This window comes from Mus caroli, unplaced genomic scaffold (genome assembly GCF_978045245.1).
Source record: "Mus caroli unplaced genomic scaffold, Mus_caroli_1 scaffold_5, whole genome shotgun sequence".
In the NCBI taxonomy this organism is placed as follows: Eukaryota; Metazoa; Chordata; class Mammalia; order Rodentia; family Muridae; genus Mus; species Mus caroli.
In genome coordinates this window covers 16,580,418-16,718,032 of record NW_028227260.1, presented here as the reverse complement: position 1 = coordinate 16,718,032, position 137,615 = coordinate 16,580,418, and the positions used below count along the sequence as shown (strand labels likewise).

The 137,615-nt window shown below is 38.1% G+C and overlaps 1 protein-coding gene and 1 pseudogene across 1 annotated transcript; both read right to left on the bottom strand.

The window, feature by feature from the left end:
* Positions 1-8,955: 8,955 nt before the first annotated feature.
* Positions 8,956-9,851, bottom strand: LOC110287415 (large ribosomal subunit protein eL6 pseudogene; annotated as a pseudogene).
* A 63,300-nt stretch (positions 9,852-73,151) lies between these two features.
* Positions 73,152-127,164, bottom strand: Ptchd1 (patched domain containing 1). The gene is made up of 3 exons (XM_021153790.2): positions 126,593-127,164; positions 89,711-90,371; positions 73,152-78,512 (listed from the first exon to the last, which is right to left on the bottom strand). Exons 1-3 carry the CDS (start codon positions 126,941-126,943, stop codon positions 76,858-76,860), a joined length of 2,667 nt encoding a protein of 888 aa, XP_021009449.1. The 5' UTR covers positions 126,944-127,164; the 3' UTR covers positions 73,152-76,857.
* Positions 127,165-137,615: the final 10,451 nt, after the last annotated feature.

Below are 137,615 nucleotides of genomic sequence, written 5' to 3'. Positions count from 1 at the left end.
TTGGGAAAAAAAAGTCTCACCAATCCTTCAGCTTGCCCCAAGATCAAGCCACATTATCCTTCCAATAAGAGGCCATCCTGGAAAGACACACACACACACACACACACACACACACACACACACACACACAGAGAGAGAGAGAGAGAGAGAGAGAGAGAGAGAGAGAGAGAGAGAGAGAGAGGGACAGACAGACAGACAGACACAGAGAGACAGAGAGACAGAGAACCTGTATAAAAATACTGTACTGCTCAGTTAGCTGCTGCTTCTCACCCAAGAATAGGCAGCCAGCTTCCTGGGTTCTTCCCTCCCAATAAATCTCTTGTGTGAGGTGTGTTGCAGGTGTGTTTTTTATTGTCTACTGGCTGCCAGGACCCCTTTCCATTCTACAGAGTGGGACAGAGGTACTTAATTGGAATTAAAGATAAAAAGACCAAAGGAAAATACACAGTGATCCTGACTCCACACCAAGCCCAAGACCAGGACCAAGAAGAATCCCACTAATTCCTGAGCTTACCACAGAAACTTAACAATTACTGAACACAACCCCCACCAATCTCTGAGTGCGCTATCAAACTCATCTATCCCCGAGCACAAAATCCCACCAATCCCTGATCGTGAAAAGTCACCAATTTCTGAGCTCAACCAAGCTCAGGAATTGAAATACCACCAATCCTCTCCTTGAAAATATTCACCCCAGAAAGCTCTGCCTCCTAAGAAACCCCAAATAAATCCTGCCTTCTGTTCAGTTCCCTTCTGCTTTTCTTCCAAACAGAAGTAGCTACCCTCCTGGATTTTTTCTTCACAATAAATTTCTTGTGTGAGGTTTGTTGCACTGTGTGACTTTGTGTTATTTATTGGCTCCCAAATGCCAAGATACCTCCCAGAGGAGAGAATTTGCTGGGGAAAACTTCCTTGTGCCAGAGCAGCGGTGTAATACTTTTGTGGGGGAAGTCTTTCCCTTCAGAGCTGCAATACTTACAGAAGTAAGCCTTAGTTTCTTACAGCAGAAGCCTGTTTAATGATACACAAAAAGCCAGCTTCTTTTTCCTCCCTGACGTACTCTGTTTCTCCAAGAAGAGTTTCATGAAGAGCTTCCTGAGATAATCTCTTTACTGAAGACTTACACTGAGATTCTTGAGTAAAGGTCTGCTTATATAAGAGTCTAACCCTAGACACCGTTTATATTAATTAATTTTAGGTTTGATTCTTTTCCTCCATTTTTTTTGTTATTTTTGGTAGAGTCAAATGGGTAAAAGTTTCTTCTCAGATTCACATATATTTATAGAGCACTTGTTGTATGTGAAAGACTGTGCAGAACTAAGAGTGCTAAGTCTTAATCTTGTGTAGGTTATGTGCATGTACTCATATACACCATGCATTCATGTATGCAATAATCCTGTAATATCCAGACAACATTGTTTTGCAGCAGTCCTCTACTACTTCTATCCTTTCTCTCTTTCCTTTCTCTTTTTTGTAATAATCCCTAAACCTTGGGGGATGGGTAGGAAGGGAATGATACAGATGTCCCATTTAGGGCTGGGTACTACTTGGTACCTTATTCTCTGCAAATTGATCAGTTATTAGTCTCTGTCAATTACCATTTACTGCAAAAATAAGCTTCTCTTATGATGATTGAGTTGCACTCACCTATGTGTATACAAGCCCAGATGGGTGTGAGCCTCACAAGTCTCATCCATAGTTGTGGAGTTACTGGCAATTGATGGTTGCTGGTTGAGGGAAAATATCAGTTTTTATTAGGGATGTGGCTCTTGAGAGGGTACCCATATTCAGTGGAAGATTCTACACTAATGTTGTATGTGAAAGACTGTGCAGAACTAAGAGTGCTAAGTCTTGATCTTGTGTAGGTTATGTGCATGTACTCATATACACCATGCATTCATGTATGCAATAATCCTGTAATATCCACTTGGAGCCCTAAATGAACTCAGTAGACTTAAGAAATCCAGGGATCCATCCCATAATCAGCCTCCAAACACAGACACTTGCATACGCCAGAAAGATTTTGCTGAAAGAACCCTGTTATAGCTGTCTCTTGTGGGGTTATACCGGGGCCTAGCAAACACAGAAGTGGATGCTCACAGTCAGCTATTGGATGGATCACAGGACCTCCAATGGAGGAGCTAGAGAAAGTACCCAAGGAGCTGAAGGGGTCTGCAACCCTATTGGTGGAACAACAACATGAACTAACCAGTACCCCCAGAGCTCATGTCTCTAGCTGCATATATAGCAGAAGATGGCCTAGTTAGCCATCATTGGGAAGAGAGGCCCCTTGGTCTTGCAAACTTTATATGCCTCAGTACAGAGGAACACCAGGGCCAAGAAGTGGGAGTGGGTGGGTAGGGGAATGGAGGGGGGGAGGGTATGGGGGACTTTTGGGATAACGTTTGAGATGTAAAATAAGAAAATACCTAATTAAAAAAGAAATACATAGGGTTGAGATGGAAAAGTGGTGGGAAGGATGTGAGAGGTGTTGGAGAGGATAAAGTCAGGGGTGGATTTGATCAACATACATATATGTGTGAAATTCTCAAACAAGAAATGAAAAAAAAAAAGCATGAGAGATCATGATGTGAAGGTAGATTGTGAAACAGAATTCTCCAAGTTTCTTTTCAATTCCTTTCTGTTGTTTTTAACTGGTATGCTAAACATAATAAAGAAAATGTCTTTACTGCAACTCAGATTCAGAGATGGCACATCATTGATGCTTCAGTTTTAGTAGTATTGGGTAGTCTTCTGAATAAAAATATATCTACAGTCCGACAGGGCTCAAGCATCAAATGTCAGATTATCTCAATTTCTTTTCAACTTTCTATCTATATTCATACATATTGTAACAGATGGAAATCAGAGCATAGATACAATTTTAATCTCTGCTTTAAAAAAGTTATCATTCTACATACATGTATATATCCATTTTAAAAGCAATAGTCATAATTATTGTCAGTTCAGAGTGTTGTAATGGGCTAATATTATAGAAATTACAAAATAGTTTTTGTATTTTAGAACATTTAAGTAAAGGTTTTTAATTTTTTTGAGATTATACTATAATTACATCATTTTCTTATATTTCTTCTCTCCAAACCCTCTCATATACTTCACTTTGCTCCCCAAATTCATGACTTCCCTTTTCATTTATTGTTGCTACATGCATACACACAGACACACAGACACACACACACATATATATTCTGATGTAAAACTTGCTCAGTCTGTATACTATAACTAGTAGATATGTTTTTCAGGATGACCACAGATAATTAATTGGTGTGCCCTTTGCTGGGGGAAGACTATGCCTTTGCCTCTCAGCATTGTTTTTTGGAATATTTTATTTATTTTTATTGTGTGTATGGGTGTTTGGCCTTCATGTATGCCTGTGCACTAATTCACTGTTAGGATAATGTAGGCCAGAAGAGGACATGATATCCTCCATAACTGAAATTACAGACAGTTGTGAACTGCCATATGGATGCTAGGACCTGAACTTGTGTCCTCTGAAGGACAACAAGCTCTTACCACTGAGGCATCTCTCTAGCTCTTTCTTTGTATTTTTGAGACAAGTTCTCTATTTATATCTTAGTCGAGCCTTACTAATAATATTCCTGCTACCTTAGTCTTCCAAGTGTTATAGTTACAGAAATGAGCAGCAATATTTTCTTTTAATAATCTTTCTGAAACAGGGCTCCTAGAGTCAAAGGGGAATAGTTTTTGTAGTCCTTCTTGTCTATGATTCTTCTGCACTATAGTAAAGACAGCTTTTAAAATCTAATATTGGTTTGGTATGGTGATGGGACAGCCTTATAATATTACACCTAAGAGACCGAGGCAGGAGGATTACATGTTGAAGGTCAGTCTTGTCTACTTGGCATGTTTGTGCATACTTTGAGTTGCATATTGAGACCTTGTCTCAAAAAAAAAAAGCCATCAAACAAAAAGTTGGAGAAATTGGGGAGATTTTTAATAAAGATATAGACATACCTTAAACTTTTCCTTTTTCCCTAATGACTTGCATTAGTGTAAGAGATCAGTTAATGATTATGTTGCCAGCCACCAAGTCAGTCCTCACAGGGTCAAGATACAGAAAATCTGAGCAAGAACACACTATGGATCTGGGAGCAGGAGTCTCAACAGAGTGCTACAAATAGCATTAGGCAAACAGATGCTAAAACCATTGGCTAGATTTGACTAAGGCTTCTCTTGGCTGCTTGTGTCTAGAGGACTTACTCAGGCCAGCAGATACTCTTAACAGCTGCTGCTTGCTAAGAGCTGGTTTAGTTGAACTTTTCATTACATGTTACATTGGTTTTCTTTTTTTTTCTTTTCTTTTCTTTTTATTTTTTTATTTTTTTTCATGATAAAACTACTATATATTGATTTAATATACTTGTAATCTCTTTTTCTTATACATGTTCATAAGCATTTATAAAAATACTATAAGCTCAATTTAAAATTTTATTTTACATAAGAATTCTCTTTCACAGGACAAAATACTCTTCCCAATAAGTTTTATAATAAATACATGGTTTATGTAATTAATCCCCTGCCAAGCATTTAGAAATTTTCTTTTTTTTTTCAATTCTTCTAAAATCAACTTATAAATTTAATAAAATTTCTTTGTAAACCACACCAAATTTTCTCAGGATCATCTTGCTCTAAGGACATCAATGAACATAAGCATGTGTTTCACACTCACAGAACAGTCACCGTCATCCAAACACACCCTTAAAATGAAAGCTGAGTATAGATACATATTTTACTTGACACATTTGTAGTGTTTGAGCAACAAAAGAGACAACAAAATTTAAAAGAACAGATTGGTTGCATATTATGGGCTGGGCAATGTATAAGTTTGTGAGCAGTGGATCTCAACCTTCAGGTCACAGATCCTTTGGTGGGATCAAATGACCTTTCTACAGGGGTCGAATGTCAGATATCCTGACTATCATACATTTATATTATGATTCATAACGTCAGCAAAAGTACAGTTATGAAGTAGCAGTGGAAGTAATTTTATGATTGAGGGGTCACCACAACAAACTGAATGGTCACACGAATTAACATAAGAGTCAGGAAGGCTGATAGTCACTGTGATAGAGACAAAAATCAAACATCCCCAAACAAACAACAGACAGACAGACAAACCTAGAAACAGGAGCTCACTGCAATTGTTGTCAAGTCTGGTGGGAGAGAAGCTCACAGAGAAGGACCATGGTAACAATGAGTCGGTGCATTGATGGTAACTTCTGCAGACTACGATGCAGAGGAGGAGAAGCAATACCTGGAGTCCTACATCCAATTGTATCGGTCTACTTGAGGGACCACAGCAAAATGCAGCCCGAGCCAACTAACCGCAGAGAAAAAGTATTCAGAATTTGTGTCTGTGTTGAACATATAGATATTTTGGTCATTATGTTGTAGACACTGCAATGCATCTCTGTTTCCCTTCTAGTGGGCACTATAAATAATGCTCAGGTGACTTCAGGAAGAAGTGAGGCCCACAGGCTGGGAAGCTGACACAACAGAACTCATCATCTCGAGGTTCTGCAGGCTGAGTACCAGAGATCAAGGGGTCTGCAGTTTGTTTCGGCTCTTGTGAGGTTGCGGTCTTTGACTGGCAGGTAGCCACCTTGGGGCTCTTTCTGCCCAGCATCATTCCTCTCACATGTCTGTGAGCTCTTTACTTCACCTGACAACACCCTTTAGATTAGATCGAGCCAACCTGTCTTCCTTTTAATTAAACACAACCTCAAAGGCTCTGTCTTCCAGTTTGTGGGTACCAGGGGTCAGTGCTTCCATAGAGGAAATGTAAAAATATACTGCCATTCACTTCTTGAAAGCAGTCATTAAGATATGGAAGCCCAGAATGGTACATAGGCTTGTAATCCCAGCACTTGCGACACTGAGGCAGGAAGATTGCCACAATTCAAGGCCAGCCTGGGCTTCATGGTAAGTTCCAGTCTAGCCTGGGCTACAGAGTGAAACCCTGATTCAAAACTGCACACACACATACACAACACACAAAGGAGAGAGAGAGAGAGAGAGAGAGAGAGAGAGAGAGAGAGAGAGAGAGAGAGAGAGAGAGAGAGAGAGAGAGAGAGAGAGATGTGAGAGCAAGAGAGAAAGCAGTGGGCAGGGAAGGGTGTAAGGGAGAGACACTGGGCCTTTTCCTCATTAGCTACCTTTTTTATTTTGGTTTTGCTCCATGCTGTTTCCTCTTCCAAAAATGTCATTGCCTTTATTGGGCACCAAACTCCTGAATTTGGGGTGATTTTTGTGATTCTCCCGGCATTAATAGTACTGGTCTATTACATGCTATACCGTCGGATTTGGTTTTTCTTTCTTTCTTTTTTTTTTTTTTTGATTTTTAATATTTTTATTACATATTTTCCTCAATTACATTTCCAATGCTATCCCAAAAGTCCCCCATAGCGCCCCCCACTTCCCTACCCACCCATTCCCATTCTTTTGGCCCTGGCATTCCCCTATATTAGGGCATATAAAGTTTGCAAGTCCAATGGGCCTCTCTTTCCATTGATGGCCGACTAGGCCATCTTTCGATACATATGCAGCTAGAGACAAGAGCTCCGGGGTTCTGGTTAGTACATCATGTTGTTCCAACAATAGGGTTGCAGATCCCTTTAGCTCCTTGGGTACTTTCTCTAGCTTCTCCATTGGGAGCTCTGTGATACATCCAATAGGTGACTGTGAACATCCACTCCTGTGTTTGCTAGGCCCCGGCATCGTCTCACAAGAGACAGCTATATTTGGATCCTTTCAGCAAAATCTTGCTAGTGTATGCAATGGTGTCAGCGTTTAGAAGCTGATTATGGGATGGATCCCTGGATACGGCAGTCTCTAAATGGTCCATCCTTTCATCACAGCTATGAACTTTGTCTCTGTAACTCCTTCCCTGGGTGTTTTGTTCCCAATTCTAAGAAGGTGCACAGTGTCCACCTGAAGAAGTCTTCATTCTTCTTGAGTTTCATGTGTTTTGCAAAATGTATCTTATATCTCGGGTATACTAAGTTTCTGGGCTAATATCCACTTATCAGTGAGTACATATCATTTGAGTTCTTTTGTGATTGTGTTACCTCACTCAGGATGATGCCCTCCAGATCCAACCATTTGCCTAGGAATTTCATAAATTCATTCTTTTTAATAGCTGAGTAGTACTCCACTGTGTAAATGTACCATATTTTTTGTATCCATTCCTCTGTTGAGGGGCATCTGGGTTCTTTTCAGCTTCTGGCTATTATAAATAAGGTTGCTATGAACATAGTGGAGCATGTGTCCTACTTACAGGTTGGGACATCTTCTGGATATATGCCCAGGAGAGGTATTGTGGGATCCTCCGGCAGTACTATGTCCAATTTTCTGAGGAACCGCCAGACTGATTTCCAGAGTGGTTGTACAAGCTTGTAATCCCACCAACAATGGAGGAGTGTTCCTCTTTCTCCACATCCTCGCCAGCTTCTGCTGTCAACTGAATTTTTGATCTTAGCCATTCTGACTGGTGTGAGATGGAATCTCAGGATTGTTTTGATTTGCATTTCTCTGATGATTAAGGATTTTAAACACTTTTTCAGGTGCTTCTCAGCCATCCAGTATTCCTCAGGTGAGAATTCTTTGTTTAGCTCTGAGCCCCATTTTTTAATGGGGTTACTTGACTTGCTGGAGTCCACCCTCTTGAGGTCGTGCCATTATTTAGAATGTTTGCTAAAGGTCTATTATGGACATGTAATCTTTTTCTAATTTCTTCAGGAAGTTACTATTATTAGTTTGTTTGATTGGGGTATTTAGTATTATTTATTCTTTTTATTGGTTTTTGGAGATTGGGTTTCATTACGTCGTGTAAGCTGGCCTGAAACTTTCTATGTTTCATAAGGTGATCCCAAACTTGTAATCCTCCTGCTTCAGCCTCCTGAGTGCTGGGATTACAGGGATGAGCCATTATTCTTAGATGGGCTATTTATTCTTTTTGTTGTAGGTATTTGTTGCTATTGACATTCATCATAGAATGTTTTTTCTTCAATCATAAACTTGGATATACTGTTTCCTTTTGAGTTTATTTCAACACATTTTCTGATTATACATCAATTTCTTTATTGATCAATTGTCATCAAGAAGCACATTGTTTAATATCCTATTTATGATTTTCTAACTTATTTTCTTTTATGAATTTCTAGTTTCATACTATTGTGCTGTGAAATATATCTAATATGGTTTCAGTGTCCTTTTTAAGATTTTTTTGCAACTAAGTTACAATCTGTCCTGACAAATGTTTTCTGTCTGAGAAAAAAACTTTTATTTTGTTGCCATTATTTAGAATGTTTGCTAAAGGTCTATTATGTACATGTAATCTAAAATTTATTTTCAGATCAGTGTTCCCTTACTGATTTTCTGATTGCATGACCTGTTTAGTGTTGAAAGTAGAGTAATGACACCACCTTCTATTATTATTTTCCAGTTTGTCTCTTTTTCAATTTTATTTTTAATTTGTAGTAACTTGGATCATGCCCAGGGCCTCATGCATGTTAAGTAAGCACCTAAGTGCCAAACTGCATCTCAAGATATATATATATATATATATATATATATATACACACACACACACTTCAATCAAACATACACACACATATATATTTCCAATAGATACATCTACTTGATAGATTTATCCCTTTATAACGAGATTCTTATTTTCTCACTTTACAGGTATAGACTTAAAGTCTACTTTATCTCTTACAAATATTGTTATTTCTGCTCTCTTTTAGCTTCCATTAACATAAAGTATTATTCCTATCTTCTCATTTTCATCCCCTGTTATTCATAAAAGTAAAACGTGTCTTCATATACAGCCTATTGTTGAGACATTATTTAGTCAACTACTCTTTGTTTTTGTTTTTTGAACATATGAAGCTGTTTAATTAGGTTAACAATTTAGAAGACCAGTTTGTGAGGATACATCCCGTTTGTCAGGGAAAACTGAGATCGCAGATAGCTCTAGAGCTGAGGAACAGCTTTAATCTTTGGCAAAATCTGTGAGCCCACAGCTTTCTGATCAGCCTTTCGCTGCTCTATAATCTCGTATTTCTCCTTCTCCTTGTCGAAGATCTTACCCTCCTGATGGGCTTGCACAGCTGCTTCTTCTTGAAGTAAGCGTCAGTCAGGTGTTTGGGAATTTTAACATCACTGATATCAACTTTTGTAGAGGTGGCAATGACAAACTTCTGGTGTGTTCTGCTCAGAGGAACTCTGTTGATGACAAGAGGTCCAGTCACAAGCAGCAAGCCACTGTCCAGCTGCTTCAGGAAAACCACTCTCTTGCCCTGGTGGCGCCCAATGAGGATGATCAGGACAGTCCCGGAAGTGATGCTGGAGTGTAGCTTTCTCACGTTCTGGCTGAAGGGCTTCTGGCCATGGCTCAGCAGCTTCTGAGGCACATCTTTGGTGGAATAATACCTAGGCATTTTTCGAAGCTTCACCACCTGGGTGCCACAGTTCTTGTCCCCACCAACTGTTTTGGTGTCAGTAGCAAGGACCTTCTCCTTTTTCTTCTTCTTCTCGACCTTGGTCTTGGCAGCCGAGTATTTCCTTTTGTACAAGGCCTTCCCGGAGTACATAGCAGATCGGGAGTACCTGCCAATTCCTCACCCGGACAGGGTTTTGACTGCAATGGGGCTTTGGCTTCTTGGGCTTTTTAACCTTAGGGCGAACCTTTTTGGCTGCTCTGGCAGCCCGGGGATGGGAGGCAGCAGCATCACTGCCAGCCTTCTTGGCCGCAGATTTCTTCTCCTTTGTATCAGGCGCCTTTTCACCCGCCATCTTGCAAGATGGGAAAGAGCTACTCTTTGTATTTTAATTGGAGATTTGTTTTGTGCTGCTGGGCATTTCATTGAACGTTGAGCTTTGTGCATGCTAGGCAAGCACTCTACCACAGAAGAGTGTTGCTGGATTAGAAAAATAACCATTAATATTCATGGTAATTGTTGATAGGTAAGTTCTTAGTTCTCTCTCCCTCTCTCTCTCCCTCTCTCTCCCTTCCTTCCTTCCTTCCTTCCTTCCTTCCTTCCTTCCTTCCTTCCTTCCTTCCTTCTTTTCATTCTTTCTTGTCTTTAGCATGCTTGTTCTTTTCCTGTATCCTTCCTCTGTCATTATGTGATTTTTTTTCCTGAACTTGTATGTCTTGATTCTTTACTTTTAATTGTTTATCTAATATAAAATTTTGCTTTTGGTTCCCAACATGCTTACAGAAACATAGTTACACTAGGCAATTTAACACTAACAAATTTAAATTTGTCTACCAACATATATACACCCTTACTTACCTATTTTTCAGATCATAATATAATTGCATTTCTATACTTTTTTCTTCTCTCCAAACAATTTCATATACTCTTCCCCACTCATTCTACAACAAATTCAGCCTTATTTCTGAAAAATCGCTGTTGCATACTTATATGTAATTACATATACATGCTTTATCTGAAAATATAACCTGTTAAGTTCTTATTAACATTAATTGTATGCATTTTTTCAAGACTGGCAAATTGGGCCGAGACAATCAATTGGTGTGCTCTTCCTTGGAGAAGACCACCTCTCTTGCTCCCAGCCTTATTCAGATCCTATAGCTTTTTGTGTAGGGTTAAGGGCCATGAGCTCTTCCCCATCCACTTTGGCAAGTTCATTGGTGTTATTCTTGTTTAGCTCATGTTTGGGCAGCTGTGTTGGTAAGAATTTAATTAATTTTAATTAATAAGAGACACATTAGTAAGAGACACAATCTTATAGCCAACTCCACGATCCTCCGGCTCTTAGATTCTTTCTATCCTTGCCTCCTCAATGTTCCCTGAGCCTTTGATGCAGCTGTGTTTTGTAGTTGTATCCATTAGACCTAGGCTCCACAACTCTGAATTTAGATTGGATGTGATTTTCTATAATGGCTTCCATCTGTTGCAAGAGAAGTTTCCTTGATGAGAAAGAAGACTACACTTATCTATGGGTATAAGGATAAATCTTGAGATTGTTGTTGGGAATTGTGCTGGTTTAATAAACTAGTGGTTATAGACTCTGCTGCAACAACTATGGCTTCACTGGCCATGAATACTTAGCTAAGTTTCCAGTTGGTAGAACCCAGACATAGTCTTCCTGTGGTTGAGTGGAACTTAATTACAACTAGAGAGCTGTTTCTTATCACCAATGTAAGCATGCCTCTGCTGCACCCTTAGTGTATCATACCATGTTGGTTGTTAACATTAACATGGTTCATAGACATCATAGCTGGTAGGACTGTTCATTACATTCCTCCATTGGAAGCTTGCATGATAGCTTCTGAGACCATGAAAGCTAGTCCTCAAGGAAGGACATTCAGGTCAGTGTAAGTTTTAGAGTCTCTAAGCTCAGTTTCTGAAGTTCATGGTGTCTTCATCAATAGGTGCTTTCCTTCCACTTCTCGGAGTAAACCAGCAATAGATGTATGCTTTGGAAGTCTTGTTTACATCACTGTTCATCAACTCAAAGGAGCTTCTCATGTCTGTACTTGTAAGGTGGTTTTGGCTCTTGGAGGGAGCACTGTCAGCTCAATTGTGAAAAGTTTATTGAAATAATATTTGTGCATTTATACATAGAATTGTGTGTATTATAGTTTTTCCTCATAAATAGTTAATAGTATGATTCCTGTGGCATTTCAGGCATATTTCTTGTTATTTTACCCTCCTTCATTATTTTGTATTTATCTCCCACTTTCTTAAAAAGTTTCCCATTTCCCCATCATGTCATGTGTATTTTTCTCTTCCTCCTTCATGCTTTTCCCATCTTCTTCTGTATTTACACCCTTACCTTCTCTAAAGGGACCCCTTTCCATCTCCTTGATCAAATCATTTGTACCTCAGTATCTCTCTCCCTATTGCTCCTGAACCCTCCTCTTCTGGCAATGGTCCTATTTTACTTTCATGTTTCTATTACTACAAGGTATGTGCTTACTTCTGAAGATTTGGAGTTATGAGCCTCCAATGAGATAAAGCATATAATTTTTCTAGATCAGGATTTCTTCTTTCAATAAGATACTTTCTAGTTGTATTTATTTGTAAGATTCATGGTTTCATTTTCCTTTACTGCTATATAGTATTCCATCATGTATATGTACCACATTTTCGTTATCCATTTGTTAGTTGATAGACTTTTAGGTTGTTTCTACTATAAATAGAGCAACAATGAACATAGATAAACAAGAGTCTATGGAGTGTGATTATTGAGTCATTTGGGCATATGTAAAGAGTAGTATACCAGGGAGGACAGAGTAGTTTTTAGCTCTTGAGTTTTTTACATCCCTTTCCATAGTGACTACAGCAGCATGCAATTCTAGCAACTGTGAATGAGGGTTTTATTTTTCCCACATCCATTCCAGCATGTTCTGTCTATTTTTCTTATTTATCTTTGACATTCTGACCAAGGTAAGATGAAATATCAAAGTGGTTTTGGTTTACATTTCCTGTTTTACTAGAGACAATGAACTTTTTTGAGATATTTCTTTGGTACCCCCTTCTCCCCACCCTCCCTCTTTTGAGAACTCTCTTTCTGTGGAGTTCTGAGGCACGATTTTCAAATGGATCATTTGGTTTTGTTTGTGTGTTGATTGTTTTCTTAAACTCCTTTGAAAAAAATCTTTGAATATTCTAGATATTAAAACTCTGCTAGGTATCTAGACAGACATATACTGTTTTTGCTCGCTACGAATCTTTAGATGTGAGTACATTACCTAGAGTAACACAAAAACAGGAAAGTAAGAAGTGACTATGATGTGATGGTGTGGAACTGTAGAGAGGATGGTATGATACAAGCTCTATGAATGGAAAAATGTGAAAAATGGAGGGTTAGACATTACCTGTTGATATAGGGAACACTGAGGGACAGAAAGGGAAGAAGTATAAAGAACATGTAGGGGGATTTAAAAAGCCATAAGGATCATATTAATTTATGTTTACATAGAAATGTAAATGAAGAAAATATCAAATAAAAAATTCAAACCAAAAAAGAAGAAATATAATGTGTGTATGCATACCTAGAAAAAATAGTTTAAATAAAGTTATGTAACATAGGGTGATACTGTTCCCCCAATGATCCATAGATTATCTAACAAAACCTCTAATATCTGACATGAGAAACTTTAAATTGTTGGTCAGGAGAATCCAAGACACCCCTACAACAACACAGGCTATTGCAACACCCATTGCTTGCCCTTTATAACTCCACATAGTTTCTGCCTTGTCTGTGTAAAAGGGAGAATTATTCCTCTCCATTCCTTAAAACTGATCTAGGAATGTGAAATTTTTGTTCATTAAACTGGAGGGGACATGACACTATCTGAGCTCTGATGCCAGTTCTCAAAGGTTCTTGCACTGTTATGCTTGTTTCCTTGGATCCTTGTCACAAATACTTGCAATTATTTGAAGGAGAATGCCTTCAAAGGGTTATTAGTCCATCTATTCTCTACAGAACCATTCTCCACACAATGCAAAAGCTGACTGAACTCCCAAGATTGATCCCAACTTAGCATTGCCAAAGATGCCTGAGCATGGTCAAAACTGGATGAACTCAGGTCAAACTATAGATTGTAAGGTAGAAAAGAAAGAAAGAGAGAGAAAGAGAAGGAATAATGAAAGAAAAAAACAAAGAAAAAAGAACAAGTTATCCTATATTTTTGTTCATTATAGTAAACATTAATTTGTTACTCTATAACTTTTTAAAGTTTTGAATATAATCTCATTTTAAGTAAATTTCATTGGTGAGAATATTATGGGGCATATGTCTGGTAGAGGATTTTATATCTTCCTGTTAGTGAGTTAGGACCTACCAACCTATGACCACTTTTATGTTAACTTCTTGTTTACAGCTAGTAAACCATTCTAGAGAATATTTCCTAGTCTTAAATTTAGTTTAAAGTGAGTGTAATTATGAATTATTGGCAAGGTACTAGTTTTTCTTTACTACTGAAAAGATGCTTCGTGACAGACAGACAGGTAGATTATTCTTACTTTCCTTGTGTGTGTGTGTGTGTGCATGCTTAGTCATTTATCAATATCTCTTTATTTTTTCCTTTTGGGGACAACATCTCACTCTGTAGCCCAGGACGGCTGGAAACCCGTTATGTTGCCCATACTGACTGAACATGGGAAACAGACATGTAACACTATGCCCCAGAAAGCTGCTTTTAAGTTTTTGAGGAATACACAGATGTATTATTGCTGGATCAAATGATAATTTGTTTGGCATTTTTGAGAAGCCACTATCATATTTTCTAGAGGAGCTAAAACTTGTTCCATACATTAGAGATGACTAGGGATTCCTGTTTTCTATATCCTTTCTTGTTTTCTGAACTTTGTTTTTATACAAAGAAAACTTGTTTTAAGCTTTGCCTTTATAATAGATATTATGATGGCTGTAGATTAGTATTTTATCATATTTCATATTATTTTTCCTAATTATTGGTAATGCTGTACATCTTCAGGGAAATGTCTACTCAAACTTTCCCATAGTTTAATGGTTTATTATTTTATCATATGTTGATCTGTACAGAAATAGTCACTACTATATAAAATATGAGTTAAAGATTGTTATGTATTATTATGGAGTAGAACTACTTCTTAATTTTTAAATATTTTAATGTGAAAATATTTTTTCATAAAACTTTGATTATGGTTTTTCCTCTCTCATATTCTTCCAGATCCTTCCCATGTCTCCATCCTATCCAACTCTATGTCCTTCTCTCTTTAGAAACCAAAAGGGTAAACCCCCTTCAGCTCCTTGTAACCTATAGGAAGAACAACAATATCAACCAACCGGACCCTCCAGAGCTCCCAGGGCCTAAACCACCAACTAAAGAGTACACATGGTGGGACGCGTAGATCCAGCTGCATATGTAGCAGAGGATGGCCTTGCTGGTCATCAATGGGAGGAGAGTCCCTTGGTCCTGTGAAGGCTCAATGCCTGTCTTAGTCAGGGTTTCTATTCCTGAACAAACATCATGACCAAGAAGCAAACTGGGGAGGAAAGGATTTATTCAGCTTACATTTCCACATTTCTTTTCATCACTAAAGGAAGTCAGGACTGGAACTCAAGCAGGTCAGAAATCAGGAGCTGATGCAGAGGCATGGAGAGATGTTCTTTACTGGCTTGCTTCCCCTGGCTTGCTCAGTCTGCTCTCTTATAGAACCAAGACTACCAGCCCAGAGATGGCACCACCCACAAGGGGATCTCCCAACTTGATCACTAATCGAGAAATGCCTTACAGCTGCATCTTCTGGAGGCATTTCCACAACTGAAGCCCTTTTCTCTGTGATAACTCCAGCCTGAGTCAAGTTTACACAAAACTAGCTAGTATAATGCCCAATGTAGGGGAATGCCAGAGCAGGCAGGGAGGGTGGTTGGATGGGAGAACACTCTCATGGAAGCAGGGTGAGGGAGGATGGTATAGGGGTTTCAGTGGGGGCAGGAAATGGAATAACTTTTGAAATGTAAATAAAGAAAATATCCAATAATAAAAAAAAGAACAAGAGGGCAAATAAAAACAAACAAATCAGAACAAAACAGAGGACAAAACACCTACAGAGAGCACATACACATTTTAAAATATGTGTACACACATAAGAAATGCATAAAAATACAAAATTGAGACCATAATTAGTAAGCAGTTAGCTAAAACAATGCCCAAACAAAATAACTCATTCATTGAAAGATAATTTCTCTCTGATTCTACTTATATGAGGTATCTAAAACTAGGAAAACTTATAAAAAATAGAGAACATTGGTGATTTCCAGAGTTGGAGGGATGAGGACAATGGAAAGTCACTAATCAACAAATTCATGCAAGATAAGAAAGTTTTAGAATTTTGCTGCATGATATTGCCACATTGTTGTACCTTTCAAAGTTTGTTTAGCATTGATCTTATAATAAGTATTCTTACTACAATAAAAATTTTTAAATGTAGCCCATTGGGGTGATATACACCTCTATTCTCAGTGCTTAAAAGGTAGAGACAGAAGGACTGATAGTTCAAGGCCACTTTTCCCTACACAGAGAGTGCAATAGCCAGTTTGGACTACAAAAGACCTCATCTCAAAAAACAAAGAAATTTGTAAATATAAAGCTAAAACTGTGTAAGTTAACTAAGTAAGGGAGAATGGCTAGATATTTTAATCTTTCATATATATATATACATATATATATATACACACACATATATCTTAGCTATATAATATACAATATAATTATACATATTAATAGTACTATTTTAATCTGACTATGAGGATCCTATGCTGAATGGTTTTTAATATCAGTGTTAAACTTGTAAAACTGTAATCTAATTCTCTTTTAAAATTTGTAATGTATATGTGTGTGTTCTCATGTATGTATTTAGGCATTTCTGCATATGTGTGTGCATGCATGTGGAAGCTTGAAGTTGAAGTTGACACCAGGAGACTTTCTGGTTTACTCTCTATCATGCTCTGCTTTCAGTGTCAATCCATAGTTCTGAAAATTCATAGGAGAACCCTTACTTATTTGGGGTAGATAAAAACAATCAATTGGACATTTAAAAGAATGTGTAGACACTAAGTAGAAAGTCGATGCACTGGATATTGAAGGGTGCCTGGAGAAAGACCTGGCTTCAAGAATCACAGACCCACGACCAGAGCAGCTGTGATGATTAATTGTGATTGTCAAGTTGATGAACTCTAAAGTCTCCTTGGAGACCAACGGCTTTTCTAGGTTGTAGATGGAGACACCAGCCCTAAATGTAACTGCTACCACTTGCTAGGGTTCCAAAGTGGAAAAAAATGGGAGAGAGCACAGAGCAAAGCACTCACCTCTCTCAGACACCTAACTGCAGCCATGATATGACCAGCTGTGACACTCACCAGGCTTCCTTACAGTAGCAGACTGCACCTTAAAACTGTGAGCCAAAATAAATAAATAAATCCTTAAAAATAAAAAAAGAAAGTCGATGCACAATGAGATCATTTTGAAGACAGAAAGATTTCTGGGGCTGAACTTCGGTAGCTTTTTTGAATTCTTATGGTGTCTTTTATTTAGGCAAAGTGTACAGGGCTTCTTCTAATATGGTTTGTTGTATCTGTCTCACTGAGACATCAGATTTTTCACATGATTGATTAATAGTTAGAAAATAGATGAGATAGATGGATAGAGGGATGGATGGAGAGATAGATAGATAGATAGATAGATAGATAGATAGATAGATAGATAGATAGATAATAGATAGTTTAAAAATTCTTCTTTTTTCATGACCTGCTCTGTTTTTATTTGACTCTCTGCTTCTTCATTCATAGCCAATTTTGGGTGTTTCAAAAGATCACCGTGTGCCTTGAGGTTAATTTTTTCCTGGAAATGGTACAGCAGTGGCCCCACAATATTTTTCCCTTTACTGTTATTCTGTTTTGAACTGAGTCAAGTGTTCCACAAGTCTGTTTGGGTTCTATTTCAACATCCATTACTCTTTTTAGCTTTCTTCCATTTAGAGGGTTTCTACATGTGTGAGAACAAAGGACAGTTTAGATATTTTCTTTCTACTTCAGTTGCTTTCAATGTGATTTTGGCTGCAGATCAAATCATTAAATCATCATCAGTGTTAGCATTTTTCATTGCTCTCTTTCTTGTCTCATTGCTTGTCCTGCATCTTCACAGAGTTTTCCTTACCAGTTCTTGTGTGGAGCATTTCAGTGAGTGTATTAGGAACATTGAAAGACAGCCAAGATCTTGTATTTGGAATACTAAAGTTTTTATGTTGCTCCTGAATAACGGCAAGATAAAATGTATTCTTTGATGTGGCAAGCAACTCTATAGTTTATGGCCCTAGTGTGATTTTTACAGTGTAGTGTGGTAGTAACTTGTCTATGTAGTATACAGCCATCTCTTCATAGAAATAAGAGATATGCCTTAGGACTCTCCACAGATACCCAAATCTGCAATTTTGGGTGTTTCAAAAACCCTTAATGCCCTATATAAAAATGGTGCAAGGGCTGTAAGATGGGTTACTGGTTAAGAGTGTTTACTGCACAATGGTGAGATCCTGAGTTTGGCTACCAGCACCATTTAATATACTGGTTGTGGTCTCATACTAGTACTGTGAGGAAGCAGAGACAAGATTTATGGGTTTGGCTTGCTGCAAGCCTAGTTGGAAAAACATTAACTCTTGATTTAGAGAGATACCTAACTTCTAAAGAATAAGGTACAGTTTGATAGAAAAATATATTCATTGCCCTCCTCTGGCCGCTGCACGCATTAATGTGTGTGGGCATCTCTGCATATGTAAATATATCACATACACTTATACCAAATTCATACATATAAAACGAAGCATTTGTATAGTATTATATATGGATATGTACACTTGAGGGAAGGTGCCCATGAAGTCTAGAGGCATTGGGTCTCCTGAATCTTTATACTAGAAACTGAATTTGTGTCCACTGCAAGAGCAGTATGTACTCATTTTTAACATAATTTTTAACTGGTTCTTTGGAAATTTCACATCATTCACCCCAATGCCACTCATTTCCCAGTCTTTCAATATCCAACCACCTTGTATTGAACTCCACTTGTCACCCCCCCCAAATTTAAAAAACTAAAACTAAGAATAAAGAAACTCACCATCTTGATAACCCCTTTGGACAATGACCTGCTCCTATATCAATAATAGACTTCTCTCATGCCCATACACTCCTAACCACAGAAAAATATCTTTGTAGCCCCTTCTAATATATTTTAAATCATCTCTACATTGATTTTCATACCTCAATAAATTATAACTGCTGTGGAAATATACTATATTACTTATGGGATAACATAATGAAAAACAATCTGTATATGTTCAGTACAGATTCAATTTCCCATCAATATTTTTAACTCACTCGTGGTTGAGTTCATGGGTACATGATACACCCATAGTTATGGAAGATCAATTATACATATGTTTCTAAACAATCAGGTCTTTGCTGATACTAGAACACATGCTATGAAAACCATTTACTTATCTACTTTATGATAACCTTCAAGTTTAGACTCAATATTTACATCCTCTGTATCTCAATTTTGTAGATTGTCTCATAAAGATTGGCTTGAAGTAAACTTGAAGTGCTTTCTGAATCTCAGTTACTTAAATTTATTTCATATATAGTGTTACTGCTTGTATATGGAACATCCTGATGAATGGCTCATGTATTAAAAGCTTTGTTCTTAGATGGCAAATCAAGTCATTAAAGCATGACCACTCTAAATGTAATAGATGGATTAATCCCTTGACTGATTCATAATGCAATAATATTATTGGGAGATGGGTCTAGTTAGAAGGAGTATGTCCTCCATAGTTGGTGGAATTGAAAGCTGGTACAAACACTCTGGAAATCTGTCTGGTGGTTCCTCAAAAAATTGGACATAGTACTAAACCTGAGGACCCAGCTATACCACTTCTGGGTGTATCCCCAGAAGATGTTCCAACTTGTAATAAGGACACATACTCCACTATGTTCATAGCAGCCTTATTTATAATAACCAGAGCTGGAAAGAACCAAGATGTCCTTCAGCAGAGGAATGGATACAGAAAATGTGGTACATTTACACAGTGGAGTACTACTCAGCTATTAAAAAGAATGAATTTTGCCCTTCTGGTCCAACCAGCACGGGGATAGCTAGGGCGCAGAGTTGGCTGACACCCGCCAGCTACCCACGACACCAGCCATGGGAGCTTAAGACTTCTGGTGAGTAGAACACAGCATCTGCTCCAATCCAATAGCATGGGACCTGAGACTGCATTAGTTAGGGAAGCAGAAAACCCAGCCTGAGTAGGGGCACAAGCGCCTTCCAGTCCGACTAGCAATGGGGTAGCTAGGGTGCAGAGTCGGCTGACACCCGCCAGCTACTCACAACACCAGCCACAGCATCTTAAGACTTCAGGTGATCCAGCCTCCCTCCTGGCCAGAGGACAGGTCTCCGCCCGGCCTGGGAGCCCTTGGCCTCAGGATCTGCGGTAGCCATCTTGGATCCGGGACTCCACTGAACTTAGGAACTTAGTCTGCACAGGTGAGAGTGTGCACCACAGAAGCTGAAAGCTTCTGGGATAGGCGGGAGCCACAAAGCCTCTGGGGCAGCGCCCTTTTCGGGCCCTAGACATCCGGCCACCCTCCAGGCCAGAGGACAGGTGTCCACCCGGCCCAAGAGCCCTTTGCCTCCGGATCGGCGGGAGCCATCTTGGTTCTGGGACTCCACTGAACTTAGTCTGCACAGGTGAGAGTGTGCACCACAGAAGCTGACAGCTTCTGGGACAGGCGGGAGCCACAGAGCTACTGAGGTAGCACCCTTTTCCGGCCTAAGACATCCGGCCACCTTCCTGGCCAGAGGACAGGTGTCCACCTGGCCTGGGAGGCTTTAGCCCCTAGATTGGCGGTAGCCATCTTGGTTCCGGGACTCCACCAAACATGGTCTGCACAGGTGAGAGTGTGCACCACACAAGCTGACAGCTTCTGTGACCTGCCAAAGCAACACAGCTTCTGGGAAAGGTCCTGTTTTGGGCCTTCATCTTTGGCCAGGAGGAGGTCCAAACACCAGATATCTGTGCATCTTCCCTGTAAGAGGAGAGCTTGCCTGCAGAGAGTGCTCTGACCACTGAAACTCAGAGGAGAGAGCCTGTCTCCCAGGTCTGCTGATAGAGGCTAACAGAATCACAAGAAGAACAATCTCTAAACAGAGACAACTATAACAACTAACTCCAGAGATTACCAGACGGTGAAAGGTAAACATAAGAATCTTACTAACAGAAACCAAGACCACTCACCATCATCAGAACCCAGCACTCCCACTTCACCCAGTCCAGGGCACCCCAACACACCGGAAAAGCTAGACCTGATTCGAAAAGCATATCTCATGATGATGGTAGAGGACATCAAGAAAGACTTTAATAACACACTTAAAGAAATACAGGAGAACACTGCTAAACAGGTAGAAGACATTAAAGAGGAAGCACAAAAATCCCTTAAAAATTGCAGAAGAACACTGCTAAACAGGTAGAAGACATTAAAGAGGAAGCAAAAAATCCCTTAAAGAATTGCAGAAAAACCAGACCAAAAAGGAGATGGAATTGAATAAAACCATCCAAGACCTAAAAAGGGAAGTAGACACAATTAAAAAAAACCCAAATTGAGGCAACGCTGGAGATAGAAACCCTAGGAAATAAAAATGGAACCATAGATGCGAGCATCAACAACAGAATACAAGAGATGGAAGAGAGAATCTCAGGTGCAGAAGACTCCATAGAGAACATTAGCACAACAATCAAAGAAAATACAAAACTCAAAATGATCCTAACTCAAAACATCCAGGAAATCCAGGACACAATGAGAAGACCAAACCTACAGATAATAGGAGTAGATGAGAATGAAGATTTTCAACTCAAAGGACCAGCAAATATCTTCAACAAAATTTTAGAAGAAAACTTCCCAAACCTAAAGAAAGAGATGCCCATGAACATACAAGAAGCCTACAGAACTCCAAATAGACTAGACCAGAAAAGAAGTTCCTCCCGACACATAATAATCAGAATAACAAATGCACTAAATAAAGATAGAATACTAAAAGTAGTAAGGGAAAAAGGTAAAGTAACATATAAAGGCAAGCCTATCAGAATTACACCAGATTTTTCACCAGAGACTATGAAAGCCAGAAGGGCCTGGACAGATGTTATACAGAAACTACGAGAACACAAATTCCAGCCCAGGCTACTATACCCAGCCAAACTCTCAATTACCATAGATGGAGAAACCAAAGTATTCCACAACAAAACCAAATTCACACATTATCTTTCCACGAATCCAGCTCTTCAAAGGATAATAACAGAAAAAAAACCAATACAAGGATGGAAACCATGTCATAGAAAAAGCAAGAAGGTAATCCCTCAACAAACCTAAAAGAAGACAGCCACAAGAACAGAATGCCAACTCTAACAACAAAAATAATAGGAACCAACATTTACTTTTCCTTAATATCTCTTAATATCAATGGACTCAACTCCCCAATAAAAAGACATAGACTAACAGACTGGCTACACAAACAGGACCCAACATTTTGCTGCTTACAGGAAACTCATCTCAGAGAAAAAGATAGACACTACCTCAGAATGAAAGGCTGGAAAACAATTTTCCAAGCAAATGGTACGAAGAAACAAGCTGGAGTAGCCATCCTAATATCTAATAAAATCGACTATCAACCCAAAGTCTTCAAAAAGACAAGGAAGGGCACTTCATACTCATCAAAGTTAAAATACTCCAAGAGGAACTATCAATTCTGAATATCTATGCTCCAAATACAAGGGCAGCCACATTCATTAAAGATACTTTAGTAAAGCTCAAAGCACACATTGCACCTCACAAAATAATAGTGGGAGACTTCAACATACCACTTTCACCAATGGATAGATCATGGAAGCAGAACTTAACAGGGACACAGTGAAACTAAAAGAGGTTATGAAACAAATGTGTCTGACAGATATCTACAGAACATTTTATCCTAAAACAAAAGGATATACCTTCTTCTCAGCACCTCATGTTACCTTCTCCAAAATTGACCACATAATTGGTCACAAAACAACCCTCAACAGATAAAAAAATATTCAAATTGTCCCATACATCCTATCAGATCAACATGGATTAAGGCTAATCTTCAATAACAAAATAAATAATAGAAAGCCAACACACACGTGGAAACTAAACAACACTCTTCTCAATGATACCTTGGTCAAGGAAGGAATAAAGAAAGAAATTAAGGACTTTTTGGAGTTTAATGAAAATGAAGCCACAACATACCCAAACTTATGGGACACAATGAAAGCATTTCTAAGAGGAAAACTCATAGCTCTGAGTGCCTCCAAAAAGAAACTAGAGAGAGCACACATTAGCAGCTTGACAACACACCTAAAAGCTCTAGAACAAAAGGAAGCAAATTCACCCAAGAGTAGTAGAAGGCAGGAAATAATCAAACTCAGGGGTGAAATCAACCAAGTGGAAACAAGAAGAAATATTCAAAGAATCAAACAATTGAGGAGCTGGTTCTTTGAGAAAACCAACAAGATAGATAAACCCTTAGCCAGACTCACTCGAGGGCACAGGGAAAGTATTCTAATTAACAAAATCAGAAATGAAAAGGGAGACATAACAACAGATCCCGAAGAAATCCAAAACACCATCAGATCCTTCTACAAAATGCTATACTCAACAAAACTGGAGAACCTGGATGAAATGGACAAGTTTCTAGACAGATACAAGGTACCAAAGTTAAATCAAGATCAGGTTAATGATCTAAACAGTCCCATATCCCCTAAAGAAATAGAAGCAGTCATTAATAGTCTCCCAACCAAAAAAAGCCCAGGACCAGATGGGTTTAGTGCAGAGTTCTACCAGACCTTCAAAGAAGATCTAATCCCAGTTCTTCACAAACTATTCCACAAAATAGAAACAGAAGGTACTCTACCCTACTCATTCTATGAAGCCACAATTACTCTGATACCTAACCCACAAAAAGACCCAAGAAAGATAGAGAACTTCAGACCAATTTCACTTATGAATATCAATGCAAAAATCCTCAATAAAGTTCTTGCTAACCGAATCCAAGAACACATCAAAACAATCATCCATCCTGACCAAGTAGTTTTCATCCCAGGGATGCAAGGATGGTTCAATATACAGAAATCCATCAACGTAATCCTGTATATAAATAAACTCAAAGATAAAAACCACATGATCATCTCGTTAGATGCTGAGAAAGCATTTGACAAAATCCAACAACCATTCATGAAAACAGTCTTGGAAAGATCAGGAATTCAAGGCCCATACCTAACCATGATAAAAATAATCTACAGCAAACCAGTAGCCAACTTCAAATTAAATGCTGAGAAACTGGAAGCAATCCCACTAAAATCAGGGATTAGACAAGGCTGTCCACTCTCTCCCTACCTATTCAACATTATACTTGAATTCCTAGCCAGAGCAATTATACAACAAAAGGAGATCAAGGGGATACAAATTGGAAAAGAAGAAGTCAAAATATCACTCTTTGCAGATGATATGATAGTATATATAAGTGACCCTAAAAATTCCACCAGAGAACTCCTAAGCCTGATAAACAGCTTCAATGAAGTAGCATGATATAAAATTAACTCAAACAAGTCAATGGCCTTTCTGTACACAAAGGATAAACAGGCTGAGAAAGAAATTAGGGAAACAACACCCTTCTCAATAGTCACAAACAATATAAAATACCTTGGTGTGACTCTAACTAAGGAAGTGAAAGATCTGTATGACAAGAACTTCAAGTCTCTGAAGAAAGAAATTAAAGAAGATCTCAGAAGATGGAAAGATCTCCCATGCTCATGGATTGGCAGGATCAACATTGTAAAAATGGCTATCTTGGCAAAAGCAATCTACAGATTCAATGCAATCCCCATCAAAATTCCAACTTAATTCTTCAAGGAATTAGAAATCGCAATCTGCAAATTCATGTGGAACAACAAAAAACCTAGGATAGCAAAAACTCTGCTAACAGATAAAAGAACCTCTGGTGGAATAACCATGCCTGACCTAAAGCTGTACTACAGAGCAATTGTGATAAAAACTGCATTGTACTGGTATAACGACAGACAAATATACCAATGGAACAGAATTGAAGACCCTGAGATGAACCCACACACCTATGGTCACTTGATCTTTGACACGGGAGCAAAAACCATCCAGTGGAAAAAAGACAGCATTTTCAACAAATGGTGCTGGCACAACTGGCGGTTATCATGTAGAAGAATGCAAATTGATCTATTCTTATCTCCTTGTACTAAGATCAAATCTAAGTGGATTAAGGAACTCCACATAAAACCAGAGACACTGAAACTTATAGAGGTGAAAGTAGGGAAAAGCCTCGAAGATATAGGCACAGGGGAAAAATTCCTGAATAGAACAGCAAATGCCTGTGCTGTAAGATCGAGAATTGATAAATGGGACCTCATGAAACTGCAAAGCTTCTGCAAGGCAAAAGACACCATCAATAAGACAAAAAGACCACCAACAGATTGGGAAAGGATCTTTACCTATCCTTTATCAGATAGGGAACTAATATCCAATATATAAAAAGAACTCAAGAAGGTGGACTCCAGAAAATCAAAGAACCCCATTAAAAAATGGGGCTCAGAACTGAACAAAGAATTCTCACCTGAGGAATACCGAATGGCAGAGAAGCACCTGAAAAAATGTTCAACATCCTTAATCATCAGGGAAATGCAACTCAAAACAACCCTGAGATTCCACCTCACACCAGTCAGAATTGCTAAGATCAAAAATTCAGGTGACAGCAGATGCTGGCGAGGATGTGGAGAAAGAGGAACACTCCTTCATTGTTGGTGGGATTGCAAGCTTGTACAACCACTCTGGAAATCAGTTTGGCGGTTCCTCAGAAAATTGGACATAATATTACCAGAGGATCCAGCAATACCTCTCCTGGGCATATATCCAGAAGATGTTCGAACTGGTATGAAGGACACATGCTCCACTATGTTCATAGCAGCCTTATTTATAATAGCCAGAAGCTGGAAAGAACCCAGATTCCCCTCAACAGAGGAATGGATACAGAAAATGTGGTACATTTACACAATGGAGTACTACTCAGCTATTAAAAGGAATGAATTTATGAAATTCCTAGGCAAGTCGATGGACCTGGAGGGCATCATCCTCGGTGAGATAACACAATCACAAAGGGGCTCACACAATATATACTCACTGATAAGTGGATATTAGCCCCAAAACTTAGGATACCCAAGATATAAGATATAATTTGTTAAACGCATGAAACTCAAGAGGAATGGAAACGAAAGTGTGGACACAGTGCCCCTTCTTAGAATTGGGAACACAACACCCATGAAAGGAGTTACAGAGATAAAGTTTTGAGTTGTGTCAAAAGGATGGACCATCTAAATCTACCATATCCAGGGATCCATCCCCATAATCAGCTTCCAAATGCTGACACCATTGCATACACTAGCAAGATTTTGCTGAAAGGACCCAGATATAGCTGTCTCTTATTAGACAATGCCGTGGGGCCTAGCAAACACAGAAGTGGATGCTCACAGTCAGCTATTGGATGTATCACAGTGCCCCTAATGGAGGAGCTAGAGAAAGTACCCAAGGAGCTAAAGGGATCTGCAACCCTATAGGTGGAACAACATTATGAACTAACCAGTACCCCGGAGCTCTGGACTCTAGCTGCATATGTATCAAAAGATGGCCTATTTGGCCATCACTGGAAAGAGAGGCCCATTGGACTTGCAGACTTTATATGCCCCAGTACAGGGGAATGCCACGGTGAAAAAGTGGGAGTGGGTGGTTAGGAGAGTGGGGGTGGAGCATATTGGGGACTTTTTGGATAGCATTGGAAATGTAAATGAGGAAAATACCTAATTAAAAAAAAAAGAATGAATTTATGAAATTCTTAGGCAAATGGATGGACCTGGAGCGTGTCATCCTGAGTGAGGTAACCCAATCCCAAAAGAACTTACATGATATGTACTCATTGATAAGTGGCTATTAGCCCAGAAACTTAGAATACCCAAGATACAAGATACAATTTTCTCACAACTACTGAAAGGAAATAAAACTTGAGACCTGTGATTCATGTAATGTATGTCAAATAGCCCAAAGAGTTGTTTGTGAGCTTTGAAACCTGGGGCTGAGAACATAGCAGAACAGACCAGGACATGCCTGGGTAGGCCCATCGCCTCCCTATCTCTCACCCCTCTGACCTAAATTAAATGTTAACAGGCTGCTGATGTTTAAATGGACCAATCATGTGAAACCGCGCCAATTCCTCCCTCAGCCCCACTCATTTTCTATAAAAATCCCTAGCTTCCAAGCCTCGTGGTCAAATCCACTGTCTCCTGTATGAGATACATTTCAACCCGGAGCTCCACCATTAAAATACCTCGTGTTGTTACATCAAGGTGTTGTGTTCTATTCGTGATTCTTGGGTGCACGCCGAATTGGGAGTTGAGTGGGGGTTTCCCCACTAGGTTCTTTCACAACCTGTAATCCAAGATCTGATACTCTCTTGTGAGGCTACACCGGGGCCTAGCAAACACAGAAGTGGATGCTCACAGTCAGCTATTGGATGGATCACAGGGCCCCCAATGGAGGAGCTAGAGAAAGTACCCAATAAGCTAAAGGGGTCTGGAACCCTATAGGTGGAACAACAATATGAACTAACCAGTACCCACCCCCACCCCCAGAGCTTGTGTACCTAGCTGCATATGTATCAGAAGATGGCCTAGTCCGCCATTATTGGAAAGAGAGGCCCATTGGTCTTGCAAACTTTATATGCCTCAGTACAGGGGAACGTCAGGGCCAAGAAGTGGGAGTGGGTGGGTAGGGGAGTGGGGGGTAGAGTATGAGGGACTTTTAGGTTAGCATTGGAAATGTAAATGAAGAAAATACCTAATAAAATAATTAAATAAATAAATTAAAAACAAAAACAAACAAAAAACAATGAGTTTATGAGTTCTTAGGCAAATTGATGGAACTAGAAAATATCCTGAATGAGGTAACCCAGTCACAAAAGAATGTCCACGGTATGTACTCACTGGTTAGTGGATATTAGGAAAAATGCTTGGAATACCCACAATACACCTTACAGAAAATGTGGTACATTTACACAATGGAATACTACTCAGGTATTAAAAACAATGACTTCATGAAATTTGCAGGCAAATTGATGGAATTTTAAAATATTCTGGGTAAGGTAAGTCAGTCACAAAAGAACACACATGGTACACACTCACTGATAAGTGAATATTAGTCCAAAAGTTTGGAATACCCAATATTTAATTCATAGATGATATGAAGCCCAAGAAGAAGGAAGACCAAAGTGTAGATGCTTTGGTCCTTCTTAGAAGGGGTGACAAAATACTCACAGGAGGAAATGTGGAGACAAAATATGGAGCAGAGACTGAAGGAAAGTCTATCCAAAGGCTGACCCACCTGGGGATCCATTCCATACATAAGTCACCAAACTCAGAAGCTATTGTGGATTCTGAGAAGTGCTTGCTGAGAGGAGCCTGATATGGCTGTCTCCTTAGAGTGACTGCTAGATCCTGACAAATACAGAGGCAAATGCTTACAGCCAACCATTGAAATGATCATGGGGTCTCTGATGGAAGAGTTGGAGAAGGGACTGAAGGAGCTGAGTGGGTTTGTACCTCCATGGGGGGAGCAACAGTATCAATAGGCCAGACACTCCAGAGCTCCCAGGGTCTGGTCCACAAACCAAAGAGTACACAAAGAGGGGCCCATGGCTCAGGCTACATATGTGGCAGAGGATGGCCTTGTTTTACAACAGTGGGAGGAGTGGCCCTTGGACCTGAGAGTGTTCAATGCCCTAGCATAGGGTAGGAAGATGGGAGTGGGTCAGTGGGTGGGGGAGCACCCTCATAGAGGCAGGTGAGGGGGTGGAATGGGGGGTTTCTGAAGGGGAGACCTGTAAAGGGAATAACATTTGAAATGTAAATAAAGAAAATATCCATTTTTTTTTAAAAGAAGCTCTGAGGGTAAAGTTTATGCTACAGAGAAGACCCAAAGAAATTAGAGATGAAGGAAATGTGGAATGATTACCAACAAAAGCCACAGATAGTGAGTAGAGGCAGCTCAAGGAAGAAGCCATGTAGACCACATCTTGTAATGTTGGGGGTGGGGTGGGGACAGGGCTGCCTTAGTCCTTTGGAGCTCACACCATGACACCATGCACTGACAGGCATCACCCAGGAGCAGATGGAAACAAATGCAAAATGCTACAGCTAAACATCAGCACGAGTAGCTGGGGAATTCTTATGGAAGAGTTGGGGGTAGCATTGAGGAGGAGGGAGGGGTCAAGGACACCACAAGAAGACATTGTATGTCACTAACCTGGGCCCACGGGCTCAGATATTGCACAACCAACCAAAGTGCATACAGGGATTGAACATTATACATTTGGAGCAGATGTATATCTTGGTCTTCATGTAGATCCACTAACAATTGGAGTGGGGGCTATCTCTGACTCTGTTGCCTACGATTAGATCCCCTTCCTCTAACTGAAATGCCTGGTCAGGCATCAGTGGGAGAGGATGAGCTTAGTCTTGCTGTGACTTGATGTCCCATGGAGGGGCAGTACCCAAGGAAGAGCTTCCTTCCTCCTTAGAGAAGGGAGTAGGGAAATGGGGGAGGGATTTGTGAGGGTGGGACTTGAGGTGACTGGGCTGTGACTGGGATGTAATGTGAGTAAATAAATTAATTAATGAAAAAAAACCCTCATACTTCAGTGGCTACATGTGACAGAAATATCAAATATAGACAAATATTTATAAAAATTGCTAATGAAACGATATACAAGAGAAATGAATGCTATTGAGGGATAAGGGTTTGATGTCTGAAACATTATATCTCCAATATATTCTATATTTGATAAAACATATCTGTAAAAGCAGAAAAATAAGCCTTATTCCTAAGTAAAAATATATGAATAGAAATTTGTGTTGACTAATACACTTTTTTCCCTTAGATGAAAACTTAGAAAAAAATCCAACTTCTTAAACATAATTAAAGTGTTAAAGAAAACTCCAAATAAAGAATTAAAGAAAAAAAAAAACAAAGAACAATACTTTGCAAAATAGAGAATACCAACAATAGAGAAAATTTCCTTAGAGAATCAAATAAAACTTCCCTTATGAGAAGTAAAATAACTAAAATGATGATTTGTTAAGGGGATCCAACAAAATTTGATTAGGTAAAAATTAACTTGAAGATAGGTTAATTGTTATATTCTAATCAGAGAAACATATACTGAGTATATAATCAGTATATATACTGTATGTAAGTATATATAATTGAGCACTGAGAAATCAAGCTGGTGCCTACATAGAGCCCGCACCCACCCCTATGGACTAGTGTTCATGGTATTGGAAGTTACTCTACATGCTTCCAAAGGAGAAAGGTAAACACCAACAGAGCTACAAACTATTTGTTATACAAGTTGGCAGAAAGCTTGTGGGACAACCAACCAACATCTGATATCTATGTATCTCTATCTCTATCTCCTTATCCACATCATTATATATTCCTATATTCCAAAAGAAACCGTCAGACAAAGTATTTGAAAAATAATAACCAAGAGAAAAGGTAACAAAGTTGATGAAATACAGGTTAAAATTGTTCCAGAATGATAATGAAAATCAGGAAAGATAACTCAGGGACCCCACTGAGATGAGACTTAAAAAAAAAAAAGGCAGGTAAAGACTCTTGAAAGAAGAAAGAGATAATCAATTTGTCCTGCATATTGGGCTGCCATAAGATTAATATGTTTTTTATCTGTACTATAGAGAACAGAAAGCTAGAGACACGAGCTCCAGGGGTACTGGTTAGTTCATATTGTTGTTCTACCTATAGGGTTGCAGACCCCTTCAGCTCCTTGGGTACTTTCTCTAGCTCCTCCATTGGGGGCCCTGGGTTCCATCCAATAGCTGACTGTGAGCATCCACTTCTGTGTTTACCAGGCCCCAGCATAGCCTCTTGTCTCTCGCTGCATATGTATCAGAAGATGGCCGAGTCGGCCATCATTGGGAAGAGAGGCCCCTTGGTCTTGCAAACTTTATATGCCTCAGTACAGGGGAACGCCAGTGCCAAGAATTGGGAGTGGGTGGGTAGGGGAGGGGGTCTGGGGGGCTTCATTTACATTGGAAATGTAAATGAAGAAAATACCTAATTAAAAAAATAATAAAAAAACAGAGAACAGAAAGCAATGAGATCACAAGTACACACATATGTACACACACGCTCATTCACACACACACACACACATGACACAGTGAAATAAAAATAAAAGTTAGCCAAGATTTCTTTATTTGGTAAACCCATCCTTCTACAAAGAAGTAGAATTTAAGAAATTATCAGATAAACAAAGATGGATGGAGTTTATCATAAGTAGAGTTGCCCTAAAATGTATGCTAATGGAATTCACTGAAGCTGGAATGAAAAGACTAAAGAAAAACACAAGGATCTAAAGCATATGAAGAAAAATAAGAAAAATAGCTACTTAGGTAAACTGAGAAATGAGTATTTTTTGGGGGTGTGTGTTTCGAGACAGGGTTTCTCTGTATAGCCCTGGTTGTCCTGGAACTCACTTTTGTAGACCAGGTTGGCCTCAAACTCAGAAATCCACCTACCTCTACCTCCCAAGTGCTGGGATTAAAGGCATGCGCCACCACTGTCTGCTAGAAATGAGTAGTTTGGGGCTGGGGTTATAACTGCTGTTTTTTCTCCTACATGGCTTGAAGAATGAATATACCAAATATAGGTTTGTGCTAGTGGATACATGTGTATAAAGATGAAATCATCGTAACAGCCAAAGGAATGAGTTCTAAAAGACCATTTTTAAATGCAATTGAGATTAAGTTGGTATCAATTAAAAACGTTAATATTACAAAGATCTTGGAACACTTATCCCTAAAAGGGCTGTCTCCATTAAATCCATCCCTTCAGGGCTCTGTGGACCCTTTAAAAAGAGGAGGCATGAAGATTATAAGAACCAGTGGTGATGGAGAAGGACAAAGGATCAAGACCTTCTAGACATAACAGGTCTGGTGGTCAGAGACCTTAACAACCATAACAGGTCAGAGGCCTTGGCAACATGCAGAGCCTGCAAATGTCTGTACCATATGGGGTCTTAGAGCTGAGAGAATTGGACACATATTTCTATCCCTAACCTAGAAGCTATCTTCAATAGTTATCTATTTGCAAAGTTTTCTCCAAGGGAGTTTCATTGGGGAAACAAACCATTCAAATGGATGGTAGGCTACATGCAAAGCAGTAGATGGCTAAAAGAAAATGAACTCAATAGCATCAATGAATGTTCTTTGATTCATAGTGTTGTCAGGGCTTTTATTTTTAAAGATTACAGACCCTTTACATATACATTATGGCTTCCAGTTGATTTGAGTTTTATGGGAATCCTGTGTACAAACATGTGTTTCTCTGCATCTGTATGTTTTTGTGCTCTTCTTTTACTTTATTTCATGTTTGTTTTTTCTATTCTTATTTGTTTGTTTTTATTTATCTCATCTTGTTATTATTTCTTAGATGTCTGATTTTTTTCTTAGAAAAGAAAGAAAGGTTGTAGATCTGGATGGAAGGGGATAGTGGGAGAGGAACCTGGAGAAGCCAGAGGAGGGGAAACAGTAATCAAAATATATTGTATGAGAAAATATCTATCTTAAATAAAAGAAAAAAAACATAATATATATATATATATTAACAAAGAGAAAACTGACATAAATGAAGTAAACAGACCCCACATTTAAAAATTAGTTTTGAGAGTTTCATAAATTGATCTATCTTCCCTCCAACTCCTTCTAGATCCACACTCCTTCTCCTACCCGCACACCACCTCTCAGATGATTACAATTTATATAAAGTTGACATAAATTGAGCCAGCACAGTTTCTTAATAATACTTGGGAGGAGGAATGCCATATAGATGTCCCACTTTAGTAATGAATAGACTAATTATAAGAAAGGACTGTAAAAAATGTGGAAGGCTTTAATAACTCTTCCCCCCCCCCCACTTACCAAGTCTAATTTATGTTGCCTATATATTTTTGAATCTGTGACCTGCCACTGGAGTGAGGTTGACTTATCAGGGACAATATTCTCAAAGAAACCTTCCTCTCCTTCTCCCAGAAGTCAACAGTTCTTTGGTTAGGTGTAGACATGTCCATGTCCCTTATCCATGCAGGGATTTGAACTTATTTGAGCTTACACTGGCCTTGTGCATGCTAACACATTGTTATGAGTTTATATGTGCAGCTGTCCTCTTCTGTCCTTTTAATTCATCTACTGCTTCTGGTTCTTACAGTCTTTTTGAACTTTCTTCTACAATAATCCTCTGCAAGTATTTTGTCTTAGAGTTGTGAAGAAACACTATAACCAAAAAGCAAGTTGGAGCAGAAATGGTTTACTAGGCTTACACTTCCATATCACTGTTCATTATCAAAGGAAGTCTGGACCAGAACTCAAAGAAGCCTCGAATCCAGAGTCAGGATTCAGAGACCATAGAGGAGTGCTGCTTACTGTCTTGCCCCTCATATCTTGCTCATCCTATATTTTTATAGAACCCAGGACTACCAGATCAGAGATGGTACCCCCCCATAGACTGTCCTCTCCGTACAAGCTGACCCACAACCTGATCTGTAGACATTTTCTCAATTGAGGTTTCCTTCTCTCACATGAGTACAATTTATGTAAAGTTGTCATAAATATAGCCAGATAGCCAACACAGATTATTAATAATACTTGGGAGGAGGGGATGTAATACAGATGTCCCACTTTTAGTAATGAATAGACTAATTACATGAAAGGATTGGAAAGAAGTGGAGGACTTTAATAATAACAATCTATATGCTGATAGGCACCTCAGGCACCACACACACACACACACACACACACACACACACACACACTGGCTGAAAAGGTCCACACTAAACTGGACATGGCCAGCAGACTGACTTGGAGATATAACATGAGTACATCTTTATAACCTTAGAACTTTATCATCCTAAAAAGAATCCATCCTAGTCCAAGATATTTCGGAGACCTGCTAATCTCCTTAGTCTAAGAGTTATACAATGATAAACCAAGGGCTCCAGGAGCCAGAGAGGACACTTACTGAGTAAAAGTGGAAAGGTGGATGGTTAGCGCAGGTTGCCAAAAGAAGCTACTAAAGAGCAGGACTCTAGAATTTGGAGTCAAACATGGTGGTTGGCAGAAGCCTATGGAAACAAATGATACAAGTATACCTTAGGAGAGTCAAATAAGCATCTTGATTCAAAGAAGCAAAGTCCCTTGGAGGGGAACTCATATATACCATTCCTGGGTTTTGGCACACCAGATGAATGAAAAAAAAAAAAATTGAGGACATGACTGATTCCAGGTATGATTGAGGAGAGGGACTTATTGTAGATATGAGAAAGAGAACAGCCAGAAGCATCTGAAAAGGTCCACACTAAACTGGACATGGCCAGCAGACTGAACAGAACCATGAGAAGAAACTGGGGGGTGGGGGCAAGGAGATCAAGAGAGAACCAAGAGCAGAGCCAGCCAGGAAAAGTCAAGCAAGCATATAATCAAAAATGAATGAGGGGTCAGAGGTGGAAGGGGAAAATGGGGGCAGGGAAGACAGCCCTTGGGAGGGAGGAGTGTAGGGTAGAAGGTGGAGTGAGAAGTTCTGGGAGGTGTACCTTGTACTCCTTGGTGCTGGAAGAGCTCTAGAATGTCGGCTTGGCTTTCATATGCTAATAGACATCTCAGCCTTTTTGTCCTGGGTTTCTTTGAGACCTAACAATAGTGAATTATTAAAAATAAAGTTTTTTACAATGTCTTGAAAATTACTTAGGAATACATTTAACTAAGGATATGAAAGACTGAAAGCATTAAAGTGTTACTAAGAAAAATTAAAGAACACTGAAATAGATGAAAAGTTATCCTGTGTTTGTGAATTAGAAGCATTAATAATATGAAGATGGAAAAACCTATAAAAACATTTTATAGATTTAATGAATACTTTATGGATATCCAAATGTATTTTTTCCAAAACTAAAAGAACAATATTTCTAAAAGTTATGTTGAATTGCAAGGAACTTCCAAGTAACTGAAATGATTTTGAAAATAAAATGTTGGAGGACTCTTACTTCCTGATTTCAGAACTTCTAAACTGGAGTAATAAAAAACATTGTTGGCCTGGCATAAGGATAGATGTCATAATAATATAGATCAGTGGATAATTTTTTTTAATTTAATTTGATGAGTGTGCAAACACCGATGGAGGTAAATAGAGGTTTCAAAAGATTATTCTGGGACAAATGGTTTTCTTTTCTATTCTTTTGTTGTTGTTTGCTTTTCTGTGTGGTTTGTTTGTTTCTTTGTTTGTTTGTTTTTGAGCATCCACTTTATTCTGTAGCCCAGGCTGCCTGTGAATTTATAGCGATATTCTTGCCTCAGACTCTCAAACATGACAACTTGAGGAATAAGCCACCATGATTAGCAATAACTGAAAATTTCTGTGCAAAAGAATGAGAAATATCCTTACCTCATGCCATAAATGGAAATGTATTCAACCATATCAAAGACCTAAATCTAAGAAGTAAAATTTTCATGGCCTTAGAATTGGCATTGAAATCTTAGGTGTGACAGCAAAAATAAACAACTAAAGAAAATGACAGCAGACCTTATAGAAATGGCAACCATTAATGCATTATGGGGCAGTATGAAGAAGTTTAGAACCATATCCTATAGAATGGAAGGAAATATTTGAAGTTAATATATTTGATAAGGGCTTTGTTCTGATATATACAGAGAATTAAACTAGTAACTAAAGTTCATAAAATAAGTATTTATCAAATATACTAAGTGCCAACAATCAGATAAAGCTTGCTCATCAGTAATCATTAGCAAATATAAATTTAAAAAATGAGATTATTTTATACCTGTAGGTTGGCTGACATTTCATCATTATTATCATTGTAAAACAGTACAATTGTGAAGAGAAATTGGAAGCTTTGTTGTGCCAGGAAATGTTTGTGAATCCCAAAAAGCCCACCAAGGATGCCACTGCAATCGCACTAGGGTCTCTTTATTCAAGCTTGAGTTTGAGCCACACCACCACCTCTGACACAGGAGAACTTGGGGGTGGGGTGGGGGGGCAACCCCAAGCCCAGTTTCAGGCAAATATTCATATAGGTAATTTATGTATTGATTATATCACATATTTACATTTTTCAAATGAAATGTTTAGCATTGAAAATCTGTATTTGTTTTCCTAGTGATCTTTAAGTATATTATGTATTATTACTAACAATAGAAACGTATTTTTTTCCAGTAAAGTTTAGAAAATTTTAAAATAAAAAAACCTCTTATCTGTTAATAAAAATATAATTGAAAGCTGCTATAACTCCATGGCTAAATAAGTAGTTAATTAAACGAACAGGATCTGGCTGGGCCACCTTGGGCCTGAACCCAGCAGACAGTCTCACGATCTCCAGAGGACTCTCCACCACACAGGCACCCTAGCATGCCCAGGATCTTAGGATCACTGGTGAGTGGAACACAACATTTGTTCCAACAAAACTGGAGGTGCCTGGGTGCCTGGGGCCAGCTGGAGAACAGACACAGGAACCCTGAGCAACCAGTAGCTCAGGTTTGTTCTGGACAACACCAGCGCTGGGCCACCTTGGGCCCAACCTTGCCAGACGGTTCCATGGTCTCCAGAGGACTCTCTACCCAAGAGGTGCCCTAGCACTCCCAGGAACTTAGGATCCCAGGATCCCAGGAGCTTGGTCACACCAGGATCTCAGGGTCTCAGAGGAAGCTTGACTGTCAAGAATTTTGACACGCACAGAATGTCAACATCATAGGATCCAAGAATCACAGGATCCCAAAGAAAGTTGAACTTCGAGAAGTTCTGACCCAACTGAGATTACAGGAAGGACAGGCTCCAATCAGATATATTGAAGACAGGGAGCAATTGAGATAATCAGATGGTGGGAAACAAGCATAAGAAGAGAAGCAACAAAAACCAAGGTTACTTGGCATCATCAGAAGCCAACACCATAGCAAGTCCTAGATACTCCATCAAACCAGAAAAGCAAGATATGGATCTAAAGTCACTTCTCATGATGATGATGGAGGACTATAAGAAGGACATAAATAACTCCCTTAAAGAAATACAGGAGAACACATCCAAACAGGTGAAAGAATCGAACAAAACCATCCAGGATCTAAAAATGGAAGTCGAAACAATAAAGAAATAACAAAGGGTGACCACTCTGGAAATAGAAGACCTAGGAAAGAAGTCAGGAGCCATTGATGAAAGCATAACCAACAGAATATAAGAGATAGAAAAGAAACTCTCATGTACAGAAGATTCCATTAAAAAAACATTGACACAACGATCAAAGAAAATGTGAAATGAAAAAAGATCCTAACCCAAAATATCCAGGAAATCTAGGACACAATGAGAAGACCAAACATAAGGATAATAGGTATAGATGAGAAGGAAGATTTCCAACTTAAAGGGCCAGTAAATATCTTCAACAAAATTATAGTAGAAAACGTCCTCAACCTAAAGAAATAGATGCCCATGAACATATGAGAAGCCTACAGAACTCCAAATAGTTTAGACCAGAAAAGAAATTCCTTCCATCACATAATAATCAAAACACCAAATGCATAAAATGAAGAAAGAATATTAAAAGCAGTAATGGAAAAAGATCAAGTAACATACAGAGATAGATATATCAGAATTACACCAGACTTCTCCCCAGAGACTCTGAAAGTCAGAAGATCCTGGGCAGATGTCTTCTAGATCCTAAGAGAACACAAATACCAGCCCAGGGTATGATACCTAGGAAAACTCTCAATTACCATAGATGGAGAAACCAAAGTATTCCATGAGAAAACCAAATTCACACAATATCTTTCCAAAAATCCAGCCCGTCAAAGGATAATAAAGGGAAATCTCCAACACAAGGAGGGAAACTATGCTCTAGAAAAAGCAAGAAAGTAGTCTTTCAACAAACCTAAAAGAAGATAGCCACATGAACAAAATTCCAACTCTAACAATAAAAATAACAGGAAGCAACAATGACTTTTCCTTAATATCTCTTAATATCAATGGACTCAATTCCCCAATAAAAAGACATAGAGTAACAGACTGTTTAAGTAAACAGGACCCAACTTTTTGCTGAATACAGGAAATCCACGTCAGGGACAAAGACAGATACTACCTCATAGTAAAAGGCTGGAAAAATAATTTTCAAAGAAAATGGTCCCAAGAAATAAGCTCTAGTAGCCATTCCAATATCAAGTAAAATTGACTTTCAACCTAAAGTTATCAAAATAGATAAGGAAGGACACTTCATACTCATCAAAGGTAAAATTTACCAAGATGAACTCTCAATCCTGAACATCTATGCTCCAAATGGAAAAGCATCCACATTCATTAAAGAAACTTTAGAAAAGCTCAAAGCACACATTGCACCACACAATTATAGTGGGAGACTTTAACACCTCACTCTCATCAAAGGACAGATCCTGGAAACAGAAACTAAACAGAGGTACAGTGAAACAAACAGAAGTTATGGACTAAATAGATTTAAATGACATCTATAAAACATTTTATCCTAAAACAAGAATATACCTTTTTCTCAGCAACTCATGGTACCTTCTCCAAAACCGACCATATAATTGGTCATCAAACAGGCCTCAACAAATACAAAAATATTGAAATTATTCCATGCATCCTATCAGATTACCAGGGACTAAGGCTGATCTTCAATAACAACATAAATAATAGAAAGCCAACATACACGTGGAAGCTGAACAACACTCTACTCAATGATAACTTGGTCAAGGAAGAAATAAAGATATTAAAGACTTTTTAGAATATAATGAAAATGAAGCCACAATATACTCAAACTTATGGGACACAATGAAAGCAGTCCTAAGAGAAAAACTCATAGCTCTGAGTGCCTCCAAAATGAATCTGGAGAGAGCATATACAAACAGCTTAACAGCACACCTAAAAGCTCTAGAACAAAAGGAAGCAAATTCACCAAAGAGGAGCAGATGACAGGAATTAATCAAACTTAGGGATGAAATCAACCAAATAGAAACAAAAAGAACTATTCAAAGAACCAACCAAACCAGAAGCTGGTTCTTTGAGAAAATCAACAAGATAGATAAACACTTAGCCAGAATAACTAGAGGGCACAGGGACAGTGTCCTAATTAACAAAATCAGAAATGAAAAGGGAGACATTACAACAGAACCTGAAGAAATCCAAAGCATCATCAGATCTTACTACAAAAGGCTATACTCAACAAAACTGGAAAACCTGGATGGAATGGACAATTTTCTTGACAGGTACCAGGTACCAAAGTTAAATCAGAAACAGGTTAATGATCTAAACAATCCCATATCCCCTAAAGAAATAGAAGCAGTCATTAATAGTCTCCCAAGCAAAATAAGCCCAGGACCAGATGGGTTTACTGCAGAGTTCTATCAGACCTTCAAAGAGGACCTAATTCCAATACTCCTCAAACTATTCCACAAAATATAAACATAAGGTACTCTACCCAATTTTTTCTATGAAGCCACAATTACTCTAATACCTAAACCACAGAAAGACCTAACAAAGAAATTGAATTTCAGGCCAATTTTCCTTATGAATATCGATGCAAAAATACTCAATAAAATCCTTGCAAACCGATTTCAAGAACACATCAAAAGTATCATCCATCATGATCAATTAGACTTCATCCCAGGGATGCAGGGATGGTTCAATGTATGAAAATCTATCAACATAATCCACTACATAAGCAAACTCCTGTAAGCAACAAAATGTTGGGTCCTGTTTGTGTAGCCAGTCTGTTAGTCTACGTCTTTTTACTGGGGAGTTGAGTCTATTGATATTAAGAGATATTAAGGAAAAGTAATTGTTGCTTCCTATTATTTTTGTTGTTAAATTTGGCATTCTGTTCTTATGGCTGTCTTCTTTTAGGTTTGTTGAAGGGTTACCTTCTTGCTTTTTCTAGGACTTGGTTTCTGTCCTTGTATTGTTTTTTTTTTTTTTTTTTTCTGTTATTATCCTTTGAAGGGCTGGATTCATGGAAAGATAATGTGTGAACTTGGTTGGAAAGATAATGTGTGAGCTTGGTTCTGTCATGGAATACTTTGGTTTCTCCATCTAAGGTAATTGAAAGTTTGATTGGGTATAGTAGCCTGGCCTGGCATTTGTGTTCTCTTAGTGTCTATATAACATCTGTCCAGGCTCTTCTGGCTTTCATAGTCTCTGGTGAAAAATCTGGTGTAATTCTGATAGGCTTGCCTTTATATATGTTACTTGACCTTTCTCCCTTACTGCTTTTAATATTCTTTCTTTATTTAGTGCATTTGTTGTTCTGATTATTATGTGTCAGGTGGAATTTCTTTTCTGGTCCAGTCTATTTGGAGTTCTATAGATTTCTTGTATGTTCATGGGCATCTCTTTCTTTAGGTTTGGGAAGGTTTCTTCTATAATTTTGTTGAAGATATTTTCTGGTCCTTTGAGTTGAAAATCTTCATTCTCATCTACTCCTATTATCTGTAGGTTTGGTCTTCTCATTGTGTCCTTGATTTCCTGGATGTTGAGTTAGGATCTTTTTGCATTTTCCATTTTCTTTGATTGTTGTGCCGATGTTCTCTATGGAATCTTCTGCATCTGAGATTCTCTCTTCCATCTCCTGTATTCTGTTGCTGATGCTGGCATCTATGGTTCCAGATTTCTTTCCTAGGGTTTCTATCTCCAGCGTTGCCTCACTTTGGGTTTTCTTTATTGTGTCTACTTCCCTTTTTAGGTCTTGCATGGTTTTATTCAATTCCATCACCTGTTTGGTCTTGTTTTCCTGCAAATCCTTAAGGGACTTTTGTGCTTCCTCTTTAAGGTCTTCTACCAGTTTAGCAGTGTTCTCCTGTATTTCTTTAAGTGAGTTATTAAAGTCCTTCTTGATGTCCTCTACCATCATCATGAGATATGCTTTTAAATCCGGGTCTAGCTTTTCGGGTGTGTTGGGGTGCCCTGGACTGGGCAAATTGGGAGTGCTGTGTTCTGATGATGGTGAGTGGTCTTGGTTTCTGTTAGTAAGATTCTTATGTTTACCTTTCGCCATCTGGTAATCTCTGGAGTTAGTTGTTATAGTTGTCTCTGGTTAGAGATTGTTCCTGTGGTGATTCTGTTAGCCTCTAACAGCAGACCTGGGAGACTAGCTCTCTCCTCTCAGTTTCAGTGGTCAGAGTACTTTCTGCAGGCAAGCTCTCCTCTTACAGGAAGGTGCACAGATATCTGGTGTTTGGACCTCCCTCCTGGCTGAAGATGAAGGCCCAAAACAGAACCTCTCCCAGAAGCTGTGTTGCTTTGGCCTGTCCCAGAAGCTGTTAGCTTCTATAGTGTACACTCTCACCTGTGCAGACTACTTTTGGCGGAGTCCCGGATCCATGATCATAAACAAACTCAAAGAAAAAAAACTACATGATCATCTCATTAGATGCTGAGAAATATTTGACAAAATTCAACACCCATATTGATAAAAGTCTTTGAAAGATTAGGAATTCAAGGCCCGTTTCTAAACATAATAAAAACAATCTGCAGCAAACCAGTAGCCAACATCAAACTAAATGGAGAGAAACTTGAAACAATCCCACTAAAATCAAGTACTAGACAAGATTTCCCACTCTCTCCCTACCTATTCAATATAGTACTTGAAGTCCTAGCCAGAACAATTAGACAACAAATGGAGATCAAGGTGATACAAATTGGAAAGGAAGACGTAAAAATAGCACTGTTTGCAGATGATATGATAGTATATATAAATGACCCAAAAATTCCACCAGGGAACTCTTAAACCTGATAAACAACTTCACTGAAGTAGCTAGATATAAAATTAACTCAAACAAATCAGTGTCCTTTCTCTACACAAAGGATAAACAGGCTGAGAAAGCAATTAGGGAAACAACATTATTCAAAATAGTCACAAATAATATAAAATACCTTGGTGTGACTCTAAGGAAGTGAAAGATCTGTATGATAAGAACTTCAAGTCTCTGAAGAAAGAAGTCAAAGAAGATCTCAGAAGTTGGAAAGATCTCCCATGCTCCAGTTTTGGCAGGATTAATATAGTAAAAATGGATATCTTGCCCAAAGCATTCTACACATTCAATGCAATCCCCATCAAAATTCCAACTTAATTCTTCTCTGAGTTAGAAAGGGCAATTTACAAATTCATCTGGAATAACAAAAAACCTAGGATATCAAAAACTATTCTCAACAATAAAAGAACCTTTGGTCGAATCACCATCCCTGACCTCAATCTATACTAGGGAACACTTGTGATAAACACTGCATGGTACTGGTACTGTGATAGACAGGTAGATCAATGGAATAGAATCCACCACCCAGAAATGAACCCACACACTTATAGTCACTTAATCTTTGACAAAGTTGCTAAAGCCATCCAATGGAAAGAAGAAAGCATTTTCTTTTTTTTTTTTTTTCTTTTTTTTTCTTTTTGGTTTTCTTTTTTTTTTTCTTTTTTTTTTGATTTTTAATATTTTTATTACATATTTTCCTCAATTACATTTCCAATGCTATCCCAAAAGTCCCCCATAGCGCCCCCCACTTCCCTACCCACCCATTCCCATTCTTTTGGCCCTGGCATTCCCCTATATTGGGGCATATAAAGTTTGCAAGTCCAATGGGCCTCTCTTTCCATTGATACATATGCAGCTAGAGACAAGAGCTCCAGGGTTCTGGTTAGTACATCATGTTGTTCCAACAATAGGGTTGCAGATCCCTTTAGCTCCTTGGGTACTTTCTCTAGCTTCTCCATTGGGAGCCCTGTGATACATCCAATAGCTGACTGTGAACATCCACTCCTGTGTTTGCTAGGCCCCGGCAAGCTTGTACAACCACTCTGGAAATCAGTCTGGCGGTTCCTCAGAAAATTGGACATAGTACTACCGGAGGATCCAGCAATACCTCTCCTGGGCATATATCCAGAAGATGTCCCAACCGGTAAAAAGGACACATGCTCCACTATGTTCATAGCAGCCCTATTTATAATAGCTGGAAGCTGGAAAGAACCCAGATGTCCCTCAACAGAGGAATGGATACAGAAATTATGGTACATTTACACAATGGAGTACTACTCAGCTATTAAAAAGAATGAATTTATGAAATTCCTAGCCAAATGGATGGACCTGGAGGGCATCATCTTGAGTGAAATAACACAATCACAAAAGAACTCACACAATATGTATTCACTGATAAGTGGATATTAGCCCAAAACTTAGGATACCCAAGATATAAGATACAATTTGCTAAACGCATGAAACTCAAGAAAGCATTTTCAACAAATGTTGCTGCCTCAACTGGTGGTTGTCATGTAAAAGAATGCGAATTGATCCATTATTATTTCCTTGTACAAAGATAAAGTCTAAGTGGATCAAGGAACTCCACATGAAACCAGAGACACTGAAACGTATATAGGAGAAACTGGGGAAGAGCCTCAAAGATATGGGTACAGGAGAGAAACCCCTGAACAGAACAAGAATGGCTTGTGCTGTAAGATCAAGAATTGACAAATGGGACCTCATAAAATTGCAAAGGTTCTATAAGGCAAAGGACACTGTCAATAAGACAACATGGCAATCAACATATTGAGAAAAGTTCTTTAAATTTCTAAATCCAATAGGGGACTAATATCCAATATATATAAAGAACTCAAGAAGTTGGATTTCAGAAAACCAAATAACCCTATGAAAAAATGGGGTACAGAGCTAAACAAAGAATTCTCAAGTAAGGAATACCGAATGGCTGAGAAGCACCTAAAAAAAAAAAAAAAGTTCAACATCCTTAATCATCAGGGAAATTCAAATCAAAACAATCCTGAAATTTCACGTCATACCAGTCAGAATGGCTAAGATCAAAAACTCAGGTGACAGCAGACACTGGCAAGGATGTGGAGAAAGAGGAAGACTCCTCCATTGCTGGTGGGAATGCAAGGTGGTACAAGCACTCTGGAAATCAGTTTGGCTGTTCCACAGAAAATTGGACATAGTACTACTGGAAGCTCCAGCAATATCTCTCTTGGGCATATACCCAGAAGACATTCCACCTTGTAATAAGGACACTTGCTCAACTATGTTCATAGCACCCGTATGTATAGTATCAAGAAGCTGGAAAGAATCCATATGTCCCTCAACAGAGGAGTGAATACAGAAATGTGGTACATTTACACAATGGAGTACTACTCAGCTATTAAAAACAATGAATTTATGAAATTTGTAGGCAAATGGATGTATCTGGAGGATATCATCCTGAGTGAGGTAACCCAATCACAAAAGAACACACATAGTATGCTCTCATGGATAAGTGGATATTAGCCCATTAGCTTAGAATACCCAAGATACAATTTGCAAAACACATGAAACTCAAGAATAAGGAAGACCAAGTATGGATATGTAGATCCTTCTTAGAAGGGGCAACAAACTATCCATCGAAAGAGTTACAGAGACAAAGTTCGGAGCAGAGACTGAAGTAATGACCATCCACACATTTCCCCACTTTGGGATCCATCCCACAGACAACCTCCAAACCCAGACACTATTGTAGATGCCAACAAGAGTTTGCTGACAGGAGCCTGATATAGCTGTCTCCTGAGAGGCTCTGCCAGTGCCTGACTAATACAGAAGTGGATCCTCACACTCATCCAGTAGACGGAATACAGGGTCCCCAATGAAGGAGCTAGAGAAAGTACCCAATGAGCTGAAGGGGTTTAGAGCCCCCTAGGTGGAACAACAAAATGAACTAAGCAATAACCCCAGAGCTCCCTGGGACTATACCACCAATCAAAGAAAACACACTGAGGGACTCATGGTTCTAGTGGCATATGTAGCAGAGGATGGCCTAGTCAGTCATCAATGAGAGGAGAGGCCATTGGTCCTGTGAAGGTTCTATGCCCCAATATAAGGGAATGCCATGGCCAGGAATTGGGAATGGGTGGGTTGAGGAGCAGGGGGAGCGGAAGAGGGGATAGAGGATTAGGGAAGGGGATAACATTTGAAATGTAAATAAAAAATATATCTACTAAAAAATAGAAAACAAAACAAAAAACAGTATCTGCACATATCTGAAAAATAATAACTATTTTTCTATCACATATGAAAATATTTAAATTTGTGTTGCCTCATACTTATGCTACAGAGTCCCAGAGTAATGTGCCTTATTGTCACAGAAGCAAAAAATTAATTATTCCTGTCTTAATATAGGAAGTAAAGGAACTGTCTATGATTTAGTACTTCGGAGATCTAGCACACTAAAGTTTATTGATAATTTAGTACTAGAAGATCATTGGCTTGAGTTATGAACTGATTGCAAAAATATTGGTGTTTAAGCCCTGGGTAAAATTATACATATTTGCCTCAACATCTGTATATATATATACCTTGTTCAAAATTAGTTCTACATAGATTTATAGGAATTATATTGTGAGTGCAATACATACTAAATGTATAGCAATCACTTATTAATTCTCATAATAATATTTAGTGTTTGAAATTTTGTGTTCAAATCCTCCTTTGAGGCATTCCATATTAAAGGATGAGCAGACTGATATGATTAAGTAAAAGAGAATTTTGGTTTAATGAGGACAAGAAACTGAGACTAGGAATAACAAAATAGTTTGAATTTGCATTTTGTGTAACATTACTGAATATGAAGTATGTATCAAGTAATAAGTCACTAGCAAAAACTACAGTAAAATGTATATGAAATGATGTGTAACATAATCAAATTTATTTAATGTATTTCAATATAAAACAACTAACTTGATTAATGTCAAAAGTACAATTACTTCTGCATTAACCCTCTTCCCTGACTTGTCAATTAAAAACTATCTATTACGTGATTATTTTAATCAATCTACTATTTTCTGCACTTATAACTTTGTCACCCAATCAGTTAATTCAATAGAATTTGGGTGAAAAACAATAGATTTATAAATTAGTATATTTGGTTGACATTTTTACTCCAAATTAGATTTACATTGCTTGAATTACTATGTAGCTTTGTTCACCTTTTCTTAGTGAACATCACATTCCCAGATACTATTTTTCAGTTTTTTTAATTTTTGAGATTATAACATATTTACATAATTTCATTTCCCCCATCCTTTTTCATCCCTCCAAACACCTTCCTTGCTCTCTTTCAAATTTATGGAATCCTTTTAAAATTAGTTATTCATTAAAAGCATTTCCTGCCAAAATAGTGAATAGATAATTGTGATCTGGAGCTAACATACAGTCAAAGTATTCAAACTTAACCCATAGCCAATGTTGAGTTGTTCTCTGCAGCTATTATGTTAATCTAATTTTGTCACTCTTTCCACATTCTAAGTGAATTTGAACATTGCCTCTGGAATATTCCTATAGGTATATCCATGATGATGAGATTAAATTTGAGACTGTTTTCAGTAGTCTTGATGGATGTTATATAATTCGCAAATAAATTTCTCAAAACAAAATAAGCTTTCATATATTTCAAAATAAAAATCTTAAAAGCATGTTTTTAAACATCCTGTTATTCTATCACAGAGCTATTATGTTTCTGACATTGGCCAGAGGAATTTTATTATCTCCTCACTAATTATATGCATAAACATGTCTTCTACTGATGATATCTCTTTAAACCCATGTACAATTAAAATCTAGAGAATTATAGTTCCTAAAATAAAAATATTTCTTCATATGCCAAAACTGACAAGTAAGTCTAAGAGAGATTGAATGAACACATAGCACTCAAGATTTCCATAGTGCAGATTTTTCTCAGATAAACTTTCACTCTGTTGGAATATGTATTGTCAGAACAACCTGCTGCACTACAGAAAAACAAAAACAAAAGCAAGCAATCAGCCACCAAGCACTTCTTTCTTGTTAAGGTGACTGATTAAGGCATTAAATGAAGCCTGTTTCCTGTAAATTAATTAAATGCTATTAAATTTTGCTAATGACAAATAACTATTTGGACCATGAGCCATCTCATTTATCAAGCTTGAAAGACAAATGAAAATCTGGAGTGATAAAACACAAAACAACCTGAGAAGAATGTCCCCAGAAGGAAGGAGTTTTACCTTCCTGTAAGGTACTAGTTTCCATGTAGAGATGCTGTTGGTGACACATTTGCTGTCCTAGAGCAGGCTATTTGAGTAGTGTTTTCAATAATGGAGCATAGAATTACTGGTATAAACTGTGCCTTAGATATTCAGTACCAGCTGACTTAGCTCTTTTTAGAAAGAGCTAAGTATGTATATATATATATATATATATATATCAGAAAAAACAATATATATATTCTGATATATATATATATATATATATATATATATATATATATATATATATATATATCAGAAAAAACAAAAGTATTATTGGCAGAAGACTGAAAACAAGGGACCAAAGCCATAAGGGGCTGCTTTACCCTTCTTGCCTGAAATAAACTCCTATAATTTGTTTTACCACTCCTTGCTCACTGGTCACCTCATCCCTTGATTAAATGGGACACCAGTATATATAGGTCTTGTCTCTTCTCTTCTCTTCTCTTCTCTTCTCTTCTCTTCTCTTCTCTTCTCTTCTCTTCTCTTCTCTTCTCTTCTCTTCTCTTCTCTTTCTTTCTTTCTTTCTTTGCTTGAAAAATAAGTGCAAGAATTAAAATGTCTAAAATGGTGCCATGCTTTATGGGAGAGAAAGAAGTGCATTTGGGGCATTCATTTTTATTTATATTACATTTTATAATTTTAAACATCTTCATACTGCATATTATATCATATTATTTCCTGTACCCAAATCCTCTTACATCCTCACCAGCTCCCTACACACACTACTTCATGTTCTCTCTCTGACACACACATACCAAGAAAACAAAACAAAATGAAAACAAAACAAAGAAACAAAGAAAAACGTACCATCAGCAACAAAAACCAAAGCCACTAACCCATAACAAAAAGAAAAGCACACTAAAAATTAGAGTCTGTTTGGTAGTGTTAAACTACCTCTAATCATGAAGCCTTTCCTCTTAAGTTCATTTCCAAGCTGCATTGAACTCTGCAATTTCACTGTAATTTTAATCATATATTTATTATTCCAGAATGTGTGTGTCTGTGTGTGTCTGAGTGTGTTCACCAAAATGACTTGGAGTCAGTAGTAGATGCAAGCTGTCAGTTCAGTACTCTCTATGTTCTCTGAAGATTCTCATCATTCTTTCTTCTCCTTTCTGGCCAGAGAACCTGAACCCAGGCCTTTACTTACTAAACTTATATCATCAAGCTTTGCTCATTGTTAATAATCTTTAAAACTTCTTAAATTTACATAAATTCTATGAATCCCAGCTCAGTAGTCCCAACTCCTGTTTTCTTAGAGCAGAAACTAAACACAAAGCAAAAGCAAATTTCCTTATAGGTTTACACAGCCTGTTCTTCACAGTTAGCCGGGCACAGCTCTTCCGGTTTCCTGGAACAGTAGACAGCAGTCTTCAGTAACTATTTTCATGTACAAACAGAAAGATGACAGACTACTAAAATTAAAAGTAAAGCAATTAGCTCTTTCTAATATCTTTTCAGGTATTATCATCTCCAATTCTTCAAATAGCTAGGAGAACAAAGTACTAACTTTTTATATGTTTCTATATCATCTTTGATTTCTTTAATCTTTGTTTCCTCATCCTAGCAATTCCATAGCCTCATGCACTCTCCTTCTACTACTATTTATTCCTAAATCATATATAAATTCCTATTTTTTCTATATATACCTTTTCTTCATGAGACCACTTTAACTCTCTATCCTTGATGTCCCCAAATTCACCCTGGGTAATTAATGCAGCAGTCATTGGGCCTGAGGGTACATGTGTCTCCTCATGATTCCAAATTTAATGCCAAGTATGGCAATGAACTATTTCTACAAAGGACCATATAGGCTTTTATGGCCTCTCTGATTATGTTGTCAAGATCCTTTCCCATGGTCCCAAAGGCCAAGCAGAAGGCCTGTTCTTCATCTTTCACAGCCTCAAGGCCATCTCCATTCCTCATTCCTGAGAACCACATCTGTCTCACTTATTATGGTGTGATTAGCTCTGAGTAACGGGGGAAGTATATTCCTCAGAAAGAAAGATTGAAAGTAACATAATAAAGACAGCAGATCAGCTTCAGGACAACAGCAACCATCAGCAGATGTGGGGATCATGGGAATCAATGGCCTGGTGATGCTCCAGTGGGAGGAACTGTGTCACACCACCCCTTACACAGCCATGTCAGATCTGACCTGTGTGTGTGTGTGTGTGTGTGTGTGCGTGTGCATGCTTGTGTGTGTGTAAAAGAAATACCAAACTGTTCAAACAAAAGTAAATTGATAGCGTACCTACTTGCTGATATGTGATGGCAGGGATTTACTTCTCTTGGGGAATAAATTGCTATATTACCCTTGGTCACTTCTTGGCTCTACAGTGGGTCCTATCATGTTTCATGGCTCCCACAATGGATCGTAGGATATGGATTCAGAACTAAATTTACAGTAGGCATCTCAGTGAATGCTGCAGTGAAGATAAACTGTTTTATGAAACCATCAATAAGTTCTAAATTTTAGGGCTTTCATAAAATCTGTGCACCTCAACATTTTTATAAATTTATAATTGTTCACAAGATAAATCATGTGTTGGATGCAACAAATCAAGAAAGCATTAACAGAAGATTTTAATGAATTTTTAAATGTTTTAATTGTTCTTATTTATTTTTATTTCTTATATAGCTATTTCTCAGTAGTTACATATAAATTTACAGGAAATGATGTCAAACAGAAATAGTCAACTAAAAATCAAAAAAATTCAAATAGTGGCCATATTTTGAAGATATACTTTTTCATAAGATATCAAAATTTCTTCAATTTCAAGAATTATTTTTCATATTTTTATCATCAGAAGGAATATATTATCTTTGTAGTGAAGTAGAAGCCAGTATGGGCAGAGGAAGGATTAAAATCTTATCCAATATCACATCCTCTTCTTTACATGCCCCACAAGTTCTTAGTTTCCTTTGCAGAATACTTAAGAAAAATATAGGATACTTTTGCATAAGAATTCAGAATATTTTATAGGTAAATGGATGCAAGGGATTGAAAACAGATAATAACAGAAATGTATGTGTTGCATAAAATAACTTATAAAAGTCTTTGATCCTTATAGAGTACTATTTTATTAGAAAAGGCATTTTCACATGAGCCAATTCAATATATAAAAGCTAGTGTGTAATAAAATAAACAAATGACTGCTTTTCATTTTCTTCTAACTAAAGAAATAATAGCATATGTTAAACCCTTATTTTATGGTAATATATGCTGAGATATCATTTAACTAAGAGGTATTTTGAAATTTTTGCCTTTTATGCATAAAGGAATTCATTTAGCAATTATTAGTTGAAAGATTGTTGACAGAACATTTGAACCTGAAGTGTAACTTAATTGGAAATTGATTAGAAACCAAGAAAAATTTTCTTGGAAGACAACATAAATCAGTGAAGTTTCAACAGAAAAATAAATGTGATATTTTTAGAAAGAGATGTATTTCAGCATTTACAAATTCTGGAGTAGCTATAAATGACAATCCCCAGCTGCCAAATTTCTTCTAAGAAAAAAACTTTACTATGGTAAAGAAATGAAGTTTAATTAAAAAGAGATTAAAAATTCTTGTCCATGATCATATCATCCTGAATGTACCTGATCTCATCTGATCTCAGAATCTAGGCAGGGTTGGACCTGGTTAGTTCTTGGTTGGGAGACACATTAGGAATTCCACTTTTCACTTTCTTTCCTTACCCCTATTTTATCTTAGTGGTGTCTTAATCCAACACTGATGATTAAGTAGTAGGCAGCAAACCTGTTAACATCCAGAGCCATCTAACTGTGCCGATACAGTGGTATCTTTAAATTTATGCAAGACTAAAGAAGGATGGGGGTAAATGGAATGTTTACTTTGAACATGGGTCTTTCTTTTTGACTGCAGAAGAAAATTCCAAAAGATCAGGACATAATTCATTGCCATGAATTCAGAATAGAACTTGCGTGTGGCTATCAGGCAGGTTATACAAATGTGGTACTCAATGATTAAAGCAGCACAAGTTTTAGGTGATTTAAAACTTACTGGGAAGCAATAATAATTTTAAAAGTGAAGGTCATAGCAAGTGTCAACTCACGATTTGAGCTCATGTTTATGGAAACAGGATGGCTTCTTTTTTATCTTTAAGGGTTTCTTTTTGAGACATAGTTTGATTTCATCATTTCTCCCTCACCTTTTTCTTCCTTCCAAACCCTCCCATTCTCCTCTAAATTCATGACTTTAAAAAAAGGAAATTAGATTTACATATATAATATAGTAGACATCATAATATAGACATATACACAAAGTGTATAACATGTAATTACATATATCATAATGTAAATAATATAGTATATGCGCGCACACACACACACATATATACGTATATGTATATATATATATATGTCTATATCTATATTTCTACTCACATTTGCTATCAGTGTGTATGTTTTGAAGGTTGTAGTCCTTCATGGTGAAGGCTACATCTCCTGTTCTCATTTTTCTCAGTGTCCTATAGATTTTTGAGGCCTCATGGGCTGTTCTCTATCCATTTTGGCTTGCTTGTTGGTGTCATGGATTGGTTGTGATGATTTTCAAAAATGTTCATCTCAGAAAAAGAATAACTTATCAGGTCCTCTTCAAAATTGATACATTATATATATCAAGCAAAACATTTAGTCTCACACTTTGTTGTTCTCTTACAAACCACCTCCCAAATTAGTTGTCTACGTTTCTTTTTGCTGTATAAATAATTTTAAAATATGTAAGTTGTCCTGAAAACCACAGTACAGAGTAAAAACATCAAATAAACAGTCCTACTAATAAAGAGGCTGAGATAGGAGAAGAGTGATTTCAAGACCATTATGTAGTACACAGCAAGACACTCTCATGTACAAACAAGCAGAAAGTGGATATGGATTGTACAATATTGGACCTATTTCTCCAATTACCAAATTAGAGTGACCACTGGATGACAGCCAACATATTTCTAATTCCTCATATTTTTGAATGTCAATCGATGAGAATATGTTGGTAATATTATTCATATTAAGAGATATTAGAGAAAATTGATTGTTACTTCTTATTATTTTGTTGTTAGAGGTGGAATTATGTTTGTGTGGGTTTGTTGAAAGATTGTTTTCTTGCTTCTTCTAGGGTATAATTTCACTCCTTGTGTTGGTGTTTTCCATCTATTATCCTTTGTAGGGTTAAATTTGTTTAGAGATATTATATAAATTTGGTTTTGTCATGGAATACTTTGGTTTATCTGTCTATGGTAATTGAGAGTTTTACTGGCTATAGTAGTCTGAGCTATCATTTGTGTTGTCTTAGGGTCTGTATGACATCTGCTCAGGATCTTCTAGCTTTCATAGTCTCTGGTGAGAAATCTGGTGTAATTCTGATAGGCCTGCCTTTATATGTTTCTTTTCACTTACTGCTTTAAAAATTCTTTCTTTGTTTATTACATTTGGTGTTTTGATTATTATGTGACAGGAGGAATTTCTTTTCTGGTCCAGTCTATTTGGAGTTCTGTAGGCTTCTTCTATGTTCATGGGCATCTCTTTCTTTATGTTAGGGACATTTTTTTTCTATAATTTTGTTGAAGATATTTAATGGCCCTTTAAGTTGGAATCCTCATTCTTTTCTATACCTATTATCCTTAGGTTTTGTTTTCTCATTGTGTCCTGGATTTCCTGGATGTTTTGGGTTAGGAACATTTTTGCTTTCTACATTTTCTTTGACTGTTGTGTTTTCTATGATATCTTCTGCACCTGAGATTCTCTCTTTTATCTCTCGTATTCTATTGGTGATGCTTGCATCTATGACTCCTGATCTCCTTCCTAGGTTTTCTAACTCCAGGGTTATGCCCCTTTGTGATTTCTTTATTGTTTCTAGTTTCATTTTAGATCCTGGATGGTTTTGTTCACTTACTTTGCCTGTTTGATTGTTTTTTTTTTTTTTTTTTTTTTTTTTTTGTAATTCTTTAAGGGATTTTTGTGTTTCCTCATTAAGGGCTTCTAGCTGTTTTCTTGTGTTCTCCTGTATTTCTTTATGGGAGTTATTTATGTCCTTCTTAAAGTCTTCTATAATCATCATGAGAAGTGACTTTAGATCTGAACCTTGCTTTTCCAGTGTGATGATGTATCCAGGGCTTGCTCTGGTAGGAACATTGGGTTCTGATAATGCCAAGTAACCTTAGTTTCTGTTACTATGTTCTTATGCTTGCCTCCTTTCATCTGGTTATCTCTAGTGCTAACTGCCTTGGCTATATCTTCCTGTCCTTCCTGTGATCCTGGTTATGTCAGAACTTTTCAGAGTCAATCTGTTTCTGTGATCCTGTGATTCTGTGACCCTGTGATCCTGAGATACTGGGTGTGTCCAAGCTCCTGGGAGTCAAACTGCCTCTGGGCCCCTGGGATCCTGGTATGACCAAGGTCCTGGGATCCTGTTATCCTATGATCCTGGGTGTGTTAGAGCACCTGAGAGTGCATCTTCCTATGGGTGTTGTGGGACTGGCTGCGGAGTTTGTGCCCAAGGTTTGCTCAGACAGACCGGAAAGAACCTGTGCCTCTGGTCTGGTGGAGTTCCTGTGTGCCTGGGTCCTGCTGGTCCCAGTTAATCCTGATGTTGGGAAGAGATGTTGTGAAGAGATGTTGTGTCATCATAACCTCTGATCCTATGATCTTGGGAGTGTTAGAGTGCCTGGGAGAGGAGCTTCCTCTGTGTATTGTGAGCTATTGGCTTTTTTGATTTAGGATTTGAATATAGTTTGTTTTTCATAAACATCTTGAACAAATATTAGTGGATAAGTCATTGGAATACACACATTATAAATGCCAGCATGGAACTGAGGTTAGTAACTGCTAAAATCTGACCCAGAGGAACTTCTCGTAGAGCTGTAACTCTATATTCAAGGCACATGAATGGCTGTGAGGACTGACGTGAGATCAGAGGCTATAAAGAGATCAGTCTTCACTGAATTGGATCTTGAGATCCACATCAGCATCTCTCCCATCCATTCATAATGTGAGTTATTTATAGGCATAAAAACTCGGAGATTAAATATTATTTTAGTGCTTTGTCATTAGGTCTTTAAACTTAAAACAGTGGCTAAATGTTGAGTGGACAGATGGCCAACTCACATTAGTGAAAGCTAATTGTTCAATTTTTAGGAATTTCAAAATCAGTCATTGAAGTCTGAGTAACATGGAACAGTCTGTCTTACCTCTCATCTCACCCCACTTCCAAGAGAGCAACTTGATATAATTTATTACCATGCCACTGGGCATGAAATTTCTTGTATATGCAAAGATAAACTTGCAATTAGAGTTCTTTTTTTTTTTAAAGATTTATTTATTTATTATATGTAAGTACACTGTAGCTGTCTTCAGACACTCCAGAAGAGGGCGCCAGATCTCATTACAGATGGTTGTTAGCCACCATGTGGTTGCTGGGATTTGAACTCTGGACCTTTGGAAGAGCAGTCGGGTGCTCTTACCCACTGAGCCATCTCACTAGCCCAGCAATTAGAGTTCTTGATCCTGACACATGATTCTGATTTTTCTTCAGTCATCTGGGTTCTTAGTCTTGTTATTATCTAAAAATTATGTACATTACTGAGTGCCAGTATGGACCAAAATCTTTCACTGTGTTGATCATGCATATAGCCTTAGCTATTTGGTATCTGTGATGATTTCTTTTTCTTTTGGTGGTATTACTGTGATGGAGACCTTAACTAGGTTGAACTTACCTGTTCTTATTACTGACCTATGCCTTTGCTGGGTCTAACATCCATACTCTTGAATCCAGAGAGATAATCAAGAATATATTTAGTATCTGTATGGTTTTCCAAGAATATTTTTAATTCTTACTGACACCATTGGTGCTTGCTCACTGCCCTTCAGCATGTGTCATTTTAGTATGACTCCGGTGCCATCACCTGCATTTTCCTGACAATTCTTCTCCTGTGGAGAAAGATGAAGATGTAGGTGACTTAATGATTGAATAATAGTGAGGTAATAAGGGGTGTTTTCAAATACTGTATGATAGCAGCTGAAGTTAAATACCTTCACCTTGTTTTGTCCTCATGTGTAATAATTCTGATGGATGTTCTACAGCTATTTACAAAAATGTGGGAACTAAAAAGGGACCTAGGGGAAGAAAGGGGAGGAAGGGCCCATGTCCCGCCAGAGTTCCACCTATACTCTGGACAGGCAGACATGGGAGGGCTGCCAGAGGCTTTCCACTCAGCCCTGGGGTGGGCATCCAAGCCTCTGACCCATTCGACGTTGGGGTAGACAAGGCACAGCCCAACCTGGGGGCCCCGGGGCCACACCTTGTAGCCCCAGGAATATGGGAGAGAGGAAAGAGAAGTTCTCACACTAGCGAGAGTGAGCAGAGCAGGCCTTGGCTGGAGCACAGGAAGACCTTCCATTGGGAGACTAGAAACAGCTCATTAGGAGAAAGTCTATCCCATCCTCCAAGCGCAGTGGGCCTTGATGAACAGAGACTATCCATGGTTTTAGAGCTTTATTGTAGAAAGGCAGAGAGAAAGAGAGGAGGGGGGGGAGGGAGGGAAAGAGAGGGAGGGAGGGAGGGAGGGAGGGAGGGAGGGAGGGAGGGAGAGAGAGAGAGAGAGAGAGAGAGAGAGAGAGAGAGAGAGAGAGAGAGAGAGAGAGAGAGAGAGAGAGAAGGCTAGAGAGAAAGAGAGTAAGAGGGAGAGAGGAGAGGAGAAGAGAGGAGAGAAGAGGAGAGGAGAGGAGAGGAGAGGAGAGGAGAGGAGAGGAGAGGAGAGGAGAGGAGAGGAGAGGAGAGGAGAGGAGAGGAGAGGAGAGGAGAGGAGAGAAGAGGAGAGGAGAGGAGAGGACAAAGAGAGAGGAGAGAGGAGTGAGAGAAGTGAGAGGTAAGAGAACAAAGGATGAGAGGAGTGAGAGGGAAGAGGAAGGACCGAACAGCCCCTTTTCTGTTGCTAGGTAACTGGGAAGGAGTTTATCCTGAAGGTCAGAAGTTTAGGACATTGTGTATGTGACTTCTAGCCATGCTTCTCTTGTGGGGGCTGTGGGGGGCAGTAACTTAGGCAGAAGCCAGAGTTCCAGGAACATGAGGGAACACCTTACTGTGTCATGTAGGTGAACTATCACAATTCTGGGGTTCAGACCTCAGCTAGACTGGAGACTAGCCTGTCTGTGCATAGCCCAAGACCCCACACAAAAAGTTTACAGTAGGCTTTTGTGTCAAAGCACCTAGCCCAGAAAATAGCATTATATTGTTCTTACCTCCTTCATTGGATCACATCTCATCTGTTCAACAGGTACTTCTGGAAATCCTATCCTAAATAAACAACTGGCATTTATATCTTGCCTATGATTCTGATTCTTGGACTCAATCTGAGACATTCCTTTTCTCATATGTCAATAACAGATTGTAAAGTGTCTATGAACTAAATTCTATGAAGCACTTGAGTTGTCATACCCAGGTAAGAAGATTCTTGTCTAGAAGATCACACATGTGTAATCATTCAACTCAGTGTTCAACTTGGTGTCTGCTTTATTTTTAATGTTGTATGGTGGCCAAACATTTTGCAGTGGTTCTTCTTGTATTTTTTTTTCTTTATCATGTCACTTTAAGGCATAAGTGAAATATATATCCTTGATTTAAGATGAATTCTTTATACTTAAGTCTATCAAATACAAAATAACATTATATTTGATTATGTGATTTGTATAATATATCACAATATTTCAGTCTGTAGTTGTAAACACATACTTCTATAATTTTTTGGGATAGAATTCACATGGAAGATGCATCAACCAGTACTTGGTGTGATCCAGGAATATTTCCATATGCAAACATTTTAAAAGCAATATCATGAGTCCTATTTACTGCAGTCTGTGGACATACTTGTTCTTGGAAATAGTGAAAAATACAGAATTAGTATGGGCATTTTCAGAGACTAGAAAAACACATCAACAATATAATATATTCTAAATATTTTCACTTTTAGTTTGTTTTCTATTCCCTTTGATAATGCCATAAAATGATTGAAAATAAAGTAATAAATTTGTATTTTATAATGTTGGTGAGTTTCCAGATAATAACGGTACTAGAGTACAGACCTCATAGAATTACATCTACGGTTTTTCAATCATTAGACTCTATATAAATGGAAAGGAGTCAATTAGTGCTGCCAGATCTTTGTAAGTTTTAGTATTTAAATCATAGAACATTAGTTGTGAACATTTATTAATCACACTTAGTACTATTCCATATTTTGAGAGTTCTTGACGTTTTCTATAATTTGATCATAACATAAGAGAGAGTGAAAAATTAAGTGGACATCTTTGCTAACAACCTTGCATTTATTACTTCATACAAATACAAACAAATTCGACCACTTGTTGTTGTTGTTGTTTTGATGATACATAGTTCATGAGACTCAGTCTTTTTTTTTAGATTCAACATCTGTACTCCTGCTCTTCCTTTAGAAAGAACTAGTTTGCAGTTCTTTTGAACTATGTTATCTGAATATTGTGATTCAAGGTTTTTGTGGTTTTGGTTTTTAATTTATAATTTGTGGTTCTATGAATCTTGCTACAAAAATGAGTATTTTCCTGTAGACTATTGAATGAAATCTTAAGCTAACTCCTGAGGGGCGATAAAACTTGATTCCAAATGGGTGCATTTGGTATCTTGGCTCAATCATTAATTTGAGAAATTTTAGTTTTCTTACCTTTCACAAATTGCTATTATTGTTATTATTATTTTAATCCTAAGAAGTGCCTTCTTAATTTCACCAAGTAAAAATTCACTGACTCCTGGTTGTATCCTTCCTCAATTTTCTGATTGAATATGCATTAGCATTGTTATCCCTTTATAAGACTATCCATTTATGTGTGAAAGCCAAACAAAAATACCTACAATGAGTTTTAAAAACTGTTTTGTGCTTAAGGTCGAGCCCTACTGTCCTGTTGATCAATGCTCACTCTTTCCAGCCCTTCATTCTGGTCTGAATTCCAGCCAGAGAAAAATATTTCATGAGTTATAACATGTACAATTATATAAAGAGATGTGATTTAAAAGAACCTCATTCAACACTCAAATCATCTACTCTTCATTCTGAGGCTGAAGATTATTTTTAAAGAAATTTTGCTTTTCATCGTTACTCATGGAAAAAGGGGGGCAGAAATGAGAAATAAAATATTACCCATTACCAAGAATTTTCCATATGCAGAAGGCATCCAGTTTGCAGGATGACCTCATTGTAGATACATGCCAAGGGCTGGTATTTATTCCTCTTCTGCAACTGTTATGTTTTTAATGTATAATCTTTTAAGGTAGTAACCTGATTATCATATCCCCCCACCATAAATCTGGAACATGTGCAGTATTTCACCATTTAGGATGGAAGTCTAACCAAGAATATGTTGAAAGTTTAAAGATAATTCATTCACTTTCTCTTTTCCCTTAATTATTTTTCAGACTATTTAGGGAAATGTCAATACTTCAAAGCAAAACTAAAATGGGCAAAAAAAAAAAAAAATCCAAGAAGTTAAATTTAGTTTTTGTGAATGTCTTCCCACAATAAAATATTTTCAAGTTAGCTCAGTTAGTTGAGTATGCTACTATGAAATGCCCCAAAGGAATTCATAGTAGAGGCCTAGTGTGCTATAGCTTTCAAACCTGGAGTTTTAAAAATTTGTACTACAAGTTTGACTTCATTAAAAAGATCTGTTTGCTGGAGTGTTATTACTACTGAGTGAATGTCCATGCAGAAATTATCTTGTGGACATTTACATATGTAAGTTCAACCTCAGGCTCTAGGCAGCTTTCCTCAGGGGGTAGGGGGGAAGGGCGGGAGGGAGAGAGAGAGAAAAAAGGGAGGGGGAGAAAGAAGAGGGAGGAAAGAAAAGGGAGAGAGAGGGAAATATGATTTCAGTTTCCATGGAAATAGGCTAAATAAGGACTTTAACAGACAGGAGTATGGCAGTTCCCAGCTGCTAAGTTTTAGCACAGTACTATTGAGACAAAATCTGAATGCATCCCAGTCCTTTATATTATAAGATCAACATTATAGTTTGGTACCTGTAACATTGATATTTGAAACAAACTTTCTTTGTGACAGCGACAATCACTCACCCATTCAGGTAGCCCCGTGAAAAGAACTCAAACAGAAAACTCACCCAACAAAAATACTTCATTACCCAGTGAATACATTGCTCTGCTACTACTTTTGTAGGGTTTTGTTGCTCCCAATTTATATAGATTTTTACCTATAAGCAAATATACTCACAATGCCCCCCCATCTAAATGTCAATTGAAAAGTCTATAGAAAAGAGAAGTGAATCTTTTTCTTAAAATTCTGTTGACTGTATAAAGGGTATGTGTTTTTAGATGTTTGCTGCTCTAATTTTATTGGCAAACTTGCTGTTGGACATTAAAATAAAGTTGAGAAATAGAGTTTTCCTCCTATAGAGATAGCAGTATAATATTATAACCATTAAGTTAAAGAAGGTACCATATACCAAATTTATTTTTACAAAAAAGTTATTGGCTATCAAACAAACAAAAACCCAAAACTGCAATATGTAGGATATAGAGTCATATACAATTTTGGTGGCTCATTTGGAAAACACACACACACACACACCACCACCACCACCACCACCACCACAACCACCACAAACAACAACAACCACAACCACAACCACAACAACAAAAACAGCAAAAATGCATACCAATATCTGTTAAAGAGTATTTAAATATTCAGACATAAAGAAAGAAAAATAAAGATTCCAACTCATTTTCCTGGCCTGCTGCCATTTCAGTCTTTGGTGTGAATCTATGAGATTTGACACATGCATAAAAATGTGAAAGCAGAAGAAATAAAAAAAAAAAGGATAAGTCTGTCAGGTTTTGGATATACAATTTTGTTTGATTTCATCATTCCACAATGAATATAGATATTGACGCATCACATTGCATCTCACAAGCATATATGATTTTGCTATGTCAATAAAATAAATATAAAGAAAGATAAAAGCAGAAAGTTGCTATGGCAGTTCAAATGCATGGCACTTCATACAGTGTGGTTTTGTTTTTAATTTAATTTTAATTGAAAATGGATTCTCTCATACAATATATCCTGACCTCAGTTTCCCCTAAATCCAATCCAACTCTTCACCACTTCCTATCTCCTTCAGATCCACGTTCCATTTGTTTCCTCTTCAGAAGAGAGCAAGTTTCCAAGAGACAACAGTCAAATAGGATAAAACAGGATATTATGTGATAAGACAAGGCAAACACCCTCATGTTGAAGCTGGGCAAGGCAACACAATAAAAGAAAAGAGTCCCAAGATCAGACAATAGTCAGAGATCCACCAACTTCTATTCCACAGTTATGAGTCCCACAATAACACCAAGATAACAGCCATATCCTTGTGTAGCAGTAAGTGCTTTAACCACTGAACAATCTCCATAGCCCCTACCCTTGAGATCTGATAACTAGATTGAAAATCTTAAGGATTCATTGGGAGATAGGATTTTATTCTGAAAATATGTGAAGGACTCACTGTGTTTTGCATGAGTCATTTCCTGGGGTTTGTGTACTAAATGGCTTGAAGGTTTCTACAGTCTATGAATGCTATATGCAAGCATAAAATATCACTCTTTGCTGAAAGCTAGTCAGGTGGAAAGGAACTGTAAAATTGCTCGTCATCAGTGGGATGGTTTTCCATGTTGATTTTGTTTCTGTGTGTATAGGTGTGGAATGATGTAAATATATATATTTGGGCATCAAGAAAATTCAAGAAGCATAAAATATGGGACAATTGTTTCTGGAAAATAGGCCCTTTTTATTATACTGATTTTTATTTTTTTACTTTTATTAATTAATTAATTTATTTATTTATTTACACTTCAGATATTATTCCTGACCCCCCCCCTGCAGTCCACCCTCAAACTGTTCTATATCCCATACCACATCCACACCCCCATCTCCACGAGGATGTCCCTCCCCCTACCAGACCTCTAAACTCCCTGGGGCCTCCAGTCTCTTGGGGGTTAAGTGCATCTTCTCTGACTGTACCCAGATGCAGCAGTCCTCTGCTGTTTATGTGTTGGGGGTCTCATATCAGCTGGTATATGCGGTCTGGTTGGTGGTCCAGTGTTTGAGAGATCTCGGGGGTCCAGGTTAATTGAGACTGCTGGTCCTCGTATAGGGTGACCCTCCTCCTCAGCTTCTTCCAGCATTCCCCTAATTCAACCACAAGGGTCAGCAGCTTCTGTCCATTAGTTGGGTGCAAATATCTGCATCTGACTCTTTCAGCTGCTTGTTGGGTCTTTCGGAGGACAGTCATGCTAGGTTCCTTTTTATGAGCACTCCATAGCCTCAGTAATAGTGTCAGGCCTTGGGACCTCCCTTTGAGCTGGACCCCACTTTGGGCCTTTGCTAGACCTTCTTTTCCTCAGGCTCTTTTCCATTTCTATCCCTGTAGTTCTTTCAGACAGGAACAATTATGGGTCAGAGTTTTGACTGTGGGATGGCAACTCCTTCCCTCACTTGATGCCCTGTCTTTCTGCTGGAGATGGGTTCTATAAGTTCCCTCTCCCTACTGTCAGGCATTTCATCTAAGGTCCTTCCCTTTGAGTCCTGAGAGTCTCTTAACTCCCAGGTCTCTGGTGCATTCTGGAGGGTTCCACAAACCTCCTACCTCCGGAGGTTGCCTGTTACCATTCTTTCTGCTGGCCCTCAGGGCTTCAGTTCTTTTCTCTCACCAAATACCAGGTCAGGTTCCCTTCTTCCAACCCCACATCCCTCTCCACTTTCCCTCTCAGGTCCCTCCCTCCCTCCCCACTTGTGATTGCTTTCTTCTCCCTCCCAAGTGGGACTGAGGCATTTGGACTCATCTCACTTGGGCCCTTCAGCTTTTTGAGTTCTGTGGACTGTATCTTGGGCATTCTGGGTTCGTTGTTGTTGCTGTTGTTTTTAATATCTACTTATTAATGAGTACATACCATGCATATCCTTTTGGGTCTTAGTTACCTCACTCAGGATGATATTTTCTACTTCCATCTATTTGCCTGCAAATCTCAGGTGTCCTCGTTCTTAATAGCTGCATACTATTCCATTTTGTAAATGAACCACACTTTCTGTATCCATTCTTCTGTTGTGGGACATCTGGGTTGTTTTCAGCTTCTGACTATCACAAACAAGGCTGCTATGAATATACTGGAACATGTGCCCCTGTGGTATGGTGGAGCATCTTTTGTGTATATTCCCAAGAGTGGTATTGCTGGGTCTTCAGGTAGATCTATTTCCAATTTTCTGAAGAACCTCCATTCCAGTAATTGCCCTCCTCCCAGTTTGCCCTCCCACAGTTCCTCATCCTATTTTTTCCTCTCTCCTATCCCCAAAAGGATGTCCCCCACCCAGCAAACTTTCCGCAAACCCTGAAGCATCAGGTCTCTTGGGCACCTCTTCTCCCACTGAGGGCAGACCAGGCAGTCCACTGCTACATATATGTCAGGGGCCTCAAAACAGCTTGTGTACACTGATTTTTTTTTTTTTTTGGTTTTTTCGAGACAGGGTTTCTCTGTATAGTCATGGCTGTCCTGGAACTCACTTTGTAGACCAGGCTGGCCTCGAACTCAGAAATCCGCCTGCCTCTGCCTCCCGAGTGCTGGGATTAAAGGCGTGCGCCACCACGCCCGGCTTGATTTTTTTTTTTAGTGTTTTAATGAGACATTTTTATTTGTTTGCAGATTGTTTATTTTAAATTTTAGTGTGTTTGATTTATATTAATTACATATATATGACATTTTGTTAACTGCTGTCATTTGTGTATATGTACAATTTAATTTATATATTAAAAGTACATAAAATATACAATTTTAACTACATATAAAGTATTTTGCCTGGTACTTTTTTAAAGGCACTACATTTCAGTTTATAAGTGTTATTTTATATAGCATGTTAGTAAAAATGCTCTTGGTGATCTTTTTGATTTAGAAATTAATTTCTTTTTCTTTTTTTAAATTTTTAATATTTTTTTATTATGTATCTTCCTCAATTACATTTCCAATGCTATCCCAAAAGTCCCCCATACCCTTCCCCCCACTTCCCTACCCACCCATTCCCATTTTTTTGGCCCTGGTGTTCTCCTGTACTGGGGCATATAAAGTTTGTGTGTCCAATGGGCCTCTCTTTCCAGTGCTACATATGCAGCTAGAGTCAAGAGCTCCAGGGTACTGATTAGTTCATAATGTTGTTCCACCTATAGGATTGCAGGTCCCTTTAGCTCCTTGGGTACTTTCTCTAGCTCCTCCATTGAGAGTTCTGTGATCCATCCACTAGCTGACTGTGAGCATCCACTTCTGTGTTTGCTAGGCCCCAGCATAGTCTCACAAGAGACAGCTATATCTGGGTCCTTTCAGCAAAATCTTGCTAGTGTATGCAATGGTGTCAGGGTTTGGAAGCTGATTATGGGGATGGATCCCTGGATATGGCAGTCTCTAGATAGTCCATCCTTTCATCTCAGCTCCAAACTTTGTCTCTGTAACTCCTTCCATGGGTGTTGTGTTCCCAATTCTAAGAAGGGGCACAGTGTCCACACTTTGGTCTTCATTCTTCTTGAGTTTCATGCGTTTAGCAAATTATATCTTATATCTTGGGTATCCTAAGTTTTGGGCTAATATCCACTTATCAGTGAGTACATATTGTGTGAGTTCCTTTGTGATTATGTTACCTCACTCAGGATGATGCCCTCCAGGTCCAACCATTTGCCTAGGAATTTCATAAATTCATTCTTTTTAATAGCTGAGTAGTACTCCATTGTGTAAATGTACCACATTTTCTGTATCTATTCCTCTGTTGAGGGGAATCTGGGTTCTTTCCAGCTTCTGGCTATTATAAATAAGGCTGCTATGAACATAGTGGAGCATGTGTCCTTCTTACCAGTTGGGACATCTTCTGGATATATGCCCAGGAGAGGTATTGCTAGATCCTCCTGTAGTACTATGTCCAATTTTCTAAGGAACCGCCAGACTGATTTTCAGAGTGGTTGTACAAGCTTGCAATCCCACCAACAATGGAGGAGTGTTCCTCTTTCTCCACATCCTTGCCAGCATCTGCTGTCACCTGAATTTTTGATCTTAGCCATTCTGACTAGTGTGAGGTGGAATCTTAGGGTGGTTTTGATTTGCATTTCCCTGATGATTAAGGATGTTGAACATTTTTTCACGTGCTTCTCTGCCATTTGGTATTCCTCAGGTGAGAATTATTTGTTCAGTTCTGAGCCCCATTTTTTAATGGGGTTCTTTGATTTTTCTAGAGTCCACCTTCTTGAGTTCTTTATATATATTGGATATTAGTCCCCTATCTGATTTAGGATAGGTAAAGATCCTTTCCCAATCTGTTGGTGGTCTTTTTGTCTTATTGACAGTGTCTTTTGCCTTGCAGAAGCTTTGCAGTTTCATGAGGTCCCATTTGTCAATTCTCGATCTTACTGCGCAAGCCATTGCTGTTCTATTCAGGAATTTTTCCCCTGTGCCCATATCTTCAAGGCTTTTCCCCACTTATTCCTCTATAAGTTTCAGTGTCTCTGGTTTTATGTGAAGTTCCTTGATCCACTTAGATTTGACCTTAGTAGAAGGAGATAGTAATGGATCGATTCACATTGTATACATGATAACAACCAGTTGTGCCAGCACCATTTGTTGAAATTGTTGTCTTTCTTCCACTAGAAGGATTTAGCTCCCTTGTTGAAGATCAAGTGACCATAGGTGTTTGGGTTCATTTCTGGGTCTTCAATTCTATTCCATTGGTCTACTTGTCTGTTACTGTACCAGTACCATGCAGTTTTTATCACAATTGCTCTGTAGTAAAGCTTTAGGTCAGGCATGGTGATTCCACCAGAGGTTCTTTTATCCTTGAGAAGAGTTCTTGCTATCCTAGGTTTTTTTGTTATTACAGATGAATTTGCAGATTGCTCTTTCTAATTCGTTGAAGAATTGAATTGGGATTTTGATGGGGATTGCATTGAATCTGTAGATTGCTTTTGACAAGATAGCCATTTTTACAATGTTGATCTTGCCAATCCATGAGCATGGGAGATCTTTCCATCTTCTGAGATCTTCTATAATTTCTTTCTTCAGAGACTTGAAGTTTTTTTCATACAGATTTTTAACTTCCTTAGTTAGAGTCATGCCAAGATATTTTGTATTATTTGTGACTATTGAGAAGTGTGTTGTTTCCCTAATTTCTTTCTCAGCCTGTTTATTCTTTGTGTAGAGAAAGGCCATTGACTTGTTTGAGTTAATTTTATATCCAGCTACTTCACTGAAGCTGTTTATCAGGTTTAGGAGTTCTCTGGTGGAATTTTTAGGGTCACTTATATATACTATCATATCATCTGCAAAAAGTGATATTTTGACTTCATCTTTTCCAATTTGTATCCCCTTGATCTCCTTTTGTTGTCAAATTGCTCTGGCTAGGACTTCAAGTACAATGTTGAATAGGTATGGAGAGAGTGGACAGCCTTGTCTAGTCCCTGATTTTAGTGGGATTGCTTCCAGCTTCTCATCATTTACTTTGATGTTGGCTACTGGTTTGCTGTAGATTGATTTTATCATGTTTATGTATTGGCCTTGAATTCCTGATCTTTCCAAGACTTTTATCATGAATGGGTGTTGGATCTTGTTCAATGCTTTTTCCGCATCTAACGAGATGATCATGTGGTTTTTATATAAACAAACTCAAAGACGAAAACCACTGATTTTTTTAAAAACTACTTTAAAAGATAAAAATATTGTACAAGTTGCCCTTTCTTGTTTTAGTCTCACCAGTATAAGTGCATGGTTTCTTCAGTCAAAGAGTTGTTGACCTGTATGAACAGTAGAAACATTTAGGCTTGTTGATGTACAGAAGACATTAGCCATCATGAAATAGGACACACACACACACCTCCTATCAAAATGATAATTTATTTCATTTTGTTCTGTTTTTTAAGACAGACTCTATCTACCTAACTCAGGCTAGCCTTGAACTCACAGGGATCCTCAGCCTACCTAATGCTGAAATTATAGGTATGTGCCACTATACCTAGGTAAAATGATAGGATTTTTTCATTTGTCATCTATCTATCTATCTATCTATCTATCTATCTATCTTGAATTTTCCTTGTTCTTGAGAATTTAGTACATGCATACAATATACAATCATATCCATCCCTACTTCTCCCCCCAGCTTCTCCCTATCGCTCAAATACCTATCCCCCAACATCTTGTAATTTCTTTTGTTAAGTCACTAATTAAAATTAGTGGTACCCATATATGCATGGATTTCAGGCATCCACTGGAACATTTTTAATCTTGTCAGTGATCACATCCTCAACAAAGAACCACTCTTCTCCCCAGTAGCTATCAACTGCCAATAACTAGTTCTTTAGTAAGGGGTCTATTAATGCTCCTTTCTAGAAAGTGTTTCCATTTCTTTTGAGAAATTCTTCTGGGAAAGTTTTCCATTAAATCTCATCTAAGCAAGTGTTGTCTGCCATAGATAAAAGTGGTGTGACTCACAGTTTGTCAACTTGGATGGGCAACTGCACTTATCTTTCTCAGAACTGATCAAGCTTAACTAATTATATTTTCTAATGTTTCAATATATTCCTAGTTAAAGAATAATTTATTGCTAGCAGAATCATCTATTTGCCTAGTAAAAAAAAAGCCAACTGGAAATTCAGCTTAACTGATGTTTCCAGAAAAAAAATAGGTAAGTTTTCTGAAATGTATAAATTGTTACTGTGTGAAATATGATCTTGTGGTGGCGCACGCCTTTAATCCCAGCACTCGGAAGGCAGAGGCAGGCGGATTTCTGAGTTCGAGGCCAGCCTGGTCTATAAAGTGAGTTCCAGGACAGCCAGGGCTATACAGAGAAACCTGTCTCGAAAAACCAAAAAAAAAAAAAAAAAAAAAAAAGAAATATGATCTTACTTAGATACAAGTTAAAAAGTCTGATCTAGTCCCAACAATTATAAAATAATATGCAATGTCAGGAGCAGTAAAAGAAGAAAGTTTTTATATTTACATAATTTTATGTCTGTGTTGGAAATCTTTTTAAGCATAACAAAATATTTGATATGGATTTTTCTGTATTTGTTATTAATCTGTTAAAATTGTATTTGGTTTTTGCTTGGTTTTTGAGAGTAAAATTAAAGTAGGGTTGTTAGGGAAGGGGAGAGGACTTGGAAGAACTTGGAAAACAGAAGAATATGATAAAAATATATGACAATTTAAACTTTGTTTTAAATGATAAAAATATAATAAAAATGTTTTGTTAGACAAAAATTAAATACATAATACTGATCAAGAAACATTTCACTTTTTGGCTATCTTGTTAATATTTACTGACAGATGTTTCTTTCAATGGTAAAAAACATAAAACAAAAAACTGTGTAGAGATAATTTTCTATAGCTTTGAAGCACTAGCACATTTAAATGAATTTCGTGAAATATGGATTAAAACTGGGCTGATATGTTTTTTGTTTGACCAATTATTAAGTAATTCAACTCATATATTTTATATTGGGGGATGGATCCAGAAGAGTGAATAAATTATAATATCAGAAACCATAAGATAAGAATCATCCTGTGTTCTGAGTAAGTTGTTGAAGAGGAATTATGGTTCACTAAATAATAAAGAAAATGCAGGGTCCTTTTAGTTCATTAAAAAGGTACAGGTTAATTTATTTTGTTTTATTTTATTGTATTACATTTTATTTTGATTCCTTGGGTACCTGTCTATTTTCTAAAGAGAAACTAATGGGTGTGAATTTGGATAGAAGAGTAAGTGGCAAGGTTCAGGAGAAAAGAGAGTGGAAACAATAATTAGAATATGATTTATGAAAAAATATTTTCAAAAAACCCCCCACAAAATGTAAAACTATAGATTGAGACTTCAATGTCTTTAAATTTTTCAATTTAAGTTTTGTTGCTCATTTATTTATTTTGTGTTGGAGGAGCACATGTACTGTGATATATGTATGAAGGTCAGAGGGAAACTTTATGGAGTTGATCATCTCATTACACTATGTGTGTTCTGAGTATCAGATTTAGTTCTTCAGTTTTGTGAGCAACACCTTCATCCATTGAGCTGTCTTGCCTGTCTGACCCTTCTATCTATCCTGTAGGGAAACCTAAAATTTTCACTTCTTTTAGCTCCCATAATCTGTCATTTCCTACAGATCTAGTTGACTTCAGCTTCCCAGTCCTTGCTTTTTTCCCTACAACATGTAAAATTTTAGTAGAGACAGGAGGTTCTCTGTGAGCTCCAGGCCAGTCTGGTCTTCAGAGCTAGTTTCAGGATAGCTATGGCTACACAAAGAACCCTGACCCAAACTCCTACTCCTATTCCAAAATTAAGGAAATAAAAATGCTAAGGCACACCTATGGGGCAGTGGGTGTGGGAGAAAGAGGGGAAATGGGAGAAAACCTATGTCCAGCCAGAGTTCAGGTGCTCTGGGTGGGCAGACACAGAAGGAATGCCACACGCTTTCCATGCAGCCGTGTGTGTGTGTGTGTGTGTGTGTGTGTGTGTGTGTGTGTGAGAGAGAGAGAGAGAGAGAGAGAGAGAGAGAGAGAGAGAGAGAGAGAGAGAGAGAGAGAGAGAGAGAGAGAAAGTGTCTGGCTATATGAAGCCATGGACCCCAGTTCGGCGGGTGTTGGACAAGGGGCAGTCCTAGGTAGCAGGTTCTCAGACTCAGGCATTCCAGACACTGCTGGACACTGCAGGGGAAGGAGAGAAAGTAGAAAGAGAGAGGCTGACCATGGCCACGTGGAGAGAGGGGAGAAGGGAGAGAGAGAAGGAGGGCTAGAGATGAGAGTAAGAAAGGTGAAAGCTTTAAAAAAGTGAGGAGGGGCCAAGCAGCTCCTTTTATAGTGGGCTGGGCTCTCAGGTAACTGTGGGGTGGAGTCTAGCCAAAATGCCAGAAGCTTGGGACATTGTCTGTTTGACTTATAGTCACAGAATTATGAAGTTGGAGGCTCTGTGTTGTCAGGCACCTGACTCTGGGAACGTGGCTCACTTTTCTGACTCTTGTTGAGTTCTCTACTGGGTCGCTGGAGCAAGCCTCATTCAACCAAAATAGGCTGCCTATCACATGCCCTCCCTCATTTTAAGTCTATAACTCAAGAAGCTCAAGTAGGAAGATTGCTGTGAGTTTTGGATTATTCTAAACTGCATAGTACAGGTGTATTTCAAAATATTGTCTGTGTATGTGTTTTGTGAGGAAGGTACCCTCTTAAAGTCAGGGACCCTCTTAATGTCCACTTTCCCAGCTGTGTGTAAGTTAGTTAGAATTTTCTACACATAGATAACTTCATTGAATGTGTGGTGTTTCTTTTAAACAAAATTTCCAACTTCAGTCTTTATATTTATTCCATTTTGTATATTTTTGAGAGTTTTATACATAAATTTGCTATATTTGAATGATTTATACTCATCTTTCCCCCATCACAACTCCTTTTAGGTCTTCTTGAGACCCTTCCTTCTTAAAACACACACACACACACACACACACACACACACACACACACACACAATCTTCTGTGCTTAATTATTGTTTCCCATTTGTGTGTGTGCTTAAGGCCTGCCAGTTAGGAGTAAGTGACCCAAAACAAAACTGGTTCATCCTCCCTCTGCTGCCATTTACTGCCTTTAACTCTTTATCTAGGGGATGTGCCTTAAGAAATGTTCTTCCATTTATATTTGGAATGCCAGCTGGTATGGATTATGTAGTCTTATGCAGGGAACCATACTGAAAGTTCATGTGTGTAGTATCCCAGTCACGTCCAGAAGACTTGATCCTACAGCAGTTCTCCAGGTCACCAGGCTCTGACAATCTCTCCATGCTCTCTTTGATGATGCTCCCTGAGCTTTGTGTATAGAAGTTGTGTTATAGGCATCTAAGCGTTTTTTGTTTGTTTGTTTGTTTGTTTGTTTTTTGTTTTTGATTTTTAAAAAGGCTTCTATGGATTATGTCATCTTTTCTTGTGCTATATGACAGTCACCGACTTTTCCATCAAATTGATGATGTTATGGATGAATGGAAAATATTCATTCTTTTTCAAGACAATAAGTTGGCAAGATGGAGTGATCATGCCTTATGTCCTTATTTTATTTCCTGCCCCTTTTTCCTTTCTATGGACCACTAATCAGTGATTCTAGACAAAAATTCACAATTCTATAGCTAGGGAGAATTTTCTGCCATTTTGTGGCTCTGTCATGATTACTATTCATGACTTGGGATTTTTCATCAAATGCAGTTTTCAACCGTGGAACTATTCATTAGCAATTTTCAAATTACATGTTCATATTTCTTCTCTTTAAAGCATATTGTTTGGCTGATTTCAGATATGTTAATACATAGGGAGTACATAGAAGGTAAAAATATTGTTCAGTATGGTTTTCAATGTACAGTGGAAGCTCTTGGCCTATCTTCATAAAGCATAAAGGGCCACCTGCTAAGTTATTTTATACCCTCACATTTGCTAAAGATATTGTAAAAAGTAGTATGCAAATACATGTACATACGTACATTAAATGTGCACACATATGTATAGTCATGTATACTTAAATACTTTCTTTAAGTGTTATATACAAGTACATGTACTTCTGGGTAATATATGGTCATATGTATGTGTATATGTACCATGCCTGGCTGTGTGAACGTGGAACAGGGCCAAAGAGTTATTGTCAGTTTTGCCTAGTCATCTATAGTTTTGGGGGGCATCATGGAAGCATCGTGGCAATTAGTTTGGTACAGCAGGCAAAAACAATTTTAAAAAGCTCATTAATTGAAAGAGTATTTGAAAAAATGTGACAAACACATTTCAACAGAAAAATCAGGGACATTGTTTTGACAAAGAAATTTTGTTTTTCTCAGGAATGAGCCTGGAATGAGCTTGGGAAATGATCTGTTAGTCATTTTGGTTTGTAATAGGGCTCTTAGACAAAGCACTTTGTAGATCCCAACAACTATATAGCCCTGGGGATTCATATTTAGATGCTACAAAGTAGGACTAATATTCTTTCACCTCAGAAGTATTACCTTACAATGGCTTGGCAAAGGGTGATGTAAGTGGCTGAGATGGTTTTTTTTAGAGATTTATGTTCACAGAAAGTAAACCTCTGATTCTTTTAACCTTACCTTAGGTAAACACAGAAAGATCCCAGATGCCAATATTTGGAAGCATTATTACCTCCTTAGAGAAAAGATGATTGCGTTCTTTTTTTAATGTTTTGATTAATTTTTTACCAGCTATTTTCTTTATTTACATTTCAAATGTTATCCCCTTTCCTGGTTTCCCCTCTGAAAACCACCTATCCCACCCCCACTGCCCCTGCTCACCAACCCACCCACTTCCACTTCCCTGTCTTGGCATTTGCCTACACTGGGGCATTGAGCCTTCACAGGACCAAGGTCTTCTCCTCCAATTGATGTCCAACAAGGCCATCCTCTGCCACATATGCTGCTGGATCCCATATACAGTCACCAAACCCAGACACTATTGTGGGTGCCAACAAGACCTAGCTGATAGGAGACTGATATAGCTGTCTCCTGAGAGGCTCTGCCAGTGCCTGACAAATACAGAGGCAGATGCTCTCAGCCATCCATTGGACTGAGCACAGGGTCCCAAATGGAGGACCTAAATAAAGAACCCAAGGAGTTGAAGGAGTTTGTAGCCCCATATGAGGAACAACAATATGAACCAACCAGTACCCCCAGAGGTCCCAGATATTGAGAAGTTCTTGACTGGCCATTAGCCAAAATGAGGACACCAGCCTCACACTCCCACTGATGTCTTTATCACTTTAGGGCAGTTCAGTGGGTCATGGAGAATTCTTAGAATCTGATGGCAATTATGAATCCCTTCTTTAGTAAATTGTACATGCTGAATATACATATGTTTTTATGTATGTAATTTGATTTTAGGGAAGTCAAGAGTTCTTCCCTTTCCTACTTCATTAGTGGTCCCTGTGTTGAGAACCAATTATTTAGATACCTGGTATTTGGCAGTAAAGTAGAAGAATGGAAAATAAACTGAAGCTAGAAACTATATTTCAATTATAGTCCTGTATCAGCTTCCAACTATTCCAAATCTGTGAATATCTTAGTTCTCTACATTTCAGTTTTTTCATGTATATAGGCTTTCTTTGTATTTTGAAAAGAAACCTCTGTTCTCTATCAAGCAGGCTTCTTGGAAGCCTTGTGGTGCTAATTTTATTCTAACTCAAAACTCTATGTGGAGGCTACAGCTCTCTGGCATCTCATTTCCTTTTCCTTGCATGGCATATTCACAAGATATCAAAGAGGACTTCAAATAGATCACCTGGGCAAAGGGACAGGGCACATGAGAGGCAGGCTTCGGAGAACATACTGATGCTGCCTGTTCAGGTGAGCTTATTCTAGTTCATATGCTTCCCTCTTTGTTTTCTCCTGGACTGGCATGGAACAAAAATAAACAGTTGTAGCCTCCACAGGGAGGGACTGGGCCATGTGTTGGCCCTAGCATTATCAGTTTTTGTTTGTTTTGGCCAGTGTAGTACCAATATAATATTTTCCTTTGCATTTCACATGCTTGTAAAAGAATAGGAATTTTATTTTCTAACACCCGGTGCTTTTTATTTACCACAAACTTAAAAGCAAATATTCCCAAAGGAATGTTCAAGTGTCATCAGACAAACCAGAAATAAACAGGAAGGGGTGATGCTCTCCAGATTCCCACCAAATATCTATATCCTATTTTAAGGTTTGTAGTCCAACCCCAACATCCAGGTTTGTACCTTCTTTATACTTGTCCCACCACATGGTAATCCAGACTATTTTAAATGTGATCTCATAAAATCATGAATAATTAGCCTTCCATTGTATTCTTATATAGATTTCATCTGAAGACTATATATACTTTTAAAGTTTATATCCTGAGCCCTACTTCTATAGGGTAAAGTTGGCAAATTAAAGATAATAATGTGTGGAGATCTCTCTTTCTTGGCCCAAATGTTTCCCTAATACCATCTAAATTCTCCCAGCCAACCCACAGCATCACTCAAACTTAAGTTTCCAAGGCAAGATCATGCTTTCTCTGATTTGTTTTTGTGTGTGTTCCCAGTCTTTAGAACAATATATGGGTAATATTGGGCACTCAAAATTGGCTGAATTTAAAGATATTTACTGTTTTTTATCCCCACTGTACAGATGAAGAAACAGAGATACACAGAGGTCAAACACTGGTACAAGCTGCAGGGAATCTTTAATAGGATCCAAAGGAATAAAGCCATTATGAAGAGGGTACCATTTGTGTCCAAGAGGCATTGCCTCATACCATACCACACCCCGAAGGTGGCTCTTCATTTGACCTGTTCTCATGAGGGACACAGCCAAGGTCTGTTGCTGGGGTTGGAGGAAGGTAGTGTCATAGTCTTAGAATGCCACAGACAATTGGGAAGTGATTATTTAAAATAAACAGTTTCTCAAAGGTCTTTTTAGAGCAGTAGATTTCATGAATAACAGCGGCCATGGAGGAGACCTCTAATTATTTCACTTCTGACTGAAAATATAGAGGTGAGACTGAGAGCAGAGGCAGAAGCCACATGAACAAAACCCACAAACTAAATGAAAGCAAAATGAAGACAACCCCTTCCCCAATAAAAATTAAACCCAGCCAACCAATTAATCAAACAAGCAAAAATGAACCTAGCCCAAAACAAACACACAAACACACACACACAAAGAGTTATTATTAGCAGGAACAATGGACAGAGATTTTCATGAAGGTTTGTTTTACATTTTCTCTGGAACAAAATGTACTTTTAGCCTGTGTATCCCTCATGGTCCTTGTTGGAACATTACTGCATGTAAGAATAACAAAATCCAATTTCCATTATTGTTTTCTTTTTTGTAAACACCAATTCCCTTGTGAATTTACATCTTCTGCTGGATTCTACCAAAGGAGAGAATATTATTCCTCTTACCTTGGCTTTTCTTATCTTCGTTCAGAAGGCCCAAACATCACAGTAGTTTAGTTGACCAGGAAAAATATTTTGATGATGGAACATTTTCTTTGGTAAATGGACACCAAACACTAACTTAAAACCAACCAAATATGTTTCTTTGGTAAAGTGAACATTAATGTCTTGGTTGGAATTAATTAAAAGAAAAAATAATTTGCTGAGATCATTCCTTCCCTTTTAGCAATTTAAAAAGGGAAATTTTATGAAGACTTAAAATTTTTTGAGCTATTTCTACAGTGTCATCTCCATGGTGAAGTTAGACTGATGCTGTCAGATCACTATTAATAATCAATAATAAATATGAACAAATACATAATAATTGCTCAACAATAAATAACTTTTGGCATGCAGTCCTCCAATAGAAAAATTCATTTTACAGTCAGAATTTCATAAACCTTAATTTCAAGTGCTGAAAAGAGAAGGTGACAAGTTTGGAGAATGTGACAAGTTTGAAAATACCCTCCATTTAAAAATACAACATCTCAAGATACACTGAGACTCAATCAAGTTGGAAAACTACTAAGTGTCATAAAACAAAGTTCCACAGTAAGTCATTCTGGTTGACCAAATTGATGATTAAATTCTCAACAAAATCCATTTAATTGGTGCATGTGTTGGGTCAGTTTTGTGAATTCACTAAGCTGAGATGTTTCACATGGCTGACACTAAATCAATGGCAGGTTTAGAACACACTGTTCAGAAAACAGTTTAGCAGCATATAATTTAAGAATAAAGCCAATCCCTTCTTCAGTTGTTTTTTAATAAATAATATCCTGGTTGCAGGACCATAAGAGAGAGAACTGATTGAACATCTAGTATGCAAACTTGCCATTTTGTGAAGAATATACTTGTCTTTAGATTTAAAACTCCTCCTCTTCTTGTTCCGTGAACAAAGACATTACTATGACTGCTTAATGTGTCTGCAGGGGAGACTGAGAAATTAGAATATTTGTTAGAACTTTTTGGACAAAAGCACATGAGAGCAAAAGCACAGATTATCACTTGCTGTGATTACATCACAATCATTTGGCCATTTTTGCTGTTTAGAAGGATAATAGCCAAACTTAATCCAAAGTGTTTTTATTCCAGACATTAAAGACATATGTTTGTTCCATAGCCAATGAAGCCTTATGTTCCCACCTTATGTATGAACTTTAAGGGGTAGTAGCTACCTACAGGAAAATATACAATTGTCCTGCTGTGTCTTCAGCATGTTGAAATGATGGAACTCCTATAGTAGTGTAACCTGGGTCAGTTTCATTTTTCAAGGTCTGTTTCACCCATTGTGGAGAATGAGGAAGTAGTATAATATGTCTGCTAAAGTCCTGAAAGGTAATATGCCTTTTGGAAATGCTTACCACTATAGGTGACTAAAGAAGCTACATCTTTAAAAAGGAAAGACATTGTAGCAGTTTGCCTCAAATGTAACCCAGGATTTGGCTTAATTTTTATGGATTTAAAGAAATACAGGGGTCTGAGGGCAGCACACATACCCCCCCTTCAGATCAAACTGTCATTGTTTAGATCGATGAATCATTGCCCTTGTAGATACAACTGTTCAACTGTATAAATATCTGGGCATGTTAATGTACAGAGAGCCTTATAATGAAGTAGAGAGATAGCAAAAAGGCATTTTAGGGGAGGGGCGGTACAGCCAGTTTAGCAGGGAAGTTTGGCTGCTGTTATGGATTGATTTATACTGGTGATTATTCCTATCCAGGAAATTCCACCTATTTTTCCTTTGAGCCCTTTATCTCCAAGCACTTTTATAAAGTTTCTCATTGCCAAGTCTTAGTCTTATCAAAGGTTTTCCTTTTCTCTACTAAGTCAAGTAGAACTCATCACATAGCTAAAATAATAATAATAAAAAAAATTTCTGGCACTTGTTGGCCAATAACCATTTTGGTGTTTATTTCCTTTTCCTCATATATGTGGGCAGATGTTATTTTGGGACAGATGTTGTTTCTGGGCATCCATGCGAAAGTGCATGTAGGGCCAAACCACAAACATCTGTACCAGCTGGCTTTTCTTTTTTGGTAATATAGAAATACTCTGTATGTTCAAATAGATACCTGCTTTTCTTCCAACATGCCAGATATTTCAGCTTGACTCTGTGGCTTTGTACCCTCAGAGGTTCCTGCCAAGGGCTATAACTAATAAAGTAGACCCTTTTCATGACAGGTAACAAGATATTCTGAAATTGAATTGCCCCAGTTCTGTAATGCTGGAGCTGTCATGGATTTCTGGGTGCATTAACTAAACCATACAGGTGTTAAAATGTGCATCAGTGGAGGAATATGACAAGTTCATTCAAGAAAAAATAAACTTGGCTCACCTAAGAGAATTTGGGGGTGACACTCAATTTCAATTTGTGGATGATATTCAGTCTATCACATCTGCTTTAAAAGTTCTGGCTTCCTCTTGCTGATCAGAACTTTCACAGAATCTCCTTGAGTGTTGAGGTGCTAGATGAAACAATGAAGACCTCAAATGACAGAACCTATGTAGAGGTACTTCTCGATAGAAGTTTAGAAAACCTTGTTGTTTGAACAATGCTTAAACCTATATTTGTCATAACAGCTGACCTTGCAATCAGTTGCATCTTATTACAATATCAGTAATATGTGCAATGTAGGTAAAATAGGATCAGGTTTATTAATAAGCATTCCTTTGCTTGATCTTTCTTAAAATACTACGTGTCATGTTTGTGTGTGTGTGTGTGTGTGTGTGTGTGTGTGTGTGTAAGTAAATTATCATAGAAACCCTTTTGCTTTAAAAATTTTAAAGATGCCACACCCATTATCCTCACCTTTTGCCTTTTTCCCATGTCTGTTTCTTATTTTTTTTTTAACAGAACAACTTTGACTTTAATTATTTCAGCAACATAAGCCTTTTGTTCTTGGTAAGACCTGGGGTGAAAATATATGAAGCAGACACTATCACACTGTGGTTATTTGGTCAACCACTCGAGTACTATCAATATCTACCATTTCTACACACTCAATTTCCTCCCGGTTTTCAGGATTTTTCTTCTCTTTCCTTTTTTTCTTAGAGGGTGGCAGGAAAGTAAGTATCACAGGTAAAATGGCAAAGCAGTGAAAGAAGGTGACAAATGCTATTAAAAACAAGCACCTGAACAGTGTACAGGTCAGATTTGAAGGCACAGCTGCAAGAGGAAATAGACCAACAATATAACAGAGGTAACTCTGTAAAATAGCTACCCCATGCACTTCCAGGGCATTTTTAACCCATTTAGTTCTTGTAAAATCCTTGCCTAGAACAAATGTGGATAACAGTGGAGCACAGTTGTCAATTGTGTAGTTAATTCCATAAATTAAGCATAGCACAGAAATGCAATCCAGTTCGACTTTCCATAATGTCATGAAGCCTATTACTCCAAACTCCACAGACACAACTGTGAGAGTGATCCAGACATTGATCAGCGAATCTGCTACCAGGAATGCCGAGAAGAAGAGCAGGAACAAAGCACTGATGCAGGAGTTGTGCAGGGGGGCTCCCAGAGAGGAGGCATATCGATCCATGTACACAAAAGACGGATTAAAGACAATGAACTTCACCTTGGAGGTGACTGAAAGCCTCCTCAGAGTCTCCAAGAGATCATAAAGTTCTTCTCTATTTGTTTCCATAGTCTTGGCCACCAAAAACATTCTAGAGGCCACTACATCAACCTCATCATTGTACTTTTTAGAGAAGATGATGTCCTCTTGAAAATGTGAAAATTGAGGAGCTTTCAGGAAGGAATTCCTCAACATGTCTGTGAAATTTTTCTTAGGCAAGTCAGTGGACACATTGAGTTTCCGAAGATAATTTAAATAGCTTTCAAACCAGGATATCCGCACAAAACCCTTAGTGTACTCTAGAACATCTTCTTGGACACTAGAGTTCCAATATTCTATGGACTCATATATGTAAAACCCAATAACAGGACTGTAGTTGTTAAAGTACTTTTGGTGGGCAGTAGTGTACTCAATGGTTTGTGTTGCAGTTGCTACGATGTTACTAAGGTCTGACCCTTCACTGACCTGCAGATAGCCCATTAAGGCAAAGGAAATATAAATAAGGTAAAAGAGGACTACAAAAGGCTTGACATAGGTGTTGGTTATCCAGTCACAGTAATAGCGTTTGAGGAAACATACCAATAAGTGACTCTCATAGGTGTTTGCTTCCTCACCTTCAGCTGTTTCCTCACTGAATCTAGCCGTCAGAAGAAACCTATACCATGCTGGCTTCTCCTGTAATACATCAGGCTTTGGAACTTTTCTACAGAATATACTATGCTGGTAATTATTTTCTATGTAGCCAGTGAACACAAGGCTGGAACCATAAAATGAGAGTACATAGAGGTAGTTGAAGAGGATTGCAATACAGGAGTTGCAGCAGAAAATCCTGGCTGCCTCAATGTTCGTGAAAGGGCTGGCCCCGATGCCGAAGGTGACCAAGTACATGGCAGTGGTGAGAGAGAAGGAGAGCATGGAGTCTGCATAGACTTCTGCAGTTCGCTCTTTAACATGTTGGTCCTCTCTGGTTTTCCTCCACGAGGATAACATTTCAAAAGTCCCGTATAATCCATGACCTGGAAAGGCAGGAAAGAAAAAAAAAAAAAGACAAGGGCAAAAGTTTTAAGGACCTAATCTTTATAATGAGGGGTATCAATTTGATCATGGGGACCAAATGGATCTTTTTTTTTTATTTAAACAATTTTTATTAGATATTTTGTTCATTTACAATTTAAATGCTATCCCCAAAGTCCCTTATACCCTCCTCCTGCCCTGCTCCCCAACCCACCCACTCCTGCTTCCTGGCCCTGGCATTCCCTTGTATTGGGGCATGGATCTTAGTAAATATAGCCAACTTCTGTGGTAGCAAGTTGAGAAATGCCAGGGTTTTGTTTTTGTTTTTGTTTGTTGTTGGTTTTTGCTGTTGGAAAGTAGACCTGTGTTTTGGACAATCATTAGTGTTCATGGATAGTCTATTTGAGGATAGCTAGAGAAGCATGAATCTTCACAGTCCCTACTAGCTTGAGAAAGCTGAGTGAACATTTGAGAGCAGAAATCTGAGTACATCTGGGCCTACGCCCTTTAAAAGTTATAAACATCAATAGTTTGGGTTGTTGGTACAATTTGGCTCTAGCGAATATTGAAGATACTGATCATTTTGTTTTATATTCCCACAGGTATGATGGGAGGGGTAGGCACAGAGGAATGCAATGGGCAGAGTATTCTCAATCAATATTGATGCCTTCTGTTTATATTGATCAAGTAGACCTGCAACATTTGTTGAAGATGCTTTATTTTTTCCATTGTATGATTTTGGCTTCATTGTCAAAAATTGAGTGTCAGCACCCTTCCCAGGGACTGCTGTGTCTGGTCTCAGTGAGAGAGGATGCTCTTAGTCTTGCTGTGACTTGATGTGTGCCAGGGCATGTTGGTACCCATGTGTAGATTCTCCTTCTTTCAGGATAAGGGGAGAGAGGATGGGGAGAAGGATATGTGAAGTGGGATTTGGAGGAGAGGAGGGAGGGGCTGCCATCAGGATGTAAAGTAAATAAATAAATCCTATATACAACAACAACAACAACAATAACAAAATTGGTCAAGTAGAGGGCTTCAGTGATAAAGAGACTCTATGTTTAGAGTATTAATAGAAAACGAAATCAAAGACTCTCTTTACTTCACTAAACATAAGAACTTGAAACAATAAATCTGACAAACAGAGGAAATCAACATAAGTAGGAACAAGTTTGAGTGTAGAATAAAACAAGAAAAATATAGAACCGACAAACAAGATTAATGTGAACCCTCATTGCTATTGCTAAAAATGACAATCAGATTCAAGGTTTATGGCTTGCATTTGTCTTTGGCTTGCATTTGTCTTTAGAAATTTATTTCACCAGTCCTAGTTCTTTACAGACAACTTATCAAGTATACAGTGACTCTGCCAACTTCTTGATACTATTTGTCAGTGGCTACTGTGGGAGAAGACCAAATTAGGAACTTTTCTTAACTGCTTAGGGCTCTTGGCACCCTGTTTAGTATTCCAACAACATTGGGGTAACATAGTGCAGTGGCTGCCCAAGTTGTAACTGCATTCCACTTCTTGGAAATTTGAGCATGCCTTCTGTTGGAATGAGACACTTCCTTGCCGCACATCCCTAAGCTACTCTACCATTGAAAACCCCATCAAAATGACCCATTGTGACTTTGATAATCTGTCTTGAGTTGGCATTTCGATTAGAAGATCTAATTGTCTGCTTCTACACCTTTGCAAATCCAGTCCCATTATACTGTACTCTGGTATGATAGTCTTGTTTTGAAAAAAAAAAAAAGCAATTTAAAATATCCAGCCACATATAATGTGAGTGGAGTGAGTCACCATTATTTTCTATGCGAAATAACTGGGCATATGTCTGACCTTGCACCCAGGCTGATATTTGTATCCTTCTTGTCCTGAGCTCATACCTGACTACCCATTAAAAAGTAATAATACAGGCCTGTTTCCTCAGAGGGATTTGTCATTCATCTTAATTTATTAGACATCATTTTACAGCTACTTTTAGAGGTCAGGGCAAGACTGTAGATTTGATTACTAGTACCATGGCCTCTATTAAACTGGAGCACCTAAATTCCCCAGTATGAAGTAAAAAGGGTATTTGTTGACTGGTATTCTGCAGGTAATTATGTTTTAGGCAGTTAACAGTGCTCAGTCTCAAGAGGAAAAACTAGTTATTAAATCTGTTTCCAATTTTCTCTGGATGGACAGACCAACCTTTGATTAAAAGTAAACCAATCTTTGTCAATGAGTAAGAAGACTAATACTGCTAAAACATCAGTGCCCTTGGGAAATAATACTGACCATTTAATCTGGGAACATGAAGAACAATAAAACTTTGGAAGTAAATGCAATTGAAGAGGTTGCTGAAAAGTCCAAATAGTTTTGAGAGTATTTACTTGTTGGAAAAAATACCTTAAAACAAGACATTAATATTGAGTATTTAAGTATGGTAAGATCATACAGCAGAATTAGTTAATCCTAAAGTAGGATTTTAGCTAAAATTAAACGTAAAATTGAATATAGAATTAAATATAAATTAAAAATATAATTAGTGTGATATTTTATAGTGGTATTATTTGACACTGATACTTTCTGCACAATATAATAGGACTCCATAATCTTAGGAGCTGAATGAGAAAAACACTTGAATTAACAGAGCAAAAGGGTAATAAGGTTCCAGTATGAAAATAATCACACTCAGGGAAAGATGAAAATATATTGTTAGCTTGTCTCCAGTTCTGTTGCTGTCACTTAAAAGCCCATTGTATATAGTTTGATCTTTTTTATTGAGTTCTGAGTCTTTTTGCATGTTTTTGGTTCAAAGGGCATTTCCAAAGAGAATTTGAATTTTGTTTTCAGGGGCTCTTGGAAACATCCCCTCCTTTTCCCTCCCTCCCCTGGCTTCTCCTTTTTCCCTTCTACACCTTAGTCAGTCAAGGGAGAAATGAGTGCCAAGAGAGTTATTGGTGCCTCTTAGGGATTTGTTAGCAGCCTGGAGTACCTGCCTGGCACTAGTCTCAGGTTACAGCTGCATGTTTATGCTTAAGAGGTTGCCTCCTATTATCTTAAAGGAAAAATAAATTGTGGAAACCCTGTTTCCTGGCTTGGACTCAAGAAGAAATACACTCTAAGAGCCCATAAACGCCCCACCCCCAAATTCGTTCTCTGTCTAGAATTACTGTCGAATTTTCTTCAGTTTTGGCCTATAAAGGTATAGTTTTAATTGCAAACTGCTTTGGGACAATGGTGTATGAAAGCAGCTTCCCTTATTGGGGGGAAACTGGGACAGAAAATGGGGTTGCCTGAAGAGTAATTAGGATCATTTCAGCACACAGTAACATCTTTTTGTTTCCATGCCAGCCAGCCCTGGCTTTATCTTTTCCTGCTACTCTAGAATCTTGGAAAGTTAGACTCCCAGTCCCACCTCACCCGCGGGTGGGGGTGGGGGAGAAGTCGGGGAGGCAGGGTGGGTGTCACTTCTTTAGCTCTCTTATCTTAGGAACTGGAGTACAACAGGCAGGACTTGGAGGCCAAATCTTAAGAGGGAGTAGTCTAATGTACTGCCTGTAGACTGAAGAAATTTTTTTCCCTGAGTTTTGAATATTATTTTCCTCATTAAAAAAAGAGGTAATTTCAAAGTATTGTTGTTTGCTTTGTGTTTAGTTTAAATAATTATTTGGAGCTGGAAAGATAGTTAGTTGGAGAGGGTGCCTACCAGCAAGTATGATGACCCAATTTCAGTCCCTAAGACTTAGGTAGAGAGAACTGACTGACACAAGTCATTTTCAGACTTCAACATGCTTTCTATAGCTGCCTTGGTAGGATATAAACAACCGTGAAGGCTTTGGCTATATCCCAGAAAAGAGTTCTGGTGGATGTGAGATTTAATTTGTGAGTATGCCTCAAAGTCACCTGGAAGGTAGGTGTGTGTGTGTTTGTGTGTGTGTGTGTGTGTGTGTGTGTGAGAGAGAGAGACAAATACATGTGATATTAAGCCTCTGAAGTAAGAGTTCTATAGAAACAACTCTGGCAGCAAAGTTCACTTGGATAACCATTAAAATGCTATCTAAACATGGCGTTTGTAGTACATCATAAGTTTGGTGACCAGGGGGTTTGCAGAGGGAATGGGAGTCATGACTTATAATCAAAGTGACAGGTCATAATCTCAGTCTTTTACTGTATCATAGTGAGGATGTCAGGGACCCATTTCATATAGTCAAAGCAGAAATCAAATGACTCACCAAGAGGAACCATTAAATGGTACAACTTATTCTATCACATTTTGAAAACAAAGCTTTTGAAGCATTTTCTTTTCAAAGCAGATTCAAGGTACATTTCTGTTTGTTGTTATACTGCACGTCTACTGTTACATGACTAGGAGCCCATGAGTAGTAACACACACACACACACACACACATACACACATACTTCCAAGTTGTAATTATTCATAAGCAATTACTTTGAGGTGGCACAGGACACAGGATTTTAGTTAAGCCCTAGGTTAAGGAAAGTAAAACTCTTGAGCATTCACACACACAAGTTGTGCCAGGTGTGGGAATCGGAAAGGGAAGCTGCCTTTATTAATTTCATTAGCAATGGACTATGGGGCTATCTGTCCTCTAGTAAAATAAAATACAAAAGAATGTAAACTAATAATTCTTCTTCTTTCCCAAACATTATTTTTGGTATCTGTATATGTAGTGACCTTACAGTGCTTAGAACTAATGAAGAGAAAAAGCAGCAGAGATGATAAATAACACTAATGCTAGAAGAAACTCAGCTGCCTAATCCTACAGTCACTTAGGATGACTTTCAGGCATACTCAACAGATTAAATCTCACTTTTACCCAAGCTCCTTTCTGGGGTATAGCCAAAGCCTTCAGGGTTGTTTATAATCTATCAGGGCAGGAATTCACTAGCAAATAGTTGAGAGTTAACTCTAACCAGTAGAAATGCTTCTAGAAATCTGCTCATAAAGTGACTCATGTTTTAAAGTTATTTAATTTTTTTTAATGAGACCTGCGAGATTTGTTTTTGCTTGCTTGCTGTGTTAATGACTAATCATAGGAATTGATCTACTCTGTACTTCTGGAATTTTGTGTTTAGGTTTTCCTTGGTCCTATATTTCCTTATCTTCCCCAAAGCTCACAGACACAGCATGGAAACTGACTGCTGCCTTTGGATGCTCCTTAGGCTTTTTCAGGTTTTAATGCCTTCCCTACTAGCAGGGATGTCTTCAGCTTTGGCACCATGAGGAATTGTTGAGGAAAGTTACAATAAGATGGCTTACTGGTAGATCATCTTTAAGTTTCAGTATGAAAATGTGTAATATCAAGAGAAAGTGAAGTCACCTATAATGCACCTGTAACAAATTTCATATATTGAAACAAACAAGTATATTCATCTAAAAATGCCATAGATTACAAACTACTTAAAATATACTTTACTCTATCAAGTTTCATGATATAGCCCATGTTTATAAAATACTTTTCTTTGATAACATCTGCATAAATTTATGATGTTTCTTGTACTAAGAAAGAAATGTCAAGAATAGATATTTCTGGATTAAGTAACGTCTATTATTTAGAAAAGAGTTCATTAATGGGGTTACATTTAAACTTTGTCAGTTATAAACATTTACTTAGAAATATGAAATGTTTGGTTTATCCTTGCCTGTTGTGTCTCACAGTTAAGAGTAAAAGTGTACTCTACTTAAGTAAAGACAGATGCTTATATCTGGGAAGGATATATGCATCTTTGCATTTCTACTATAGGCTTTACATATACTAAATAATATACATATTCCAATAACAACATAGGGTTTGAAACTGAGAAATAGTTGTCCTTTGCTAGACAATTGCATTTGAAAGTTCAGTAAATTATTTTGATAATAGAGTTTTATTTAAAGATATTTATGTTTTATATGTAAGTATATTAGAATGTTTATATATGTAAAACTAGTATATAAATGTGTGTGTATGTATGTATGTATATATATATATATATATATATATATATATATATATATATATTATCCATGATATATGCTATGCCATTGTGTAATATCTTTTCTTTTTTGATTTTATTTTTTATTTATTTGTTTCTATTGGTTATTTTATTTATTTACATTTTAAATGTTATCCCCCTTCCTGGTTTCCCCTCCACAACCCCCCTACCCCATGCCCTCCTGCTTCTATGAGGGTGCCCCCGTATTCACCCTCATGGCCCTAGCATTCCCTTAAGTTGGAGCATCAAGCCTTCACAGGACTAACAGCCTCCCCTCCCACTGATTCCAGATAAGGCAATTTTCTGCTACATAGGCAGCTGGAGCCATGGGGCCCTCTGTGCGTACTCTTTGGTTGGTGGTTTAGTCCTTGGGAGCTCTGGGGGTCTGGTTGGTTGGTACTGTTGTTTTTCCTATGGGGTTGCAAACCCCTTTAGCTCCTTCAGCTCCTCCCCTAACTCCTCTACTGAGGTCCCCATTCTCCGTCCCATGCTTGGCTTCAAGCATCTGTATCTGTATTGGTCAGGCTCTGGCAGAGTCTCTCAGGAGACAACATGAAGCTATATATCATGTATATGTTATACATATATTTATGGTACATCATATTCAGGCATATTTTATATACTTATATATATAATTTTTAACTAATACAGAGAGCTATATCTTTGTTTAACATTAAAAATATGCACTGTTAAGCTATATTAATGTTAGTTCTAATATATATAACATGAAGTAATTCTAAACTATAAATGATATCTGCTATAGCTAATGCTGTCTATAATATATTATGACCACAAATTACACCTTCATATATGTATAGGGTAAGCAGGAGGCTGATGAGGAATTTATTTAGCAGTGATGCAGAGAAATGGTACTGCTGATATATTGATCAATGCAAAGAAGATTATAGAAAGCTATCTACAGTTTGATCTCAGTTAATAATGTAGTAAAGTTTAAGTAAACAGTAAGATTTCTTTCACAAGGACTATGAAACTACAAGGTCTGATTAGGTGAGTCATATAACAGCTGTGTGCTCCACTGGTTAGTTCAGAAGAGGGCACCATGGACTTGACATTTGATCTCTTCAAAATTGAAGAGTATTTTTCATCTCATTTCATCCCCAGTGCTGTGGAACATCAACAAAGGCAAAGTGACCCTTGTAAGTTAAAATGCCACGCAGAAAGTGATATCCAAACTCTCTTTCATAATCACTTCAATTATTCCCTTTATGTGTATGAAATGTATATGAGAAACAAGCTTCCCACATGCATAAGGAATAAAACATTCCTTCTGTTCTTTCTATATTCTCCAACATACTCTTGCTTTCTTGACTTATGTTTGATAAACAGAGCTTCATAAATAAATAATACAGTTGTAAGGAGAATTTCCTCATACAAAACAGATGCTAATTTCTTAAATCATACTCAACTAGACAACAATGATACAAAACCTCATTCCTTAGATGACACGTTATAATAGATTTAAAAGATGCTTATAAATATTAATACCTCACTACCTGACATTAATATAGCCAAGTAAATTCTTCTCTAAATTCTGGCAACTAAAAACGACAATAAACATTTATAATACTGTAGACCTTTGAGGATTTCAGCTCTAGATAAACTACCCTGACTCATCTGGATAGAGGTTTTGGCAGAATTGAAAGTGTCTAATATGCAGGCACTGATGAAAAACATTCTAAATCATGAGGTATTTATGCTTACATCATTGCCAAGCTGATTCATCTGTGTAGGATATATTTTTTTTTTTTTTTGCCAGAGATATCATGTATCATTTTAGCTAGAAACACAAAATCAAATCCCATTATGACTTCTCAGGGTTTATTCAAATACTTTCCTCTTGTGGAATTTTGTCAGGTTAACCTTACTGCTTACCACATGTAGTCTTAAATCTTTTCATTGCAATCAATTCTCATTTTGGCATTTTGCTGGATCTGACCTTATGTGATTGGGGTTACACTAAGAATGTTGAATTTGAAATTTATAATACTTGTCACATTGTGGTTATTATTAATAACCAAGGATATTTCTGAATTAAATATTTTATAAATATTTTTATAAAAAATTTATAAATATTCAAACCTGATTTTACTAAGTACAATGAACTGAAAATATTCACAACATCTTGAAATTGATTGTATAAAATAAAATTAAGTAGAATCTTTAATAATTCCACCAAACCTACCTTGTACTTTTAAAGATACTTTAAATGTGCATTCTAAGTAACTATAATGAATATTTATTTAAAAACACCAAAATGTTTCTAAATAAATTTCATCTCTCTCTCTCTCTCTCTCTATATATATATATATATATATATATATATATATATATATATATGTCTTGATTTGTTATAGTTTTATATGACAAACTAAATCATGAAGTTTTTAAAATAACATGATTAGGTTAAGTTTAAATAAGCATTTGATATTATGGACAACAAATTATCAGACACCTAATTGATATGTAGCATAAACTCCTAGCACCACATTTCTTCTTGGTCTTTTGAAATATTTACCGCTATTTTAGGACGAGTCATCAATAAACAGAACTAAACAATGGCTTTGAATACATTCATAAATCTGCTCTTGCTTATATTTCATTTCACAGTCCTACTCTAAGGATTATCTGAGAATTCCAGAAGGACAAGCATCCTAAATACAGGCATTGTTAGCTTTATGAGCATGTTAAACACCAATTACATCATGCAAAATCTTTATTGCAAATGAGCCTTAGCTACTAAAATATTTAGCTTCCGTTCATGCTGTGATCAAGTAATGTGAGAATCATACAGGCTGACGATGTATGGAAAGATTGCATGCTGACTTTCAGCAGGAAAAGCCTTGATCAAACCAATGCACGTAACATTCCTCATAAATCTCAAACAATTCTGGGAGTACTGGATACTTGGTGTGCTTGTTCTTTTTTACTGAAAATACCTGTTTGTTTACTTTTGTGGTTATTGTTCTGTTTTCTGAATTAAATCCTGAGTTAAAGTTCAATGATGCTTGGTCTCTGGGTAGTTGTGGAGCTACTTAGTTTCTGGACTCACTTTTAAAACACTGCTATCTAATGGCACTGTCCTACCCTAACATCGTTCACATCCCTCCTGTTCCAATACTGTCTGACATATTTTTTGGTGTTTTAAAATATATATTCGTTATATTTACTTTGAATGCACATTTAAAGTATCTTTAAAGGAACAAGGTATGTACAATCAGCTTCAAGAAGTTGTGAATATTTTTAGTTCATTGTACATAGTAAAATTTGAATATTGTTCCTTGAAGATTAATTCTAATCAGCTTTAAATACTGTAATTTTATGTTCCTTATTTATTATTAATTTTGAGAAGCTTTAAATATTGTAATGCTCTGTGATCATTGGTAATGAGTTGGAGTGGCAGAAAGCCAAACTTGCATTCCTTTTTCCTAGCTCGCACATCGCTTTTTCCTCACCTTAAGAATCTATCTCGATTCAGTTCTCAACCAATTTCTTATTCTTGTTTATCTTCTGCTTGCAAAAGCAACAACAGAAACACTATTTTTAAAATGAAAAGTTAAAAAAAAAATCCAAGCAGTCAAGCATGTGACTAATCATGAGCAACACATCTTAATTTAAACTTTGACTCAACTCTCCGAGGAAGTTACTAATACTTAGTCTTCCCCACTCTTTGAGGAACTGCCTTGGATTCCACAATTGACCTACAGAGTTCTGGAGTCAGTTTTAAAGGGAGTGATTGTGTTGCCTTCTTATCAGACTGAATGCAGAAGGTAGTACAGCAGCTTCCTTCTCTATTGTTTTCAACACTGACAACTAAATTGGTCCAGCACATTCTCAGACTGCTTAGTCTCTCCACAGTGCCCTGCATTCTATAAAAGCAACTGGTATATGTGTATTGACTAGGTCTCAATTCCCACAGGTCACAAAGCATTGAGGGCAGAATGTAGCTCCACCAACCCTGCTTATCATTAAACTGTGTAATTCGTCTGAGATATTTTAAGAAAATTCTGTGTTATTTTTAAAAACTGATAATCTAAACATGGCACAAATCATACTAATAAAATAAATTATGATGATGCCCCAGTCAACAACAAGAACAATCCCATAACTGCTTTGTAACATTGGTATCTGATTCCAAGTGACAGTTTAATAATTTTGCTAGAGAAATTGATGAGAAGTTGTGACAGAAAGTGGGGGTGGGAAGATAGAAAGCTAACCTAACTTCATTGAATCTTTGGCTCACAGGAACCTTTACCACCTAGTGTACTTCACATGTCATCTTCAATGGCATGAATATTCTGACTTTTTTTTTATCTTTTGAGGAATCACTGCTGCTCTTCCCTAATTAAAAACTTGGGAAAAACCACTTGGCCACCAAGATTAACATAAAAGATACCTTTCTACTGATATTTCACAGGATACTTTCCAAGTTTCTGTTTACTTATCACATCCTTTGGTGTGATGCTCACATCTACTCTAGTCATTAATAGAGAAAGCAAGCAAGGTAGCCTAACCCACTTGCCCTCCCATTTGCAATTTTAAAACTTCCCAGGGCTTTTCACCAGAAAGTCACCTGGTGGAGTTTCTATAGCTACAGAAGGAAAGTGCTGAGGAGTTAGCTATGCAGGGGAGCAGCCCTCAGTGAATCTCACACAGGACTTTGGTGTAAACCATCCAGCTTCCTCAGCCTTCACAGAGTACCTTTCTGAGTGATCTACTCAGTCTTCTAAAAGTCTGGAGGGGAATTGGAGTACCCACTACCAGTATGCAAAGCAGTACCCTAACACACTTTGGGCTGCTTGCCTTCCCACCTCACATCTTCAACCCCATACTGGTGCTACTAGAGTTCTCCTAAATAAACTCCTTGTCTATACATTCCCTACTCAGGTCTACTTTTGATAAAAAATACACCCTAAAACACTGGGGGACAGACAAGATTGATATCTGCCAAATACTACACAGCTCCTAAATGTAGAAACACAGCTGGAGCCAAAGCCTTTGGCTTTCTGATATATGTACCAGGTTGTGTTGATCCTTGGTAATAACCAGTACTTGGTATAACTGGTTCAACCCCCTTCACACTATAGTGAAACAAAATTGTCAAATGGCTTTTTGAGAAAGCTAGTTACTATTATCAATACAAGTTAAACAAGCAAACAAATAAGAAAACCAAGGAAAATGAATGGCAGTACTTACCTAGCATGACGAAAGGGACTCCCAGGAAGGTGGAGTTGTATTTTCCACCAGTAAGATTGATGATTCCGGCTGCAGTGAGAGTGGCTAGGCTTATGGTCACCAACCCAAGTAGGCCTAACCAGGGTTTGCTGCGGACACAGTCCTGCATAGAGCAGCACAGAATAGCCATGGTGACTACCAGGATCAGGCTGGTGACCAGGTAACGTTCTGATACACGGCTGGTCTTCTGGAAATCTTCCCTCAGTGATGAGGATGTGTACGGGTATATTTTGACTTTGCTGTTGGATTTCTGGAATAGTTTGACAGTGTCACAGAAGCTGGACTCCCACCTCTCAGCTACCATGTCATTGAGACTGTTGATTGATTGCAGATAGTAGGTAAGCTGAATGGCCTCTGCAGATTTCACCCGATCCTTGCTGTGCACAGTGACACCTCCGAGTTGGTGCCCATTATAGACAGCCCTTCCATCTTTTAAGTGAGTGATCGGATATGTGATAGCAAAATTGGTCCGATTGGTGGCCCGAGCATTCTTTAGCTCTTCCAGGACGTGTACTATGTCATCCACAATGCAAGTCTTATCATTATTCAGGACACATATGTGGGCAAATGTATAGTTAAATCCAGGCCTTGGAACCTGGATCTTGGTCACTGCAGTATGCAACTATGGGGGAGAAAAACAAAGGTTAGATTTTTAATGGACAAATAGATATTAATAAGTAATATTAGCTCTTGAAATGAAAAAAATTCTTTTGGGGAAAAGGAAAGGCAGAGAGTTTAAAATGTTTTTCCCATAGTTCACAAATGCATAGTAGGGCTGTAAGACATACGTTGGATCAGTAGTTTTCATAGTATGTGGCGTCCAGGCTAGCAGCATCAAACCAACAGCTTGTGAGAAATGCAAATTTTTAGGCCCCATTCCAGAACTGAGAAATCACCTTCGCTGTAGTACAACCTATATAGACTTTCTGGGGAATTCTGATGGTGCTAACAGCTTAATAATCTTATATAATTACTCTCTACTATAAAAGCCAAAGAGTTTACCCTGATAGCTGTGCTGGATAATTTTATGTCAACTTGACACAAATGAGGGTTACCAAAGAGGAGAAGGCCTCAATTGAGAGAATGCCTCAATAAGATGGGACTGTAGGCAGGCCTAGAGGGCATTTTCTTAATTAGTGATGATTAATTACCCAGCATATTGTAGGTGGTACCATCCCTGGGCTGGTGGTCTAGGGTTCTGTAAGAAAGCAGTCTGAGCAGGCCATGAGGAGCAAGTCACAAGGAGCAATCCACTAAGCAGTATCTCTCCAAAGCCTCTGCATCAGCTCCTGCCTCATGATTCCAGCCCTACTTGAGGTACTACCCTGACTTCTTTCTGACGAACAGTGATGTTGAAGCATAAGCTAAATAAACCTTTGCCTCCCCAAGTTGCTTCAGTTATGGTGTTTTAGATAGGAACGTCACTAAATGATAAGACTCTAGTTGATAAAAATTGAAATTGCACTAAGGGGGCACAATGCCATTTCTATACACTTTAAGGACTGGAGTGTGCTCAGTGATAGAGTACTTGCCCACTATGTGCAAGACACTGGTTTCTAACCCCAGTATGTCAAGAATTATTCTACACACCTTGACTAGTGTCAGATAGTAGTTGTGTCAACACACTTTACACTTTCCATCAAAGTGCATGAGAAAATAACACCTACTCCTCCATGCCAAGTACAGACCTAGGCATTGGCACAGATTAGCTGATCTAGAACTTAAAATAGATTCCAAAGTACATATGAACACTAGCCTTAACTTACAGGGGAGGCAACTGAGACACAGAGAACTTAAATCATTTTTCCAAGATAAGAGGAAGAATTAGGTTATACCTAGCAATCTGAACGGGGCCTGTGTATTTAAGCTCTTATCATATATATTTCTAGGTGCCAGAGCTTCAGTGAGGTTTCCTGCAAGCCGATTTCTGAATTTGTGCTTTTATTATCCAACTGCTAAAATTCACATGTAAGTGTTTATAGAATCGAAATATCTGAAGTGGGAAAACAGGCAGTATATTTGTAAAGGGATTAAATGAACTAGTACTGTGGTCCAGGATATCATGCTTTACCTCCTCCCAACAATTCCATTTATAATGAGAATATCAAAGCTCATGAGAGGCTTGTCAATAGGGTTCATTGGTATCTTAGAATTACATCATCTTACTGTTTTAACTATATATACATGGACCTCTAGCTAACTGCCTCAACTCTTTAGGCAGTTATTATTATGGTAGCTTTGTCTTACCTCTGTAAATGTGGCTGAACTGCAAAATGAGGCTAGTAGGAGACATGTGTTTGGGTGTTAAATAAACAAATGTATCTATGGCTTTGCCTAACAAAGAATGAACTCTCCCACGAGTGTCTGCATTGTCCTGCTATATCTTCTCTCAATCTGTTCTAAATGGGTTGTTGGTTAAGATGTTTTGCTGTGCATGCATGTGTCTGACTGAGTGGGATAGTAGGCTTTTCTGAAAATGTCTGAGAAGCACCAGCTGTTAAAGTACTTTACTTAGCCCACAGATGGAGTTGTTCATCTTAAATCCCAGTGTCCCCTTCCCATGCATCTCTTCATGAACACCAGCCCTTAGGTTCAGAAAATGTTACTGTATTATGTCTAGCTAAAATATTTTCATTTCTTTCACATACACATACAATCTTTCAGATATACCTAGGAGACCATTTTTACAGTTTGAACCATATGCTAAATTTTTGTCTTAGCATTTTGGAATTAATTGCCAAAAAAAGTCTTTCAGTGGTTTTAAGCTCTGCAAGTATCTTTCTGTCCACTCTTGTCTTAGTACAGGCTAGCAAGTCTTGATTAGGATCATTCCTAGTCACCAGAAGTTCCAAATTTAAAAGGTTATTTTGGAGAAGAAAAAAATGAAGAAGAATGTAAAGATGAGAGAATTTTGGCAAGAGGTAAAGACTTTAGGGGAAAGATTCAGAATAGACTAGAGGAGTGGTATTGAAAGCATGAATATATATAATATTTAGTGCAGTGTTTGTTCCCATAAGCAGTGTAAAAAACCTTTCTTAGAATGATTAGTAAATATTTAAAGAGAAAAAGACTGCTATAAAAGATGGTGTTAAAGATGGGCTAAAGATGGGTTAAAGATGGGCTGAACCCAATTACAGTAGGGGATGTTTTTCCATCCTTTCTCTACAGTAACCAGGCCCTGCTTGTTGAGGAGGTAAAAGCTATTTAGTGATCTGCCAACTTTGCAGTTCTACTGCTAAGACCTCTGGGATTATACATGGAAGGAGTCAGGCAGTATATTAACCATTGTCCTACTAAACAATTGCTGAGAGTATTAGAAAATGGGAAGGAACCTTACTGAAGTTAGAGATGGAGGATTTCTTAAGTCAGCAGTAGAGATGTTGTGAGATGTAGTTGCCTTGCATTTCTGATGGGGTGGTGGGTAGTGCATGTATCACTCTTGTTTCTGAGTAGTAGTGTGACACAGAATGAATGACAAGGTAGCTGAGTGGTGCCAGGCCACTCACCTGGTAGGAAACACTGAAAGTCAAATTGTACTGTGGAATAAGAGGTGAGAAGACCTGAAAGTTGAAGCTCCTCTTTGTGTATTTTAAAACAACCCAGGTTTCATAGTTGTTTCTAAGAAGTACATATGAAATATAAACACGATTCACTCTTGGACACTCACAGAGTTATGGTCAGATATCTTGCACATAATACTTAGATATCTACATATATGTGTGGCCTTAGGATGTTCTGATTTACTTTCCTGAAGGAGCCCCAATGAGAGAAGTAGAACCCTGGCATTCTAAGTTGTGGTAAAATATATATTTGCAAGATTTTGTGAAAAAGGAAAAGGCAAAGAATGGAAGCTATGCCTCAGCTATTCTATAATATAAACAGCAGCAACCCACAAGAGTGTAGTAATAAATTATTTTAGATGCTTTCAGAGAAGGGGAGAGAAAACAAGACAAATTAATAGACTTGGCCCTTAACATAGTCTGAATCTGTCACATTGGTCAGTGGAAATTCTGTGTTTGTACGACTTTTATATGACTATGTATAGATGCCATTAAGCCAACACACACTCAATAAGTACTCATAAACAGTACACATCAAATATACTGTGTTATCAGTAATACGGTAATTATCATGAATTTAGTATGCATGCATTCATGCATGTAAAATAACAGGGAATACAGTGTACAAAACAATGAGATTTTAACAATAAACAATACCAAGTGTTTTGTATTAGTAAAGCCTAAGCCTCTTTAAATCTTAGCAGGAGTTAAACCTCATCTTTAGACATCAATATCACATGACAATATGAACAAATAATAAAGGGGTGGGCTCTGACTTCATACTTTTTCTATTCTTCCTACAGTAGCTGAAGTTGCCAGATAAAGGTTTGCCGGGTTACTTAGCATTTCTCTTGCATCCTGGAGATCCTAGGGTTGTCATTCTACTTCTTTATGTCCAAGGCTTCAGATAGAATAGTCTCAATAATAAAATGGGTATTGACTTAGCTGATTCTTTTATTGTTATTATTATTATTGTTGTTGTTGTTGAACATAGATTCTTCTGTCATACAATATGTCCTGACCATAGTTTTCCTCTCTCCACTCCTCCCAGCTCACACCCTTGTCCCCTCTCCCCACACCCACTCCCTCTGTTTCCTCCTCAGAAAAGAGTCTGCCTCCAGAAGACAATAACCAAACACAACAAAACAAAACCCAATAAGACAAGGCAAAAGCCCTCCTACCTGGATAAATACAAGGCAACCCTATAGGATGAAAAAGAGTCCCAAGAGTATGCAAAAGAGCAGAGATACACCTGTTCCCACTGTTAGGAGTCTCATAAAACACCAAGTCAATAGCCATAACATATATGCAGAGGATCTGGTGTGGATTCTTAAGAATCCACCATTGTATTTGTAATGTCATATTATTCTAAGATAAATGGTATCTGTAAACTGTATAATCAGATACTAGGTGAAAGAAAGTTAACATGATAAATGACAATTTGCGATTTATTAGAGCTACTTGAGGCACTATTTCCAACACTCTGACGTTCCTTTTAAGGTAATGACAGATCTGAAACTAGATGAAATGCAGAAAGAAAACAGGGCAAAGGAAATGGATATACTTAAAAGATTCTCTTCTCTGAGTGATTTTTCATTCTGAGGAAGCACTGGCCTTTCTAATCCCCTTCTGCCAGAGCCTGGGACAAAGCCAGGATGGACTGCCGGTCGCCACAGGCCAGTGTCTCATTTCCTTTCTGCTTTTCCTTGGCACATTTGCATTTTCCTCAGAAGACAGCAGGGACACCTTGTAGAGGAGGGTAGAGAAGGGATGTAGAAGGAGGGAACTATCTGCTCCTGACGGCTGGTTACCATAGGAAAAATATCTGTGCAATACAAGGTAATAATCTGATGCAATCTCTTTAGTTTTTGGGGAGTGTGCTATAAAGGGAATGAAGGGAGAGGACAGGATGTTGACCTTGACCACACAGGGCCTTTAACATGCTTTGGGAATACCTTCAAACAATCACACAACATTTCAACTATGAGGAAAGATTTGAAGAAGATGTGTATTCTCTGGTTTCTGGCAGGATGCAATTCAAGTCACGACCTCCCCTGCCTGGGACTTTGCACAGCATCCCATTTCTCTGCTGCCTTCTTTTCCTTGTCCCCACCCTATTTTCTGCTGCTACTGAAGAAAAAACTGAAGACACTTTAAAAAAAAGAGGAGGGATTGTTGGTTTGTTTTGCTTGCCCTCAAATATTACCTTCCACATCACACTAAATCAAATTCACTTAGAAATACTTTCAAGGGACAGGCTGTTCTTTGCCCCCCTACATGGTTTGTGCACTGAATGCCTCCAAATTTCATGTCTCCTATTTCTATGAGTATTGTTCCTGTTACAGCTATTAAACAATTCCCATTACCAAATCCCCACCCCATATCTTCTACACTGAATCCCTCCAAGTTTTAGGTCTTAATTAGGTTCTATATTCTACTGCTGTAGGTGGACAGGTAGCAACTAGTAAGATATCCTTACCCAAGTCAAATAAAAACACCTTGAAGTGGATAGATCTGGTCTCTGCAGTTCATAAATTACACTAGCTCACTTTGTGTTACGTTCCGTCTTTGCATGATCTCACTCTCACCCACTCTCTTTCCTCTTCTTTTAATAGCCATGCATTACATCAGAACAGCAGAAGTCCAAAGTTGGGGACTGTTACCGTGATTCATTTGTAGAGCAGCCAAAAGCAAGTTAGTCATCCCTTAATAAGTGAACAGAAATAATCATTCTGCCTTTGAAACATTACATTTTTCAAAGGACTCCAAATTTAAGCTGTGGATGAAGCCAAACAAGTGACTATCTAGTCACACATTTCCCTTTACACATGCATGCCTGGAATCACGCATGTCTGTTATCAACTGTTTGTTGTCTCTATCAATAGGGCAACGGCTATATAGGTCTGCAAGAGTCCATCATGCCTGTTTTGATCCTTATTTCACAGGGGTAAATTCCCAGATCTTGGGTGTTGGCATTGAAAATCAACCTGAACCACCCCATTTTGTAATTTCCCAAATAAGCTAAGTTTGTCTTCTATAACTTGGCTGGGAAAATAGATCTGCTTTCAATGTAAAATTACTGAAGCTGATATTTGATAAACAAACCAAATAAAAATGGTCTTGGTGAAGGGGAAAAACAATTGCAGGATACTGTTGCAGCTTTTGCCTGATTTCACATTGATCTGGATAAGAAAGATAATATAATGTAATTACTTCCATAATCTTGGAGAAATTTTCACTTAGTTAATTAAAATATCCTGATATCTGAAGATTCCTAGAAATCTGTGAAGTTAAACATTCTAATCAAAGCTACTATTTCTCTTTCCCTTATGTCCTCACTTTGCTTTCATGGGCAAGCTTAAATGCTTGCTGAGCAAGTTCATGGGTAATGAATCTTGTTTAATAGCTTGAACAGGAGCAATACACATAGAAATAGGAGAATGCTGAACCTGGTTGGCCAAATGGCAACGGAGTCAAATGCACAGAACCTGCGACAATTGTTTTTTGATTTAGGAAGAAGATCACAGCCAATCATGCAAGAGAAGTAAAATCAAGAAGCCAAGGGCATTCAGGTCTAGAGAATGTAGACCTGAGTAGGAAGCATAGTACATTAGGAGTCAGATGGCTTTGGTTTCTGATTTTTCTGGTAATTTAAAATGAAGAAAATTGAACCTATTAAAAAATGCCACCTTCCTTAGGGGTTTCCTATCATGTTCAGAATAAAACCTCAAGTTCTGACTAGGAAGAACTACATGGAGCTTTGTCCTTGCTGACTTTTCTACATTCGTATTTTGCTGTATTCCTACTGCTTAATTCTTGGCTCTCACTGGAATGAACTTCTGGGACCCACTAGACCAGTGGGCTCATTTCCTTCACTTCCCTTTAATCATATGCCCTGATAACACATTCTATTTAAAACAAACAAACAACCAAACAAAAACAAACATCACCACCAATATCTTATTTTAATTTCATTCTAGCACCAATTATAATATCCCACTGTATCTTTGTTTCAAAATTCTGCTATCTCCAAGGGAATACAAATTCTGCCATGCTTCAGTACCTGTATTTTTGGTTTACTACTACATTGTCTTTTCTCAGAATGCTGCCTGGAGCATGTACTGCATAGATGTGAAAAAAAGTACATGGAGGAATCTGGGGACTGAATGAATGTGCAAGTGTGTGTGTGTGTGTGTGTGTGTGTGTGTGTGCGTGCGTGTGTGTGTACTTGTGTGGAGGCCAGAGGTTAAGCTCAGGTGTTATTTCTCAGCAGTCATCTGCCTATTTTTTTGAGACAGGTTCTCATTATATTTCTTTAACTGGCCTGGAACTCACAGAGATTTGCCTGATTCTTCCTCTTAAGTACTAAGAATAAAGGTCATCATGTCTTTTCAAACAAAATCTATTGCTAGATGTCCTGATGTATGATCAGGAGGCAGAGTCAGATAGATCTCTGTGAATTATTATGAGGCTAGTCTCCTCTACATAGTAAGTTCTAATACACTCAGAAATATATAGAAATAACGTCTCAAAACAAAACAACCCCCCCTCCCCAAACAACCAAAACCATGCCTTTCATTGGTCTATAGCACATTGAGTAGGCAAGATTCGCTCAAAAAATACAACTTTTGGAAGAACTGTCTCTGCTCTTAACCATCTCTCAAGCCCAGAAAGTACAATTTCTTACAAGTTTGTTAGTACTATATTCCAGGCCAAGCACCTTTTATGTTATCACAATGATCCTTTAAGGGAAGGATTATCTCTTTGTTTCAAATAATGAAGCCAAATTAAATTAGATGCCCAATGTCATTGTCTTTGTTTGGATTCCCAGTGAAGCTTGTTTGGAGGTCAGAGCACTATGCATGTAAGACATTTAGAAGACAATGCTGGATGGCTCTAGGGAAAGAATTACAATGTGGGACTGGGCTTGAACTTCAATGAGTAGTTGTTATTCCCCTCTCCTGTCTTTTTCTCTCTATCAATCTTATGATAATTTGTTTGCAGGAGACAGTATAGTGGTAGTAAGACGGGATTTTAGGGAAAAGGCAGCTATATTAGGAATGATTTTATACACCCATCCATGTAATTGTTTGTTTTACTCCCCAAACAAAAGTAAAGGTGAATACGTTCTGAGTATGAGCCTCTGCATTGCAGCAAAATTCACAATTTTGATAGTTTTAGCTTGTAGGAAAAGATCAAACCATTATATAATCCACAACCATAAAATATTTAAAATTGCAATTAACAACCTACATTTATAGTTTATGAAAAAATGCCTACATCAGATGAGTTCTTTGCCATGTTATATTTCTTCTTGAATGGGCAATAAGGATGAGAACAATGAAACGTAGGCTAATGACTTAATTCACACTGACAACAAACAGCATGTTCTACTATCTGATGACTTGCAAACACCTCTCCTGGATGATGAACTTTGAAACTTATGATGAATTACTGATGGGAAGCATAATGGAGAATCATACCAGATAATACATTTTCTTTAAGAAATAATTTTTCTCTCAAGGTGCTCACATAAAGTAAATACTCTTAAAACTTAAAAGAGTGTCTTAGCTGTTGCTTTCATTTTTTGACCTGGCAACAAATGACAAAGGCTAAAATTATTTCTGTGACTCAGCCTGCAAAGGCCTTGGCTCTTCTAAGATGTGTTGATATTGGTGGCATAGTGTCTTGGGGGAGACATGCTATCTGGGTCCAAACCTCAGTATTGGCATCGGTGCATACGTGCCTCAGTTCTTCATCTGTAAAATGGGCATGATGATGGTGATGAAACCTACCTCATTAGGATTGTTAGAGAATATGCTAAAAATCAAATGTCATTTTTCACCAGTTGCTGAGACAAGAATGCAATTCTAAAAATGTCTGAGAGCAAAAACAAAATGAATCTGTACCTTCTATTTTACCTTGCTGCTACCATTTTCCCTTTAAATGAAGGGGATATTTTCAGTTGCTCCTGAAAAGAGTACCCAATGAAATTAAATTTCTGTCAGTGGATTAGGGGGTGTCTTAGTCAGGGTTTCTATTCCTGCACAAACATCATGACCAAGAAGCAAGTTGGGGAGGAAAGGGTTTATTCAGCTTACACTTCCATACTGCTGTTCATCACCAAAGGAAGTCAGGACTGGAACTCAAGCAGGGGAGGGAGCAGGAGCTGATGCAGAGGCCATGGAGGGATGTTCCTTACTGGCTTGCTTCCCCTGGATTGCTCAGCCTGCTCTTTTATAGAACCAAGACGACCAGCCCAGAGATGGCACCACCCGCAACAGGACTTCCCCCCTTGATCACTAATTGAGAAAATGCCTTACAGCTGGATCTCATGGAGGCATTTCCTCAACTGATGCTCCTTTCTCTGTGATAACTCCAGCCTGTGTCTAGTTGACACAAAACTAGCCAGTACAGGGGGAAAGCAGATATATTGACATGTATCAGTATAAGTATTTTAAGAGAATAACTGGCTAGTATGTGTTTGACAGCTGACACTTGGTACTGGTGAGGTGACTCAGCAGTTAAGAACACTGGCTACTCTCCTAGAGGACTCAGGTTCCAGTTTCAGATCCTTATTGAAGCTTGTAACACTTGTCCCAGGGAATCTGATGTCCTCTTCTGGCCTCTGTGGACAATGAGTATGTACATAGTGCATAGATGTATGTGTATGAAATATATGCATAAAGCATTAAAGAAAAAAGAAAGTTGGCACTTGTTAATTGCAGCATAGGCCTACAGCCTAAAAATGACCCCATACCCTTTACAATACCTGTCTACTGAGATAACTGTGCACATAAACTAAAGAAATATAGATCAGTCCGGAGAAAATAGTAGATGTAAAGGAAATAATGCAAAAGATACCAAGTTTTTATTGTGATAGTATAAAGAGTGTTACATGCATTACCTTATTTACTTACCATACTGAAGAAGTAGAGACTATGATCTCCATTTACAGGCAAGGAAATTATGTTTCAAGGAATTTAAACAGCTTGCTCCAGATCACAGATTTAACAAGTAGACCAGCCCAGATTTAAATCTTGGGCTCAGAAGATTGGCCCCTAATAGGAGTTTCTTTGGCAAAGTCCACTATCTCTGTCTCAATTTTGGACATTTGGATATTGATTAATTTAGTTTCTGCATTAGACTGAATTATAGTTCAGCACAGAATAGAGGACACTGGCATAACAAAGTCAAAGGGTGAAACATGACAAAACAGCCTAAGAGAAGCAGTCATATTCTGTCCTGCTTTGAATCCTGAAGCCCTGTAAACCCTAGATATTCCACAGAAATCTCAGAGAAAAGACAGAACTCCATTACCAGTGACAAATATCTTCAACCAACCAGACAGAAGAAAACATGTGGAAAGAGTGATATGTTACACTGTCTATGAAGCATCCTTTGTATCATGCTTGTTCTCTATTGATAAACCAGCCTGCCTCCATCTTGGGCCTGAAAACCATCTAATAGTAAAGCAAAGTAGTTTCATTCTTATTTATGATTAAGCCTTTTCTTCTCAAGGATTGGGCAGTGTGTTACCTATAATATTAATTGCAAATGGTTCTACATTACCTGTTTCAGGAAACAGCAACTAAGCCTTTATTTCAAAAAGTTGTTATGATCACCTTGCTATGAGCACCTTGCAGCCATGCATTTGTTTCAGAAGGCTGTTATGATTAATTTGTTATGCTTATGTTTTGCTTTTTTGACCCCTACTGATTTGCCTGCCATACCGTACCCTATTTGTAAACCCATTACTCTCTAGATATAAAACTCCTATCCTTTTCATGTTCAGCACAGACCCATTGAACTCTACCTTAGGGTAAGACAGCCTGTGTACACAGTTTACTTTAATCAATTTGGCCTGATTTTGGTTAGTAATGTTTTTCCTCACATCTATAGGATTAGCACTATTACCAACAACTGGTGGGAGGGACAAGCAGACAAACAAAGAAGAAAACTTTGATTGGTAACAAGGGATAGCCGCTTTAGATTTACTGCAAAACATCAGATGGAAGACACAGGTGTTTGGGAACTCAAGTAGCATCCGTTCACAAAGGTAGTTTACCACTAGGATATATGTGATCTCTGAGGCAGGGATTTGGTTCATTTAATCTGATATATCCTAGGCACTTAGAACAGTGCTGGACATACAAGAGCCCAAAAAAGATGTGCTTATTGAATCTTCTGAGTTTGTTATTTCTTGCTGATTGAAATTTTCTTTGCTGACAGTGTATAATACCCCATTTGTGCCCATAGGCTCTTACTGTGCCATGTGCATATTATTTACATCTTCAATAAACAGATAAAGCTGAATTTGATCTTATTGTTTACATGCTAGAGACAAATAGGATGGTCTCTTTAGATGTCCATCTGTTTGCCTCACCACTTCAATTATAGTCTTTTTTGTTTTTAGATACAGTGTTATTGGAAATCTAAAACATTGCATGTGATGCTCTGCTACCTGCAACAAAGACATTGAAGAAGACAGGGGAAAAATCTTTCCATTTCTAACCATATCCACCACTTTTCTATTGGTACTCCCTTCCGGCATAAGACTTTGTGGGGGAGATTCATCAGGTCTGTTTTTCTTGCTACTTCCAAGATGGTGGCCATCCATACAATACTAAGCTCCTTTCCTTGAACATACCAGCTCTGCTGTAATTGACAAGTGACTAGCATTGAGCAATCTCACTGACAGAAGGCCTTTAGGGTTGTTTACCTAGCCAGCAAAGAAAAGTTGCTTTAATATCCAAAGATACCACTCTAAGCTATTCTGTTTTTGATGCTGACAATGCTGGCTGGTTTTCAGGCTCACAAATGTGCTGTCTGTAATGAGTTTCTGATACTAGACAGGTGGTCAGGAAGAGTCTTTTTGCTTTCTTGAGAAGTAGAGGTCATGAAAGGAATGTATCTTGTACCTTAATAGTTATTGAAAAGAGCCATTTATTCAGCAGGTATTACATGACTATACTATGTTGGGCTCTATGTAAACCCTGGGGAGATAAAGGACATTAAAGCATAACTTAATTCTTGAATTGGTTAGCCTGGGTAAACCACAAAATGAAGTGCCATGTTTCTATGACAGGAGAATCTAAAACAGTAAAGTGGGATACAAAGAATAGATCTACTATGCCAGTGTGTAGGGAAGGGTAAAGGATGTATAAGTGTGCATGTGTACAACCAAGCATACAGTAGTGGGTTGACATACAATACAGAATTGGACAGGAAATAGGACAGATGAGGGATGATCTTTCCATTTATGATGTTAAAAAAAAAAGTCTTAGCAACTTTGAGTAAATCTTATCTTTGGTAATGTGAGCATAACATACAGCTCTGCCTCCCCAGAACATTCAGGAAAAAAAAGACACATGACATAATCACAAAATATGTGTGGATTTCTAAGAAAACATATGTCTGAGATATTAAGAGAAGACTTATTTGAGGAAGTAACCTCTAAATTAGAGGTTCAGATTGTGATCAGAGTTTCAGAATTCATCAGAGACTTGGCCAGAGGTTTGGAACTCTTGAGAAGAGTGGGAATTGTGATCATAAAGTTTGCATACATATGGTTTCTTGTTTCCTATTTTGTTCCTCCTGTTTTGTATTAAAGACTATCAGGGAATTAAAGAGACTCAAGCTATTGGTTAAACCATAGTGTAAAATTAAAGAGCCAAGAAATGAACACAGGGTCTTATCTGCTAAAGTTGGAAGATAAACATTTTACTGAAGGCAACTGGAAGCCAAGGAAAGGTCGTAAACAGGGGACTGATCAAAATAGTTTCCTGGGCAGATTACTATGCCTGAAATATGATAGCTGGATTGGGAAAAATGGAGCCTTGACACAGTGTGAAACACTAGTGTCAAACACTAGTGCAACACTGCTGAAAAGTTGGAATCTGAATGGTCATATTGGCTTAAGATGGTGGAGGTATGTCTGTGTGATTTTATGACCTAGATAGCTAATGCCAGGAAGTAATCTAGGTAGTAAAAATGAAAAAAAAATATATTTCAGGCCCAAGGTGCTGATGAACTATTTTGGCTCCATTTCTTGAGTTTATGTCTTAACAGGCCACCTATCAATTAGATATTTACAGCTGTGCAGATTTAGTTGGTGTGGACCTTAAATTTTCTATATATGCATTCCCAAAAGGAAGACATAGATCACACAAGCAAAGAATTTTCTGGCCAACTGTTTAAAGTTTTTTGGTAGCAGATGTGTTTGGCACCCTGTTTAAATCCTCTAGCCCTTATCTCTTGAGAGCACACCTGCCCAACTTCAGATGCCAGCACACACACTCTTCTTTGTAAAAGAGCCTACTTTGCCATCTGCTTGGCAAGCCAGAAGTGCTGGGAAATTAACATTCTTGGGGAGAATTCTTCAACCAATGGCAGATGGGAATTGATCTAGCTCCCTTTCCATGGGTGGGATCATGCTTTGATATGTTTTAAATTTGCTTCCCAGAGCTTCCTAAGTGATGTTATGATCCAGATGCCTGCAGCACTCCACTCACCTGCTGAATTACCCACCCTTTTAGACTTTCTCTCTTTTCCGGCTTACTTCTTTGTTCCACACCTAGTTATCTTTCAATAAACTGTCTTTGAATTCTTGTTTTAGGATTGGCTTGTAGGGAAACATAAACTCAAACAATGTTCAGTAATGCGTAATGCCTTTGGAATGTGCTTTTTAGTGCCCTGAAAACACTAAACTATTCCAAAACCACCACCCCCATGTCATGGATATTCAATTATGGTTATGTAGTAAAGAAACTCATCACTGAGAATAAAGTTAGAATTACACGAGAATCTTTTCATGTCCAATCTTTCCATATTTCCATAAGCAACTAATATTTTTCCAGGTAGTCTTGAGAAGTTCATTGATATATACATCTCACAATGCTACTAATTAAATTTCTTCCTCTTGGGGGAATATCTCTACTATATTTCTTTAAAGAGCAAAGTTAAGAATATGGTAGTTCTAGAGTATGTTGATGCTTACGCTGTATCATAACTCCTCAAGAAGGGCTTAGGTCTGCATCTTGCCAGGGATTGAAAACTGTAGAATGATATTATTACACATCTTTCTCTTGCTGATAATAAAAGCAGCTATCTCTTTGACTTTCACTTATTTAAAAAAAGAAGACAAAAAGCAACAACAACCAAAAAACCCCTCAGGCTTAGCAATATACTTAGAAGTTTCTTTGAATCCTTCTGGAACATCTCAGTAGGTCTCAGGCTTCAGTGCTCTGCGTTGACAGCAAATGCTGGCGGGTTGCCTAAGTTGGATAAGAGTCCCTATCTTTACATTTCTGTATTTCTGCTGTTATGGCAGTAGGTGTGTGGGAGAGACAGCTGATGTGTTCACTGGATTCTTTCCCAGGCAGTGATGTGTCTGGGGAGTATGTGCTGGTGGAGACAAATTCTCTATGCATCATTTGTGCTGCCAGTACAGGTGTTGAAAGTCTCCATGGTGGCAGTGTGTTGGACTTCAGTAAAACTGAGTGGATTTGTCTGCCAAGATTTGGGCTACCTTTCTTCTTGTTGGTATTCATCATTGTTGGATGCTTTGTACTCTTCCACCCTATTGACAGGGTCACTGATTAAAGGGTACGGGCATGTGTATACCCTTTATTACTGAAGTATAACTTGTATATGGTAAAGTATACATGCTTTGAATGTACAGCTTATGTATGATCTACACAGATACCCATAACAGTATCCTTCAGATCGAAATATAAAATACCTGTAGCACCAAATGACCTTTTATGTCCCTTTCCAGTTCATACTGTCACCAATTCTAGATTATTTTCTGGAACCTATCAGTATTGATTACTTTTATTTGTCTTGAGCTTCCTATAAATAGAATTGAATAGTATTTACATGCATGTGTAGTGTGTTTGTAACTCTTTAAATAGCCCTCACATTCCATTTTTCTTATGCTTTTAGGTAGTTTTTGTTTATATTCAATGTGTTAGTAATTTTTTGTGAGAAGGTACTGCATTTTATCGCCCCATTTTATGTTGGTTTACCTTTTAGGTAATTTCCTTTTTGGTGTTTTTCTAAATTAAAAGTCCATGGACATAAGTACCTATTTATTTCAGGAATACAATGATATATTGGCAATTCTCTAATAAAAAAATGGCTCTGTTGTAATTTGTAAATATCTCCACAGTTACCATTTTCAAATTATTCACAGCATGCAAAGTAGAAAAAGTTATGTCCAATGAGAATTCAGGGGCCAATGTCTGCATATGACTGGGTATGTAAATTTGGGGTGAAATATCAAAATCAATGAGCAAACACATATTTAGGTTAAGTTTTCTAAAGTGTTTAAACCCTTTCACATAAGCATCAACAATATGTTAGAGTTGAAGTTAACTAATATCCTCTGCAGTAGTTAGCATTTTTTATCATTTGAACTTTTACTATTCTAGTGGTTGTCCACTGGTATCTCATTTTTGGCTTTAATTTGCATCACCATGGTGACTATACCTAACTTGGCACTTTTCTACGTGCTCATTATCTATGCAGCTATTTTTTTTTTTGTACAAAATACCTATTCTATGCAATATTTTTGCCCTTTGGGTTATTGGGTTGATCAGTGCTTTTTTTTTCTTTTTCTTTACTGATTTTTAGGAGAAAAAGTTAAAGACTAGTGAATATTATCAGATACACTGAAAGAAAGAGACACTCCAGAGGCGGCATGACCTTCTGGAAGCAATGTGACATGGGATTCACACAGACTTCTGTTCATAGCCAACTAAATAACTTCCTGATGACCTTGAGAAAATGATCATCCTAGGTCCTCAGCTTCCTTATTGCCAAAACAGGGTTACTACAATATAGTGTTGTTGGTTCCCATCAGAAATATCCATTAGCGGTGGCCAGTTATTCTTTTGTGTACTGAGAAACCTTCCTTGATCTCAATCAGAAAATGAACACTGGCACCTTTGCCCAGGAGTGCTATTCATGAGGCAGATGATAGCCTAATTGAATGCCCAGAAATCTCATATTTTTGGCTCTCTAGTGATGTTATTGTTATAGAGCTACTGTCTTTCTCATGGTGTAAGGATTATATTATTTGTAAGGAAAAGAAATGTTCTTTTGTAGCAAAGTTTGACAACATTGAGATTCTCCAGGAACATCTTTGATATGTTCGAGAAAGTGTCCATATGGAATTTTTTAAAGAGTCTTGAAGCCTCAATTTAGGTAAAGATGCTACCATGAATCAGCATTATTAAGAATCTGGTACTATTCTAGAAAGGTTGCTCTGTAAATAGACAATCTGTAGTCTTCTTCTTGTTTTTCTAGTCTGGATTTGTGAGAAGGAATAGCCTCAGCTTAGGTACCATCTCCTCCAGGAAGGCTGCATTGAAAATTAAGATTAGGTCCTTCTTGAATACCTTGTGGGTAGAAACGTCTATTTATTCACTTGCCATATTTTAATGGCAATACTCTCTTATCTGTCTAGGAAAGAGCTGAGTTTCTGTCTATTTTATTCATGTGCTCACCACAGTGTGTGCAAGAGAAATCATATGACAGTTAAGACTAATATTCCAGGCAAACAGACAGTCTTATATGGTATCCTTGGCATTATCAGCATCCATTAAGCAGCATCTACTGAAATTTACTCAAATACTGAGAGGTTACTAAATATAAAGTTCTGTCTTATTCTCATAGACCAAGGTAAAGAAGAACAAACAAACAAAAACAAAACAAAACAAAGAAGAACCAAAACATGAATAAAATTGAGTACACGTTCTTGCATGTTTGTACAAGATACTATGGCAGTTTAAAAAGAAACAGGTGTACTAATAATTTTCTAGCACAGTTCTCAAGAAACTATATAAGAAGATATTAATATATGCATTTGTAGAAATAATAGCACACTGGAACAAAGAATAAAGGAGTTTAAACATTGTCATTTGTTCCTTTTTACCATAGAAGTAATTTTCTCAGAATCAATATAAAGCAGCCTACAGACCTCAAATAAGCTTTCGGTTCATTTAAGAAGTGGGTGAGCTTAGGTGTTACTCTGGTTAGTGCTGAGACATTGTGTAATAAAAGAACTGAGAATACAGCAAAATATCCTTATAAATTGTTTTCCATGTCAAGTTAACCACTTCAAACAATAGTTAAACTCTGAAATGTGTTTAGTACATATCACAGAGTCTTCTGTATTGTTATAGTAAGTAGTAGCTGACTTTGTAGATTTCTTTTTAAATAACAAGCTAGGAAAATTGACATGCTAAAGGGCAGACCATTCTGAAATGGGAACATTTTCACATGTTTTGATTATTACTTTAGGAAGGAAGATCTCCAATGTGAAGAAATTAACTCAGTGTGGAAAGCTCACTGTAGAGTCTTATAGCTTTGACAGATCATCCTGTAAGAGAGTCCACTGGCCACCCACCATGCTTCATCTCTGTTTTTGTCTACATAGAGTTTCAATGAGTGATGAGAAGAGGTTGCAAGGATTTTGACTATATATTTTAAGTTATAATTTTTGGTATGTGCATTTGTTGCATGGTGTTGATATTATTGTCATGGGTTCTGCTCTATCATTTTTCTTCCTTATTCCTTTGAGGGTTTCTCACTGAACCTGGAACTAGAATGGCAACAAGAAAGCCCAAGTGATCCTCCTTACTATGCCCCTCACAGTACTGCATGTTTAAAGTGTGTGTATGTGGCCATAGTCAGCTTTTTACAAGGGTACTGGGGACTTAAACTCAGGTACTGATGCTTGCACAGCAAGTGGTGTTACACACTGAGTCATCTCTTCAGACTAGTTCAAGGTTTTAATTTTTTTCTGGGACTGGTCGTGTAGTACTGCAATAACAACTTGTAAGGAAGCTAAGACAGGAGGGACAGAAATTCAAGGGCATCCTGGGCTACAAAGCAGTCTCAAGGCCAATCTAGAAATGGGACCATATTTCAAAATAAAAACTGAAGATACAACTGGGGATATAGATTGACTCATTGCCTAATCACTACCCCTCAAAAGGGTTTTTTTTTTTTTTGGTTTGTTTGTTTGTTTGTTTGTTTGTTTTGGTTTTTCGAGACAGGGTTTCTCTGTATAGCCCTGGCTGTCCTGGAACTCACTTTGTAGACCAGGCTGGCCTAGAACTCAGAAATCTGCCTGCCTCTGCCTCCCGAGTGCTGGGATTAAAGGCGTGCGCCACCACGCCCTTGCAAAAGGGGGTTTTACTTATTAAATAAAAAAAGTGCAAGGTCAGTCTTCCTAGCTTTTCCTGTTTGTACCTTTGTTTCTGAATTTTCCTTTATTGGGTGAGTACTTGTAAATGCTGTAAGCTTAAAGTCCTCCAATGTCTACTTCTCAATGAATGATGGGGGCTCTTCAGTTCTTAGATAATGATAGTCAACAGTTATTCTCATGCTAAACACAATCTTTCTTCACTTAAAATACTTTCATTTTTGCTTTCAAATAACTGACACTAACAAGGATTCACATATTCCCCATCCAGCTTCCTGTAATGATAATATTTTATAAACTAGGGTATACTATCAAAACCATGAAGGTCACTTTGGTATGATGTATATTAACTCCGGGCCTTATTTTGAAGCTAGCAGTTTTTACATGTATTATTTTTGGTCTATATGTGGAATGATATGAACTTTTATCACAAGAGTTTAAGGAAATTTTAAAATGACCTTTTCCCTTTAGCAGAGATGGTTTCAACTCTGATTGTACATTAGAATCTCATAGATGAGCATCAAAATAGTGACCATGTGACTATACTTCAGTCCAGCACTTTCAGGCTTTAGTATATGCACAAATCAATGTGTATTTGGGCTTGTTAAAAATCTCACTTTGATTTAATAGTGAAAGTTGGACCCAAAAGTTGTCATTACTAATAAGGTTCTACAGGATGGATATGCTGCTAGTCTATGGATCACATTTGGAGTAGTTCACCATACTTTTAGGCCACTGAGATGAACATAAGTGGGTGTGGGGTCTTACACAATATATTTGAATTTCTCTGATGATTCTGACATACATCCACATTTAGCAGCTAGTTAGACATGTGATAGAATTGGAAGGTCACCATTCAATCTTCTATTTACATCATTTTGGGTTATTGCAGTCTCTTCTGATAAGCTATTCGTCTACAAAATAAACTGTGAAGAAATCTTTCTCTAACATGTATATTGTATTTTTATGAAAACTAAACATATCGTGTGTGAACTTTCTTAAGTTGCCCTGCTCCTACTTTAATTTCTTCTCTATATGTAAAAGTCCACTTTGAAACTAAATAAGGAGACACTATACTATTGTTGTCACACACAAACTCTACGACAGAGATTGCTTCTGCTTTACTCTTTAGTCTCTTCTCAGTGCATTGTTATTTGGTTGTCAAGGCCACAAACACTAGAATGTTCTTTCTTTAACATTTGACAAGATTCTCTTTGGCTCCTGTTCCTTTATATCTTAAAATAAATAAATAAATAAAACTCAAACCCTCAAACTACCTTCAATCTGCTACTATTAAATACATAATGATAGCTACATTTGCACTCATAAATTTCATCTGTGAAAATCAAAGCCATGACCTTCCTTCTCTATAAGGATAATTTAATTCACCAGTTTTTACCATCCCCTCTTTTTCTTTTTAGTGTAATTTAGTCTCTCTTCTAGTAAATTCTCAAACTCTGTAAATTTCTTCTTGTGTACTTTGAAATGGGCTGATGCCTTTCCCATGTAGAAAAAAAGTCCTCAGTTACCCAATGTGCTTTCTTACTTCTTCCATGTCTCCCATTTATAAACAGCTTTTTATATTTCTTGTCTTAAAATAAAAGCTGGAAAAGTCACTCATGTTGGACATGGTAGCACATGTTTATAATACAAGCCCTGGGGAAGTTGAAGCAGGAGGATTGTGAGTTTGAAGCCAGTCTTGACTACAAAGAAAGTGAGATCCTGTTTACTGTTAATGTTCACCTCTGCCCTTCCCACTCCCTTATAGAGTCACTCTAATGTAGACTCTGTACATGTACTGATCCAAAACTCAACAATAACTTTTAAGTACACAATTCATAACTAATGTTCAGTCTTCTTTTTCTTAAAGTCTTGGCAGATATCCATAGTTGAATATTATTAATGCAAAGTGAAAAGAGAACCTCAAACATCTGAAATGGTTTAGCATATAGAGATTTATATAGAGTTTCAATAGGTTCTATCAATTTCTCGGCTTGATTTATTCATTATGTGCACCCTACTATGCCCTTGGCCAACAAATATGATCAGCAGACTTGTCTGCAATATCACTGAAACCATCCCTCACTTCTATAATGAATTCTGACTCAATGCTTTCCTCTCTTCTTTCCTATCCACCTAGGATTTTTTTTCTCTCTAAGTAAATTTTCTACATTTTTAAATTACAAATTTGGTTTTACTTAAGACACTGTTTCTATAACCTCTGATCTTATTACCCACTAAATTCTTCATGGTAATAAATTTAATTTCCTCATTTTGACTTCTCACTTTCAGGCTGACCAACCTCCAATTCACATCAGCACCTGTCTGCCAAATCCAGACCTAAATTTCCATCAGCCTTCTGAAGATTTGTAGAGACAGGCTACAGCAATATTTTAAATGGAACACAGCCAACAGCTGGATATTTCCTACCAAATTGACTATGGCAACTGTTTCATTACTATTAGTAACACAACCCTATTTCCCGCTTTCTATTCACCCAAGCAGGATACTTGTAAACCCAAGTCATCCTTTTCTCTTGATGTACTTCAAGATCTGGTGCTCTGTAAGCCTCATCAATTCTATATGAATATTATGGGCTTACTATATTTAGTATCTGTCTTGAAGTCCATTGGTTCCCAGTGATGTCAATGAGGTCACAAAAATATAAGAAAATAAAACAAAACAGAAAAACCAAAACCAAACCAAAACTACAGAAAGTCGACATATTAAACAATTTTTAATTGGGCAGATTTAAATGGGTTTGTTGTTGTTATGGATTTTTAAATTAAAACAACCCAAATTTAATATATCCATTGTTAGAAATCAGAACTATTAAAGTATAGAAATAGATGGAAAATTTATAATTGTAATTTTGAGATTAGTAAAACAAATTTAGTATTATTGTAAAAATCCTTTCTACCTTAGTTTGCTATGGTTGGATTTTCAAATTGTTGTTTTTCTTTTTTCTTTTTTTTTTGGTATTTATTTCATTTACATTTCCAATGCTATCCCAAAAGTCCCCCACACGCTCTCCCACCCACTCCCCCACCCACCCACTCCCACTTCTTGGCCCTGTCATTCCCCTGTACTGAGGCATATAAAGTTTGCAAGACCAATCGGCCTCTCTTTCCACTGATGGCTGACTAGGCCATTTTCTGATTCATATGCAGCTAGAGACACAAGCTCCAGGGGGGTACTGGTTAGTTCATATTGTTGTTCCATCTATAGGATTGCAGATCCCTTTAGCTCCTTGGGTACTTTCTCTAGCTCCTCCATTGGGGGCCCTGTGATCCATCCAATAGCTGACTGTGAGCATCCACTTCTGTATTTGCTAGACCCCAGCATAGTCTCACAAGAGACAGCTCTATCTGGGTCCTTTCAGCAAAATCTTGCTAGTGTATGCAATGGTGTCAGCGTTTGGAAACTGATTATGGGATGGATCCCCGGATATGACTTTTTAGAGTCTTTAATATGGCACTGTGTATTCATTATAGGGATTTCTCTTGTTATTTTCCAAAGTTATTGGGGTATAGGACTTGATTTTATTACAACACCAAGGAAACTTTTCTAGACCACAAGTTAGACCATTAGTTTTTGTTTAATCTTATTCCTTCCTTCTATAGCTCCCTTAGTCTAAGCCTCCTAGTTTATAGATTTACGGTGGTTCCCAGGATGGAAGAATGAATCTCTCCTAATTTCCAATATCTTGATTAATCCATTTAACCTGTATTCCTATGTAAAAGCTGTCTTTATAAAAGTCTGATGATTGTACTCCCCACAGCTGAAGGCATATTGCCCCTTACTTTTGCCCAGGTATTTTATAACAATATTTTATACTTGCTTAATTTATCTATCACTGACTGAACAAAGTTGTGATTTCTATGTATAACAGTTAAATTTTTCTACTTTTCCCACAAAATCTACCAGTTCTTGCTTTTATATGTTTGCTGCCCTGTTGTTAGGTGTATGAATGTGCAGGATTTTTTTATTTTCTTGAAGAAATGATTCCTTGATTATTATGAAATGCACCTCTTTATTCTTGATAATTTTTCTAGTTCCAAAGTTAATTGTGTTTGAAATTCATATATCTACTTGAGCTATCTTTAGATTAGTACTGGCATGAAAAATGTTTTTCCATCTCTTTCTTTTCATCCTCTATGAACCTTTATGTTTAAGGCAGGTATATTGTATGTAGACAACATATAATTGGTTCTTTCTTTTCCATAATTCACTGATAGTTACTGTCTTCTACTTGACTGGTTATATATTACTTGACTGGTTATATATGTATATATCACATACATTTTATATTTATATAAACCACATTTGTGTTTATTATTGATATAGTTGTACTAATATCTGCTGTAATTTCAATTTTCTGTTATGTTTCACTTTTCTCTCTTTTCTATCTTTTTTGGTTTCAACTGAGCATTTTATTTTCTCTCTTGGTTTCTTAACTATACTTCCTTTTGAAAAATAGTGGCTGCTCTAAAAAATTACAATGCACATTGACACCTGACCAAAGTTCACCTTTAAATACAACTATACTGACTCACATGTCCTTCACTTTAAACAGAATATTACATTTCCTCTGTCTTGTGACACAGTTGCCATTCATTGCATTTCTCTTTTACAACCATTCACACCTTGTTATTGCTTTAAATAAAGAACTTTTAAACAATCCATAAGAGGAAAAAAAGGAAATATTTTGATTAATCTTATTTACTTCTTAATATTTTTTCTGCACATAAATCTGAGTTTTTGAACTATGTTATTTTCCTTCAATATGAATAATTTTTAATTTCTTGTAAGACAGGTCCGCAGGAAATGAATTATCTCGGGTTTTCTCTGAGAAAGTCTCTCTGTATTTTTCACCTTGAAGTATGATTTTGCTGGACATATAATTCTAAGTAGGAGAATAAAATAATTTAAGTAGACAGGCTTTTATTTTTCCCGTCAGTACTTAAACATTTTATTCCGTTCTCCTCTTGCTTCTTTTTCTGATAACTAGTGACATTATTTTTGTTTCTCGGTAAATACACTACCTTCACCTAAATCTCTTACAAGATTTCTTCTCTGTTTTTGTTTTCTTTAGTTTGAATATGTTTTGCATAAGTGCAGTTTGATGCGAACTTATTCTTTTTTGGTGCTCTCTGAGCTATACTGATCAGTGACTTGCTTCATGACATTAATTTTGGAGGGGTTTTTGGTTGTGGCTATTTTATTATGGTTACTGCTTCATTTTGCTCTCTCAATTATGTGTATATTATATCTTTTGATACTGTTCTGCAGTTAGATAATCTGTTTGGGATCTTAGCATATTTTTCATTATTTTACTCTTTATATTTCTGTTTGTGATATTTCTATTGAGCTACATTCAAGTTTGTTGATTCTTGTTATATGATGTCTTTGTTATATGATTCTTTGTTATTCTTGTTGTTATATGACGTCTTCATCTCGTCTCCAGCCTTTTCTTTTTCTTTTTTTTTTTTTTTTTTTTTTACTTCTAGAATTTTTTTTAATTCATCCAGAGAGTTCCCAACTAGCATTTCTTTTTGATTCACTCAGGTAATTACGATTTTCTGATCATATTACCCATCTGTTCTTGAGTTTGCCTACTTTTCCCACTATAGTCCTTAAATATTAATTGTAGTTATTTTAATTTTTTTGTCTGACAATTCTAACATATGTCATATCAGTTCAGTTCTGATGTTTCCTTTCTCTCTTCAGACTGAAAATTTTTGCACTGCTGGACATTGTCAATTACTAGGATTTGAGATAATAGGCCTTAATAGTGAGACTTTATATTAAACTAGTTGCTAGGAATCTTTTTACTGTTTGTTGTTGTTTGGGTCCCCAACATTTCAAGTTCCCTGATTGTTTTTGTTTTTGTCTTGTTGACTTCTGTCTTCCTTCCATACCTGTTTCAAGACAGTTTGTATCTTGTTGATATTTTAATTATAATGTATTGCTATTATTCTGGAGCATTGTTATATACAGGTAAAGCATGAGCAGGTGAAATGTTTCACATTCCTCTAAGGAAATCTCAGTTTTTGAGTGTACTTGTGCCTGTAACCATAACAAGTATTTGTTCAGTGGTCTAGTTTACTGTATGAGTCCCTGACTCAAGTTGATTTTTATCACTTTGTTAAGACACTCCATGTCTCTAATAGCACTAAACTTCTCTGTATTACACTAGTTACATGACCAAAATATTCATTTTGTGAATCCCCCAGGTAATATCTAATCACTCTGGACTGCCTCCATCAAAAATCATGTCAGGTTGATGTTACCAAAATCTCCTTTTCATTTCTGATGTTTCTTAAAAATATTCCAACCAATCCCTACACTGCTTCTTGACTATAAATTCCCATACTTCCTTGAATTAATAACTGATCTTGATCTCTCTTCCCTACAATAGCATATGATATCTAATCCTGTACCTATTTCAATGGTTCTGACTGAGTAAGGTCTTTCTTATCATTCACTTAAACTTGCAACTGTCTTCTTTTGGTTTGCACAAAATGACCAGTTTCATTATGAGATTTTCCTACATATATATGATATACAAGTGAATTTTGGTTGTACCGTGCATAACCCTTATATTACTCCCACTTTCAAATGATTGTCCCCAGTCTAGTTTCATGTAATTGATATAGAAAGTCTAGATTTGGTATATGCATAGAAATATGCAATTTTATCTTTCCCATTCTGTTTTATTTCATCTAACATGATTATTTCCAGTTCTATCCACTTTCCTGCAAATGTCATAATTTCATTTGTATTTATCTGTACTAATATTTTTTAACATGTGCTATGACTATTGTATCTTCAACACAACTACATAGCTGGGGTCTTGTCTCAGAAATATAGCATGATTATTTGTTCCTGCTGTGGCCTGATTTGCTATGATGGAACTTTCTATAAAGGCAAAGGTCTTATAATCCAGCATAGAATGTCTCTGATATAAAGTCCCAAAGTCCCTCTCCTCTCTTCTCCCCCCCAACTCTATGTGCAATTTATAGCTATATTGGTGTTTTTTATGCAGTTGAGAATCTTGAGTCAACTATATCACGTGGAGACAGGCAGCTGGGAAAATGTATTAGTTTATGCTGCAAATCTCAAATGTTTAGATTTAGGCAGTACTTTGTACAATAGTTAAAATATCTTTCAGAATTCACCACTGAACAATAACACTTGCACTCTGCTTATATTTATTGCCTGGTTTCTACAGGGCAACAATACCATTTTGTAATTAATTAGGAAAGGTAACTGCTAGAATGCTTTATATCAGAAGTCTCAAAATGCGTTCCCTGGTCAAAGAGGCACAATACCACTCCAGGGAACTGGTAAAAATACATATCCTCAGGTTCCACTTGAGGAATACTAACTCAGAAAATCATGGTGGAACCCCAGTCTACATTTGGACAAGCTTTCTAGGCTGAAGTTGGAGAGATACTAGCATAAAGAGGCAGTTCTTCCTTCTCTCTCTATCTCCCTCCCTCCCTCCCTCCCTCCCTCCCTCCCTCCCTCCCTCCCTTCCTTCCTTCCTCCCCCTCTCTCTCTGTTTCTGTCTCTGCTCCTCCCACTCTCTCTCTTTCTCTTTCACACACACACACACACACACACACACACACACACACACACACACACACACTCAGGAAGACACAGCAAGGTGCCTCTGGGTCACAAATCCACTATTTTCCTCTAAGTGTACTCAACACATCAGCACCAGCATCTAGTGGAGTTTACAAAAGTGCAGGCTCCCAAGGACTTCAGAAGCACATTGAAACTTGAGTAGTGCCATTAACCTGCACTTTACAGAGAAGATGGTTTTGTTTGAGGACATTAGACAGAGAAAAACAGGTAAGCAGAAGAATCTTCACTGGTGGATTTGTTTTGAACCTAATTATTGCTTTCTTTTAAAATGTTTAAAACCAAATTTTAAAAAGGACTGACCTAAATGATAAAAAAAATCCAGTCAGCAAAAATTTGCAACATTTCACTTTCAAAAGAATTTTCAATTATCATTTGCCTGACTCTCCTGATCTAGGTCGTTTCTGACAACACTCCTTTGAAGTGCTTGAAGACCTACTTTCCTGGGCAAGATTTCCCAGGGAAACACTATAGTCATGTAAATTAAGTAAGGGAGAAGAGTTAGTACTAAAACATACTGATGATATGTATTTTTACCAGGGATCCCTCCTGGTAGTCTGCTCAGAATTGGAAAAAGCAGCTTGAAAACAGAGCCCACTGCCTCCTAAAGACTGTTATTTCAAAGGTATCTCCCTGGCTTCTTTTGTGTGCAAAGCTCCTACTAAGCATGAAGATGAGAAGTTCCGAGCCCAGAGAAAAGAGCTTGATGAATTGGGATTTCAAACACCTAACCCCATCCACAGCTCTGCCTGCTTAAGAACTTTGTGCAGAAGTTGCTGCTTCCTCGGAGATAGGATGAATCCAATCATTTATCATGACCCAGGTGAAGTCATCAAAGACCAACACACTGCCAGTCTGAGTATTGAGGACATAGATGGAGCACCAATTATTTCCTGTTGGATCAAAGATAAACTATGCAATGTGTAGTCAACAGGCAACAATCATCGTCAAAGATCTGGCACGTATTCAGAAATAACAGTTATTTTCAAAGCAAATAGTAATAAAATCACACAATCCACAGAGAGAAATTGTTATACAATGCCTTCACATTATTTATCTCATTATAGCTTTACCTTAAATGGGCAAAATTGATGCCATTGCACCCAGGGTAAAGGAGAAGGAATTCAGTGGCTTGTTAGAAGAATGGGAGCTGGTGAGATGGCTCAATGGGTAAGAGCACCCGACTGCTCTTCCGAAGGTCCAGAGTTCAATTCCCAGCAACCACATGGTGGCTCACAACCATCTGTAACGAGATCTGGCGCCCTCTTCTGGAGTGTCTGAAGACAGCTACAGTGTACTTACATATAATAAATAAATAAATCTTTAAAAAAAAAAAAAGAAGAATGGGAGCTTGAACTTGACCTTCTTGACTCCAAATCATTCTATTTACAACTGAATCTAAGCCTTGTTTCTCAAAATGTCTGCTGATCAACATCATCAACATTTCCTTAGAACTTGATGGAGATGCAGACCAAGCTGGACATGGTGGCTCAACTTCTAATAGTAGCACTTGTAAGCCTAAGATAGAATCACTGCTTAGGGTTTGAAGTAACCTAGGCTAATGTGAGATCTCAGAGAGTGTCTATAAAAATTCCCCAGTAGAAAGAAAACAAAACAACCTACAGATTAGCAGGTCCCACTCTGGAAGCTATTAAATCAGAATTTATAGTTTAGTCCTAGAGTTAAACAATAGTTTTATGAGATGCATATAAGTTAGTTAAAAAGTCTAAGTTCAATCAAGTAAACACTACTCAGTGGATTACTTACCCTTATACAATAAAATCACAAGAACAAAACCAAAAGCCAACAACTCAAATTTTGCAAAATTAAGGTATTAAATGTCAGTGTGTTTGAGCACTTAAATTTGTAGCTGTAGAATAATAAAGGACCTTTTTTTCTTGAGACATTCAGAAAGATTTGACAAAGCTCTGACAGTAGTGATGTCAAGAAAGCATCATGGGACAGGCAAAATGCATTTACTTCTAAAGCTGAAAAATTGAAAGTCCTACAGATTTTATTAAATTCACAGAAATATGATGATTTTGTACTGGTGTCATTTCCTTCACTTCATCTCTGTGACTAATATTTTCAGTTATCCTGATTTCTCTCTTACAAGGAGTAGGAATAAGTAACATAAGAATGTAGATCTCTATAACAGTGATGTTATAACAAGGAAAACCACTTGTTCCACATTTCAAAAAAGAAAAAAATAGTATTTCATTTTTGCACTTGAGTATGGGTGTGGTCAATATTTTGAGACTTACTCCAGGCAAAAAGAGGATATGTGTAGAATGAAGAGTTGATTTCCAGGATACTTGCTGAGAACTGCAGAGCATTCTACCTTCTCCATTGAAATGAACTCTTCACTGTGTAAGTTTATACCTTCCCGAACTTTACAGAAATTGGGGTAAGGATGAGGAGTTGGTCAGGTGTTTGATTTTCTAAGGATTTATCCTCACAGATGCTTATCAAGGAATCTTGTCAATGATGAAAAACAAAGAGACACTTAAAGAAATCATGTGAAAAAAATGTATTTGACCTAAATAGGTCAAGAGGAAAGAAGAGTACATTTTCCATCCTCTAAGTCAACAAATGCCAATAATTTAATTATTAAGTATTTGCTTCATATTCTGCATTTTGTTAAGATCTAGGAGATATTTATCAGCATCCAGCATTTTTCCAATTCTAGAAAAAGTATCAGGAAAATATAGAAAATTAACTAATGCTCTTTACTTATCATTGATGAAATGTGGATGCCAGTCCAAGTCATTCAGATTTAAGGACAAGAAGTCATGAATCTGAGAAAGCCTACAAGGAAAAGTCATGAGAATTGAATCTTAAAGGAAAAGGGGCATTTCTAGGGAGAAAAATAGTAAATGTGTTAAGACGCTGGATATGACATGGGGACCTGCAGACTTTTAAGTTCATAATGAGTGGCTAGGCATGAGCCATTTAGATGCAGAGATTCACCAACTAAAACCACATTATCTGGTTTTGTCTAGGCCTGTTTGGAATAATCTATTCAGAATCTGGTGGTTCTTGAAAAACTGAAGAATAAACAGATGTGTTGTATCATGATTTTAAGCTTCATGAGGGTGAGGTCATAGTCATCTAATTGAGGGAAAGGATGAATATCATCTAGAAACTGGACCGTAAATCTATAAATGTAAAGCCTCAGGACAGATGCTCGTAGGGCCTCACCCATATTTTCTCGTTTCACGTGTCTCCACAAGTCAAAGATACTTAGTATAACCACCTGTGTTGCTCTATTGAACCTTTAAAATATCTAGTAGTAGGGACAAATTATGCATATATAAATGTCCATAATTTATTTTCCCTACATGCAGGTGTATCCACTGGAACTGAAGGATAAATATTCAGCTTCTCAGACACTTATTTTCCAGTGTCTCCCTGAGTTGGCCAGTCAGAGTTTGATCCAGGTGCCCACAGTGGACACATGTTTGACAATGTCCTGCTACCCCCTATATTTTGCTCTTATTTCCTTGTTGGCATTTTCTACTTTCACTTCCCAAGACAAATAGCTTTAAAGTAAAGTAATCCTCATCTTGACTATTATAGAGTCCATGGTTTCAACCTCAAGTATAAGATCAAACAATTGGAATTTTGTTTTTTGTTTTGTTTTGAAACAGGTTCTCTTTACATAGGCCTGGTTATCCTGGAACTCACTCTGTAGACCAAGCTGGCCTTGAACTCACAGAGATGCACTTGCCTTTGCCTCCAAGTGTTGGGGTTAAAGATTTGTGTCACCATGCCCAGATGGACAATTAGATTTCTTAAATTATCAAAAAACAACCTTTTCTGGAGGATTTCTTAGAGAACACATATATACAAATTAGATTCTCTAGTCCCTCATTGCCCCCTTTTGTTCAAAATATGAATTGTGGACTCAAAAGTACAATATATTATAATATATTATTTGGAGCATTCAACATGAAATAACAACCGGTGTTGATTTCCATTTTTCCTACTTTTTAAAGATTAGAGATTATTCACCTCCCCTGCTGGTCATTAAATCAGTCTGGCAGGATACCTCATGGTTCTGTGGCCTTCTGAGTATGTGGCAGAGACACAGGCTGTGCTGCAGACAGGCCTGTTTGTTGTGATATACTACCAAGCAGGTGACACCAAAAGTCCGCTTTAAGCTTATCTCAGGTTATCAGTCAGGGCTCATATTGAGCCCCCATATCAGGTACCAGATGGTATATCCCACCAAATCAAAGATATATCAGCTCAGACTTCCCTAGCTTCTGTACCAAGGGATGCTGCAACCTCAAGAAAAGAATATTGCTTCTTTTGACTCCCTTCTTATTTATCATTAATGGCTTGCCAGCTAAATACTTAATAGTTCTCTGATGTTTCTAAGTCTGCCTGGTGAATCCTTAAATGTTCACTTTGGGGTTTATTAAAAATATATTTATCTTTCCTTATGGAAAGAATGAACTTGACTTCCTAAACCTCCAGCCTTCACCTCAAAAGTATTCGAATTAAAGGCAGGCACTTCCATGACTCATGTTCCTCAAATTTAAATGAGAAAAGTTGTGTGGGTACTTGAGATACTAACTATTGAAATTCAGTTTACTAAACTCCAGTCAACACAGAAAGAGATTTTACTGAAATTATTTCAGTGTACCTCCATGAAATGAGAGTCAAGTGTCTTCAGTCTCTTAATTTTCCCTAGTACAATTTAACAAGTAGAAGGCAATTTACTGATTTGGCAAATGCAAAAATGCTACTCTTTCAGGCTTGAGATCAATCTTTTCTTAGAGTATGTGCCATCTGGATAACTCACAAAAGCAACTGCACTGCCCAGGGTGTCATAGCACCTGTCACCAAACAAGACCCCCAGAGATGTTAAGAGCAGATTCCTGCATCAGAGCCTGTTGAGATGACCTTTACAGTGTTTTCTAAACTCAAGGTCTTTAATTCTATGTTCCTTGGATGAAGCTCTGCTTTTGTAGTTTTTTTGCAGAACAGCTGGAATAGGCAGCAAAGCGCTGCCTGCTCCTTCTTGACAGATTAACACTCACAGTGGGGTCTTATATCCAGTCAGAAAAATCCTGTTCTAAGTGGGCAAGTGCTATAGATTGAAGCTTCAGGCACACCGATAATGGGCACTTTACTATCGTCAAGTCTCAAAGGCTAGTACCAAGTCAGCAGCTTTGTCATTCAAGACATTGGACTACATTCAGTTTCTCAGGTTCCTCTTCAGCAGGTATGATTAGAGTATAATGGAAAAAGTTATGGGAGAGAGCAGGATAACTACACCCTTGGAAGATTAGAATGAAAAATCTGGTGTGCACCCAATTGCCCAAGCCAGCACCATCCCACAGGTCAGAATATTTGCCCACAAAGTTCAATAAGACTTTTGGGTGTGAGCTTCTCTTTGGCATTTTCTCCATTAATCAGTATAGCTGAAAAACATCCCAATAAATACAAAAACACAAAGAAGAGGGTTTCTCTAACTTGACATGATTGTCATCTGTAGCCAGATAATACCTTGGTTTGGAGGCCTATTACATGATGCATTATAGAATTCTCAACAGTGTCTCTGTCCTCTACTCACTAAATATCATTAGCACAATGTGTTCACCATTATTATGACAAGAAGAAGGAGGAGGAGGAAGAGGAGGAGGAGGAGCAGGAGGAGGAGTAGAAGAAGAAGAAGAAGAAGAACAACAACAACAACAACGATGATGATGATGTGATGACATCACTAGTGTTTGTTATTCCTTGGATGGGTGCACAGTCATTTTTAATTAAGAATCACTGCTTTATGGATTATTTTAATAGCACTGGCATCCTTAAATGACCCCGGTACCAGACTTTTAGAATACCGTGTAAGAAATTTATATGTACAGTAATAGTAAAATATAAATATTTTAGGCATAATGGACACCACACAGTTCCTTGCATATGTTTTTTGTTTTATTTTGTTTAAAATATTTTCTAAATATAAAACTATTTGGCTAAAAATAGATTATAACTTCTTATGACAATTTACATAAGCTGGAATTTTCATCTAGTGGTCAGAGTCTTTATTACCCTAAGCTAGTAGTTGTTTAGCCCTTCTTGGAATGTCTGAATCAAATAATTCTAAATTAAATTCCATTAACCTTGTTCAAAATTTATTTCTATCAAAAGTACTTAAACATGAACAACTTAAATAAAATGGAAACTCAATATTTGATTCAAGTGAGATTCCCTAGTAAATGAAACAAACACATCTTTAGTGAGAATATGTTCTTTCTCTGGCATGGAACTAAATATGCTCTGGGGGTTTCTTTGCAGATGTGGACATACTACATAATACAAAGGAACTTGTCATAATTAATTTGAAAACCACAATACATTTTGATTTGACTGCAGAGGTTATCAAGAGAAGAAACATGCTTTTTGCTTGAGAACTGCCAGTAAAGTTATACAAATTAAAACATAATTTACAAGATACATTTCACAGTACCTTCTATGGAATTTTCTTTACCTATTGCAGGAAAGCTTTAGTAAGTGAGAAAATGTGTATTCAAGTATTTACTGAATATCAAATATCTGCCAGTCGCTGTATGTGATCTAGGCTAGACTATACCTGGACCCTGCCAGAGAACAAGAACTTCACCATGAAAACAGCCATGTTCACTCACCCAGTAAATTTCAGTTTAGAATTTTGTCTTCAACTTTTTATCTATTGATAACTAAAAATAATGTTTTGCTTTGGGTATTTGAAATGCATATATATGTATATATATATATATATATATATATATATATATATATATGGCTAAGTTAATTAATATATATGTGTAAATATAAGTATATAAATATATTCATTGATATCAGAGAAGATTGTCCAAGAAAATAACCTTATTTTCCAATTAAACCAACAGTATAAACGGGCCTTTAAAGAAGACTTTGGTCAAATATACTTCAATTTGATAATTTTAAAAGGTCCATTTAAAATCATTCAAGTAGCTTATAATATGAAAAACAGTTAAAGGGAAAGCAATATTGTGAAAAATCACACTAGGATATGAATCCAAATCTGTGTTCTAGTTCTATCTTTGTATTTCTTCATGGATACGTCAGTTAACTTCTAAAGAATATCATGCCCACTTGTAAGATGGGGTAACAGTACTCTTTTTCAATATATTTAAACATATAATATGCCTTTAACTTGTAAGTGGCCCAAAGATGATCAGAATACCCTGAGGTGTCAGCTATGCCAATTCTTCTCCCTACATGGATAGTTGCAGAATAAATTCAGTATTTTCTTGGCCGTAGTCTGGATTAATTAAAAATGAGGACATCTTAAATGTCTTCTTATATAATCATGAAAACATTTATCAATATAGGTCCTTCTTTGAAAGTTGCCGAGGTGAATATCATTGTTTTTATGTTGACAATATAAGGAGCTAAATTTAATTTTGTAGTGAAATAAAAACTTTTGAAGATCAATATTTATTTAAAGGGGCTCAAAACTGTTGAGGCCTTCTTAGCATCATTAGAGTCCATCCACTTCTGCATAAAATTTAACCCTGTCCTTGCAGCCTTCAGAGGAAACTATTGCTGGAGAAAGTCATCTCCCACATAGTATGGGGTCAAATTATTTACTACAGGGTCACAGTAAAATAATCACATCACTTTCACAAATTTGAGAAAGCACCTTTGAACCAGGATCAATGATATTTTCAAGCAGAATTTTTTCTGTTATTCTTTTAACTACATTTTAAAAGTCAACCTTTTTGTCATAACTACCTTTAGTTTGTAATTTTTTTTGTCAACAAGTAGCTGTTTTATTATATGAAGAACAGTATCCTTCATTGAATAGTATTATGTGAAGAAAAAACTTACACTTGAATTGCCTTATGCAGTCCTACAAGTTGCTTCCTCCAGTTTGGCAGCACCCAGAAAACTCAAGCTCTGCTCACTCATTTAACTTCAAATGAGATGCTATAAAATACTCAGGGGCTTTTAGTTGTAGTGTATAATGTTAAATATCTGTAGTGTTGTCCTCGGTGCTAATAACAAAATATTGGAATCACACTAGTAGTGGCAGTAACAGTAAGAATTTCATTCCCAATATCTTTTGCAAAGGACAAGTCATCATGTCTCTAAATGGAAAAGGGGGGGGGGGGAGCTCACTCCCACACTTTACATTACCATGACTACTGAAGAACCATTTTTTCTATCCCCCTGCTCCTTACCTAACAAATCTAGGGGGTGAGTTGAGTGTATAAAGAATAAAATGGATACCCAATTTATAGATTAAAGGGATTTCCTATGTTTCATAAGTATGCATCATTATAAACTATAAACTATATGCACTGATTGAGTAGAGAGCTGTCATTTGGAAATGAGTTTCTGACCACTATTTGACTTTGATTTGTTTTTACCCATAAACCTAAACCATGAAAAATCATCCCATTTTTTTTGAAACAGTCCACTGACTTCAAGACTGTCCTTTGACATGTAGGCAAAGCCAGCTTCTTTCTCTCCAGTCCCAGCCTTTTTATAATATGCCCCCCCCTTTTGTCTTGGACTGATTAAAACCAAACAGAAAAGAACATAACTGCAAAAATATCTGATTTGCCTGTTGATGTCTCATTAACCTTGACAATGAATGTAACTAGTGACTGCCTGTCACAGTAGCATGATGGTGTGTTAGAGGGAGAAAAAAAAGCCAATGGAAACATCTCAGAGGGAAAAATCCATGCATAAACAACTTAGTAGATCATCTACAAAATACGAAGCATTTCCAAATGCCCAGACTTGCTCCATTATACTTTCCTTAAGCCTGTGACAGTTCAACTACACACATTCTTGATAAAGCATTTCTAACAGTATTTATCTGTATCTCAATAGATGCTCTGAATTTTGGGGGGTTAAAACCCACTTTGATGTTGAAAAACAACCTCAGTGGGTGGGATGGGGAGCATTTCAAGACTAATGTTGATAAGGTTCTGCAATAAGTGAATATGTCTAGTGATTTGTGTGCCGTTAAAAAAAAATACCACAAGCCACTCAATACGAAAATGTTCTAATTCCAGTCAGTCCCCAGGCAGATTCCTTCTTTACTAATTGCTGGTGGATAGTATGTCAACAAACAGAGAGGGAAACAATAGAGGAAAATGAGCTTCTATCTAGGGACACAGGGTTACCTGGAGAGGAAGAGACAGAGTAAAGAATTTCCCAGGTTCTCTAGTAGATTCCCTTTGGGAAAAGGAGGGATCTAACCTTCCACCAGACCCAGAGACCCCATAGGAAATCAGCACTTTCCATTTCTTCAGCATCTCAGCTGGGACTGGGTCCTGCTCCACCCCCCCCCTCCCCAGCAGAAGCTGAAGTAAACAAACCCCATAGTCTCCACCTAGATTCACTCTCCCTTTTCATTTATTTTTCCTTCTATGATCTCTTCACTTTTCTATTTCCAGTCCTCACTCCTCGGCTTTTCTTAGGAACTTCTTGAAAGTTATCACCTTTAACCTCACTTTTCACAACAAATTCCCACTTAGGGCTGATGGCGCAAGTGGTTTCTGTTCTGTGTTCCTGAGATCTTCTCGGGGTCACATCCTGGCTCCTAATCTCCGGGCTTTGGATCTGCCCTTCAACCACGCGGAAAAAAAAATCCAATAAAAGTATATCAACCTGTTCTGTCTTTCCCCAAAGAAGTTGCGTTTACGTGGATTGAAAGTACCGTGGAAGATGAAATAACTGTGACTTACAAGCACCATTTCCTACTCTCAAATACAGACATGGCTACCTTGATCCTGGAAGAGTGGTCTGGTGGCCGCCCCGGTCCTCATCAGGAACCGCACTTTGGTTGGGGGTAGGTGGGTGTTATTTTCCTCACCATGCCAACTCACAGTCCTCTGTCCCTTACCTACTACCCACAGCAACCTATCCAAAAACAATTCGGGTGCAGCGACTAGAGGAAAAGAGAAGAAAAAACGGGAACAGAGAATGGTGTCTTTGAACCTCACCTCCCTCCTCCTGAATAGTATTTTATTCTCAAGTAGCGGGACTTTCTTGAATGTATTCTCTTGTTCCGCTTCTTCTTGGCCCAGTTAACCTAAAGCCTCCCTGCCCCCAAGCCCACTGCGACCAAAACAAGCGCACTAAAGCACCGTAGTCGCCACCGCCCCAACTGTTGCAGCAGCTGCGGGGTTACGGCAGAGGCGGGGAGGGCAGGGCCCAGCCAGGACCCGGACCCGAACGTTTCCTGCCTCCGAGCCTCTGAGACTCCAGGTTGCTGCCTAGGGGCGCGCAGTGCAGAGGAGCCCCCGTGGGAACCACTGCCCGGGACACTAGAGGTGGCTTCTGAGCCGGGACCCCGCGCGGAACCAGCCCAGCCAAAGCAGCCGCGGCGCCAGGGGCTGCCAGAACCCGCCCTGGTCTCACCTTTAAGATCAGGTCCGTGTGATGCTGGTCTAGCATGTTGGCTTTCTGGTAGGAGGTGACAATGACCCGGCCGTAGCGCCCAGGGGTCTGCAGGTCCGAGTAGAGCCGGTGCTTGGAGCGGTTGACCGGGAAGAGGCTGTTGACTAGGTTGCGCTCGATCTTGGCTAGGCTGTGCTGGGGCGCCAGCAGGTGCTCCACGCTCTCTTCGACCTGGTAGCGGCTGAAGCTGGCGCCGAGCAGGATGGAGATGAGCACCGGCGCCGAAGCAAAGAAGACCGGGTGACTGGCAATGAAGTGGCCAAGCCGGGAGAAACACGTCCTCAAGCCCCTGTGCAGAACCTGCCGCAGCATCCTAGAGCAGAGCGGGCGCGGGAGGAGGGCGAGGCGCACGCTCGGCGCGGGCTCGGGCGACGGCGGCGGCGGCGGCGGCGGTGGTGGTGGTGGTGGTGGTGGCGCCCGCAGCGGCGGCGACGGCGGCGGCGGCGGAGGCAAGACCCTGAGCTCTCCTGGAGCCGCGGCACCACCATCGGGGAGTCCCGCGCCGCGCCTCGGGAGGGACCCCTCCGGCTGGAGACACGCCCTCCTGCCCGCTGCCGCGCCTGCCCGGAGAGCCCCCCAGCTTGGCGGCCTCCGCGCCGCCCCCACCCCGCCCTACCCGGGGCGACCTCCCCACCCCCCGCCGCCTCCCAGCCTGGGGGGCGACACGCGACACTGCCGCGTTCCCGCTCAGAGCGGGCGGGGCTGGGAGCGGCCCCCGCGGCTCGTCATGACCCCACTCACCGGATCCCCGAAGCCAACGACGGGATGGCGCGGAGAGCGGTGGTGGTGGTGGCGCTAGCGCCAGAAGACTCTGCGCGCCAGCCTGGAACACGAGGACAGAGAATTCCAGGCTACACCCAGTCCCCTCCTCTCAGCGTATTCCCCCTCCCTCAGCTTGGCCAGCCAAGCGGGCTCACCCCCTTCCCCTTCCCCTGGCCTCCTCTGGGGAGACTCAGAGATAAATAAAGAGATGTCCCGGATTTTTCAAACAAAATAAAGTATAAGAGTTCTCCCGTTAGGGGGTAGGGTGGGGGTGTCGGGCAGACCCGCTTTGAGCCAAGTCTCTTCAGACGCGGAAAGACGCAGGCTGAGGACTGCGTGCGCCCCGGCTCTTGCCAGGCTCAGGTGGTGGCGCGCACTGGCTATTGCCGAGAGGGGGTGGGGAACCGAGACGCTCCAGCATTTAAATCACGCCTCCTCCCAAGTAAGAGCCATTTAAGATCTCCCCAACACTGCAGCTCAAGGGGCACCACAGGGGACCTGTGTGCATTTGGAGCCTGTCCACCCCAAATGTGTTCTAGGACAATCTTTCTCCCAAGTCCCAATTTTAGGGTCGCTCCAGAGTGGATTGAACTGGGCAGTTGTGCAATCCCTTCACCACTCTCTTCACCCTGTCCCCCAATAAGAAAAGTGCTGATAATGACACTCGGTCAGTCCATGGAACTGTCTGTCTCCAGGCTCCTCTTTTCCCTCCCTGCCTTTTTTTCCCTCCTCCTTCTCCTCCTCCTCCTCTCTCTGTCGTCATTGTCAGGTCTGGGGGATCTGGTGCGGTGGAGCTGGTGCGGGGCCCCCCTGCGGGTGTAGACTGGGAAAGGCTGGTCGGGGAGTCAGTACTTAACCCCCTTCTCTCACTCCACCTGCTCCTCCTCCACGCGCGACAGTGTGCGAGTACAGGGACCCTTATATCTGAACAAGAGATGTACTGGTCTCTGAGTATGTCGAGCCGCAGGGGGCGCGGGGGAGCCAGAGGGGCTCTGAAGGCTTGGCAAAGTTGGGCTTGTGTGTGTGTGCGCCAGCCATAGCTAGCAGGCAGCCACTGTGGTTCCCCTCGCACTTCCCCTCGGGAGATTTCCCGAGAAGGCGGACGCTGGCTTCGGCCTGGGACAGACCTGCGGCGGCGGGAACGGCCACGCACAGGTACAATTTAGCGCGTTTATTTGCGCGCTCCGAGCCCCGGGGTCCGTCCATTGGAATGCAGACAGAGTGGGATCCACGGAGTCTGGGTCACTAATGCTCCCCGTCCCTCCAAGGTTGGGGGTGGGAACCAGAGCACAAAGAAGGGTCCTCAGGTTCACAAACAGCTCCAACAGCTTAGTCAGCCCACTCCACACCGCTGGTCTGTTTGCTCGACCTCTAAGTACCAAGGGTCAAATGGGAAGTGGCTGTGGCAGCAGGAGCGGTCCCTTGAGTGTGCCACACAACTGAGCATGGACATGCATATTAATCAAAGCAAAAAGAAGAGGGAAGAGTGGGGGAGGAGGAGAAGGAGGGGGGAGGGGGATGGAGGAGGGGGGAGGAGGAAGAGGGAGATAGGGAGAGATTCAGACTGAGCCAGAGATAGAGAGAGCCAGAGAGCCAGACACAGACACTTAAGACAGCTCAGGAGTGGCAAAAAAAAAAAAAAAAACGCCTGAAAGAGGCATTTTCCTAAAATCCCTGTCCCCTAGACTCCCCAACACCCTCTACTTCTCAAACTGAACTTGAGAACTTGTGCATTGGAGACAAAAAAGTCCTGGACCTTGAAATCCTTTTTTTTTTTTCCCCCTTTTTTTCTTGTTCCTTTCCCTATGTCACATCTATGTTCCTTCAGCAATGGCTACAACTGCTGATCTATCCACTCTGGGGACACACTTGTCCAGTTCAGCCCGAGATTTGTTTCCTAGGTCCTTCCACCTGTCTCTTGCTGATTTTCTCTTTGCCTGTGCCCGCTTTTCGCCACCCAGCTCTCTTTCCCAAGGCTCCTCGGGACACCCAAGCCCCAAAGCTTCTAGCCAACATCCGCCTTTCACTCTATATTGCCCTTCTTAGGAAGGGTTTACGGAGCCGCTAGAAATTCCCCTGCCACATTCCATTTGTGCCCTTCCCCCAGCATCTTAATTTCAGCTCCCTGAGATGCTGCTGCTCTGCAGCGCTTTGCTGATTCACGATGATCACGGAGCGAAAAGCCTCATTGACTTGTGCCCCTGCAAGCGCTGAGGTAGCACAAGTTCCTGCAAGGGCATGGGTGTTGGGAACCCCCTCCCCCGCCCCCTCACACTGCTGAGGTGCTAAAACGCAGGGTGGCTGCCCTGAGTAGCTCTTAGTTCTGTGAAAAAGAGAGAAGGGTGCACTAGGTGGGAGTGGCAGCAGGAATATTAGGAACCCAGCTCATTTCCACTAAACTAATCCCAGTTGGTGGGTGGGCACCTGTCAAGAGACCTAACATCTGTCTTTGTTACATATACACTGATGCTGTATACCGCTGAAACAAAGTAGAACAGAAATCAAGTCTACTTGGGAAGCTTTAATATTTGGGAGAAGCTCTTTTCATTTTGAAATCTTTGTCTTTCCAAATAGTTCCCTCACAACCTTGCTTAGCCTCATCCCATTGGTCTTTGGTTTGTTTGTTTGTTTGTTTGTTTGTTTGTTTTAATGTCAACCTTTATGCAGACTAAAGAACCAGTGCTCTCTCTGCAGTGCCTAGGGTGAATATTAGAGCAGGAGACACTGCATTGCCCAGCTGTCCTGGGTGGGATAGATCAGTTTCTTTGAGACTGAGACATTGCCATCTCACTCTTCCAACTCTTGTCTATCCCAAGGGGGAACTTCTACCTTTCCTGCTTTGATGCAGAGATAAAACCTCCTGATACTGAATCTTCAGCTATCTTTTATTATATACAATACAGTTAGTATTGTCTAAATCAAGCTAAAAGAGATGTGAAAGGGAAAGAGAAAAGGAGAAAAGCAGGAGAGGAGAAAAGTGTGCCTTTCTCTCCGTGTGTGTGTGTGTGTGTGTGTGTGTGTGTGTGTGTGTGTGTGTTGTGCACTGTTTATCTACATTTAGCCTTCTAGGGAAGCATTGCTATTTCTAAAGATTTTGGTTTGTATTTGGGACAATAACACTGGGAACCTAGCTTCTATCACCATTCATAGATGATTTCTTTATTTGATTAAGTATTGATGCACATTAATGTACAATTTAGAAAATAATGAAAGAAGGAAAAGACCTTTTTGCCACTGCCTTTGAAGGTAACCTCTGTTAAAAATTACTTGCTACATAAACACAATATTGAAGTAAGTCTGTAACATTTATAGCTATGGAGCTGAAACCTGCTCCACTGCTTACTACTGGCCATTTATTAGGTAAATAAACTTATCCTTTATTTCAGTTCTCTTTTCTGGGAAATGGGAATAATAATAGAATATCCTCCATGGAGTTCCTGCAATAATTTAAGTAGTTTAGAAGGATATAAAGTGTTTAATATAGTACTTAAAATATCACAAACACCCAAGAAATGATAACAATTATAATTAAAGTTTTTTTGTGTGGGTGTGTGTGAGAGAGGAGAAAGAAAATCAGTCTCTGATTCCAGGAATTGTCCTAGTGTTTTCAGATGGCCTTGACGTTGATAAGAGCTGGCCTGATACTACCATCTAAGCTTTGGTGTTCTCTTTGTGAACATAAACCATTTCCCAAAACACGAATGTCAAATAAGAGCATTGTGTAACTGGAATGGATTAAGACCAAATGAGGACAACTCCATAATCATGTCTGAACACAGACAAAACATGAATCTTGTCTAGCCCACAATAAGTGAGCAAAGAGGACATTATTCTAGTTAATCAAATTGACTATTGTGGTCTTTCAAAAACAAATCAGTTAAACTATTATCCTAACCCCCCTCCAGATAAAGGCTAATTAAAACGCCCACTCAAGAAACTATTCCTGTCAAACCATATAATGAACATCTATTTTCTATGTAATATTCTCTTATTGAATTGTCCTTTAGATCTCCATAATAAAATGCAGCCTGTAGTAGTGTAGTCCTGGTGGTGTTTGGCATTGAAAAATATGCATATTGTTTATATGTTCCTTTTAAACATTAAGGATAGCAAGTATGGGTCATTATTTTTCTATTAAAAGCATGAACATTTCCTCATGTCAATTAATATTGCTAAAAAAATCCTAATAATGCTAAAGAATTCCTTCATGTAACTAAACTTTATCAGAAGAGTTTAAAACAATTTTATTATAAATAACACTGAATGGAAGATCTGAAGATTGTGTTCATAATGTATAATCTCTGACTGCTCTTCTGTTTATTTTTAAGATCAAGTATCCACCACTACATTTTAAGTAGAATGTTCCTAACAAATGTTAGTCTCTCTTTCTGCCCTTCTTTTCCTTTCCTTTAATTTCCCTTCTCTTCCCTTCCTTCCTGATCTTTTCTTTCCTCTTCTTACAGTTAGGCCCAGATACTTGGGTTTTAGTTAGCTATAGATATAACCAAGTTGATAACCAAGATTAGCCATTGCAATGACCAACAGCAACTAGAGGAGGAAATGGTTTATCTCACTTATGGTTCCACATCACTGTCCATCATCAAAGGAGTCAAGGAGGCAACTCAAGAAGGTCAGAGATCTGGAGGCAGGAGCTGGCATAGAAGCCAAAGATGAATGCTGCTTATTGGCTTACTCCTCAGGGCTTAAACAGCCTGATTTATATAGCACTTAGAACAATGAGCCCAGAGTGGCAACACCCACAGTAAGCTAGGCCCTTCCACATTAGTTATCAGTCAAGAAAATGCACTATAGGTGCATGCTTGCCCATAGGCCAATCTATTTGGCAGACATTTTCTCAATTGAGGTTTCTTCTTCTAAAATGACTTGTGTAAAGTTGACATAAAACTAACGGGCACAACATTTAAGGTCAGTTTAAACTTGTGGATGAAAGGAGAATATGGGCATGGAAACTCTAATATCTATTTAAGATGAAAACACACGTTATTTTTAACCATATTGTGTAAGTTTTTATTATGGCATATTGTTGTAATTGTTCTAGTTCACCATTCATTATTATCACGTTTTTATTGATTCTAATTTGTAGTTTAAACCATACCATGGTTATCTATGTATGCATAGGAAAAAGACAGAAGGGTTTGATAGTGACCATGGTTCATATCTCCCCAGGGATTCTTAGATCACATGCTCCATTAGTGAGACAGAACTTTAGAACTTTCATTTTGTTTTTGTTTTTAATATAGTAAATATATAATAATATATATTTTACTTCATAATAATTTTCATGAATATCTTCTGATGATTTTCTTTCCCCATCTCTTTCTAGATCCACTCCTATTTTCACCTCTCTCTCTCTCTCTCTCTCTCTCTCTCTCTCTTTCTCTCTCCCTCCCCCTCTTTCTCCTTCCTCCTCTTTTTGGAAAACAGACAAACAAAAACAACAACAAAAACAATGAAACAAAAATAAAGCAAAAGAACAATAAACACACACAAACATGCACACAAATCCAAAACTCATAAAAACACAAAATGAGAGACCATAATATACAAGCAGAAGACAAATAAGAAAAAAAGTGTCCAAAAGAAGGAATAAGAGACAAAGAACCTCCAAAAATACCACTGACTTAATTTTGTCTTGGCCATCTACTGCTGGGTTTGGCATGTACCCCTAAGTGTGGTTAATAACCCAATGAGATAACTTTGGAGAAAACTCCCCGAACCCTCAGAGAAGGAATTTGATAGAGACATCCCATTTAGGGCGGAGAACTCCAAAGTTTCATGCTCTGCCCATCGTCCAGTTTTGGGTCTACTGTAAGAGGAACTTTCTTTAATGATGGCTGAGTGGAGCATTGATCTAAGTGTATAGCATAAGCGACACATTTTTATATGTATATGATTGTTGTGCAAATGTTTGCTGATTAAACATCCAGGTTTTTAAAGATGTTCTGCTAACTTAGCAGGATCTCCATGTCATCATGAGTCCTTTGGAGTGATTCATTATGACATAAGGAAAATTTCATACAATATCCTTTTCCTTGATAAACAAAAAACTCTGAGTTGAGAGGGATCTCCTTTCTGTATTGGTTCATTGATAAGAATATTTTGTGTCCTGGATATCCTGGAGGAGTTAGGGGAAGGACTGAAAGAGCTGAAGGGGTTTGCAACCCCATAGGAAGAACAATATAAACCAACCAGGACCCCCCCCCCCAACCATGAGCTCCCAGGGACACTACCCAAAGAGTACACATGCCCCCATGGATCTAGCTGCATATGTAGCATAGGATTACAGTATCTGGCATCAATTGGAGGGGAGGCCTTTGGTCCTGTGAAAGCTCGATGCCCCAGCATAGGGGAATGCTAGGGTGGTGAAGCAGGAGTGCCTGGGTGGGTGGGTGAGCAAGGGAAGGGGGAATAGGATAGGGGGTTTTCAGAGGGGAAAGCAGGAAGGGGATAACATTTGAAATGTAAAAAAATAAAATAACCAATAAAAATTAAAGAAAAAAGAATATTTTGATACATATCATTTGTGTATCTGTGCTTATTTTAAAGCATTTTGCTTTTAGCAGTTTCAGATGGCTAGGTTAAAATCTTTTAGCTTTTATCTCCTAATAGAATGTGTTTACATGATCTTTACATTTCAAACTCCTTCACTTCTTCAAGGTTCTCCTAATATCCAGGCTCATATATCTAATAAGTCTTTTCAGAGCACACCACACCAAGATCAAATAGTTTAACTCTTGAATAATTGTATGCAAATTCTGTCAGTAAGAAAGGCAGTAGTATGGTTGGCAATTAGGAGAACAGACAGAACTTCCTTTCTCTTGGCAAATTTGTAGTCTAATTAGGTTGAATGAGTATAAATAATTAAAATATAAATTACTGTAAAATAGTGACAGAGATGAAGTTCCATGCTCCTAGTGTGTATGGGCTCAAAAAAAAAGGCATAGCACAATTGTATACACAGAGGCATATATATTATTTGGTTTGTTTCTGACATTAGAATACCCTTAGCCCAGAGTTAGGATCTTTTTTATTATTTTGAGCTCCTTGTGTATTTAATGCAACACAATATTTTTATATAATATTTCTGTTCTCTTAACATAGTTTCAATTTTCTAATAGCCCAAGATCTTACCTTGAACTTTAAAATTTTACATTCATATCCTCAGTGGCAGGACTTGTCAAAGAGAAGGTTTAAGTAAATACATGTTGATGGTGAAGTAAAGTAAACTGTATGAATTGGCCATGTTATTTGAGCATATTGATACATTTAAACAATTGATTTCTGAAGTTTCTTCACTCGATCCAGTAATAGATGGGTTTTAAAAAGAATAATATAACAATTCTGACCTTACATGTCTAAAACATGTTTATCTACATAAGAAATTTAGGCTATAAACAACATGGGTAGGGGTGCTCATTTTAACAAACCCCTTAAATTGGATGAGCATAATTTAATATGCAAGTAAATGTTGCAAGTAATCAATGAGCATCTTTCCATTAAGCTAGGGTGAATGTGACATTGATGTAGACATATTTTACAAAGAACAATTTGAAGCACTGAGCATATTGAAAGCAGAAAAGTGTACATGCATTTCAAAAATAATCTTGAACTTCTGAGTGGGCAGGAAATTGAATTTTAGTGTACATCCGCTTTTGATAGCCTTTTGGTCATTGGAGTGAGCTATTTGAGGTCTCCTCTGTTCTCATTTTTTTGAATAGTTCTGCAATTTTGAGCTTGGTCAAATTCTTATTTTGGAGGTACCTGAATACCATCACTTTCTTTTCATTAAATTTATTTATTTATTCCCTTTACAACCTAATATCTGACCTTCCTCCACTCTCAGTACTCCCTCATGCAAGTTCTCCTGATTCTACCTTCCCCTTTTGAGGAGGGGAAGCCCTCCCCTCTGGATGTCAAACTCCACCCCCGCATTGAGTTCTCCACCCACATCTCTTTGTTAGTAACAGACAAAATTCAATTCAGGCTTTTTATTAAGTCAATCTTGATTCCTTTCATTAAAACTAAGTGAGGAACATCTCGTTTTCAGCAAAAGGGACAGACCTGACTACCCTCTTCCTCTGTCAGCTTCCATCACTTCCATGTTGCTTTCAGAAAAAAACTTTTAGTTTTGAAGATATTCTGTAAACTACTAGAATCCAGGAGTTGATCACCTTTTGTGAGCTAGGTCAAGTAAATTGTAAATGAATTTAAATTAATACACCACAAATGCTATACCTTATTTCAAATTGTGCTTTATACTTTATTCTTTGTGGATGCATTTGGCTTAGAAAGAAAATATTTATTTTTATTCTTTTTTCTTATTAGATATTTTCTTTATTTACATTTCAAATGTTATCCCCTTTCCTAGTTTTCCCTCCAAAAATCCCCTCCCCCCCCCCCGCTTTCCCCTGCTCCCCAACCTACCCACTCCCATTCCTGGCCCTGACATTCCCCTATACTGGGGCATAGAGCCTTCACAGGACCAAGGGCCTCTCCTCCCATTGATGATGGACTAGGCCATCTTCTGCTACATATGCAGCTAGAGACACAAGTTCCACCATGTGTTTTCTTTGATTGGTGGTATAGTTCCAAGGAGCTCTGAGGATAGTGATTAGTTCATATTGATGTTCCTTCTATGGGGCTTCAGTCCTCTTCAGCTCCCTGGATATTTCTCTGGCTCCTTCATTGGGGACCTTGTGCTCCGTCCAATGGATGACTATGAGCATCCACTTCTGTATTTGCCAGGCACTGGGAGAGCCTCACAGGAGACAGCTGTATCAGGCTCCTGTCAACAGTTGAAAGAAAATATTAAAAGAGGAACTTTTGAACCAACTAATCTTCTTTTGTGTTTTGTGAATAATTGTGCTGAAAATTTATGAGAGATAGAAATGGGCCAAAGGGACTTTTTTATGAACTAAGTTTTGCTCTACATGTTTTCAAGCATATTCTTAGCCTATATAATTTTCAGAAACATTCTATGGATTATTAATAATTTTAAAATTCATTTTAAGGAGGAAATTAAGGATTGAAAAGATTAACTATTTTGTCCAAGGTTATACACAGTAATGTAACAGAACCTAGAATTATATTGATATTAAAATTCATGTATCTTTTTCTGTCCAGTAATTTTGTTTTTTGTAAAGATATTTACTTGACTTCTTTTCTAAAATGCCTTGATTGGCTATCCTATTGTGTCAAAAACATCTTAGTCAGATAGAATTTAATGTGATTTCTGTATTTAGTAATAAGTTAATAACATTGCAGAGTGGCCGTATTGTGACCTTTTCATTAATTTTTTAGTGTTTGGATTCATTTGTGATGTTGCTATTTCATAGAGAAGATCAGTGGGCCAACAAAAATATTCTTGTGGAATTTAAACTGTTTGCAGATGGCAAAACTTCTGCAGTTCTTGTCTGTATTCTACTAAAAAAATTCCTTAAAATGCAAAATGGAAAACTGTCAAGTTCTAAAATATATAACAGAAAAGCAAACAAATAGACATTATACACGTTCAAGTGCTTTTCTTAGTGCTTCACTGGTATTCACTATATTGCTAGGTGAATGTTTCTTTAATTCTTTTCCTTTGCTTTATTGTACAAAGTAAACAGAGATCATTCCAATCACCAAATCCATTGTTTTACATTTGAACATAAGGGGCATAATAAAGCATGTGGTTTTCTAATGCAACTCTTAGCTTCAGGGCAGTCTTTCTTTGATGTTTATATATTTAATCCTTTCAAAAATTGTACTCTAGAGCGTTACCTAAGAACAAAGCATTTCATTCCTTCTGTTATCAGAACTGTGGTACTTCTTGTTTTAACTTTAAAAAAAAATAGAAAAGTTACAAAGCATCCTGCTACCAGTGACCGTTCACTTTCATATAGTGAGTGGCCTTGTAGCAGTAAATTAATTAACGGTAAAATATGATTTGCATATTACAAGTATAATTGTAGAAAAGTTAAATCAGGAGGCAGCCACAAGGAGTGGTGAAGTTGGGAAAGAAAAAAAAATAGATGAAAGGTTCCTACTTCAGACAAAGAACAAGACTTGGCACTCCAATTCTACTTTTTGTCTATCTTCAGGTGTCCTCTACACATTGTGAAGGGGATTATTCTAGATTGAAAAAATTTGTCCTCCCATAAATTAAGAAGTTTATCCTCAGATGAATGTCATTATATTCACACCCTAGAGTGTACCAATC

Coding starts and splice junctions, on each gene's coding strand:
- Ptchd1 (XM_021153790.2), bottom strand. CDS start 126,943: ATGCTGCGGCAGGTTCTGCACAGGGGCTTGAGGACGTGTTTCTCCCGG. Junction 90,372..126,592: donor ACACGGACCTGATCTTAAAG/GTGAGACCAGGG, acceptor TCTCCCCCATAG/TTGCATACTGCAGTGACCAA. Junction 78,513..89,710: donor AGTCCCTTTCGTCATGCTAG/GTAAGTACTGCC, acceptor CTGCCTTTCCAG/GTCATGGATTATACGGGACT.